Source organism: Mya arenaria, chromosome 3 (assembly GCF_026914265.1).
Source record: "Mya arenaria isolate MELC-2E11 chromosome 3, ASM2691426v1".
Classification (NCBI taxonomy): Eukaryota; Metazoa; Mollusca; class Bivalvia; order Myida; family Myidae; genus Mya; species Mya arenaria.
In genome coordinates, this window is record NC_069124.1 from 35,877,089 (window position 1) to 35,989,239 (window position 112,151).

Sequence of the window (112,151 nt, forward strand, 5' to 3'; positions counted from 1 at the left end):
AAGGGGCGGGGCCAGGAGTTTACGTTAATTAGAGGGGGCGTAAATTAGGGTCGTAACATTTGACTGTCGCCCCTCCCTCATAGCCGGAATTAATTATAGCAATTTCTTGTCTGAAATCAGGGGCGTACCTAGTCATACGCCAGTACGCACGGGCAAACAAAACAATTTTGGCACCGAAATGCAAGTTCTTAAATCTCAAAATCAGGAATGACAATCGAAAGCGAAGGGTATCTGGTACAAACAAAAAAGTTATATCATTGAATGTTGGCATTTTGGAGATAGAGAACATTCAAAATGCTTTTTCATCAGTGTATTCTTCAAAGTGTTCATGAGGTATGAGACACCTCCCGCTCCCATCCCATATGACATATTGAGAACCAACTAAATAAAAGACCTTCACGTGTCGACACATTGATTTAAACATATTTAATTCAACATGTGTATATATATATACATACATCGTGCATACTTCTCGGGAATTCTTATATCCTAGGGTACCTTAAACGTACAAATGTCATATTATAAATTAAACATTTCATCTATGTACGCTTTCTTGTTTCTTTTCTAGGGGTGTGATGATACAGGCGTGTCAAGTACATGAACATGCAATATGTTTGCGATTTCCTTGCACGTGTATTCTACTAGGAACTGTAAACCCCCCGTTTGTTCCGAGGGTTAACCAAAGTAGTATTTAATATATTTAAAGTGACACCCTTTTTCAAAATCAATGCCTACACATGTATAACAAACATATGATTTTGAGTGATAAAGCTTTAACTACTTACTAAATATGCATTCATTGAAAGTATTAATTATTGATAAGAATATTATAAGCGTGTATTTAATAGCAGAAACAGCACAATTACTAAATGACTGGTGAGTGCTAAAAGATTTACTGTAATCTACTTTCGTCTAATAAGATAGAAATCTCGTGTTATATGCACATTTCTTTCAAATTTAACTCGGTATCCTCCATAAGAACCATTGTTTTCGACATTTATTCATCCCTTTTAGTATATTGACAAACTGGGGATAAATTCTAAGGAATATCAAATTGATTTAAGTATTTGTACTGTAACATTTGTTTTCATTAGTAGTAGTTTTTTTATTTGGCGTTGCACGGCCTGATTCAACGTAGAGCATCTTAAGCTATTTTTAAATAGTGATATGTAGCCGGTGCAGACGATAACGATATCGTGAAATTTTTTACGCCACCATTAAAAAAAACATGGCGGGTGTTTCGTTGCAAGATCGTGGATGGTAATTAAATTACTAAATTAACATTGACATTCAGACATATCATTTTTGACATTTAGTGATATGTAATACATGAATAAGTTTCTTAAACTGTGTCATGTGATATTTTTCTTTAAAGATTGAAATCATACACAAAACTCAAAGTAAAGTTTTTTTTATATGGCTGTCACTCACAGACTGACTTAAATTGAATTTAACAAACTTATATTATCAAGTAATGGTGTACTCAAAAGACCGATGGCGCTGTAATTCGCTATCATAATTGGCACATTTTGCGCATCACACATGTAGTGTTTCTGCTAGCGCCATGCTTAGCTACAATTATGATCGATCAGGGATACTTTTTTTATTATTTTGACATTTCATGTGCAACCCTGTAACGCTACAACTCTCTACCATTTAACACCGAGTTTATAGTAATATTATGCATCAATGTTGAATAATAATGATATAATTGTTACAAATGTACCTGACAGTGATCTTAACTGGATTGAATTTGTCGTTAAGAGTCGTTATTTTCACATAAATATACTCTGGGTCACAAAATGAGCGTTGCAGTCCACCATTTTGTATACATGTTGATATATATCAAATAAATTTGTACCCATCTGTCAATGATTGTTAACCCTCAAACACGCATTCATAGTTATCCTCGCTCTTCCAGGGTTCCCCCTGGGTTCTAAAAAGTTGTCGCCACTTTTTCGCGGTCCAGGGCAGCGCCCTTGTGGGGGTATAGGGGGCAAAGCCCGCTGAAGCTCATGGGGTTTAAGCATTTTAAGAGCCTTAAATTGCATTTAATTAGCACATTGTTGCGCAAAAACAACATTTTGTTGTACATGAAGCACAAGATATTAGCAAATTGTTATTCTATTGACAAAATATATGGACAAGTATATAATAAAAAAAAGGGAAAATATTGCAAAAATTGTGACATAAATATCAATATGTTTATAAAGCCTGCATACAATAGTGTCTTAGAATTAAAGAATACAATTATGAAATTATGAGATAGATTTAAAATAATGGAAACACAAAGAAATATACATTGTCAAACTAGGGCCATACTTTCCCAATAGAAATTCGTCTACTCTTTACTCCAGCCAACTTTTTGGAAGCCTTATCAATTGGGTGTAATTCTATATATTTGTAAGCATACCAAATGATTTCTGTTATCAGTTACTCACTTTTTGAACCCCTAGAATGCCGTATTTATAGCAAATACAGATTGCGACAAAACCGAAGGCAAATCTATTTTTAGCGCATAAACGTCGTTACGATATTTGCATATCACTTGACTTTCCAACAACCTAAAATTCTATGATTTGCATTTTTAAAACTTACACGTTAATAACACAACAAAAAAGCTGTTGAGCTAAATATTAAAATTGTTTACTAATACGAGACATCACAGCTAAAGGATGCAATTGTTAATCCGTGAAAGCAATAAAATTCTGCGATAATTAGCGAGGTGTTGACTGGGCCGTTACCAGCGTTCGACACTAACGGGAGTCCGGTAGTCCGAGACTCCTAAAATTCGGCTCGGACTACCGGATTTTCAGTCTATGCAGTCCGTCGGACTCCTTCATTTCAAAATCCAATTGTACACAAATCGTATCCGAAGGTTAAAAGTATCCGAAAGCTCGTATGTAATTATTTTGCGACTCGTCAAATCGTTATCATTTAGACGCTTTTTAAAGTAGTAATTGACGTCATTGACTGGTATTCATGTATCTTTTAATGTTTGTAATATGGTAACTAAATCGATAAAACCCGTCAAACGGTGTTTAAAAAATATTCCTCGTTGATTTTAGATGTAAACAATGTTTATGTCAATGGTAAAATGGATTTCGCCACCGGCTGCGAAAAATAAAAGAACTGAAAAAGAAAAAAAACACAAAGAGTTTGTAATTTATAGAGAAAGGAAATTCAGCAAGCATGGTTAAAACAATAAACAATAGTCTTGGCTGATGTTTGAACTGACATCTGTATATGAGTACCTGACTGTAGGGAGCTTTTGTCACTGTGCGTTGTAAGGTGCGATTGAAAGCCATCAACAAACTTTTAAGGGCCATGATAATATTATAAGCTAAGAAAATGCAAAAAAGGGAAAAAATAATTAAGTTAATCACCAGCTGGCCGCTTGTTAATTCAGCTGAACAAAGCTATCTTTGACAGGTAGTGCATTCTGTTTATGGATGCTGAACATTATTCAAAAATAAGGACAGTCCTACACAGACTATGTCACCATGTACCAAGCTTATATTGCAAAGTCTGTTAGCATTGGCACAACATATAAGGCATGTCAGTGTCTCATTGCATTGATTGCAGATGAATGTTCCAATTAAACAAAATTCAGTATTTGATAATGCCCCGTTCAATTCCCTTATATCTGATGGCTCCACAGCCGCTTCACAAGAGGCCAAGCTTCTATATGCTAGATCATCAATTCATGGCAATTTCTTCAAGTCATATTAGAATCTATTAGATAAATAGTTTCAGTCATGTTCATGTTATTTGAATAAAACAATTAAAATATAACTTAAATGTGCTCTCAGAATACATTCTCTAGTTTGCCCTTCAGAAATGAAATATCAAAGACTCTGAAATCATTGAATAAATAGTCATCAGTGCTCCAGCCAGGGGGTAGGTCAGAAATGACACTTTTGATGTGAATTAAATTAGCCTTTATGGGACGCTTGCAAGGGCCAGTACTCAACTTTTTATGTAATGTGATGTTACTTCTTTCAATACTTACAGTTTGTTACCACAGCTGTTAACTTTAAGTTAGTGTCAAAAGTAAGTACATTTATAACTCATATCTGACATTGACTGGCAAACAAAAGGACACAGCAGGGTGTAGTAAAATGGCAGCCGGGTACTTGAAAAGGGCAGCGGGTGTCCCAACCTTTTATTTAGGGCTAGCTGGAGCATTGAGTCTATAAATTTGAATATATGTTCTAATTATCCTGGACTCCTTAATTTTATGCCGGACTCCTTGATTTTGAAATTAAGGAGTCCACCGGACTCCTTTTCTAAAAGTCTTAGTGTCAAACACTGCCGTTACTGGTGCCTTAATTATCGGATTTGTTGTAGCAGATGCGCTTGATTTATGACAGTGACAGAATGGATTATCATGCAAGTCAAATATCAACTAAATTTGTTCATTTGCTTGGGATTATTGATTTTTATTTTCCGATGGTATGGTATGTTTGAACCAGCCTAGACCTAACTTTGGGATTTAAGTGGGTTCATATGGTATTTGATTGACCTATTTAAATACAAACCATTGCAGTGCATCTTTGATCTTTACACAGCTCGTGCTGTGACGTCACAAATTGTACTGTTTGATCTGTAGCCGACAAAAGAACAAATTCCATTACATGTGTTAATGAGTTATATTTTCGCAAGTGTTTGTTTGTTTGGATTGCAGTTGATGGTACTTAAATTTTGAGTATTAAAAAAACATTGATGATTGCGGATAAATTAATGTAACAGTTAATGAAATATGTATTGAAATCTGCTAGTTACATGCATATATGCATGATAAGGAAAAAGTAAGTTTTAATTACCGTACGACATAGAAAAAATAACAACGCATTTTAAAAAAAAAGAATTGTCAAAATATTTTTATTTTAAAGGTAACAAAATATGTCTCCTGTGAAAAACAACGTGTTTGGACCGATAACATGTGTTATATTGAGTGTTCATCGTAGCGAAACGAAGCAGATCTATGGTGGTCTTAATCCAATGGGTGTGATCGTGTCACTTTTATTGGGGTGTCATCCACAGACAATAAATCAGTCAGTTGAATACCTTATGTTAAATATTCCTGATTATGACTCTTTTCTTTATGAAATTCTTATAGACTCGCCTATAAGACGGGCCCCCTACTTTAAGGTTCAAAATCAGGACCAAATTTCCCCGTCTTTTAGTCGAGAAAATACGGTACGTCATTTTAAGATTATTTTTTTTTAAATCGTCGCAATAAATTCACCAAATTTGAAAAGTTGTCGCCACTTTTGCGATTTTGTCGGAAATGGTGACAATGACGATCGCCAGCCGGAACCCTGCTTTTCTATGTATTGAGCAGAGCAGCGCAACCTGTGTTCAAAGGGTGATACCTAATTTGTCCGTTATATAATGTTAAGTAGAAAATTAAATTAATTTCAGAGGATAAATAAAAAATATTATTCTCACAGTAAAGCCATCATCCTCATAATCATCATCATCATGTAATCATCATCATCACCGTCATAATCATCATCACGTAATCATCATAATGTAATCATCATCTTCATCATCATTATCATCATCATGCAGCAGTAGATGCAGTAGCATCGACAATATAACGATGTACATGAAAACTTTGCATGCTATCTGAACTCTTTCTTTTTAACGAGTCCATATATACTGCAACTATAAGAATAAGTTGACAGATGTTTTAATAGTTATAAGATAACTCTCAATAAAAATGTACATACAAAAAAATAATGCATATCATGTCACAGAAATACTGAAGCGGTTTGGATGTGGATTGAGTCAAACTGATATTAAAAACTTCTTCAATGTCATCACCAGATCGTTTCTTCGTCACCAATGGTGTTCTTTTGTACCCTTTGGCTCTTGGAGAAAATATCTTCGAACACGTAGCAAACTGCATTTTTTAATTATTATCCATTCAATATATTTCTTGCATTATTCCAATTTTAAGAAATCTTAAAGGAACATGAAAAAAATAAATAACGTTCAATGTGATCAACAAGATGAAAACAAACGGTGCAGGTATCAGCATCAAACAATTTTGGCACGTGACGCGAATACTCTCCAGTGTTCATTTTTTGGTGGCTGCTTCTTTGATCACTCGGTACAACTCGGCCATTTACCATGGAAACCGTTCGCAGCTCCCACTTTGATCATCCCAGGCCATTCGTGGACAACTTACGTTATTTCATTATCATTGCGATGGCTGATACTGTTAAAATATTGTACAATTCCATAAAGGAAAAGTTTAATTTTGAACTTAAGGACGAACAAGTAAATATTATTTCGGCATTGTTGGAAAACAGAGATGTGACTGCTTTGCTGCCAACTGGCTATGGAAAATCTATGTGCTACATTATCCCGCCATTGCTCAAAGACCAGCAGGTTATCATTACAAATGTATATGTACATTATTATTATTATTAAATTAATTAATTACAAATTGACATAAAACTACTCACCATCTTTAAGAGAACATGCGTATTCTCTTTGAAGTCATTAGTTTTTACTGCATATTTGCACATAATCATATTAACAATCCGATATGTTTCACATAACGTGTTATCCATTTCTGAAGTTATATTAAGTTTGAATATATTGTATAATACTAGACATAGTGAAGTAGTAACGTATGCTGCTGCTTCTGCTGCTAATGGTGATGTTGATGAGCATTGCTTTTTGTAGGAGAGTTTTGAATTGCCTCACGTTTCTGTTGTTGTGTCTCCCCTCATCAGCTTGATGAAATATCAACAACAACAGCTGCACAGTTGGGGTATTAAGAGTTGCATATCGAGCGGAAAACAGATAAATGTGAAAGGTAGTTTATAAAATTTAAATAGTTCCTTTGAAGTAATTTGATAAAAGACGCACATTCTTAATGAAATTGTAAATACATTTGCATTTTGAGTCATTTTAAAGTAATGGTAGAATAGACCGAAAAGAGTATTTAAAACTATATTACTTTGTATTTGTACTAGAATAGTGATATTTTCCAGATATTGCAAGGGCCGATGTTTCGATAATATTTGTCACTCCGGAGGCATTGATACGAAACCAGTGAAGGGACCTGTTACTGGATTCCAAATTTAAAAAAAAGACATTGCTTGTTGGCATGTGACGATAATTTTGATATAGATAACAATACAATGACGGAAATGCACAATCCTCGTTTGTAGTCAAGTCATTATATCTATACAGTTTTATGTTTTGTACTGTCTCTATGTATCATTCAAGGAATGACTGTGTTGTTGTTGTTTTATGTGAACAGTTATACGTATTATCTTGTACCTATATAAGGCATACATAAATTTATAAACAAGTCGCGTATGTGTCAATTACTTTATGAAATATTTCACTAGCTTGTAGTAGTAAACAAATAGACACACAAAATCACTGTCTAGACTCCTGGCAAGTCACCGCCAGATTTATCCATATATCGTTACAAAAATAGCTTTAAATTAAAGAAAAAATATTTTTAAATAATTTCTAAATATGTATTGACTTGATACGTAGTATGTAGAAAACAATGTTGGAGCCCTAAATGCACGGTATCACGGTGGAATGTTAATTATGTGCTCACACACTAAATTGTGACAACTTCTGCCTTTATACACCTTTATTGATACATTCAAATACATATTTCATCAAAAAAGTAATTCATAGGCGAATAAGCTATGTTCTCCCAACTCAACCCAACAAACACGTTAGCGTTCAGCGCATTGAAATGGTTGCATTTAAAATAGTGTTATTTAACCGAACCTATTAACGACCAAAATATTCCAAATCCTTTACCCTGTTTCATACATGTACACAACCTGTCAGATTTGTCCTAGATTTACAGATTAATGGATACAATCGATGCATGTAAGTGCATTATGGTATCTGAACATTTTTTTTTTGCATAATGACATTTGAATTTATAACGGAGATAATTTAAAAATTGTGGCCGCGAGGATTCTCTGCGCATGGACCGCTTGCTACTTTTTGCTGGGATGGTGGACGTCTCGAGTCTGTCATAGTAATAGAATCGTCAAAAGACTCGTTGACGGCCATTTAGGTGGACTAGCGCCATGCTGCCCTTTTGAATGTTGAAAATGTGCCATGCTCTGAATCTGAATGATACGTGGTAGAGTCCAATACTGCCTTTAACACCACGGTGAGGGAGTGCGCTTTTTGTTAATGACAGTTGAAAAGAGTTCACTGAATAAGAGTGTTTGGAAGATTTGGCTAGACCACTATTTTGTCAGAACTATCTTTGGATTTTTTTTCATTGCATTGCAAAGAGAGATTTACGACTAAGATATCTTTATGAAACAGGGCCCAGGTGATTAGGAAAACCAAGACACATTTAAAGGCTGTAAAGAGCATAATACATATATATGTATAATCGTACAATAATATTCAATGAAATCATCCTAAAGACAAGCATATAAATATTAGTTGAGTTTTTGTTCTCTTTTTCGTCAAGGTACTTGACAGGGGAAGGGATTGCCCAGTGTACACAAACTGGCAAGTCAGATGTAGACTCCATCATCAAGTCTGCTTTAGATGTAAGTCCTAGTACTCATTTTTTTCTTAAAAACGCTTTCCCAATTGGATGAATTTTCAAATGAAATTGTTAAAAAAAATAAATTCTTATTCTGTTAAGCCATTGCATTTTTTGTCGATATGATTCAAATAGTTAATTTTTATGCCTGTGTTTTTTAAATAAATTCTTTGAATCAGGGATTTCTCTGACACAGGAAACCTGAGTACTGACTTAATTTTCTTTCAAGGGGTCACCATTTACCACAAACTTCATCCATGTGTGACTTTTGCCAAGTGTAAGCCATACATGTAAAAAGTGGGACCCTGTACAATTACAAGGGATTCCAAATTTGTCAAATTAGGGTCCAGGAAACATGAAAATTCCTTCTTGAATGGAATAATTCTGAAATAGCTGATTGAGTTAATGTTTCCTGTTATTACATACCCAACTTTAAGTTATGATTTTAAGAAAAAGGCCTTTATTTTCAGTGTTTGTCTTTATTTCTTGTAGATTGACCTTCGTGAGATTGGCAAAGGATGGCTGCCAGAGGACGTAAACAGAGGAAAGGCAGATTATGTAAGTTTCGTACCTTCAGGTAACAATGTCATTATATACCAGCAACAAATAAACAATTTATTGGACAAATTGTTAAGGCCATATAAAAACAATGGTGTGTTTCCAGTAACCCGACCGACCCTGTCCTTACCCTTATTATTTTTTTGGTTATTTTTCTTTTATATATGATTTTTATAATTGCAAATATAAACACTGTTGTAATATTATTTGTACAAGTTGATACAGTTGACTTTACTGTTACTTTAATGTTGGAATGTCCCAAGCTAAAACACTTTTTCCTCGATATACAATCGTCCTGCTTCGAAATCCCTTGTGTGGTGTCTGCATCAAATACTTGTTTCTAAAATGTTAAAGGAAAAGTTTCCAGGAAAAGAGATATTTATAAAAAAAGGTCTCCACAAGAAATTGGTCCCCCTGCAATGTGTGCAATGTTTCTTCACAGAAACAGGCTTTATCTCAGTATTTCCATTTCTCTGTCTATTTATGTATAAATATCATTCTTGTTAAGCGGAAAATATGCATTCTATAAAAAAATGTAATACCCAATTTCAGTGAAGATGAGTTTTTTTCCAATCTGAAAGCCCATGACCTCCAAAGCAAATAGTAAAACCTCACAGGACTTTATAAAACAAATACCAATATTTCTAGGTTCAGGGTCCTGGAGTGTTGCAGCTTCAGAAGATACGGAATGTTTCCGCACCGAAGGATAATGAGGATTCCCAGGCGGCACCCCGTATTTTCAAGTTCAGCCTCACGGACGGACATGTCACATGTAATGCCGTGGAAACTGAGAACCTGAATGGAGTCAGGTGAATATTTGGTTGATAAATTGCTAAAATCTAAATTTTAATAGATATTTTTGTTTCTCAGGTCACAAATAAGTTTTTTTGGTTTGCCTTACCAAACTACACACAAAAATACATGTGACCGGAATATATGTTTGACCCACCGGAGAGGTGGTCGTGATTTAATTTATTTTTTCATTATGGAATTAAGGGTAAGGAAGTGAATTGAAACAAAAAAGCAACACTACCTACCCATCCACACCTCAAAATGTGGGTCGGATAAGGTGAGACAAAGTTTTTTTTAATATAAAATATTTTTATAGGTATATAAAAATAAGCACTTTGTTAGTTAACACGCCAATATGTATCACTTATTCAGAAATAAGTTTGTTCTTTAATGTCAATGGATAATTGGTTACGATATTAGCTGTCAGTTCAGGATTATGCATACTCCCAGTCTCTGTAGGCTCGACCTGTAGGTTAGTTATGAAGTTGTACAAAACAACCAACTTAAACATTATTAGTGTATTAGTATTGCATGTTTTGTATTAACCTGAATAAAAAAAGTTGTTTCACTTCATTTTAGCAACAATGAAGATATGATAGATTGTAGTAGAGTTAATAACAACATGTTCAGGATTAAATCTGAGCTTTCACTTCAGATTATTGTACTGTTGTAAAGATCTGAATTGCTCGGACATTTGCATAAAAACCAGAAGGAAGTTCCTTGAAGTGAGTTTTAAATACTCATGAGAACAATAGCCAAAGGGGTTGGAGCCGCTTTAGGCATGAATCCCCCATACTCAAACAGACCCACTGCTATTTTTCAGAATCAGCTGTTAGAACCCCTTGTTTTAAGTATTGCATTGTATTTTCAGTATGAGCACTGCCCCTGGCACCAAGATCTTCCTGAAGGTTACGGTGGATGTCGAACACGGGTTCCTGCTCCTCAACAACAAGAATGCCAAATCTCTAGGAGGTCGGGTGGACAAGCTGGCGGAGGGATGGGAACTAAAGCGGGTAGGATTACAGATACCTGGAAATTGACTGTCTCGATGTAGAGTCATCCTGTACACAGATATTAGACTAATAATGTATTTGGACAGAAAGTCTACATGTATTTTTTTTAAACAAAGTAACACATTAAAATTATGGTACATTTTATGCATACATGTATTATATTATATTACACAGATACTATCAAATGAAATTCCTTGAATTTTAACTTTTCTGTTATTTCCAAACACATTCATGTTAAGTTAGATATAAGACAAACATGTCATCAATGATTGAAGGCTGTATAGTGTTATTGGTACATGTGTATTCCAGAAACTGGCGAAGCAGAGTCGTGCCACATTCAACACAGATGGGGGACCGCCACTATTTGTTCCATTTGGTCAGAGAATCTCTACTGATGCATACAAAGCACAGCCTAAAAGAGGTATTGGCAAAGGTTTTACTGGACTTATGGACATTTCTAAATCAAATAGTGATGTACTTGGCTGTCAGACAGGTTAACATATATTTGCAGTATTGAGTAATCATGTAAGATTAAAGTGATGCGTATTAACACACAATCATCGTGTTAACGTAACTTGATGTTGTAATACGTTAAGAGTGAGTTTGCAAGAATTCTTAAGTCAAAATTCTCCTATGATCATTTCTGAGTAATGGTGAATGAAACAGTTTTAGATTTTTTACTATATTTCATTGACTTCTCCATTGTGCAGACAACTTGTTGTAGGAAGCCCTGAACAGGGACAATCAGCCAAGCAGAAGGCAATAATTGCTGAGGCCATGCAAGCTAATCATCTGTAATGTACTTGACTCTATTTATAGACAACTTCAAATCTCTGGAGACCCTTAAGGGGGACAAGGATAAAACTCGTGCGGAGGAAATTGAGTTTGAGGCCCAGCGGAAGGCCACAATCGCCGAGGCTTTGCAGGCTAAGGAGGATGGGCTGACAAAAAAGTTTGGGGGAGGTACCAAGGTACGGTCCGATGGAGAGGACTGTTTGATAATGGCTAGTGTACTAGTTGGAATAAGGGGTAAATTGTATATTTTAGACAGTTATCTGGTTGGTTGGATATGTGGCCTGTTAGGGATCAATATTTTGTATGGTTCTTTGGATAAATTATAGCTAATAATAAAAACATAAAAAATGTTTTTTTCCAACTGAAGTGAAATCTGAACTGAAGATAATCCATTCATATTTCAATTTTTTTTAACTTGGTGTTTTACAAGTTTTATATACTGTGTCAAATGTTCTAACTAGGTAAATGACAGAGATATTGCAAAAATCGTTGAGATGGGATTTCAAGCTGAGGATGCCACGTCAGCATTAAAACAAAGTGGAGGGAACTTCCAACAGGCCCTAGATTCTCTGCTCTCAGGGAGGGTCCTGCCTGGGCGGAGCGGTTTTGGAAGAGGGGGTCCAAACAGGCAGGGGAGTTACGAGTCTGACAGGGGGAGAGGCGGAAGACGAGAACGGAGAGACGACGACACAGGAGGTAAGTGATATTTGTATCAGAGATATTGTGAAACGGTTGTTGTGTAGACTTTTTTAGTGGTGGGTCATCAAGATAATGTGTAGAATTTGCTGAGAATTTGCTGACCTTGATAGCACATGGGAACTGTTATGACTTCTGCAGCTTGAGCATCAAGCAGATATTTTTGAAGTTGCTTATTGCCCTGTCTAATTTCTGTTTTTGTTCACAAGAAGGGTATGTAAAGGATATGCTGAAGTAGGTCTGGCACACAGTGTTTTACAAAATCACTCATACCTCACATAATGTTTTATGAAATTTTGGAGAACAAAGATTCTGTCAGAACTGTAAATAATGGATGCTTTTTGAGAAAAATTCAGCTAAAATTCTCCCCTATGTATCATGTACAATAAGTTATCTACCGTGATGGCCAAATGTGCACACAGTTTTCCAAATCACATCTTGTGGTAATCATAGGGTCTCTCTCTGTAAGCGGACACTTTTATCACAAGGCTTAACCAATAAGGAGAGAGTATAAGTGCTGTTATATAAATGTATATATATTGAAAACTGCATTTTTATCTCATCTTGTTGTAAATTGGGCCGTCAACAGTGAATGTGTAAAAGCCAGGTGATTCTTAAAACATTGCTAGAAAGGCCAAAGGCCAGATGAGCTTGCTCAATGGTACGGTGTCTGATCGTCCATTCCTATGTAAATGATTGCTTGTGACACAATAAAAGTTTTCAAGGACCATTGAAATGCAAAAAACTTTTCTAAGGTAGACAACTATCTGTGTGTGTTGTAATGTTGTAACGTTGGTCTGACTGATTGATTTGAGTTTGGGTTCAGTATACTGCCTTTTACTAGTAAGTCAAAATTGCTATAATTTTGCTTGTGAACATGTACATACATAATGAATGCTCTGAATTGAAAATGACTAAAAGAGCCATGCTACTTCAGTATCAGTTTTTATGGGCCTCTTGTTTTTAAATGTGAATCGGGCCCAATTTGGGTCCTATTGACGGAAAAGAAATACAATGGCCAAGTTACCCTTTAACATACATAAAAATTGATAAATGTCTAAACTAGGCTCTGATGTCCCATTGTGATCTAGGTGGTGGCAGAGGGAGACGGGGCCGAGACCAAGAGGAGACAGGGGACGCCAGCAGTAGACCTTCAGGGCCTGCAACTCTGTTTGACTTCCTCAACAAGAAAATACCTATTGGCGACACAAAAGGTAAAGTAAGAAAAATGGAATGAGCTTTTCTTGGTGACTTTGTTTCTAAAACAAGATAAGCCCAGAAAGCTAATCCATGGCTCTGTTTGACTTCCTCAACAAAAAAATACCAATTTGTTAGTCTACACTGGTTAACACAATTTCTGCAAAAAGCTTAAAGCTTCCCTGTGTAATTGTGTTAACCATTTAAATACCCAATGAAAAGATACAATCATATAAAGAAGTGAACTGGTGTTGAGACAATTTTGGCAACAGTTTGTAGCCACCTTGGCTCGGTATACTAAACGTATTTGACTTTCCATTCAAAGTTCCCATTGGTTAGTCAAAAGGTACAGACAATCTTACGAATGGGTTGGGCTACAATAGTTTCTGCCAAAGCTTGATGCCTTAAAATTTAAGCCCCAACGCCATGGCATAGTAAAAGGAAAATTCTTCAGTCACTATTTTAATAGATCAAACTGTTTAAAAATAGGTTCTTGCTGCAGCTTGTGTGAATCACAAATCATAATTATCAATATTGTCACCTGAAAGTTTGGTGGTTGTTGTGGATACCAATTTGGATGTAGCGTTTGAAGTAATATTCCAATTTTTCATCAATGTAGTTTGCATTTAACTTCATTTGTATCAATCTACAAACATTTTTAACAGTATTGTAATTTTTATGTTAAAAATCTTACTTCCCACAAATCCCTTGTTTTTTGTATGAAACAGTATGCCTTGTATTTCAGGGGAGAGCAAATCCATGATCACCAAATCTACCTCAGATCAACTACCCCAGAATGACACAAGGGATCACAGAAACTATTCACAGACCAATATCGACCAGTCTTACAGGTCCAAACAGGCCGAGCCTCCACGATTCTCCCAGAAGCCTCGGCAACAAGGGTCGGGAGGACAAGGACAGTTCAACAGAGGTCGTAACTATGACAACCAGTCAGGGTCAGAGGGCTCAGAAAGGTCACAAAATGACCAACGACCTAAAACTTCTACGAGTGATAGTAGAAATTTTGATAAAAGAAATATGGATAGAAGTTATGTTGATAGGAATGATAGAAATAAGGGTAGAGGTGATAATGGTTTTAGTGATAGGAGAAATAATTTTAATGAGGGGGATGGTCGACGAGGCGGGGGAGGCGGTAGGGACGGAAGGAGTGAGAGGGATAGGGACTTTAGACCGGGAGATAGGCGGAACCAGTATGACAATCAGAAAAGTGCTAATAACAGTTCAAAACCAAGTGCCAACAATTATAACCAGCGATCGAGAGAGGACCAAACAGACAATAAAAGCTCTAGTCAGAGGTATGAGAAACCAGACGATAGCCAAAAACGTGATTCACAGTTTAGAAAACCAGATAGAACTGACAAAGGAACCGATAGACCGAAAAACCAGCAGAAAAATCAAAACCAGAAACCAGACTCTTCACAAAATAGAGATTCTTATAATGATCAAAAATACAATAATAGGCAACAGGACTCCTATTCAAAGGAAGGTAATTTGAGGCAGAAATCTCAGTCTAACAAGGGAGGTAATTCACAGACTTCAGATGACATAAACAATTTTTCGCAGAGTTATCCCCAAGTTGTGCAAACCAGTTACAATGACTATAACATGAACAACAATGCTGTTGCTAGCAGTTGTGCTGCACAATTCTCTCCAGAGTATGTCTACACAGACATCCCACAGGTACGAACAGTGTATTATAAATGTAATAATTAGCTGGATTTTAGTCAATCACTTTCATCACCATTGTGGAATCATCTCAAAACCATCCAAGATCAATGACATTTTTCATGTGTTTATTCTGGAAACTAAAAGCCTTGATACAGGCCATGCAGCCTGTCCCAAGGTTGGTTATTTTATCCTGACCAAAAACACATGTTTGGTCTTTTTCTTGCAAACCTTAAATTCCATTTTAGCAAAATAGTTGATGTGAAAGGCACAGGAGAGCTCATTTCACCAAAATAGCCTATCAACGATGTTTACTGAAATCATGATGCTTTGTAATTTTTTGTAAACTTTTTATGTCAAATACTTCCTCTTAAAGTTTTAATACAAATCTTTTTTAAAATTAATTATTTTTAGTAATGGTGACTTCTGTGAAGAATTTGTACAGTATTCATTTGCTCTCTATTTAAATGTCCTAATTTGTATCATTTTTAGCTCGACTATTCATAGAATAAGGAGAGCTATACTACTCACCCAAGCGTCGGCGTCACACCTTGGTTAAGGTTTTGTGTGCAAGCACACATAGGTTAATATTTCAGCAACTACTTGAGGTATTTGCATTGAGACTTTATACAATGGTACTCAACCATCCAACCTACTTAATTAACCAAGTTAGATAACTCTAGTTTGCATTTATGCAAAAAATAGGCCTTTATTATTTCACTTAGAAATTATCTGATTAAGGTTTTGCGTGCAAGCACACATAGGTTAATATCTCAGCAACTGCTTGAGGTATTGCATTGAGACTTGATACAATAGTACTCAACCATCCAACCTACTTAATTAACCAAGTTAGATAACTCTAGTTTGCATGTAATGCAAATAATTGCCCTTTATTATTTGTCTTAGAAATTCTGGTTAAGGTTTTGCTTGTAAGCACACATACCCGGTAGGTTAATTTCTCAGCAACTGCTTGAGGTATTGCATTGAGACATTATACAATGGTACTTAACCATCCAACCTACTTTATTAACCAAGTTAGATAACTCTAGTTTGCATTTAATGCAAAATAATTGCCCTTTATTATTCGACTTAGAAATTCTGCTTAAGGTTTTGCATGTAACCACATTTAAGTCAATATCTCAGCAAACATATCTTGTATTGCATTGAAACTTCAGATATGTATTCCCAACTATCTAACCTACTACATTAATGAAGTAAGACAACACCTTTTTAATATAATGCAAATTATGGGCCTTTATCATTTGACTTAGAAATTCTGGTTATGGTTTTGCATGTAAGCACACATCAAATAGTATCTCAGCAACTACTTGATGTATTGCATTGAGACTTTATACAATGGTACTCAACCATCCAATCTACTTAAATAACCAAGTAAGATAACTCTAGTTTGCATTAAATTCAAATAATGGCCCCTTTTTATTCGACATAGAAATTCTGGTTAAGGTTTTGCATGTAAACACTTGTAAGACAATACCTCAGTGAATACATCATGTACTATTGCATTGAAACTTTACACACAGGCTCCAAATCATTTAATCTTCTTATTTAATCAAGTAAGATAACTCTTATCTTTCATATTATAGAATTTTTGCACCTTTATTATGCCACTTAGAAATTCTGGTTAAGGTCTTGCATGTTAGGATAATATCTCAGCAACTATTTAATGTATTGCATTGAGTCTTTATACAATGGTATTCAACCACCCAACCTAATTGAATGACCAAGTTAGATAAATGTATTTTGCAAATAATGGCCCTTTATTATTAGACTTAAGAATTCTGGATAAAATTTTCCATGTAACCACATTTATGTTTATATCTCAGCACAGCATGTATTGCATTGAAATCTAATCTAACAGTGATCCATGCATGTTTCGCCATAACTTTTCAATCCATACACTGAAAAGCGGCGGAATAGTCGAGCGTGCTGTCTCTGTGACAGCTCTTGTTGATTTTTATAATATAACATGTTAAAAGTTGTCCATCATGTGACTTATCTGGCATGGGGGAGCCAGATGGAATTTTCCAGCAAGGTCATATATTCAAATGCCTATCCAGTGTGCAAGAAATCAATATAAAACTGGATACATATGATCTCTACATTGACAATCACATGACGCATACATGTTGCAAGTCCCAGCACTCTTGGTCAAATAAATTCACAGATTTGAGTGACCTTAACAAGTTGATGTTATAAAGATGATCATAGTATATCGGTTTAGATAAATTATACATGTACATGTTAAGTTATTCAGTATTATATGGTATTATTGACTCTGTTGTTTCATTTACCCCTGACAGGCTGTGAGCCCCACAATGACACAATTCAGCATTAAACAGGGTGACCGTGTGATGGCAAGATACTGGGAAGATGGCAATGTAAGCAGATTTCTACTCCTTACGTTTTACAAATATCACCAGCCAATAATGATTTAGATGCCTCACACACAAGAGGTAGCAAAGTTGACCCTGGACATTGTCACGTGCGGGGTGACTTGTTGCCTGGAAATTACAGATATGGATGTCAAAATATTGTGATTCCTGATTTTGATCAATACCTGAACAAATTGGAACCGTTTTAACTTTATTTTTCCAGTTTTACAATGCCCAGATAGCTGTGTTGCCCCGGGACATGAGCACATGCGTGGTGACCTTCACTGAGTATGGGAACACAGAAGAGGTCCGCCTCACAGATATCAGACCACTCCCACAATTGGTAATCTAATTTGTTTAAGGGCATTTTTTGGGTCTGGGGTTTCCTGGGATTTTTTGGGTACTTGATATTAAAAGCTTTCATGTATTAGATCAGGTGTTAGTAAGATGGGAACATAAACTTTGTTTTTAATTAAGCAAGTTATAACAAACCATACAATAAAAGCAAATTTTGAAGAGCTTTTGTCATACAACACACATTATGCCATAAACAAGCTCTGCAGAGCTTTTATCAAAAACATTTATGGAATGAATTGTGGGATTGATCTCATTATCAGGGTATGAATGCAGTTGGGCTGGTTAAAGTGTGTGGAGTGACCACACATACTTTAATCAGCCTTACTGCATTCATATCCCCGATAATGACTTCAACCACGCAATTCATTACTTATATTGACACCAAGAGTTCATTGTTTATTTTTAGAATTGTTAAAAAAAAAATATTAATTTTATTTAAAAAAAAAGTTTCATCTATTCTTTCTCACCCATTCTGTAAATAGAACGACCCGACTGTTATCGGAAACAATTTGTCATACATGTATGACGTCATAACAATGCGGTGAAAACGGCTTTGTTGATTTTAAACGTAAAATTGAAACGCTAGTGACAAAAATATTATAACAAATCATAAATTAACATTTTCAACATGTCAAAGTTTTTCGTGGCCTGCTGACACAGTTAAAACCAAAAACAAGACGAAAAATTTCAATGTATATTGATATGCAATACTAGCATATCGAACGATGTTGGGTGCATGGGATGATAATTGCAATTGCTGAAAGGCCGTTCATTTAAGGAATGGAAGTTGAGGTGTAAATATAACACCATAAGCACGCTCTACAGAGCTTTACAGCAAACATTACACCATAAGCAAGCTCTGCAGAGCTTTATAATAAACATTACTTTGTAAGCAAGCTCTACAGAGCTTAACAACAAATATTACACCATAAGCAAGCTCTGCAGAGCTTTATTACAAACATTACACTGTAAGCAAGCTCTGCAGAGCTTTGAAACAATCATTACACCATAAGCCTGCTCTACAGAGCTTAACAGCAAACATAACACCATAAGCGCACTCTTCAGAGCTTTACAGCAAACATTACTCCATAAGCAAGCTCTGCAGAGTTTTACAGCAAATATTACACCATAAGCACGCTCTACAGAGCTTTAAAACAAACATTACACCATAAGCACACTCTGCAGAGCTTTACAGCAAACATTACACCATAAACAAGCTCTTCAGAGCTTTATATTTATAACGAAACATTACACTTTAAGAAAGCCCTGCAGTCCTTTTATAACAATCAGTTCTACAAAAACACACCATGAAAGCAAGCAGGTTCGCCACCAGACTTATTTCAAGTAAATTTTCAAAACTTGATGGAATTTGAGAACAAAATCTAGAGGTTGCTGCTTTAAGAAGGAAAGGTTGGGTCACATTTAACAAAACATTGATTTTGTCATGTCTTAGCAAGCTCTACAGAGCTTTTGAAAGACTATGATAAGCTATATACATTACGTCAACTTTTCTCAAAATTTGGTGTTATTTGTTTAGATGGCCCAGATGGGAGGCAACATGATGCAGCCGGACATGAGCATGCCCCCACCCCAGATGTACTATTCAGCCCCAGCCCCTCTGGGCTCCCCTGGGGGTATGGAGGAAGTAATACAGGGAATGGGGAGTATGGAGTTTCGACGGGGTGGTGGCGGGCAGCCCTACCAGGCCCGAGACAATCGACCTCAACAGCAATACTATCAACCTCCTCCACAGCGGAGATGAGGGCATCAGGGACTGGGTGGGTGAGTGAATGCAAGGGTTGTTGATAAAGGATGGGAAAAGGGCTGAATGAGGTGTGGGCATTCCTTCAGGGCCCGGATACACGACCACAGCAGCAGTACTGTCAGCAATCACCACAAAAGAGAAAGGCACTGGATGCATGGATATGTTTTTTCGTGGGGAGGGGTGGGGGATGAATGAAGATGGGGAAGGGGGCAGGCATTGGTAACTGTGACCAGGCCATGGATTCGTGGTCACATCAGTAGTATTATCAACCTCCTACGCAGTGGAGATAGGGTCTGGATTCAAGTAATGATTGTGTGTTTTTGTGAGTCATTCAAATCAGCTCAGATTAAAAAGTTTGTGTATTTACCTACCTCAAGGTATCAGATGTACAATGTTTAATTTTTAACTTGCATAAATCCCTTACAAATGAAATTAAAATAATATGGGGTCACCAGGCATAGAAAATTAGTATAATTGTTCATAGGATACCTTAAACTGGGTTTGCATTCTAGGACACTACCAATACAGGGGCACCTATCATTGTATAGGAAATCATTCGATTATTTGGAACAAAGGAGACCGGTGGCCTACTTACTTTTTAATATTGTTTAATGAGATCTCATTGTATTTTCAAGTTCGGCTTTTTCATTAAACTCTTCTTACAATTAATTAATCATATATAAAATGGTTGTTAGAGTAATACTTATTTCCTTAAAGCAAACTTCATTTAAAACAAACATCATAAAAAACAACAACTATGCAATGGAAAACTCATAAATCAAATTTATAATCGGCCAAATTACACCGGTTAAGTATATTTCTGGAACTTGGATTAATATCAAAATGATCTGTTTTTAGATTTTTTGGTACAAGTGCAGCAGTTTATGTAGTATTTCCTTTCTTAAAATACATGTAAAAGGCATCCGTATGGAGGTTAATGTTTTCAAAATTTGTTTCGTTTTTGTTGCTTTATTTTGCAATCTTCTTTCAACTTTTGCACCGATAATATTATTACATGTTTAATGCAAGAAGTACACAAGTAGTTTGTAGTTTATAAGGTACATGTATGTAGAAGCATTTCAGCTTTGCTGCATTTAATCGCAACTGTTTGATGTCTGATAAGAAAACTGTTTTGTTATAGTGTAAAACTGCGATGGCTCCAGGACGCAAGGGTCCGAGCTAAAACCTCGAGGGAACCGATGTTTCAAACCACCCAAGGTTCAATTTCCCAAGTCTGTTGAGAAATGTCTTTCAGTGTATTTTAAGTTTGAAGTCATTAAACGGAATGTTTACTTCAACACAGATTATATATTGTGTTGTGGAAATTGCTCATATGTTCAAAGGCTGTTGTACTAAATGAAAAAAGTAAAAGTAAAACCAATAAATCAAGAAGTTGTAAAGTTTATTTTTTACAAAAAGCAAATTTTCTAAAAAAGCAAATATTATCGCATAAGTCAGATTTAAGTTTTGCAAAATCAAGGATTGATAATTGGCGCATCTTGTCTTTCTTGCGAAACTTTTGAATCATAATATGGTGTGACAGTGTACAGAGCGTCTGAAGAATACTGTCAGCATCACAATTAACTTCTTATATTTATCTTCTCAAATGCCATTATCAACTTATCAAATCAACTGACATTGCAATTTTGACAACTTGAAATTTTTTTAACACCAAGCAATTGTTTGTTTATTAAGAACTCGCGTTTGGGGAAAATGTGTGAAATTTTGACCTTGAGGGAGTCATAACGTTGTGGTGCATGACTCCTTGACTTGATTTGATGCAGCTTCAATATTTTAAATGAAAATAGAAGGGAAAATGTTCGGGACTAAGCTTCGACCTCGAGGGACTGCTGGTTCTCGAACGACTGCCTGTTCCAACGACCGCAGGTTTACTGTATTACATTTATGTTGCATACATTCAATGCATTTGTCATTTTAAGCAACTTTGAAGTATGTCTATGAAATATATATATATATATTAATTGCAATTTGTGTACTTAAATAACAAAAAAGAAATGATAATTTTGCACAGAGTTTTCTTCAATGTTATATGTAACCATCAATAAATGTTATTGTTCTAAGAAAATTTGATTTTATCCAGCAAAACATTTCATTTGATATTATAATTATCATTCAATTACAATTGATAATACCTGCAAACTGCAATTTACATTATTATTGTGACATAATGTTGTATGTCAACAAGAACCCAAATCACCAAACCAGACTTGTGGGTTTTATAGCTTGACTATTCGAAGAATAAGGAGGCTTTACTACTTGGCCCGGCGTCGGCTTTGGCATAAGTCTCTGGTTTTAAGTTTTAGGGCAAGTTGGCATTTTTAACTCCAATACACCCCATTCAATTCACTTAATACTTCCCACAGTTGTTATGAATAACTGTTAACTTCTGAATAACTTTAGTTAGGGTTGACAAATTGTGACCAAACTTGGTATGTAGGAAGAGTTTATGGAGGACTCCCATGGGATTGTGTTTGGGGCCCCTAGGTTCAAGGTCACTGTTACTAAACATAGAAAAAAGCTGTTGAAACTGAATCTCACAACAAGGGCTGTATTTCTTTGGTGAATTATTGAAAACCTGGTTTTGTCACATAACAAGGTTTCTTGTTTCTTGTATTCATTCTTAAGACAAAGCGGTGAATAGTCGAGCTCTGTCCTTTGATAGCTCTTGTTTTATAAATGATCGAAAGTCCTTCAATTATTCATAGTAAAGCAACAATTATTGAGTACATTTATAAATGATTTCATAGAAAATAATTGTTTTTTACAGTGTAAGATAGCAATTTATTTCACCGAGTTGTATTTTGTTACTGAAATGTTTAATTTTGTTGTTCCTAAGGTTAAAAATTGCCTCATTGTATTTTTAGCTTGACTATTCAAAGATTAAGGAGGGCTAAACTACTCGCTTCAGTCTCAACGTCAGCGTCTGGTTAAAGTTTTAGGGCAAGTTGGGATTTTCTCTTATAAGTCCAGTAACCTTCACTCAATTCACTCATGAGGTTAGATAACTCCATATTATCCTTTATTCAAATTATGGCCCCTGATTAACTAAGGAACTTAGGTTCAAGTTTTAGGGCAGGCTGGGATATTTATTAATTTCTTCTATACCCTTCATTCAATTGACTTACTACTTTACACAGTTGTTAAGGACCATCATGCAATGAGGTTACATAACATAATATTATCCTTAATACAAGTTATGGCCTCTGATTGAATTATGAACTTACCGTAGGTTAAAGTTTTAGGGCAGGTTAAAGTTTTAGGGCAAGTTTGGATTTTAATAAAAAAACACTTTTATACCCTTCATTCAATTGACTTGATCCTTCACACAATTAATGACGACCACCCTACAATAAGGTTACATAACTCCATTTTAACCCTAAATATAAATTGCATGGCCCTTGATTGACTTTTTCTAAAAAAAGAACAATGATCTTTTTATATCTTTTGACAAGCACATTTTTATATTCTTAACCAGGTTTTGCAAAGGGAAAACAAGTTATTAGAGTGACTTGCATCATTGTTCGGGCGGGCTGGTGGGAGGTCAGCGTCAAAATCACCTTCTGTATCGACATTTTTTTAGCTAGGTTTGACAAAAAGTGACTAAACTTGGTATATATAAAGAATATATAGAGACCTTTGATGAGATTATGTTTTGGGCCTTGAGAGTTATGGTCACTATTTACTTTTCAATTTGATTTTTTTATTGCTTTTGACTGGCACATACATCATTATTGTATTCATTTCTATAAAGTCGAAGCAGCATAATCGAGCTGGCTGTCTTACGACAGCTCTTGTCTTCCCAGCATTGAGTGTGTTTGTGTTTGCTTCTTTAAAATGAAACAGGCTTAAAACAGAGAAACAGTGAAATCATATTTTGATTAATTCACTGTTTCAGCCTGGAGTTTATCAGGATATTACTGTTATTTTTAATAAACTATCAAAAGGCATGAAACAAAAGTATATTTGTCTATATACATCTCATTACTTGCATTAAAATTGTGAAGATGATGTTTCATTTTGCTGATTGACTCCTAATGTATTATTGTTTCATTTTTTTTGTCATCTTTCGTCTAAGAAACATTTTTGTAATAAAATTGTGTAGTATTAAATGTAGAATTTTGAGATGTTCTGTGTTTTAGCTTTGTGCAATATTCAATGACCTTAGTTTAGCAATGCATGCTTTGTTTTCATTTACTATTAAAATAATATTATTATTAATAATTCATCATAAAAGTATACTGTAAACAATCCATGTCATGTATATTGTGCCAGGTACCAAGAGATGTATATTTTCTTCCGAACAGATTGTAAAGATATTATTGTGAGAGGTCTTCATCTTAAGCTCATTTCTCTTACGAAGAAAAGATTGCTGCCGTTCAAAATCTTTAACCTTGACCATGACTCAGAAACTGCAGAAATTCCAAAAGAAGCTTGGCATACTAGTTTAGCAAGGCCCATAAAGACGGCTGAAATAACTGTTCAGTTATGTTGTTATTTTGGACAGGGAAAAACATCAGACAAGTTTTTGTGTTGCTCTTTTAAGTCTTCTTTTTCAAATTCAATGTATGGAAAATGTTGAAAGATGTCATGTAAACTCTTCCTTACAGACACAGTGTTGGTTTAGTATGTTGTTTCTTTGTTCACAAGACTAATTAGGAAGATGCCAAAATAGGTATATTTGTATAATTATAGGGCATTGTTCATTGTGCTTTATCATATATGTGCTTTTGTTCAGCTTTTAGATTTTATTGCATTTCATATTGCTGCTGAATTTAGGTGAACAATTATTGCTGATATAATGGCTTTCCTATATGTCATGTACATTTGAAATATTTTGAAGCATTTAGTAGTTGTCTGATTATCATGTATCTTGTATAAAGGTTGTACATGTATTTTCATGTTGTACATCAGAAGACGTGAATAGTTATTGAAGCTATGCAAGTAGATTTTATGAAACCAGTAAAAATATTAAGACTATTCCATCTTTGTTTTACTTTGCATATTAGTATCATATTGTGTTATTGAAGGACAGAACTTCAGATGTTATACATACAATATGTTCTAACTTACTTGGATTAAGCTCAGTACCTAATGAAGGCTGAATCATGTTTTTTGTACTTTTGAGGACAGTTTAAAACAACAATAAAAAAAATGGTAATATATAATATAATCTAGAGGTGCCTATTGCGTATTTTAGTCCTTTGCTCAGCATTTTTGTGCACTTTGACTAAATTCCACTTTCTACCTTAAGCATTTCTGATCTAATCTTTACCAAACCTGCTAACAATGTTCAATGGACTAATATCTAAACCAAGTTTCATAAGTTACGAGGTTTAATCCACCCTGAATGTTTATTTTCTGACTAGAGTGACATTCTGATGATTGACCCTGGAGTTATGCCATTGAATGTCCAACTTGGGTGATATTCTGATGATTGACCCTGGAGTTATGCCATTGAATGTCCAACTTGGGTGATATTCTGATGATTGACCCTGGAGTTATGCCCTACATTGTCCAACTTGGGTGACATTCTGATGATTGACCCTGGAGTTATGCCCTACATAAGCAGGGTTCCCCTGGGTTCTAAAAAGTTGTCGCCACTTTTTCGCGGTGGGTTAAGGGGGCCGCGATAGGCCCCCTTACGGGTCCAGGGCAGCGCCCTTGTGGGGGCCAAGGGGGCGAAGCCCCCTGAAGCTCATGGGGTTTAAGCATTTTAAGAGCCTTAAATTGCATTTAATTAGCACATTGTCGTGCAAATCATAACATTTTGTTGTACATGAAGCACAAGATATTAATAGCAAATTGTTATTCTGTTGACAAAATCATTGTATATGGACTAGTATATAAATAAAAAAATATTGCAAAAAAGTGACATAAACATCAATATGTTGATTTCAGTCTAATGCCTGCATACAATAAAGGAATACATTTGTGAAATTATGAGATAAATTTAAAATAAATGGAAACTCAAAGAAATATACATTGTCAAACTAGAGCCATAACTTTCCTAATAGAAATTTGTCTACCTACTCTTTACTCCAGCCAACATATTAGAAGCCTTATCAAATGGGGTTTAATCCTATTTATTTGATTTCTGTTAATCTTTTTGACACTTTTTGAACTCTTAGAATGCTGCATTTATAGCAATTACAAATTGCGACAAAACCGAAAGCAAGTCTATTTTTAGCGCGTAAACGTCATTACGGAATTTGCATATCACGTGACTTTCCGACAACATAAAATTCTACGATTTGCATATTTAAAACTAACACGATAATTACGCAACAAGGCTGTTGAGCTAAATATTAAAAGTGTTTGCTTATAAGAGACATAACAGTTAAAGGATGTCATTGTTTATCCGTGAAAGCAATAAAATTCTGCAATAATTAGCGAGGTGTTGACTGGGCCGTGACTGCTTGCCCTAATTATCGGATTAATTAATGTTGTCGCACCAGCAGATGCGCTTGATTTATGACAGTGACAGAATCGATTATCATGCAGGCCGCATGGTCACCACTTACGTCATTTTAAGAAAATATTTTAGAAAAAAATCGTTGTCGCCATAAATTCGCCAAATTTGAAAAGTTGTCGCCACTTTTGCGATTTTGTCGCAAATGGCGACAATGGCGATCGCCAGCGGGAACCCTGAACTGTCATTGTCCAACTTGGGTGACATTCTGTTGATTGACCCTGGAGTTATGCCATTGAATGTCCAACTTGGGTGATATTCTGATGATTGACCCTGGAGTTATGCCCTACATTGTCCAACTTGGGTGATATTCTGATGATTGACCCTGGAGTTATGCCATTGAATGTCCAACTTGGGTGATAATCTGATGATTGACCCTGGAGTTATGCCATTGAATGTCCAACTAGGGTGATATTCTGATGATTGACCCTGGAGTTATGCCCTACATTGTCCAACTTGGGTGATATTCTGATGATTGACCCTGGATTTATGCCATTGAATGTCCAACTTGGGTGATATTCTGATGATTGACCCTGGAGTTATGCCCTACATTGTCCAACTTGGGTGATATTCTGATGATTGACCCTGGAGTTATGCCCTACATTGTCCAACTTGGGTGATATTCTGATGATTGACCCTGGAGTTATGCCATTGAATGTCCAACTTGGGTGTTATTCTGATGATTGACCCTGGAGTTATGCCATTGAATGTCCAACTTGGGTGACAGTGTGATGATTGACCCTGAAAGTATGCCATTGAATGTCCAACTTGGGCGATATTCTGATGATTGACCCTGGAGTTATGCCATTGAATGTCCAACTTGGGTGACAGTCTGATGATTATCCCTGGAGTTATGCCATTGAATGTCCAACTTGGGTGACAGTCTGATGATTGACCCTGGAGTTATGCCATCGAATGTCCAACTTGGGTGACAGTCTGATGATTGACCCTTGAGTTATGCCATTGAATGTCCAACTATGGCGATATTCTGATGGTTCTGTTTGGAGTTGTTGCCTTGAGTGTACAACTTGGGTGACTTTGATACTCAGACTGAAGTTATGCCCTTATATGTCCTACTTTAGCGACATTCTCATGATTCAGCCTGGAGTTACGCCCTTATATACCCAACTTGGGTAACATTCTAATGATGCAGCCTGGATTTATGCCATTGAATGTCCAACTTGAGTGATATTCTGAAGATTAAACCTGGAGTTATGCCCTTGATAGTCAGACTAGGGTGATATTTTGATCATGCAGTCTGGAGTCGTAGCCTTGATAGTCCAACTTTGAAGACATTTTAATGATTCAGCCTGGAGTTGTGGCCATGGATGTCCGACATGAACAACTTTAATATTATTCAGCCTAGATATATGGCCTTGACTGCCGGGCATGAACAACTTTAATATTATTCAGCCTAGATATATGGCCTTGACTGCCGGACATGAACAACTTTAATATTATTCAGCCTATATATATGGCCTTGACTGCCGGACATGAACGACATTTCATTATTCAGTCTAGATAAATACTTAAATAGCATTGACTGCCCGACATGAACAACATTTCATTATTCAGCCTATTATATGGCCTTGACTGTTTGACATTAGCAACATTCTTATTATTCAGCCTGGAGTTATGGCCTTGACTGTCCGACTTGAACGACATTTAATTATTCAGTCTCGAGTTGTAGCCATGACTGTCCGACTAAAGTGACATTATCATTATTCAGTCTCGAGTTGTGGCCTTGACTGTCCGACTTGAACGACATTTCATTATTCAGTCTCGAGTTGTGGCCATGACTGTCCGACTAGAGTGACATTATCATTATTAAGCCTGGGTCTGTGGCCATTACTGTCCGACTAGAGTGACATTATCATTATTAAGCCTGGGTCTGTGGCCATGACTGTCCGACTAGAGTGACACTATCATGATTCAGCCTGGATCTGTGGCCATGATTGTCCAACATGAGCGACATTCTCGTGTGACAGCCAGGAGTTATGGCCTTGATTGTCATACTAGAGCAACATTTTCATTATTGAGCCTCGAGTTATGTCCTTTAATGTCCAACTAGAGTAGTGTTGTGCCGATGATCGATTATAATCGACAATTGATCAGAAAGGCCTCCGTCGGCGACAATCGATAGTGAAATTTGAACAATCGATTATAGAAACAAGGGACGTAACCGCTACCGACTTATTTTCTTTTTCTGGTTAATGCTAGTTAATGTGGAATTGTTAAGGTGTTACTATGTAAAGTTATCTAGTCATATTCTTATCAAGTCAGTAAGTCACTACAGTACCTTATTACAAATTTTCTTTGTAATTTAACTACTTATGGATTGGTTCTCAACTTCTCATGTTTCATTCGGAGCTCCTCGGCCATTTTTTTCAAAAACAACCTCGGATGTATGCCGGTACATCTGTTGAAGTAGTCCGTATTTTTTTGAATAAAAGCATTAATTAAATGTAGTGTTTAAGAGTTGTATTCATTGCTCTCAGTTTAAATTGATTGCCAGTGAAGTGTATTATTGCAAACATAATTACGATTCCCAAGAGTTAAGTCATAAATTTTAACTACTAAATAAGATTACTACGCGATCTATTTGCAGCGGACTTAAACGTACCACTTTTTAAGTATGTAAACCGTCCATATACATCCGAGGTTGTTTTTGAAAAAATGGCCGAGGAGTTCCGAATGCTCATGTTTGTGGTTTAAAGGTGATTTTTAAAAGATGTAACCGCTTACTTCTTACCATGTAAGAATTAAGTTTTCTCAGTTGTCTGAAACAAAAATGTTCTTGCAAAATATATAGAATATTCAACTGCCTGTTATTATTCTTGTTACTGACTGATTATTGAAAAGAAATTGTTATCTTTCCTTGTGTTTATTCTACACATGTATACACCGTAAATGTAAGACAAAAATTAGAGTCTGTGGTCTCATGTTCTGTAATAGTAACTTCTAAACACTAAAGGTTAGTTGCGTCAGAATAAATAATGTTATTTATACAAAGAAATGTACAAACAATATTGTCAGGGAACTTTGGTGCTTAAAACTAGCGCATGTGTCTTTAAAAATGTGATGACAAAAGATAATCAAATAATGATTAAATCGATTAATAATCGATCATTGATCGGTTTCATACACCGATTATCGATAGTATTTTTTGTGTCCGATTCCCAGCACTAAACTAGAGTGACATTCTCATTATTCAGCCTGGAGTTATTACCTTGACAGTCAGGCTTGGGCGACATTCTCATTATTCAGCCTAGAGTTAAGTCATTGAATGTCCAACTTGGGTGATAGTGTCATGATTCAGCCTGGAGTTATGCCAATGACTCTTCAACTCGAGCGACATCCTCATGGTTCGGCTTATGGCATTGACTGTCCAACATGAACGAAATTTCATTAGTCAGCCTCGAGTTGTGTCCATGATTGTTCGACATGAGCGACATCTCATGATTCAGCCTAGAGTTATGTCATTGAATGTCCAACTTGGGTGAAAGTCTCATGATTCAGCCTGGAGTTATGTCATTGAATATCCAGTTTGGGTGAATGTCTCATGATTCAGCCTGGAGTTATGTCATTGAATGTCCAACTTAGGTGATAGTCTCATGATTCAGCCTGGAGTTATGTCATTGAATGTCCAACTTAGGTGATAGTCTCATGATTCAGCCTGGAGTTATGTCATTGAATGTCCAACTTGGGTGAAAGTCTCATGATTCAGCCTGGAGTTATGTCATTGAATGTCCAACTTAGGTGAAAGTCTCATGATTCAGCATGGAGTTGTACCGTTGAGTGTCCGACTAGAGTGACATGCTCATGATTCCTGGTGGCCTTGTGATTATTTTTTTCTCGATTTTACCGGCGTGGGTTCGTACCATACCTGTACCAAAATACTTTTTATACTATAATTTAACTGTTTTCTGTAATTTTGATATCAAAGAGTCAAGTAATGATAAAATAGGTGATTTCAAATGCTGATGATGATTGCCGGGAAAACTAACTTTTGATCCAAAAACATGAGCGAGTCTTTTTTAACAGCAAAACTACTGTGTCAAAGCTTTCCTAGCAACGAAACGGGAAAGTACAGTAATAAATGTGAAAGCTGCAGTTGACAATTAGTTTACATGTTTGTAAATAGATACACACCTCACGGGTCAATACGCGATAAGGTTTCCAAATCAAATTCGTATCCAAGAACGGATATCTATACAACTTAGTTTTATTATACATTTTAATATATACATTATTCCATCCTCGGCACTCCAACGTATCATAGCCTATCATATAGGTTATGATACGCTGAGGTGCCGATAATGACATTATTCATGAATGTCATCAATTCAAGACAACATGGTGGAATAGAGACGGCGGAGGGTGTTCCCTGAATCTCGCGTACCAAAGGGGAATAGGGACGGCGGAGGGCGTACCCCGAATCTCGCGTACCAAAGGGGAATAGGGACGGCGGAGGGCGTACCCCGAATCTCGCGTACCAAAGGGGAATAGGGACGGCGGACGGCGTACCCTGAATCTCGCGTACCAAAGGGGAATAGGGACGGCGAAGGGCATACCCCGAATCTCGCGTACCAAAGGGGAATAGGGACGGCGGAGGCCATACCCGAATTTCGCGTACCAAAGGGGAATAGGGACGGCGGAGGGCATACCCCGAATTTCGCGTACCAAAGGGGAATAGGGACGGCGGAGGGCGTACCCCGAATCTCGCGCGTACCAAAGGGGAATAGGGACGGCGGAGGGCATACCCCGAATTTCGCGTACCAAAGGGGAATAAGGACGGCGGAGGGCATACCCCGAATCTCGCGTACCAAAGGGGAATAGAAACGGTGTGGGTCATACCTCGAATCTCGCGTACCAAAGGGGAATATGGACCCCGAATCTGGCGTACAAAAGGGAAATACGGACCCGAATCTTGCGTACCAAAGGGGAATAGGGACCCGAATCTCGCGTACCAAAGGGGAATAGGGACGGCGGAGGACGTACCCCGGATCTCGCGTACCAAAGGGGAATAGGGACGGCGGAGGGCGTACCCCGAATTTCGCGTACCAAAGGGGAATAGGGACGGCGGAGGGCGTACCCCGAATCTCGGGTACCAAAGGGGAATAGGGACGGCGTTGGTCATACCCCGAATATCGCGTACCAAAGGGGAATAGAGACCATGAATCTCGCGTAGAAAAGGAAAATTGGGACCCGAATCTTGCGTACCAAAGGGGAATAGGGACCCCGAAGCTCGCGTACCAACGGGGAATAGGGACGGTGGAGGACGTACCCCGGATCTCGCGTACCAAAGGGAAATAGGGACGGCGGAGGGCGTACCCTGAATCTCGCGTACCAAAGGAGAATAGTGACGGTGGAAGGTGTACCTTGAATTCCTAAGGGGAAAAGGGACGGCGGAGGTCTTACCCTTAGATCTGAGATCTGAGATTGTTAATGCCAATAAATGTATAAAACTAAACAATCATGTTTCTGGTAAATATAAAGAAGAAGAAAAAGAAGAACTTTTATTCAGAACCATTATGTACATCATATATGTTTGAAGAAGGTCAGAATGAGGTCAATATGAACAATAATACAAACATGTTATGTATACAATACAAATCATGAATAATGGTTTGTCGACGGACGTTTTATAAACCACTTAATATATCACTTTTACATTATCATTAGAAATTGGAGCATTCAATTTTAATAATAACTAATTAAATATAAGATACAATAATATACTCTAGTATTGTTTCCAATAAAAAGATAAAAAAAAATCCTGTTCATAATTAAACACAGCAAACAAGAAATACAAAGTAGAGTCATTGACGATTGTTTGTTCCAAGTTTCATTGAAATCGGCCGACATTCATATTTTTCGGAGTAACGTGGTCATGTACCTTAATATCATGACGTGTTTAACTGTAGCTATTTTCTCACACCTCAGATAAGTAGATCCAATAATTTAACCATGCTAGATATTCTTATCTTGCCCACGGGCGAAGATAAAATGCCCGTATGGAACTTCTTTTTTACGGTCACCACATTATAATTAACTCCCTTGTTGAAGACTGTCGTCAGTAGCATCAAGGAAATCTTGTCTTATAGTAATATTTAGATCGCTAATTAATTATTTCTCGCTTCAAATGTCACCATAAAACAGTTTTCACGCACCATTCAAGAAATAAAGCTTCATTTATCTTAGAACTATTTAAAAAAAAAAACGATTTGACTATTAACATTAACTGGATCAATGCGCGCGTATCCATGACAACCACGTGCTATCGCATATCCATACGCAATTATTTTCACTAAGCACAACAATGTTCCAGCAAAGAAATACATTTTTAATTAATTTTGTTTAACTGAGGTGGGAGAAAAAGCATCTACCATAGCCGCTCGTGTAAGATAGATTCATCCCGACCCTCGCGCAGGGTGTTTTGCGGAAACTCGGTAAACCTCGTTTCCGCAAAACACCCTACGCTCGGGTCGGAATAGACCTATCTTACACGAGCGGCCATGGGAGATACTTATAATCTCCTTAGAAATATTTTTAAGAAATTAAGATAAATGTCATTCAATTCAATATCTTTATTCTCTCCCAGATATACCACTTATACAACTTTTTTTTATTTTTTGTCTTGGAAAGCAAATTTTTGCATAAATATCTGCAAACCAATAATAAAAGATTGCTGACAAAATATCAGATTGCAGATTTTCATATTTCCGTTCGAAAATTAATGTTTTATGGTTTAAACCGTACTAACGGTTTAAGAAAAATGCACAAAAAACACATTTTTTTAACTTAAATATAAAAATCTTCGATCTGATTTTATGTCACCGGTCTCATATCACTGGTTTCCATGTATTTTCGCATAAATTGGCTCGTTCCAAGACAAAAAGTAAAAAAAAAGTTGTCAAAACGTTCAATCTGTGAGAGTGCAGCTTTTAAGGAGAACATGCATTATACATATATACACTGTACAAGCTAAATATGCGCTATTCAGATTAATAGATCATGTTGAACAAAACTGAATAATACTATGACTTTGTACAAGTTATATAATTAAACAAATATATCAAATAATGGTCCAATAATCTACTAGCGAATGTAAGAATAATGATGATTTTAAACAGTGTTTGTTACGCAGATACATATGTGTACATGAATAAAAGTACATTCGGCGTGTGATTTCTTCACATGTGTACCTTTCAACCATAAAGCATGACAAGATCTGAATCCCCAACTCCCGACCGGTTGGTAGTTGAATATCCGCGAATAATCAACTAGAAACGGTATATTAAACGACTGGCGAATGTACGAATAATAGGGATTTAATAAAATGTTTGTTACGAAGATACATCCGTGTACAAAAATAACTAGAAGCGCCGCAATGCGACGAAACCAGGTTTTTGTTATGGGCAATCAGAAATTATAGCCAATTAATTTGTTGTATGAGCAAGTTCAATCTGCAGCTTCAAATAAGCTATATTCACACTAAGATTCATCACTATCCATCAATTCTAACTAAGTTGTTGGGCAGAAAAACATTTTTCTATTTTAAGGAACAGTGACCTTGACCCCACCTCCCAAGCTAGCTCTTCACATAAGCTACCTTCGCTCTAAGTTTCATCAATATTTATCAATGCTAAACCATTTTTCTATTTTTAGTAACAGTGACCTTGACCCTACCCCCCTCAAAAGAAATTCCAAGCTTGCTCTCCACATAAGCTACTAGTACCTACACACAAAATTTCGTCAATATCTATCAATCCTAACTAAAGTTATTGGGCAGAAACCATTTTTCTATTTTTAGTAACAGTGACCTTAGCCCCTCCCCACTCAGACGCAATTCCAAGCTAGCTCTTCACATAAGCTACCTACACACTAAGTTTCATCAATATCTATCAATGCTAACTAAAGTTATTGGGCAGAAACCATTTTTCTATTTTTAGTAACAGGCGACCTTGACCTTAGCCCCACCCCCCTCAAAAGCAATCCCAAACTAGCTCTGTACATAAGCTACCTACACATTAAGTTTCATCAATATCTGTCAATGCTAACTAAAGTTATTGGGCAGAAACCATTTTTCTATTTTAAGTAACATTGACCTTGACCATTTTTCTATTTTAAGTAATAGTGACATCGACGTTAGCCCCTCCTCACTCAAAAGCAATCCCAAGCTAGCTCTTCACATAAGCAACTTACACACCAAGTTTCATCAATATCGGTCAATGCTAACTAAAGTTATTGGGCAGAAACCATTTTTCTATTTTTAGTAACAGTGACCTTGACCTTAGCCCAACCCCCTCAAAAGCAATTCCAAGCTAGCTCTTCCCATAAGCTACCTACACACCAAGTTTCATCAATATCTATCAATGCTAACTAAAGTTATTGAACAGAAACCAATGTTTGACGCCCGCCCGCCCGTCCGCCCGCCCAACGACAACTACCAGGTAGTTGAATATTCGAATCCCCAACAACCAACTACCTCTCAACTTTACCGTCTTCCATAAACTTACGTAACTGTGTAAGCAGTTTGCTATAAATTGTAAGGTTATAACGAATTACTATTATCCCCGGACCTTTTTTATAAGTAAAAGAGAACTGTATATGATTATGAATGGTAAATGTTCATGCACAAAACTAGAGTTCAAGACTATTGACTTTTCAAGACTATTTGCGTTAACGTTACGACAAAGACTTTAGGCTATTTGTCAAACCATGTTGCAGGTATACATGTCAATTTCACTAGGCTGAAAAACTAAAGCGAACCACTTCAAGACATAAGTGTTTAAATTAATATAGTAATTATATGAATATTGTTAAATCAGACATTTATATCATTCTTCATAATAGTCGTCCCTGGGATCACATAGACTGGTACCGTCCTACACGTTGTCATTGCGTGTTTCACCAGTATGGTCACCAGCCTGTTACAGTGTTACAGAATGCAGCAGCTCCTTGAATGTTTAAGCGTCTTCGTGCTTATGAGCGATTCACAAACACATTCCCATGAAGTTTTCAATTGGTAGTCACCGTTTTCTTTTTTTCCAAATCACTCGAGTATTCCTGTAATACAATTCGGCCATTGTAGGTGGGAGCAAACCTTCGTCAATTGTTCCTTTCACAAACAAAACGACCGGCTTACATTGCAGAATAGCTTGATCAAATTCTAGCTGGCAATATTGACTTCTCAGGAATTCATCAGAAATAACCGCAACGAAAATAAAAGATCTTCGCAAACATTCCACAGTTTCATCCGCCACTCTTCTCCCATGTCGAAAATAGCGGTCACCAATACATACTAAATCTCGATTGACAGCAAGCCGATGTTGTAAGTGACTTTGTAGACGGTCTATGACATGCTCGTATACAAACAATACGTCACAACTGCTGAAAGAAAGAAACACAATGAATTTGTATTCACCTTGTCCTTCCGTCAGAAGACCTTCTATAGCTTCTTTCTTTGCTCGATGGCGGCAATAGAGATAACCTGCGACTATTGCCGCACAGCACAGCGCCACTGACAATGTCGAGCTAACCAATACAATCACCATTCGCCGTTGCATGCACTTATCTTTTATTGTGTTTTTCACTATTTCAGAAACACTCACTTTAAGCCCGTTTTCATTCATACAGGAAATATCTTCATTCATTATAAACGTTTTATCTAGTAACCAAGATACATGCTCACTATCTGTGCAAGAGGAACATGATAGCGGGTTGTCTCTCAAATCTACAAGCCATTCATGTTCTTGTCCAATTTCTTTGTCCGCATCTTCCATATTGTTCATTGATCAAGTTCGCTTATATTGGTCGAAGTGATATTAAGAATTCTGAGGCCAGTTAGAGGGAACACTTTGAAATGAATTTGTTTGATGTAATTTCCAGATAGGTCAATTGTTTGCAGCAGGACATTGCTGGCAAACATCTGTGGAGTTAATTGTCTGATCCCATTTCGTGCGAGATGAATATGTCTTAATTTTTGGAAAGCTTGCATGCCCTTGACGAAGACGTTGTTGTTGTTATCTTGAAGCATTCTGTATAAGTTGTTGTCGTTTAAATCAAACATTTCTAATCCAGTTAAGCATGTGCTGTCCCCAAAATAGATACACTCTAGTTTATTGTTTGCTAGCGACAGTGATTCCAGCGATAGGGCAGTATAGTCTCACATCAATCTTTTTGAAATTATTCCGCTTCAGTGAAAGGTGCTTCAGATCCCACGCATACTTTGAAGGAAGATAAAGTGTTTGGTCTTCGAAAATACGAGGACTGTCAAACCGTCTGCACATTCCGTCAATATTCAAGGTTTCCAATGTCCTTAGACAGTGATAATCACCGACGTGAACAGTCGCATTGATGTTTCTCCATGATATAAAGGGAGAACACATAAAAATAATATCATTTGATACTAGTGAGATATCGCTGGCTTCTAAGACTTGTAAGTTCTTGCATTCTCTTGAAAATGGTATGCCTTTTTTGTTCAGATAAGAGTTGACTCCTCGTTCCATAAATTGAATATTATTTAATATCACAGTTTCAATGTGAAAACAATTTTCTAGAAATGAATTCCAATCCACATGATGTATCCGCATATAACTTAAGTCCAAATGTATGAGTGGTCTTGTAGAAACAAATTCAAAAAAATCTTCATCAAGAACAAATTTTCCGTCAGATGAATCAAATCCCACTCGCGTAAAATTTAGTTGTTGCAGGTTCGGCATTATTCCAGTTTTATTCAATAAAGCATTTCGTAACTCGTCTTTCCGAATTGCCCAACAATCGGAAAGGTCTAATACAGTAAGGTGTGTACTCACGTTATTTAAAAAGTCTTTATCAAAACCCTGTCTAGCATGTATGTGCAGCTCTCACAGGTTATAAAGATGACTAAAACACTTCTGCTTAAACTCAAAATGAGCCTCGCCATACATGTTTCTGCTACATTCGACCATCCTTTTCCGTCAAAAGTGTCTGAAGTGATATCGACGTTTCCAGCGAAATCAACAAGAACCACCTTGGTAACTCCATCTTCCAGGACGTTTGGAATGTGGTTTCTTTCGAACAGTGTCTTCGTGTCGTTAAAATAGCGACCGCCTATGTGTACATGGGCAGATATATACCAAACGAACTTCAGAAATATAATGATTGTAAAGAAATTCATTTTTATTACACTGTCGCCTTCTTGTGGTAAGATATAGTAAGGATCCAACTAGTTTCCCTGAATAACGTTCAACTAGTTTTCGCAGTCTACATATAATTAATAAAACAGGAACGTTTGCATTTAACACACATCGCTCGACCTACATGGGTATTTTCTTTTCCACACATGGTGAAGCGCAGACACTTTTAGAAAGATAGTATGTTTAGACCAAACCAAGGTGATATTTGATCCATGAATTTGCTGTACCAATTGTTTGTATTTACGTTTATAATAATGAGTGTTTATGCAAGCTGCATTTCCATCGATTATAATTTTCTTGCGAAATGAATTCCGTGTTATAAAGCATTGTTTCGTTAAAGGAAGTAACCGATACGTGGTGTTTTATTGAATATGAAACCAGTTTAATTAGTAATGATGTACAGCATTTCCAACAAAATGGTGGCTACCGGTAATCATAAATCGGAGCACCTCGGCCATTTTCCATCGAAAACAACCTTGAATGTATGCCGGTGTAGAATGTAGTTCGTAATATTAATAATAATAATATTATTAATTAATTGTACTGTTGTATTGTGAAATTTATACTGCTATATTCAAATTGATTCCCATCGAAGTGTATTATTGCACAAATAATTAAGATTCCTATGAGTAAATTATTGACGTTTAACTGCTATATTGAAATTACTACGCGATCTACTTGCAGCGTAGTTAAATGGTAAGTATTCAGACATTGAAAACCGTCCATATACATCCGCAAACTTCTACCACGCAAGGATCTCCCCTGACAAGCAGAATATAAACTGTGTTGTAAGGGAAGTAACACCGCCTGCAGTTTGATACAACCGAGGTTATTTTCGATGGAAAATGGCCGACGTGTTTCGATGACAATCATGACAATAACGACTAACACATGTCCTGATGTCCTCGATGAGGTAAAAGATTGCCATATAAATGTGTTTAATTATTTGGTATTATGTTTGAAAATCGTTTTGATACAACTTTTGACAAAAACACAACAAATGGCGATCCATCTAGAAATGAAAACTTAAGTGCAACACTGGGAGGAGTAAAACAACTCCCTGGTCACAATAGAATTCTAAAGAACTGTTCATATTTTGGTACACACATGCCATTGCATTTACAGTGATATGCAATCAAGTTGAACTTGTTACGGTTATAGACTTCTAAGAATTAAGATGGTGCTGCCCCTGTAAATAGGAAATTGTTATACATACTAACTCATTTATTCGATCAAACTTTTTATGTTGTGCAGGTGTATCTACAAAGGATTGAAATGTTTGAAACTACATTTATATGTTTGGCTATTAGTCTTTCTTTAAGACAAATATTCATGTATGAATGCTTTGAATGGAGTGCTTAACTTCCAAATACATTTAAAGCTATCGCATTCCTATTTCAGCAGATACATTTTACTTTCATGTTGTCAACATATTAAAACTATAGGAACTTCTGTCCATTGTCCAGCAGAGATAAGTTCAAGATCGTGTTCAAAAGGATTAATGGTCAATATGTTGAATACTATTTCTTCTTTATATTGTAGAAAGAAAAAAAATGGTGTTGCCTTAGAAGATTCGCTTTGAAGTTTTTGATTTTTAATGTGGAACAGAGAATTCAATGTGAAAAGGATACTACATATTAACACTAAACCTTTCCAGAGCTTGGTTTCACAAAAACACAGACAAACCTGTTTTAAATTATGCGTAACAAACACATTCGAGAGCTGTATGAACTTCATTGTCAATTAATGAAACATTTCACGCACGAATTTAAGCAAACAATTAGACAAACCTCCTCAAAGAGTAATTTACTTAAAATTATGCGTTAAAATTGTCCAAAATGACCTACTTAATTGATTGGTACTAGTTGGTGTACAATCGTCAATATCAGTGAGTTGGTGAAGGAATTGTCGTGTCTGATCATTCAGCAGCTGCTTTAAATGAAGCTTGACAAAACTGAATGTATAACATCTAAACAGAGGGGCTTCCCTTAAGTAATAATAATGGTATTGTAACAACATACATCTATGTATATTTGTCTTAATAGTTGGTACAATTTATAATATACTAGCTAGAGTTTCAAAAACTGAAATGAACTCTATACAATTAGAGCGTATTAAGGCACAGGCCAAAAAGACAAAGATTACAAGAAAATCTTCCGCATTTCACCTACTTGAGGTCGAAAAAGCTTAAATAATGTGCATGGTAGTTTAGCGGAGGACGTCTCCGCCATATCAGTAGCGCCTGCCTCCCTCATTCCTACACACACAGTCCCGATTTTCAAACCTGACTTGAACATGCTGGGGGAGGCGACAAGTCCGACCAGATTGACACCCAACGATTTAGTTGTCTACGCCAATATCTCCAAACAGATTATGAATCACGTCACGAGTTGTCAATTTGGCTTTGCTTTTAAACAGATCCCTCGAGTAGGCCGATTTCTGCTCCGGCCTTTTCCTACGTAATGCCCCCATTTCACCAAGGATTGTTTTTCCAATCGGCCCGATCTGTACCAGATTATCCCCGATGATTTATTTTTTTGATCGGCCAGATTGTCGTCCTGTATCGCCTCCAATCGTCCCCCATTTTTTAAGCCGATTGAATCCCGACCAATGAACCACGGCGAGGGATGATTCACGGACGTTCCTCGAGCGATCGACACGTTTCATGGGCGCAAGTATGCGAAAGTACTCCGCAGGTACAAGACAAAGGCCCGGTAGAGACCCGCATCTCGTGCGCAAGTGAGCGGTGTTCGCGCGTTGTTCGGCCGAGAGGGACCGAAAATGGGCGATCCCGGCTCAAGAGAGGTCGCTTTCGGCCGATGTCCGCCGTTTTTCGCGCGAGAGTGGCCGAATGTAGGCTTATGTTGACGCAGGTAGCCGCAGAAACCCGAAAGTAAACGTTCTTCGGACGATTTAAACGATCTTTGGCCGACTAAATTTGCCCAGATCGGCGAGAGATCGGTGTTTTTGTGGCCCGACTATATATATCGAGCCAGTTCGAAGCCTTTCACCATTTTCTGACAAGCCAGTGAAGGTCATGGACCAACAAGCAGTGCTGGGGCTTGTTGTAGCTTTACAACTTCGTACTGCTGTAGCACAGCAAAATGTTACAAGACTAGAAAGTATGCTGAGGAGGAGGAACAGGGTCAAGAGAAGATATGCTTAAAAGAAATAAGTTGTTGTGAATTGTTAAAGGTTTTTCACCTGTGTTTTGTTTCAGTACCTGTTCTGAGAAAAGTTTGCAGTTTATTTTTTTTATTATAAAGATTTTATAATTCTCTGGCATTGGTATTAATTTGTACATTTATTATTATTTATAATTACTTTGAGTAAATATATGCGTTGCTGTTCTATGTAACAATTAATTATTTGTGACATTTAAAAGGATTTCTATATGTTCTGGTGATGGTCGGGTGCTTACACTCCGACGACACTACGCACGACCCTCGGCAGAGGCTAAACGAAAGCTCCAGAAGGCTCCAGAGGGCGGGCGAGACAAATGGACCTTCAGAGGACTCTCGGACGACCAAGGCGACCACGGGCCGACTGTTTTTGATCGGCTACTGGTTTTCAACTTGTTTAAAAACAGTAGCCGATCACTTTTTAAGTAGCCGACCCTCGGGGGACTAATGCGATCGCGCCAGATCTTATCCCGAAGGTATAGGTTAGTGCACGTTAGTGCACGCAGGTTCCCGACTTATTTTGCAAAAATAGGGCCGATCTACTAAAAAAGAGATCCGGTACTCTCGGGACCAAAACAATTCTTGGTGAAATGGCCCCATAAACAGAGTATTACGATTTGAATATTTATACCCCCACAATAAACAGTAAATTAAGGTCATTCTTGATTCGGACCTTTGTCAATTCTTACTGTTGATTATCGTAAGTGTGGAGTTTTGGATACAATTTATAGTGTTTTAGATTCATAAAGCCTGTTCGAAGTCACCATGCAATGGGTGAAAAAAAACAACAACAAATCATTACGAGGCTTTTGGCTGGACAGAGTCAACGTTACGTCGGACGTCCGTATAACGTTAGCCATACAGTGATTGGCCGTATATGGCAGAGGTACCTAGACACCGGCTCTTTTGAAGAACGTCCTCGAACTGACTGCCCACGGAAGACAACGGCCCGCTATGAACGCATTTGAGAGAAAACCCTCAGGAATAGACTCCATGCCGCTGGTCGTCATCACGACGAAATCTAAATGATGGTGCTATTGGCGACGACTTTGTATTTATGGATGATAACGTTCACCCACACCCATCTCGGGTCTTAAACATCTGACTTTGAGCGTGAGGTTGTTGAGCGTGTGGACTGGCCAAGCCCGTTCGCCTGACTCTTACCCAGTGGAGCATTTATTGGACCAACTCCAGTGACAGGTGACATTATTATTATTATTATTATTTATTATTATTATTATTATTATTACAAATGTAGATCTAATAATACAGCAAATGGCGTTCATTACCTTTTTTTTTGGATTCGAAAACATTTCTGTATTGAAAAATAAGTTAAATAACACATGTTTAGTTTAACATTGCAGTACTATGTATGACATGGTTACGATATTCCTCTGAACAAGAGCTGTCGTAAGACAGCGCGCTCGACTACGCCGCTTTGTCTTAGAAATGAACAAATGATATTATATGCGCCTGTCAAAAGCAATAAAACATTCAAATTAAAAAGTAAACACGAACCGCGATGTGACAAAACCGGGGTTTGTAATGATTGGCAGAAGGTATTCAGCTTCAACTGCTTTCTTCTATTTTCTGTAACAGAGACATTGATCCTATGGGGCCTCAAACACAATGCCATGGAAGTCCTCCATAAACTCTTATTATTATTATTATTGTTATTATTATTATTATTATTATTATTATTATTATTATTATTATTATTTGCTATTGCGAACCTTAACAACTGTTGATTAGAGATAATAAGGTATTAAGGACTCCAATGCTTGGCACAATTACGACGATCAGTTTGGGCTTCGTAAAGTTTAAGCCCCCTCATCCTCGGCAGCTACGACGGTACACCGACCCAAGGGCCACTAAAACTGATGGCAAATAGAATTGCGGGAAGTTCTTCTGCTGACCAACCTGCCTACCAAGTTTGACGTCCATCTGCTGGTCATGACCAACTGCCTACCAAGTTTGAGGTCCGTCTGCTGGTCATGACCAACCTGCCTACCAAGTTTGAGGTCCTTATCCCTAAGGGTTCTTCAGTATATTAATTTTGAGTTTAACGTCACCACGACCTTGACGACTGACCTCAAAATCATTAACGTTCATATGCTGGTCATGACTAACCTGATTACCAAGTTTGAGGTCCCTGTGCATAAGCTTCTTCGGACTTTGAGCGGGAATCGTAGGGATGGATGGACGGGCGATCCGATAACTTGCCTCCCTTCCGGGGCATAAAAAACCACAACACCATGAGGTGTTTATATGCAACACCCATTCACCCGCCCAAATTAGAATCCCGTCAAGAACTTGAAGATAATCGACATGTTTACCATAATATTTGTATTGACTGCACATATGAGAAAACAACAGGTAAGTTAGTATATCAACGGTTATTGCAGTTTGGTGCTCTTTAAAGCTGCACTCTCACAGATTTTCCGTTTTTACAACTTTTTAAAAAATTTGTCTTGGAATGAGCAAATTTGTGCGTAAAAACCTGCAAAAAAAGACTGCTGACAAAAGATCACATCACAGATTTTCATATTTCCGCTCGAAATTTAATTTTTATGGCTTTAACCATTACTGGCGGTTTAAGAAAAAATGCATAAAACATCATTTTATGAACTTAAATATAAAAATCTGCGATCTTTTTTTTGTCAGCAGTCTTAATTGTCTGATTAACATGCATTTTCGCATAAATTGGCTCGTTGCAAGACAAAAAATAAAAAGTTGTCAAAACGTTTAATCTGTGCGAATGCAGCTTTAATGCATGTGTTTTGATCTGAAATTAGCTTTTAGTGTAACATTCCGATACTGTTCATTATACTGACATTCGGTTGTGATCTGCTGAAGTATTTGCAGCTGATGCATTCTGAATAAATCCATCAACACCATGGCAACAGACTAGACATGTTCATATAAATTGAAGATCAATACTTAAGTGTGTATATTGTATTATCTTACAGTATTGCGTAAGGCATTAAATTGTCTATAAAAAATATAATGTACTGTTAGTTAATAAATTTGTACCTTATTCTAAAGTCGGTGTCTAAGGTTTAAGTAATAAAATATTCAATTTACGTCAATTTGAACATTGAACAGTTATGAGATAGATTGAGCTTTATTGGAAGGTTGGTGGTTATCAGGGATGATAACAGAGCCAAGTTGCCAATCCTGAAAATGTCTGCGTGGGGTTCAGGGGGCCGCCGAAGGCCCCCGATGGGTCCAGGGCGGACCAAAGCCCTGGTGGGGGGACAAGGGGGGCGAAGCCCCCCGAAGCTTTCCGTATTTCAGGGATTCTAATACCCTTTTTTGCCTTAGAATAGTGTTCAAGGAGTACACCTTTCGGTTTGGTAGATATAATTATGTACAACACGAGACATCCACAATCAGAACAATTATCAGGAATCTTAGCAGTGAAGTTTAACACCTTTGTCTTTAAACAAAGTTAAATTTACTTTATTTTACCTGAAGTCACAGGCATTAGACATGTACCTGACATTTTGGTTCAGTTGTCCACTTCCCATAAAACTCAACTGGCTATGATCAAATGCTTGTGTATGAACAGTCTACACTGTGGGATGTTTGATTTATAATAATGAACAACATATCGATTATGATGCTTGCAAATGTTTATTGTAAAAGTGTTAATTATTCAATTTTCATGTATCATAAAAAGAGTATTTATTCCATTTTCTGCACATTTGATGAGAATATAGTGTTATTAATTATTATATATATTATTCCAAGTAATATCCAAACGGGACTTAAATGCTTTGGCAGCGTAGCCGTTGTGGACATGGTGGACTTTGACGTATTCTGGTCCCTAAGCCAGATTATTTCCCCTCATGGTGCTTTCAAATTCTATGAAAATTGATTCAGAATCAGCCCTAGTGATTTTTAAGGAGGCCAAATGTCTCAACACTATTTTTTTCTCTATAGCAGAAAAATAGCTGCAACAGATTTCTCATTGTGTTTGTTGACTTGTCTTAGTTGAAACAAAACCGAGATCCATTAACTCCTCCACATGTTCATCATTGAATGGCTAGCCACTCCGTAAGTCATCTTGTATGATGCTGTACACCTTTGAAGTTTTAATTCGCTGAGAGCTTTTGTATCTTTGGCAAGTGTCTTAAGTAAGACACACTACTGTGGTGCCAGGGAGCATGTTCAGCCATAAATCCAAGTATCATGGCCTCTGGATTAAATTGTCAGTCATTGACAGGAATAACTGGATGCACTGGCTGAGGTGTCTGTTCATCCCTGACTTTTGTAACCATCAACATAACTGGAAATACAAATTACAACTATAGAATTTAAATCTCACTCAAACTGGGTCCTCAAGAAGTTTTGTTGAACTGTCTCAAATAGAAAATAAAATGACTGCCTCTACGTAATATGTATTACTACTACAAAATATTTATTCATTTTTTTTGTTTAAATTTGAACCAAACCAATTTTCATTTGAACCTCCCATTATGGTCAACAACCACTTCTTATTGAGAACAATGCTTCAAACATTATGAGAATAATAAAGAAACGGTTTACAGCGTAAACTTCAATCGGCCAAATAAAATTTGTAAAATAAAAATCGATTATTATGACACAATCCGAATCGGGATGTCCGAAATAATGCTACATGCGCAAAATTCATAATCAGTTTGATCACTTTCTATTAACTTAAATAGAAACGTTTCGGGAATTTCTCGTAAAAATAAATGGCAAATATACCCTTTAAATCGACGAATCGATGTTTTTAGAAGTTGGTGGTGGTCGTTTTTTTCCAATTTTCCAATACCCGTTTATTCGTCTTCGTCGTCTGTCATTATCCGGATACGACCATCCGGATACTGTCTTCTAGTCCCATTGGTAATTTCCGTAATCACCGGATGCTATCTTATCCAATCATATAGCTCGATTGCCAAGACGTAAATAGGTTCGTTAATTTCCGACTTTACGCTTCCGGAAAACTCACCTTTCGTACCCATATTGTTCGAACTGAGCTCGATTCGCTCCCTGTACCCCCCCCCCCCCCTAGAAAAAACTCAACGGATTTACATTAATCTCAAAATCGATCCGTGAGGCCTTAAATCCGGAATTTTATCATCCCTGGGTTATGCATGACATTGATGTCAAACAAGCCAGTTCATGTCTGAACAATGATCCCTGTCTGATCGTTGACCCACCTATATATGTATATTGCCGTCTTCTCGTAGAGAACATTTTTGCCATATTATTTTAGAATCCCCCAGTGCATTGTTACAGCCCGGACAAACCAAAATAGAACGGAATTTGACCAATGACCCTCAAGTGGGACCTTTGACATAATATATACAATGGATCTTATACGCATTCTTGCTTCTATGGCTATTTTAAGATCCCAAAATGCATGGCCAAGTGTCAGCCCGTATGAGCCAAACTCGGACGGGTGGACTGGAACGGGATGAAGGATTTAGTACTTAATATTGACCCATTCGTGTGTGCAGACGAACGCACTCATGTACATAGTATCTTCTATTAAATATCAGACACCCTTGAGTAGAATCTGCTTGACAATATAAGATATTTCGCCATTTTGTTTATATCCAACACTTAAATAATTGCTAATGGGCGAAGATGTCATCCCCGAATTGTCTACCAGTAACTTGTCCTCTATCATAATCAAAAGAAAAACAACCCACGATATACCAGAAATCCATGTAGGCTACACAATCCAATGATTAGGTGTCGTGTAGCAGGTTAACTGTGGGTTATTCGAGATGGACCAATTTTAAATGTCCTCCAAACTCCAAACCAACGCCAGGAAATATACTAATGGCCAAAAGTCTTGTCCGGTCTACAAAAACTACAATATCCGAAAGTATAGTCCGGTCTACAAAAACAATATCTGTTTTGTTTTATATCGCACACTCATAAATTTGATATCGATGGAAAGAGGACATTAACATGCATTCAATGAAAAAAGAATTTTGGCATTTGAGCCAGTACTGCCGATACAGTAATGTGTTGACAATTGGCATTGAGGATTTGCAAGGCACAAATGAAACCCATACCGGACATGACTTTTGGCCATTAGTATACTATAAAAAGGCGAGTTTTAGCTAAAGAAATGACTCGTATAAACAGCCTTTAAGTAATAGATACAGTACGAGTTTTTCTTTTAAAAAGGCTGAGAAATAACCAATGATGGGCATGAAATTTGTACTTTTGGACTGGAGACTAACCAACTGTTTTACCTTATTCAACCGTATTTAACAAGTAAACATCCACTGCACAAGATCACTGATCCTATTCTATACCCAAAGGGTATTCAGTTATTGAATTGAAACAGTTTTTTCACCTCAAGGTCAACGCGACATTGACCTACTGATCTATCAACATAAGTCATGACCAACTTACCAACCAAGTATGAAGTTCTTGGACCAAAAGGATATTCGGTTAAGAGCATAAACCATTTTCTTTTTCACCGCGACCTTGATCTTCTGATCTCAAAATCAATAGGGGTCATGGCCAGCCTGCGTACAAAGTATGAAATTCCTGGATATTAGCGTTCTCAAGTTATTGAGCGGAAACAAAGTGTGACGTACAGACTGAATGTCCGTACAGACCGACTGTCTGGCGGACAGGGCATAACAATATGTCTCCCCATGACATAATAATAAGAAAACAGATTAGCAATTAAAAGATTTATTACTGGACTCCGACATTGAAGAGTGGCAAAATATGTAATGGCAAATATACATAAAATAAATGCAATTTTGATAACTGGTGCACAGTAACAATCTCTCAATATCAGATCCTATTGGAAAAATTAGATCACTTATTCCACTAAGCTCTCCGAAAATGACATTACAGAAAACTGTCACAACTGTAAATTGATGACGAGAGTTGTTTGATCACTAGTATTCAAAATTTACAGAAATCATAATTTATCTAGCATTTACATTACATTGCATGAATGGACAAAACTGAATATTCTTTCTCATCGAAATCAGCAGATGTCACAAAAATAGGTAATGTATATCACAGAAAAGTAAGCAATAATATAATGTGTTTATTTGATCATTAAAAGCAGCACTTTAGTGAAATAGCGCAGCCACAACATAAATCAGAACTTAAAACTTTTGATGGCTACAGAGCTCGCAAAAATAAGCGATTTCATACACTATTATTACACAGCTCTTGAACAAGCCCCTTCAAAAACCACACATGTTAAAGAGTAGCACAAGTGAGCAATGGTAAGAAATCTGGTCATGGTTTATGTATTCATAACTAAACAAACATGAAATTTATTACGAAACTAAATTGGAATGAAATCAACTTTTGAGGTTAACTCAAGGCTTTTACATGGTCCCAAATTATTGCTTTTGTATAATTGAAAGTGAAACCCTTAAACTTAGTGGCATAGAACCACACATATACAGAACACAATTAACTGTTGAAACAACTACTTTTACAGACAAGGAGCTAAACAGACAGAGGGGCCGAAAATCAACTGAGGCTAACAACAGATGAAATATTGATTGATTGCGAGTGATAAAAATACATACCTATCCCATCAATTACTTGTTAACAAAAACATGAAAACAATAGCAAACAAAATTTGAGTATTTCTTTTTTAACTAAATTTGGTAAAATGTGACTAAAATATTAAACACTACTAGTTTTAAAATTGCATGTTAGCATGAAAACTCTATACAAGACAAATACATCATTATATGACAAAAACTGGCATGCATATTGACTTTATAAAATGTACTCCCTATTTCCCAAAAACGCCTTTTGAAAGCACATTCACAAAACTGACAAAAAATGAATCCTAACATAAGGGCGTAATCACCAGAGCCCGGAAGACTTTCCACCTGGGGGTTGTCGAACACGTACTGACGTGGGCTTGGGTGCAGGCAAAGTGTTGACCTCCTCCTGGGCGGGGACCTCCTCCTCGGAGGGGGCAGCTTCTGTTGGGGTTTCTGTTGGTGTGCTTCTGGCGTTCTGGGAGTCACTGTCTTCCACTGTTGTTTTCTCGGCCTCCTCTCCCTTATTATCCTCCTCATTCTGTGGATTAAACAAATAAAGTCAACAATATGTTTATACAGACAATGGCTGTCCACACTTCAGCATTATGTCAGAGCATTGTCCAATATCAGCACTACAAAGATACAGTCAGTGTTTTGAAATGATCTCATGCTTTACAAGTAAATGCTAGATATTTCATGCTGGGTAATGATATAGAAATATCTCAGTTAGAAACCTCAACATAGACTTGTAATGTATACTTTATTTATAGTGTTCTGGGGCTGTGAAATGTTTTATTTCTTCTAAAATATATGTATGCATTAAGAAAAATCACTGAATGAAGTAAGAAAATAATTTGTATGGGAATATATGAGAGACAGACTCTTTAAACAAAATTCATTTGGTAAACTGTGCGCATGAACCTTAAGTGATATTAAGTTTTCCATCACCATAGTCATAAAAATTCAGTTTCAACAATAATTCTGAATGTCTCAAATATTTTGAGAATCAGGACATTTCCTTTCACTGTATTGGTGCCTAATGTTAGCAAGTTGATGTATTAAGTAAGGAAATGGTATGCAACATGTTTTCCCTTTGCAGGAAAAAGGGCTACCTAGGAGTGGAACACAATCTTTCCCCGATTTCAAGTGTGCAACAGATCTGATAATAAACTGTTATTAAAACTTTGATTTGAATTGCTCTTTATGTTTTAAATCCGAAATCCGATGGAAATGATCTGTGCACATGCTGAAATGGGTTTCAGAGGGTTCCTATACTTAACAGTTTCTGCGGCCTGCTCCCTGGAAGACAAAAAGCCAGGCAATGAGGCAAAATGACCAAGCTACAGATTCATTTCAAGCTTCAAAACAATTTTACACATATATTTGTGTCACTTTTGATACATTTTCTGGCAACATACTGCAGAATACAATCATCAATTTAGAAATAAAATTTATCAATTCAGAGTACAAACAATTTTTCAAAACTTTTACATTAATTCTTTCAATCACCAGAAAATGTATTTAAAATGCAGATGAACTAACAAATCCATAGCTTGCAACACATCCGCATTATTTATTGTTAATACATGCAGTTAAGACCATATTACCAAACAAAATAATCAAGAAAGTGTTCTGCAGTAACCTCTTTTCAATTCAGCTTATTTCAAAATAATCAATTTATAGAAAATGAAGACTATTTTAAGTTAAAATATCAACCATCAGGACTCATTCATAGGGTAAATCATAATACATAAAACTTATTCTGTCTGCTTTCATCTGGTCAGTGTCTTGCATGAGGAAAGAGATATCGGAAACAAAATTCAGCACCTATTTAGTTTTATTTCATTTAATCATACAACAAACCCCAAGAAGGCAAAATATTAACAATTTCTTTACTGTGATGATCCTGTTCAATTTGTTTTTGCTTCTAGAAGTTCAACCAATATGAAAGTGCCTTCCTCAGTTGGGCTGTATGTTTAAATGGAATAGCCCCTATACATGTTTAAATGGCATAGATCTTTTACATATTTTGTTAGTCGAAACATGTTAATGATCCCACTTCTTTCATGCACTAGACCTAACACCAAGTACGAGGCTGCTTGACCCACTTTGGAGTATCATTCTCTTAACACTAGCTGCAATCAGTAATCTCATCATTTACTCTGAGATAATTATGTTAAGGCTGAACTCCTCAAAACTGAAATTGAATCTGTGACTAAGGTTTTACTGCCTTTAAAGGAAATCCCTTAATTTGTGGAACTCTTCTTTTTTCCCTTATAGGTGACGATCTTGCATATAAAGCACATAGTAGCTAAACGGGTATGATGTTCAAATCTAACACAGATAAAAGCAAGCTTGTGAAACTAAAATGTTCTCAGGAATAATAGCATCCATGCAACACCAGTTATGACATTACCCATGACACACCTGTAATGACATAATCCCAGACACACCAGTAATGACATAATCTGAGACACACCATAAATGACTTAATCCACTCCACAGCAGAAATGACAATTTAAGACAAACAAGACTTAGTAATGACATAATCTGAGACAATGACATAATTCAAAAAACACCAGAAATTACTTAATCCATGCCACACCAGCATTGACTTGATCCGAGACACACAAGTAATGATTTAATATGAACCACACCAAAAATGATAATTCAAACACTCTAGCAGTGATTTTTTTTACCGACTGTGCCTTGCGAATTAGGAAAAAAGTAGACTTTTGGAAAAATACAAAATCAGGCCAAAATGTTAATATAATGGCAAATGGCAAATGTACATATTGTTTTATGAATAAATTATGCTGTGATTGAGTTAGTTTTGTCCAGCTTTTGCTTATTTTTCAAGAAATTCTTTGCATTTTTATTAATTAAAGTAATATCATTTATCAAATGGTAATTTTGGGGGGGAAATGGACATTTTATCACAACGGGAAACAGCCTTAGAACACAAAAATTGCACCAAAAAAGTCACTGACTTGTAATGACTTAATCTGAGGCACACCAGTAATGACTTAATCCGAGACAACCAAGTAATGACATAATCCCAGACACACCAATAATGACATTATCCGAGATACACCAGTAATGATATTATCCGAGATTCAACAGTAAGGACATAATCCAAGACACACCAGTAACGACAAAATCCAAGACAAACTAGTAATGACATAATCTGAGACTCACCAGTAATGACCTAATCCGAGACACACCAGTAATTACATAATCTGAGATACACCAGAAATGACATAATCTGAGACACCAGTAATTTTTGGGGAAAATGGACATTTTTCACAACGGGAAACAGCCTTAGAAAACAAAAATTGCACCAAAAAAGTCACTGACTTGTAATGACTTAATCTGAGACACTGACTTGTAATGACTTAATCTGAGACACACAAGTAATGACATAATCTGAGACACCAGTAATGACATAATCGGAGACATTCCAGAAATGGCATAATCCCAGACACACCAGTAATGACATAATCCTAGACACACCGGTAATGACATAATCCAAGACAAACCAGTGATGACATAATTCTAGACACACCAGTAATGACATAATCTGAGACATTCAAGAAATGGCATAATCTGTGCACACCAAAAATGACATAATCCCATATCAGAAATGACATTATCCCAGACACACCAGTAATGACATAATCAGAGACATACCAGTCATGACATAATTCTAGGCACACCAGTCATGACATAAGCCGGGACAAACCAGTAATGACATCATGAAACGTACCAGTAATGACATAATCCAAGACACACCGGTAATGACATAATCCAAGAAAAACCAGTGATAACCTAGTCTAAGACACACAAGTAATGACATAGTCGGAGACAAACCAGTAAAGCCATAATTCAAGACACACCAATAATGCCATAACCCAAGACACACCAGTAATGCCATAATCCAAGACACAACAGTAATGCCATAATCCAAGACACACCAGTAATGCCATAATCCAAGACACACCAGTAATGCCATAATCCAAGACACACCAGTAATGCCATAATCCAAGACACACCAGTAATGCCATAATCCAAGACACACTAGTAATGCCATAATCCAAGACACACAAGTAATGACATAGTCGGAGACAAACCAGTAATGCCATAATCCAAGACACACCAGTAATGACATAATCCAAGACACACCAGTAATGCCATAACTCAAGACACACCAGTAATGCCATAATCCAAGACACGCCAGTAATGCCATAATCCAAGACACACCAGTAATGCCATAATCCAAGACACACCAGTAATGCCATAATCCAAGACACACCAGTAATGCCATAATCCAAGACACACCAGTAATGCCATAATCCAAGACACACCAGTAATGCCATAATCCAAGACACACCAGTAATGCCACAATCCAAGACACACCAGTAATGCCATAATCCAAGACACACCAGTAATGACATAAGGCCATCACAAAAAAATTACACTAATGATACACTTTGCCCAAGATTGCATGTAGTGTTTTGCAAATTTCGAACTTTCCCACCCAAGAAAATACTGCTAAATGGAATACCTGTTGTCCATAGTCTGCAGGGTACTCTTCTCCTGTGATCGGATTGTACTGCACTGAAATACACAGAACATACACATCTGAATGTGATGTTACAATTTGAGCATGTGTAGAAGTTAAATTTGAGTCCAAATTAATGTTGATTTCTGCTGGACTGTTCATTGTGTTTCATCTTGTGAATCACCACACCATCTGAAAAGACATGTTTCTATAATATTTAACTTGACGCTGAAACAAAAGAAATAAGTGATTTCATCCTGTCATTCAATTGCTCACTTCTTAAGGTAGGATGTACATGTATATTTACATGTAGTCCAGACTGTCAACCTGCAATTCTGCATCTGTACATAAAACTCTGAATGTAATTTTGCCTTTGCACCACATTCAGCAAGACAGTCATAGAAATGAGATTTTTGGATGTACACATCTTTCACTAGTGCTTGGGATAAAAAAAATGGACAACAAATCCTGATAATTAAAATCCAGAATTTGAGCATGCTTGAAAATAATTTTACCAGTGCATCTCTTGCTGGCAAGTACTAATTTTGACCATTGGCAAACCTGTTTCACAAGAGTCTAAATGTTCTGGAACATCTTGACATAAAGATGACATTTCAAATAATTGATACATCTTTTCATTATCCAAAAACACTATTTGGTGTGCTGAATCTATGCGTGTGTATCGTTGCAGCTCTGTGCTGAACTATATTACAACATGTAGTAACAGATTCACAAAAGCCAATATTCTTGGCATGCTTGCTACCATATAATCACCACAACTATCATCAATAATGCATATACAAATAACACATGCTGTATGCCAAATGATTCTTGTACTGGTGAAAACATTTTCAACGAAAGCGAAAAATGTAAAGCATGCTTTAAGTTAGAAAACATTGAAATTGAATGGATGTTAAATCGCTATGTTTAGTTTAACGTTTTACATGCAATGTTAGAATAACTTTTTGGCTACTCACTTGTTTGTGCATCTGTTCGAATAGGATACAGTAAAAACGAATTACTATTTGGTTCAAAAATGGATGTTGACATGTTTGCTCAATGCTTCTCTGACATTGATAAGAAATGGATAGTTGTCACAAAAATTATATTTCAAACACCAAATGCAAGATAACAATTTTCCTGAAAATGTGGAATGATTCTGAAGTAGCCCTGCTTATTTTTCATTCATCAAAACATGGCTGTGACAGTGGATGGTGGGGCAAAAATCATTGGTGTCACATCTAGTCTATGTATCTGCTAACCTTTCTTAGGCTGGTTGTTTTGGCCTCGCACCATTCTGCGGGGCTGCTCGTCCCCGGCGTCTACTGGTGCGGGGCGAGATTGCTGCTGGTGGGGGGGTCTCTGGGGCTGCTGGTTAGACTCATTCCCACCCTCGGCATGAGTTATTGGGTTGAAGCTTCCAGCCGCTATATGGGTCAGGTTGGTTAGCATACATGGCTAATCAAATTTCAAATGTTTACGTGATAAGTTCCTTTTAGATTTTTTTGCTTGCTACTGGAATTATATTATTATTATGTATTTTCTAATAATTATGTTAAATACTTCAAAGAGTGAGTTTATTTTGAAAGGAGAACACTCAAAACTCTATAAAAGCACTCAAAATTTAACGTCATGCAGGAGTTGGTTTAATACCGGAAAAAGGCAAAATCTACACAGCAAATCACTACAAACTCACAGCAGGACACATATATGGGAATGAGAAGAGGTGAGGGACGGTTATAACAGTAAAAGACAATAGAACTTAAAGGTAAAGATGCCTGCTGTTAAAAGGAATGAGTATAGTCTCACGGATTAGCTCAATTTAACAAATCTCTGATACATTAAACATTTGAGGCCCTTAAAGTTGATTTATCCCAATATATTTTTAATAATCAATGGTCACAGCTTATATATATAGCCAATATCTTTCAAACCAGTCAAACAACAGGGCCTCGGACAATATGATCATAAAACTTGCGTATCTAACAGTAAAAACTAGGTATTCACAGTTTATATTACAATGAAGCTATAGATGGAAACCCAATTTCAGGAAGCATTGCCTTTAAGAAGAAATTGTACTAAGCAGAACATAAAGTGATAACATAAATTACTAAAAGCAATGTTATTGTTGTCTACTGTGAAAATCTAATTCATAATTAAATAAATATGGGAAACAAATCAAACTACATGACTGTAGATGCTTAAAGGTATTTCCCCCGCCCTACCATTTTGTTTACAAAACCTAACTAAAACTGCAAGTGAAGTTTTTTGTGACTGATGATAAAGAGTTAGTGCAGAAACTGACAACAATCTGATCACTTACAGGATCATAACATAGAGAGAACTGGAACATTGTTTCAAGCAAAAAGTTGACATAGGCAGGTATTTTTATATGTAATCTACAATATACACATGATACATGTATGATAACTTTTGTCACACTACATATGTTGTATGCACTAATATGTGAATCAGCTATTTTTGCCAATTGCTGTGAGGAGAATAACATATTATGGCAAGGCCTTAAATACTTATGGTTCAGGTTAAAATAGTAGAAATTTGTGTGTGTCTTATGTATATATATAGTTTAAAAACCTTTATACTGATAAATACTGATATGCGTATTACTTTAATGGCATTACCTAATAATGACAATGTTCACATGTTTTTGGAAAAGATGTAACCCTAACCACACAATAACTTCTTTAGCCCAAATGCAGCAGATTTTTTTTCAACAAAAGCATCAAATACAACACCAGCATGTTAAATCCAACATAATATAAAACCTTTTCAATGCTTATATAAAGAGCTCAAAACTATATCCAGCCAATCTCAATGTTCATTTGTTTTTAAATGACCTGCCTATCCCAACAAGTGAAGTAGTCTCACAACTAGGCAACAGAGGAAGTGGTGTAAAGTTCTGAACTAGCCACAACTAATACCTTGACCGCTGGCCCTCAACTTAATAGCCTGGTTCTGAGCCAAGGCATCACGATAGGCTGTTACCGAGTAACTACGGAAATCTGCGTCATCTACAACATGCAAGCACCTCATAAAACATGGTGTTCATGTTGATACCGAAAACTGTACACATGCTTCAATCATGACAATGATGACTACTTGGTGATAAATTATTAAATTTAATATTTCAAGTGTTGAACTGAAAGACTGAGATGGCAGTGTTGCTATAATATAGCACATAGGAATATCCATACAACTAATTTTAAAAGTGAAATGTTCTTGCCCCCTAAATGACTCACATAACAAGATAAAGATTGTATTTTTTCTGGTTGACTTGACATGGGTAATTTAAATTGATAAAGACTGAAAACAAATGAAGTGCATACTCTGAGATGAATCGTCACACTTGTCAAACTGAGTTGGTCGTGAATGTTCTGTAAATATACAAGGTCTTATGTCATGCAACTGCCATTATTATTATTATCATCATCATCAGAAATGACATATGATAAACAAAATAATCTGTTTAAATAATCTGTTTTAATAAAAGTGTTTAACTGTGGTTATTTAAATGTAAATAAAACATCTCTGACATGGTTCATGACAGAAATTTTAATTTAATTGAAATCAAGATTTTTTTTTAACTTCTAACCTAATTGAATTCAATGAAATGAATTGTTCTAAAATTATGTGACATTGAATTTTGAGAACAATAACAGTGTTGTTTTACTACAGACTTTAACAATTAACAATGCCTATTTTGTTTCATTTACATCATAGCTTTACTAAAAACAGTTTAAATTCAACACTACAGTGCAATAATTGTTATTGGGATGAAAATGTTACTAACTTCCACTCTCGTCGAAACTTGCAAATGGAGCTTCAGCTTAAATGACAGAAATTGTAGGAAACTTATCAAGATGCAAAAACACAAATTGCAACTAAAATTGAACTAGCCAAACTGAATCAAAACAATCTAAAATGTTACAGTTCCCCTGAACAACATCATGTTTTAAATATTACAGATCTATACAGAATATGAGAGTTTGAGAACACTTAGAAGGAAATGCTTAAAACAAAATTGAAATATTAAAGGAAATAACTATTGCAATTAAAAAGTGTGTCATTGAGAATGAAATATTCTAGTTAACAGACAATGTTTTGTTCGACATTTTTTAACGCCTTTGCCTATTTAATTGGGAAAAGATTTGTGCAAATGCAATATCATGAAAATAAACTGTTACAGTTAACATTACAGGAAAACATCTTTTTGACACTCAAATTATTGCTGTGTGAATGCTGGAAGTTGTGTAACCTGTGCTATCTGTTTTCATAAATTATTTTTTTATTTCATTTTACATGGGAACATTGTCAAATGCTTTGGGAAAAGATCATGATTATTTGGGACTTTATCTATGCAAGTAAGGAGACAGCTATCTTAAAATCAACCCCACTGTACTGCGTGTATTCTTGGATAGAATAAGTGCGCCACAGTGCAAGAAAGGCAAATAACATGAAGAAATTTAAATTTACATGGTGCAAAAGCAAAACTTACACATGGCAACTAGCATACATGTATAAACAGATCTGATCATAGAAAACTTAAACATAGAGCACACCCAAAAGGCTTCAAGCAAACTGCTCAATTATTTGTTACGGAACTGCATCTGAAAGAATTCAACATTTATTGATAAATGTTAATGCAAATATCCGGTCTGTGATGTAGTTGATGACACTTGCCTACAATAAATCATACACTGTTATTTAAAATATTTTAACTATAACAAACGGCTAGAACAACTAATAGCCTAAAAGTCAATAATGTTCACAACCATTACCAATTTATATCTAATATTGGACCAAGTCTTGGTTGCATAACATGCAAAGAAAAAATCACAGCAGGTAAATCCTAATCAATTTATTATATATATTATATAGTTTATAACTAAATAAATATTAGTTATAACCATATCATAAAGTGTTTTTTGTTTTTGTTTTTTTAAGATGTTTTTATATTGCGGTTATATATAAATCAAAGCTTTATTTGAAATTTACAAAAAAAACTAACAGTTACAAATTCATGATGATCCAAATCCACACAAACAATGCTATATTTGTACCTCTGCCCTTGGGTTTGTTTCTCTGATACTCTTCTTTGGCATCCATATGTGGGTTGGCGCCACCGCCATGCTGTTGTCCACCTTGATATTGCTGTTGCTGTCCACCTTGATACTGCTGTTGCTGTCCACCTTGATACTGCTGTTGCTGTTCGCCTTCATACTGCTGTTGTACAGCCCTATTAGCCTGCTGCTGTGGCGTTGGTTCTGGGCCACCAAAAATGTTGCTTGAGCCTCCTCCTGGTGGTTGCAACACCCTAAATATAAAATGTTCGAACATTCACTAACAAGAAATTATATTCATAATTTGACTGGGTTGGAATACTGTACACATAGCATTGTTACAAATTTTGACAAGTTTGGATGCAAAATGCTCGAGTTGGAAAAAAGGCAGGGCGTTTTCTTGTAAAATTTTGAAGAACCACAACTGTGTATCTCTCTAGTTATCAAATATGTTAGACTAAGAGATATTATGCACTCAATTGTTAACAGAGATCAAATACTGGCTAATTAGAAATGATAGAATGCCGACAATACACTGTCATGCCTTGCCATACATGTGGGATTTCTTTGAACTTATTACCAATTAAAAAACAATTACTTCAGGGTTGACACTAACTCGAGTTAATTTGACCCCATGATCTGAGTCAATCAATCTTTGGTCAAATTACCACAGTCACTATCAGTCATCATTGTAACCCACTAGCCTGAAGGTTGCGATTTGGGTTTCGGCTAGCAAAAATTCCTTGACAGTAGCCCGATCAGACTGCCTTTTCTATGAAGTATTGACTAATATCTATTCCTATCAAATTTAACTAAAACAAATATTTTAGTTTTGTCTGAAAAATGACTTGGACTGTCCATTAGTACTTATTATATATGCACCTTACAATGACAATAACAGTTTTTTCACATCATCTGAACCACTAAACGCTTACTGAATCGTAATGGAGGTCCAGCAAGGGATTATCTTATGCGAAAAAAAAGATGATGCATCAGAAGAAGGAAAAAAGGTTGAAAAAACCAATTCAGATGACGGGAACATGGAAATGTCCAAAGATTTGGTTTTCTCCCACATTATGTTTATCAGAGAACAAACAGAGTGTATTTTTAATTTTGATGTAACATTGGTGTTAATGAAAACCAAACAAATAACATTGTTTGTTTTTTATTAATGATGAAAGCAACATGGAAAATATGTTATTGTCCGGAATTGTATAAACCGAGCCATTTATAATTACCCATCAACTGTTAAAACATGTGTTTGTTTACTTTAATCCATTATTCCATGATCTAGATCGATACAGACACTTGCCTTAGCAATGACTGCAAAGTTTCATCACATTTAGTGAGTATTATCCTAAAAAATCCCCCAAAAATGTCAAAACTGTTCGGTTTATAAACTCAGCCAGTTTATAATTGGTTGAAATAGTATTTATTTTTCAAGTAAGTTTTTTCACTAAGTAACAAGTCTGAAAGGGCCGAGAGATCTGAAAAAACTAAGGCAAAGACTGCATTAGCTTGTCAATCTGCCGAGTCACCAATAAAATAAGTTGCCATTGCTGTAATTAAGGTGTGCAAATGTAAAACAACACAGAAATAAATACTAAACTCTTGGGTACTGATTAGTACATGATATTCCTTCATTACAATACCAATGTCTTTGGCAAATGTGTATTGCCTAGTGTGACATCACTTATTTTCTCTTCAGAGTTGATTAACCAGTGTCCCTAAGAATAAAGACATTGTAACATAAGTTTTTACTAAAAAGAAATTCTATAACTGCCGTTGCTTCCAAGCACTGGCTTAAGAAAAAGAAGTAGCATTTCTGATAAAATAACAAGAGCAAGTAGGATTTTAATGACAAAAGCAGGAAACAAATTCAAGAGCATCTTGTATCTGTTTTCTATCTCAACATTAATTTATTTAATGTCTTAGAGCAAGTTTCGCAAATACAAAAACTATGCTCTGTATGACAGCTTTGAAACATAAAATGCAATACATATTTACCAGTTCTAATTCTGGTTAACTCACTCTAAACTAAGTCATTCTTGGTTACTTTTAAAAGTTTGGATATGCAGTGATTTTTTTCACTTTTTTGTGAAACAGCCCATGCCTTTTCTTTTATGAAATTTTAGCGCATTAAAGTTCAAAATTGTGAAAAATTAACAGAACATTTGAAAGTTAATTCTGAAATAAAATAGTGTTATACTCGTACAAACAGCCTGATTTAGTAGTGTCTGTACAGTATAGACATTAAAATGAAAATAAAGAGTTTTTACGCCGATGTAGCAGAAAAACACTTTGTTCACATGTAGCTCCTGGGAATTGTGAATTTTTCTTCATATTTTTGTGAATTTAGCTTTTTTGGCGATTGTGAAAAGTCCGATATTCAGCGTCAATTTGTTAGTAAAAAAATCACTGATATGGGACGATCACCTTATGATCTTATAATATAGTTATGTATTATTTTCCCTAGTTTTATGTGTTGCAGTCAAGATCATTTCATCAACTGACCTGCTGAAAAGGCAAAGATGGATTTATAAAAATCTCAGATGGGATTGCCAAACACTAGACTGGTGGAATCAAAACAGTTTAACAGGTTCATGCATGGCTTTTTTTGTTTAATGTTTAAGCTGCACATAACAGCCCACTTAAAAATTTATTTGAACTGTTGGAGGTCACATTGATGTCTAATAGAATGACTGAATACCAAAGTTGTCACACCTATGCATGATATGGGCAGAAGATAACTAAAATAGCCGAAAATGTAAAAATTCCTTTCTGGTTGATTAGTCATGGTGTGGTGGGGTGACAAAATATGAAACAAAACCGAATTTACCCTATTTTCATAATCAAAAATTGCGAAATATAAGCAATAAATATTAAACATACCTAGAAGACGACTTTCCCGCTTCATTATAACCCGAATAAAGATTTGTGGTCGTCATTTTTTAAGTTGAACAGCAAATTGTCTTGACAGTTTAGCCGGTCTTCTGTAATGTGCTTAAAATGCGTGCACACCTGGTGACGTCATCCGTTCAGTTGTCACGGGGCACAAAGGGTGACTTCCACGAATTAAATGTAAATTATTCTTACTATCTTTTTGGAGCGAGCAACAATCACTTAACAAAGCATGCAAGTAAAAAGAAAATGGCTGAAAATTTACAATTGTTTTTAACATTTTTACAAGCGTTTCAGTAAGCTACTTTATTTTGCTTGGTTTTTAAATTCGCTTAACCCTTAAGGCCTCCATGAAAATCACCCAATCAGAAAATGTTTTACAGATAAAAAAAAATCAGGGATAATTATTTTTTATTTAATATCGATTTCTATCGAATTATACTGATAAAATACGTAATTCAAAAACATCTTCAATATTTCCTGTGTCTTTTAGTGTTATATACATTTTCATTCATAATGCAATATCTTCATTTGATTGGATTCTATTTTCGTCATGGGGGAAGTTTCCGATACACGTGATTTTCTTAGCCAATAAAAAGGATACTACTCCGTATTTGGTTCCCGCCATGTTGTACTCACAACATACATGTATACAATGCTTGTGACATGTTAGAGAGACTACATTTTATACACTTTGTTTATACACTTTTCAAAGACACGATTACAATGTCATTGTATGGAATTAAATGCAATATGTTTTGGCATACGAAATCACTCATTTTTATACCTTTGATATGAAAAAATGTGCAGAAATCGACCTAGATATTCACTTTAAATAGTATCCAAAGTATGTTGTTAGTGTCAAAGATTTTAACTATGTTGTTGACTGGTTTATCCTTTAAATTTATGATATGAAGTTGACTGCAACATTCAGCAAAGAGTTAACATATAGTAGAGAGCAACTTCCATTCAAAATATAAGTGCTTTTCATATAAATATGTGCGGAAAAACAATGCTTTTTTCCAGAGCTACACAAAAATAGAAGGTATTGACATGCAAAAGACTGGATAAAGTTTTGAGCAATTCGACACCCATTTTGATCGTAATTTTAATGTTCATGAACTCAAATGTATGTATTAATCACAGTTTTAATCTACTTGAAGAGAAAAGTTGAAATATAATGACAAAAACAGACTAAAAACATTGTTGGAAACAATGCAACATTACTGGACAATTTTGATCACATGACCTACTTTTCCGTAGAAAGAGGGAGAAGATCGCTCAATAATAAAACGCCTGTAAGTAATTACTTGAGTTTTTAGTGATGATCTGTGCAGTTTGAATGTTTTATGTATTTGATTTTTTATAATTTACTGATTTGATCATGTTGAAATGAATGCTTTTTTCTGAACAGTGTTTTAAAACTGCAAAACATGCATAAACAATTTCAAACCGTCGCGTTTCATATTTTTAGAACGACGAAGTGTTTCGTTCGAAGACGGCAAATGTTAAGAGATGGAAGAGGTTTGCTTGGAATGCATTCACTGCAACAAAATCTAAATGCCTCCTAGAAAGAGAAGACAGAGTGTTCACGGCGAAGAAGTGGTTAAAGAAAGCGGAGAAAGGTAAATTTCAATGGAACAAACATGACCGCCATTTTGAATATTTGTGTAATCACAAAACATAATTATTTTCTTTTAAATTTGTTTTTTACAGCAGTTCGAATTTCACATGGCTTTATTATTAAGAATTTGTTCTGTTTTCATATAAATTGGAAAAAAGATCAATGCTAAAATTAGCTTTTCTTCATTGTTTCTATCAATATGACCTATCAATATGTCTTATCAATAGATACAATTGTACTGTACACAGTAGAGATCTTTTACAGGCAAACCAACTCTGCTGAGTTATCAGATTGTCTGAAATCTGTGAAAACTGAAGAGAAATCAGCAGAATGCATTGTTGAAAAGCGAATAGTCTGTCGGCAACCGAGTAAGCAGGAACCAGATGAACAGTTGTCAGTGGATGGTGAAAGCAAATGTTCAGGAAAAACAATACCTGCAGTTGAGGGGACGGGCAAGCAGCCAACTCGCTTTAGCACCAGGATTGTAAAGAGACCACGGAGGGATTTAAGTCCACCTGAGTCACCAGTAAAAAAAGGTTTCACAAGATACTAGATGGCTTAATTTGTTTTAAAAAATATACTTCTTTGTTTCGTCATTTCTTACTTATTAGTGTATACAGTACCGTAACTGTTGTTTAAGAAGTTGATACAGTACCGTAACTGTTGTTTAAGAAGTTGATAAGAAAGATTGTAGATTTAGATGAAGTGTACCTTGTTGCACTGTAGAATTCTAGATAAGATTTTTTTTTCTTGAAATTATTATCAAAGTAAATATAGTAGAAAATAAAAAATGTAAGTGGTTGCCTCCCTTTAGTGAAAAGAAATTTCATATCGTAAATAGGATGCTGATTGCTTAATAGAAGTGTCTGGAGCATAAAATGTACTAACTGATATTGATATAATTGTTATTTCTAGTTGGTAGAAAGTTAGCAGCTACATCAGACTCTGTATCCACGACTCCAGAAACAAAAAGCAAGCGGCAGTGGGAACTGTGGAGTGTCGAAGATAAGGATAGCTTCTTCGAGGGACTTTGTGAGGTACATCAGATGTGTTCACATATCTATAGTCGGTACTTTGATGCCTAATAAATGAAGTAAGATATTATTGCCCTAGTTCATTAACTGCATATAGAAAATGAAGCAGATATTGAGTTCTTGCATTTAAGTGATGATATGTACATTTACCTTAAATATTATTTTCATATTGCTAAGTATTTGTCAGTGGATTTTTTTCATTAAAATTAGTGACATGCCTGTCTTTGGTAAGCAATAATTTCTTATTGCATTTTGCATGATGCAGGTTAGTTAAGGAAAGATTATGCTTCATTTCGTTTGAGATCTCTGAAGTTAATACAATATTTTTAACGAAAAATCAGTCTGTAGATGAAATTGGTCACCTCCCTGAATTGTTCCTATGTCAAACCAAGAAGTCTTTATTAAAGGGTCAAAATCACACACATAACAATATGCTGGTATTTTTATTGTTTAAACTTTGTTGATGTTCGGTTATTTTATTAACAAAAACCAAACCACTGGCAGATATTCATTTTTGCAGAATTTTGTACACCCTAGCGGTAGCCTAAAATGATTCATTCATCACAAGAGATAATAATGCTTGTCTGCATTATAGAGCCTTTTCTGTTACATTTAGATTTTCGTTATTATTAATTTGGCTCTAGTTTGACCATTTATGATGTTGTATCATGGAACCAAGCATTTTGATCACATTACAAGTGTCTTATTTTTTTAAGTATGATCCTAGTACAAAAGCTAGAATTCTTGTGATGGATTTAGAGGGTTAGAGTTTTATAGGTGTCCATGGCACAACGCAGATGTCCTGGGTTTGACAAACCATGGTAATGTTCTCTTGGCCTCTAAGAAATGACACTTGTTTCTGCCCAGGAAACAGTTTGAGGAGTGTTTTATATCAGCCGTCAGCTGTTTACAAGTTAATATAAATAAATAGTTTTCATAAAATACAAGCCCTGCTATGTAACATTCTGATTTTGGAAAAGCCCAGGCAATGTTTTTTATGCTTTTTTAACATTCATAAACTGAGTTTTAAAGTGTTTGAAGAACATGGGCCTTGTTTTATAGGTACCTTAGATTTAACTTAATTTGAAGAGTATAATATGAGTGGTTTGATTGGACAGTATAAATAATTGGCGAATAGACTGAATTGAATCTGTGAGTTGATGTCTAAGAATAGGTATTATAATTCTTTTTAATACGGCCCCTGATTGTTGTTATCATAAATACTATATTCCATCCAGTATGGGAAGGACTTTGAAAGCATTCACAACCTGATTGTGGCCAAGTGTAGGAAGAAGAGCATGGCGATGCCGCTGACAGCCGTAAAGAACAAGGAGCAGGTGCGCCACTTCTACTACCGAACCTGGCACAAGATCTCAAAACTCATACAGCCTGTGGAAGGTTAGTTATCATAGACCAGTGATTCATTTTGCTGAACATTCCGAGTCCTTTAATGACTGGTTATTACTTATTCTGTACCTCTCGAGGATGTGTACACAAAGTTATTCTGGGAACTGAAACTCGCAGCTTTTTGCTAAGAACCCATGGTCATGAAATTTGTAGTCCCAAGGGATGCACTCCAGTGGAATTAAAAATGAATCACTGCTGTATAGATGAAGGTTAGATAATTATAGCACCTGGAATAGTATCAGCTTGTTCCAAAGATATTCATAGAAACTTGTACACATGTTACCAAATGTAGGCATAGAAAAGCAAGATCTTGATAAGCAAGATATAATAAAAGATGAATGTACTATGGTTTGAATTTGGTTGATTTCTTCCTCCTTAGCCAATGGAGAAAAATAAACATGCATCTGTCTATAGCACATCAGCCCAAATTTATAAAGGATAACCCATAATCCCACTCCCAGATTGTTATTACAAACTTGGGTTTGATTTGGGTTCATGCTAATTTTGATCACTGTATTGCTCCTGAAACTGTTAATGAATATTCCATGAGGAATGAATAAAAAAAAAATATATATATATATAAAATATGTTATAGATAGTTTATTTACTGCTAGATTCAATATATCCATGACTTAGTCAGGAAAATCTAAGTGTGTGATGGAAAGCTTTATTCCAAGGGCTAAAGCTGCCTAGCATCAAACCAAAATTTTCCGTATCCTGCAAACTTAAGACTTTCTACCATGTAACTGTCCTTTCATGCTATTGCAACCATAGCTCCAGGATAAATTTAAAATGAAGATTGTAACAAACTGATTTTATTAGTGAAAGAATTAATGTTAAAATTATTAATGTTTTCCGACTAATACCTTTTGCAGGAGGCAGTCATTTAAAGAGGATTTAAAGGCCTAGTCTCTGTATTAAACATGTGTTATTAATTTTTCTCTGAATTAGTCAATATTTATACTTCATTTCTTCACATATGCTTTCACCAGTTTGTTATTTCAGCTATACTGTACAAATTTAAAACATTTAATATAAACATAAATATTTATGAATTCAGAGGTTTTCCAGCTATTTTGGAAAATGAACCCTACTTAAAGAATCGTTTTTTTTCCAGTTGGGAAATTCTTTTTATCTAGCTTTATTATTACATGTACTTTGGGAATGGTTCCAAAATTCAGACACTACATAGTTGCTAAAAAAATTTATTTTGAAAACTTAACAATTCCCTAACAATTTCTTCAGGTTAAACTTAAGTTAAAACATAGTTGTGAACAAATTTTGTTATTCCTTTAAATTCAGACTTGAAGAAGGATATCCAGGAACTGTATGGGCTTATCAGCTACGGTGTAATGAGGAAGAAACTCAGGGGAGGTAAGAACTTAGAGGAAAAGTTAGGAAAGACAGATTAACGAATAATTCACTTGTCTTGATATGTGATATGCCGGCTGCTTTTTAAAATGGCCTGCTTTATTTTCCTACTTCTTAGCAAAACCTCCATTTATTATTATTAGCGTTATATTGGTGCGTAGCTTGTGCTTCTTTTGACCACTGTTTAATAATGATACACAAAGAGTTACAGTTGCTGCAAACCTGGCACTTATGGTTGGGAATCGATTGCAATTTTACTATCGATGATCGGTTCCACTCAAGTATTAAACTGATTAACGATAGTACAATCGGTTTTTAAAATACTAGATAGTACCCGAGTTGTAGTTTTATATTCATGTACAGTATTAAACTCTTAATCATTATGTGCATATACCTTATGTCTATGATTGAAGTTATTAAGTGTTGTTGTATAAAAAACAGTTCATTTTCTTGCTCATTGTGGCTTTCATCAGCCATTATGTTAAAGAAAACATCTGAACACTTAATTTTTTTTTTCTCCGATAATCGATTATAACTAAATACTATGGATTGTCGCCGATTTCAGGCCCAACCAATCGATTTTTGATTATAATCGATCATCGGAACATCACTTCTGGCACTGATAACATTTCAATGACTGGTCTGAAAAAAGTGACACAGATTTTGAAATCTACATGTATTTAAAATACAATTTTATTAAGAAGCAATTGTGAATTATATAATGTGGTAGAAAGTGTGAGCAAGACCATGACTATTTGCACTTGGTGCAAGCAAATAACATGCTTTGAATTTGATTTATGATTTACATATAAATGTTTACTTATTTGGGAGATGATGTACTCACGGCCTAAAAAAGAAAGATCAATGGAAAAAAAATCTTACTAGTCTAGTATAATTTGTATAGTCCTGTGTAATACCAACACAAGATAAGTAAAATGTAACTTTTCAGGTGTGAACCCAAATGACAAGAACTGGCAGAAATTGAATGACCTTGTCCACCATGGGTAGGAATCTTGTGTTTATTTTAAAAGCCAGAGAATATGTCCAACATGGTTGGATGAGGATAAATGGCCAAAGTAGAATACATTATAATGGAATGGAAATATGTATGGGATATTGAAAGTATAGCATTGCTCAAGTGTAACCAATCCTACATTTGAGTTCACTGATGAAATGACTCTAGCTAGGATAGTGTATTATAAAAGGATTTTTGTTTAAAAACAAAATAATTCAACTCACTAGATTGATAATAAATGCCCCACAATCACAGGTAATTTGAAAAATACTAATTAGCATTTGAAAATAAAAATACTGTTAAACACTGATTTACAGTAAAATTTGTAGTAGAAATAGGTGCAATTTAAACTCTGTTACTGTTTTACAGGGCTGCAACTATCAAGGTTAAAGGCAAAAGAATAAGGTAAGGTACATAGTCGGACAACAGTGGGTTTTAACCGATTTTGGGATGAAATGTGGCCCCATTCCATATGGTTAAAATGCCAAAATGTAAGAAGAGACATTCCAGTTTGTTTGGTAAAATAAAAAGATTTTAAGAGAGAAAAGATGATTACAGCAGGGCCAAAAGAAAGGACCCATTAAAAGTGGAGAATCACAATGAAAACTAATGACAATTGACTTTTGAATGTGTACTTAAACATCTGTCTGTGCTATTTTATGTTATTGACTTTATATATGAACATGTAAATAAAGAAATATATTATGCATGAAGTACATGAAACATACATTATATTGATTTTCAGGGTGAAAACTCCAGTGTGTAATGCTTTGAAAAAGTTAAATTCCTATGAAGGTAAACAAACGTTTCGTGTATGAAACCTTACAACCAGTATTGAATCAGGCATAACATTAAAACATAGTCACAAACCAGTAAAAAGTAATTAAAGAAATCATACCACAATATTTCCCTGTTGCTTTGTAGGGAATGTTAATTGTATCTGATGGCTGAATACGATTTAAGGGAATTTGGCAATCTATAATTTGTTGAGTGAGAAAAAATAAATAGAAAAAAGGTCCCCTGTATGCACCTCTGTAAAAACTAAAATATATAAGATTGTTTTACTAAAGAATATATTGAATCCAAATCCATATGTCTATTGTTTCCATGAGGTTTTACATTTTTTCATTGATTTAACATTTAACACAAGTTATGAATCTCTGACTCATCATCATAGCAACTCTTTGTGCATTCTTAGAGCCTCGGAGAGAGCCAGGACCTAAAGTTCCGGAGAAGATAACGGTGGAATTCCGTCCCCGTAGTAACGTTGCCTGGCAGCATGTGCAGGATCAAGCCAACAACCCACGTGTTCGGGTGACGGTCCGCCCAGACAGGCACCTTCACTCTATCGTGAAATACCTTGAACAGAAATGGAAGACAACTAGGCTGAAACATGTATCCTTATCTTGACATACTGGACTTGGAGATTTTATAGCTGTAACATCATAAAGCTGCACTCTCACAGATTTGCCATGTTTACAACTTTTTTATTTTTTGTCTTGGATAGAGCAATTTTTTGTGTTAATATCTGCAAACCAATGATATAAGATTGCTGACAAAAGGTCAGATCGCAGATTTTGATATTTCCATTTGAAAATGAATGTTTTATGGCTTAAACCATTACTTACCGTTTAAGAAAAATGCATAAAACATAAATTTTTAAACTTATATATAAAATATATAGCAATCTGAGATCTATTTTTTTGTCAGCAGTCTTATATAACTGGTTTCCATGGATTTTCGCAAAAATTGGTTCGTTCTAAGAGAAAAAATTCAAAACTTGTCAAAACGTTCAATCTGTGAGAGTGCAGCTTTAAGTGTATGTTTTGGTAATTTTACAATCATAAAAAGATCATCATGAAATGTGTTACTAATGACACATGTCTGATTATCATGCATTTGAAAAAAGTTAGAACTGTTAAGACAATGGTCCCTGCATGAATAAGAATAACTAACATGCAGCTTCTATCATCATTCTGTCACTGAGGGTTTATATTGTGCTTATAACTAGCCGGACAATTACTGAAAGTAGGCGAGGATTCAGGGGACCTCCCACATCAGGATTTAAAGGGGCAGCAAAAAAGCTTGTAAATATCTTTAACTGTCTTCATAGAAAGAGAAACTTAACAGCCTGGAAGCTCCGAGCCAGGAGTTTCGAGTGTACCCAGGTAAGGGTGCCACTCTAAAGGTTGTGACCCTGGAGCCCATTGACGACCCGGTCCTGCATTTCAGCCTGAATAAGCACTGCAAGGAGACCACATGCAGTGAGTGATGTTTCAAGAAAGGAGTTTGCTTGTTAAACTAGCTCTTACATAAGTCTCAAATTTGTTATACATGCATTTGGAAAAGGCAGCTTAGAAAACGACCTGTGTGGTTTGTATATAAATCAATTTGAGGTACTGTTTGACTTGATACAATACTAAATTTTTTTTTACTGTTTTGTACCAGAGTTATAGTAAATATTGCTAGATAAACAAATTTAATAGCAATTTCCACATGATCTATATGCTCTATATGATGAACCTATGGTTGGAAATTCAGACTTTTAACACTGTAAATTCTCTTATATTTGTTAACTTCCTATTTTACTATATTTTTGGTTTAATGTGTATTTAAATCACTGTACTTGTTTCTGAATATCTTGTTAACAGTTTTAAAAATCGTCATGCAGGTCCCAGTGGTGGAAAGCGCAAGATACCAAAAGATGCTCCAAGCCGACAAGGTTCTGTAGCCAGTATATGTACGGAGGTTCCTTCAAGGTCAGAACAGTGCCAGTGTGCTGATACATGTAACACATGCTCATTGAGGAACCATGGCGATGAAGACAGTGTAGCGGGAAAGGGAATTCCCCGTACCTGTATGTGTACATGCAATAGAATCACAGACGAAGCCTTATGCAGAAAATCATTACATCTCAGTGATAGAATTTTGATGAATTCTTTGACAACAGAAGTTGGGGTATTTGATAGTGTGGGGACGGATAATGAAGACAAATGTGATAAAGTTACTGTCGATGCTACGCATGTAGAAAAAAATAACAGTGTTACTTTGGATGCTAAGGGGCATGCATGTATGTCTCCTGCTGTGAGGATCTCATCTAATGAAGTAAGTGCTATAGCTGATGGAGAAAATGCAATGTTTCCAGATTCTATAGACACAGAAATTGTCAAAATTGACCTAAGCAGCCCTAATTCAGCCGGTACATGTACATCAGCAAATGTTTCATATGAGGAAGCAGAAAGTGAGGGAGAAGGTGGCAGAAAACCAGTTAGTGCAAGTGAGATTAATTCTAGTCACGAGAATTTGAAAAAACTTTTTACAAAAATGTTTGAAAAAGGGTGGAGTGTAATAGATAGCACAGATATTACTGTTGCGCAGCTGTACTTAATGTTCGGTGGGGAGGGCGAGGTGAAGCTGGAATATGATTGGCTGAGTCTGCAAAAAGAAGAGGAAGCCTTGGAAGATGAGCTTCTGATGACCCTGAACAACATGTTACGACGCTTGTCTCATCTCGCTACCATGGAGATTACAGATTTCTCTAAAGTGAGTTTTAAACCTTTAAGCAATGTGATGCTTTGAGCAGTGAAAAGAAAGTGTTATTGTTTTTAAATGACCTGATTTTTGCAATGTTTGTTATTTTTTTATGCAATGTTTGTTTATTTATTTTTTCAAGAAGAAAAAAACATTTTCATGTCTTCATATGATGGTCGTTAAAATAGTAAGGTATTGGTTTTGACAAAAACTGCAATTCATAATTAAAATCAGAGCTCCAGATAAGGTGCTTAATTTCGTATAAACGTGTGAACATTCTGAAAAAACAATTGATTTAAAGCCTTTGTTGTATCAAAACACATTATATCTAGTCAAAACATCCTTGTTATTGTATGGCATGTGTATTGACGAGTAAGTTATTCATTGATCAAATATTAATGTCAGAGTGGAGATTAGCCAATTCAAGGCAGCAATTACTTTTCTTTACAATACTAACTCCCCACTTGATTTAAAAGGGAACTCACTGCGTTGGGGATGAATGTATTTTTTCCAACCGGTTATTTCATAGAAAAATATCTTACACAAGACTTCATTTCTTGGGTTACTAGCTGTTCAAATGTTTTAATAGTAAATACACTTTGCATTTGAATTTACATTCTTTTGTGTTAAAATCAGAGCATGTAATACTCGTTGGAGAAAAGGAAGTAAAATACCCTTTTACCCAAAACATTATCTGGATTTCTGGTTAAAATATTGCCTCGCTTGTTTACAGACAACTGGAGCAAATATGACCTGCCAGCTGTGTGGTCACAATCCTGGGGCTAAGACCAAACCCAAGGGTCGGAGCCCGACAGGGGTGGCAAAGAAATCAGGCAAGGATGTGTCCTGTCAGACTCTCGGGCTACAGATAACTGATGTAAGAACTTGGTTCTAGGTAGGGATAAATCAATGCTCAAGTATTGTCCAAAATTGCCTGTTTGCCTCTGGCATGGACGATAATCAATTCTTGTTTTCATAAAGGATTATCACCTACAGTTCAAAGAGATCTTAAATAAATATACCTGAACACATAGACATCATGGCCTGTGATTGAGAAATTGACATTCCTATCTTAATTGGTCTTGTACAGGCAATTGTGATGATTGTATTCTGAGACTGGTATGACAGATCTCGTAGGCAGTTTTAATGAGATGTTCATTTTCTCATTTATGCTTTAAAGTTTTGTTTTAATACAATTAAAAGAAAAACAAATTATATATACATCATGGCATTGCTGCAACCATATGCTGTATTTCGATTCCCTTCAATCCTAGAGCATTGCCAGTCACCAGCCGGAACAGTGTCTTCTGTATCTCTTCCAGCCTAAAAAGCCTGGCCCAAATTTCTCAAAACTTCTTTAGTCCCTTCTAGCAGGATAAAGCTAAGCTTACAATTTTTGTTTTTTAATAATTTGCATAATGTTTACTTCTTTATGAGTTTTCATACCTTAGATAGGAACTATTTTTATGATTATTACAATAAACCATTTTTCTTTTATCAAAATTCAATCTGCAGTTCACCCTCAACCTCAGGGCAGTGTTGACCACCCGCCCAGATTTGTTGTCCCTATCCTCAACTAGCCAACCAAGTCTGGGCTCATTACAAGATGATAAAGAAATACGTAATACTGTCTGTTGTACTTCAGTTTCACCTGCATTCCAGAGCTGTGTCAGTCATCCTCAAGAACAATGTTCCCTGGATGGACACCAGCGTCCTTAACATCGACATTTCTGCATGCTAGATGATTCAATCAACCTTGGATCCCTGACCAACAACCAACACTTGGGTTGCAATTAGCACTGCTAACGATGTTACCTGTTGCATTTCAGTTTCCCCTCCACCCTGGGGCATTACCTGTCACCAGTCAGAATGGTGTGTTCCGGATCCCCGCCCAGCCTTCCAAGTCTGTCATACCAACTAACACTGTTAATGTTATGTCTGCTCGTGAGATGATACAGAAATATAACCCTGTGAACACTAATGTAAGTTGGACATATGACTTTGTGCAGATAAGTCGGACATGTGTGATTTTAAATGCTAGTAAATAGTTTTAAAGCTTAACACTTTTGTGTCCTAGAATTTCAAATTCTTAATGCAGCATACATTAAAACCAAAATGCTTAACTTTGCAATTGTTCTTAAAATGCTTTAAGCAGAATTGTAAATGTTTCTGATTTAAGTTATTATATATTTATCAGAAGCCCTTCATGCGTCGCAAGCTGAAGCCATTACGAGGTCGAGGAGGTGCGACACAAAGCAGCCTCATTCAGCGAACCATCCTGCCAAAGAATTCCGAATACATTGCAATCATCCCCATGGTCCCAGGCACCCAGATACCCAACAATCCGCCCACTTCCGGGGAGGGCGTCACCCAGACCATTATCGGACACCCAATCAAGGGTATCCAGTCTGTGCCCGTGTCTACTGTCGTTCCGGGCTCTCCAGTTGGGCTGAGTGGGCATTCCAGTAGTATGTCATGTAGTTGAAATTAATGTATTATGCAGTGTAATTCTTTATGTAAAACCTATCAGATGAGAAGTTAAACATACTCGCAGTTTTTGATGCAATTTTTTATGTGTTTATGAGTATTATAAGATTGAATTACACATGTATATTATAGGAACTTTTTGATGCTGTAATTGATATAAAGAGATTTAATTATGAAGTTCATGAATAAAAAAAATTCTGAAATGTTTACCTGTACAGGTATAAGCACAGTGTGTACAACGTTGACGTCATCACCCGGCTCTCGGCCTCTGTCGCCTAATGTCAGTTTCTCCAACATTTCTCTCAACGGTGATGAGACACTCCTTCATATCCCAGATTCACATGTGAGTTGTCCTTTTCAAGAACATTTAGCTTTAAATCCTTACAAGTTTCAAAAAATAAGTTACCTTGTAATGAAAATGGCCCAAGGTGTGCCCTGGTTCTCAGCCAGTGTCAGTTTCTCCAACATTTCTCTCAGTGGTAGGGAGACGCTCCTACATATCTCAGAGTCACATGTAGCAGGCATGTTAAATGCTTGTTTTAACATAATTACCATAGTCCAAAATTAGTATGTGGATAAAGAGCCATTCTACTAGGTGTAAGGGATTTGTCAGGTAAAAATCATGTTAGCTATGGCAACAAACAGTGAAAATAACACTATTTCTGTCATGATCCTGCAATAACTCGGGAATTATGCAAGCTAGGTTAATGAAACTTGGTAGGTGGTTAGAAGTCCACTTGGAGGTTATGCATGTAATTTTATTCATGTCAAAACATGAAGTTGTTATGATATAATGAAATAGTGTGAATGTCTTTGTCCATTCAGAAAAAAAATTGGATCCTGCGATAACTTAGTAGGCAAGCTAGGTTTGTGCACAAGTGGTTAGGGGTCAAGAGAGAAACTAAACACAACATTTATCAACAATTTGTTACAATGGCAACAAAACTAATGGGGACTATTGAATTGCTAGCACAATGCAGCACTCTTGTTTATTTTCAATTGCTATTAGGACAGAGAATTATAAACTTAAATCTTTTATAGCATTTATTACCTCTTTTAAATTTATGGCTTTGAGTGTTTCTTATATGACTAGATATCTATTTGAAACCATATTGGCATCTATGTTTTTTTATAAGCATCCATGTCACAAAGATTTCAGCCAATCAACTAATGTGCACTGAATTGCAAAGTAATTTGGGAATTTTTGCATCTGTTGATGTGGAAGTAAAATATTTTGTAGCTGTTTTTCTCTTGTATACTACAAATATTAGTTACTGCCTTCTTGGTTCGAGGCTAAGGGGCCATTTTCATACTATTGTTGCTGTGTTTCAGCTTGGTTCCATGTCTCCACGCTCCCTGAAGGCTGCTGGCATGTCAGCGGTTCGGGAGACTCGAAGCCCTGCCTCGGTGGTGATGACCTCGGTGTTTTCTAGCCCCACCCGACTAGGTCACACTGTGTCTGCCCCTGTCAGTCCCCCCAACTTGTCTGCACTGCTGGATATCTCCCTCACCACTAGTTAGTTTTTTTGATAAAGTATTTAGTGGAAAATGCAGTCACTCTCGACCGACAAAATATTTGGAAAATATTTCTTTTAATTGTAAGTATCTTTCATGTGAGTCAGTGCAGATGATCAAATCCGACCCAAGCATGCACAGAAGCTGGTGTAGTACAGTCTGTACCCGAGGGTCTGACTATTAAATCCATACCGGAAGAGTTCATATATACTTTTACGTGCATACCTTTCAAATCCTATGACATTTGATGTTAAAATCAAAGTTGGTGAACATTTCACCAAAGGCATGCATGACTTCTAATCACAGTTGAAGACAAGAGTTACTATGAAATATAATCATAATCTTAACTTGATCTTCTTGATAAATTTTACCTTAGATTAAAACCTACATTAAATATGGACCATGCTTAATTGTTAAGATTTGTAGTTTGACAACATGACGTAATAAATTGGTTCCCCGCCTGCATAAAACAGGTTTAAATCTAAGACATCTTTATCATATTTGGTACATCGGGCATTCTTTATCATTAAGATTTTACCTGATATTCTTGGTCTAACTTATACATAAATCTGAATCAAAATAAGTAAAGATGACTGGTCTGATGCAAGACCCACATAATTTCTGTCCGGGCTGTGACTTGTCATGCATGAAGGGATTCTTAAATAGGCACACATGTTATTAAGAGTACATAAAGATGATATGTCTTGTACAAAGCCCATGTCCCTTCCTCAAAGGTCAAGGTAACACTCAGAATTTAATCATTATGAAATGCTGCCTTTATGCAAATAGAGTTGTGTCTGGACTGTGACTTGATCATACCAAAGGGAAATTATAATTACACGTGTTTGGTACAGAATAATTCGGTACTTGTCATGTGCAAGACCCTTGTCCTTGACTCAAAGGTCAAGGTCACACTAACAGCCATAACATCATGAAATTCTGCATATATGCAGATAAAGCATAGTTGGTCATGATTGGGCTGAAAAACTCGCTCATGCCAAAAATTGGACACATGACCTAGACGATGTGCTGCTAGCTCAAATCAGATTGATACAGCTAAATGAAAGCCAAGTATCAATTGTAATTACTGATTTTTATAACTTAAACGATATTATACCCATCTTATCCCTCAAATTGGCCAGACTCACACAGCAAGAGTTTTGGCACTATTTACACACATCAACCCATTCCTTAGGTTCATGTCTCGACCACATTGTATCTTTCTGAACTTCTTGGCATCAGACCAATTACAACACTGACATTTTATAGTAACCATGCCATGGTCTCCGATGGTGTTGCGAAGCTAAAATGACAGGTAATATGTATTCTATATTTCCTTTAAATCTTGTATTGCTTCATCAGTACATAATTACTTTACACAAAACTTGTTATATGTGTTACATGCAAGACCCAGCTCCCTGACTCTTACTCTCATCACTCCCCCACACTTGGTGTGAACCATCATGGGATCTGGCATATGCTTATAGGTTATGTCAGCTCTTCCTGAATATTCACATTATTAATTGCATAATCCATTGAACTTGATGGAACTTCAGGGGCATTTGTCAAGAACTGACAGCTCTTGGTTACTGTATTTTTAAAGTCAATATAAAGTATGAATGGTGTTGTCTTCTGTGCGCAAATACTTGGCCATAACTAAAAAAACAACATGATACACAAATAAACTTTTTACACATGTTGTCAGAGACAGAACACACACGTTCAGCAACTCCCATAACATCTGCTTTGAGAATTATTTTGTCATGCCCCTTTTTCCACTGAAATGCAAAAGAAAAGCATTGGTGTTTGCTCCATGGCGCTTTTAGTTGAAAAAATTGAGTAGGTGTTAGTTTGTTTTGATATTATCCATCTTTTATTAATGATTGATGATGCCCTTTTCCAGCTGACCTTGAGGGAGACACAACTTTCTCCAGCCTCCTGGGTGACAACTCCAAGCCGCAAACACTTGACCCCGGCTTGGCCACACCACCTATGCGCTTGGCTGACGCCGAGACCCGCCGCCATATTCCCCTTCACAGTCCCCCTGTCAGAAACCTGTTTCGAACCTCTTCACCAGAACAGCAGTGGCTCAATGGAGATGTGAGTTTATGAGCCAGTTGAATTTGAATTTTAATACGCAATTGTGATAAAAAAGCCTTAAAAAGGCAGGTAAAACTTTTGGTGTTGTTTACAGCATAAATGTTGCATCAGCAAAATCTTGTGCAGACATGCCATGATGTATCTTTGTGACAGGGTTTTTTAGCATAATGTCTCGGTCATATTTGATTGTGGGCTAAATTGCCTCAATAATTCAGAAGTTATACACCTTTTATGTAAAAAATATTCTGTAGCTTTATGTGCAGACAACAGTTAAGATGCTTTTCATATAATCATGGTGAAACTTGGTAACACTGATTTTAGGCATAATGTCGTAGGTAAAATTGATCGTTGGTTTAATAACCTCAGTTGCGCCATAGTTGTGCGGACAAGGCTTGTTACTGTTTTCACTATATAACTGTATGGAAAATCTGCTCCTCAGAAACTGCTGGCCAGATTTCATAATAGTTTCAAGCCATGTTGTTGTTTTTTTAAGCTTAGTTTTCACTCGACCAAGACTTTATGACTAAATTGATCATGTTGTTGTAACAAGGTACAGCTTTAGTAAGAAAGCCAACTTCAGTTCATTTATAAGGCAATACAGTCAAAACCTGTTGGCTCGATTCCAAGGACCGGCCAAAATACTTCGAGCCTCGAGAATATCAAGCCAACTGGAATTGCTTTAAATACTAAATGTGTGTTTTTCTAAGAAACCTTATAGAAAGTCTTGTTTACCTCATTTGTTATTTGCTATGTTATCTAGGCAAGAGAAAAGTATTTATTGGACATAGTTACATATTGTACAAAGGGTTTCTGCCAGTTCACAACATCAGGCATTCGATACTATGAAAATATTATTTATTTACGCAATAGTTGTGAATGAAGCCTTGATGATATAGGTGTGAAATTCTTACTAGAGCCTGTAAAAATTACTTCAAGCCAAGCAAACAAAACAAAGTGTGAAATTCTTACTAGGGACCGCAAAAATGACATCGAACGTGGAAAAATATCAACCCTCAAGATATCGAGCCTTCAGATCAAATTTTATATGAACAAATAGTTAAAAATTTAGTCCTTTTCATCCGGTTCTTGCCAACAAGGATATCGGCACATGCGATATCGAGCCAACAAGTTTTGACTGCATCTCCCTTTAAAAATCATAGCCCAGACCTTTGACATATGGAATGTAGCGATTATGTGGTAGTTCTTCACCAAAATTGTTCAAGTTATGGGCCAAAGCTGGTCCAGCCCCAGGTTCTCAGGTTTTCTATATACTTTTTAAAGTAAAGTCTTTAAAAATTTTCCCTAAATCTGCAAGGCAGAGACCCTTGATAGGTTTTATGTAGCCTCATGTAGAGGTCCTTTATTAAAATTTTGCCATTGGAGTCAATGCTGGCCCCACCTAGAAGGTCTCAGTTTTTTTCTATATATTTACATAGTAGAATAATCTTTGAAAATCCTCCTTAGAAATACTATTAATTTCTCTTTACAAGTACCAACCTCCTTATAAACCATCAAATTACTAGGGAACCACTTACTACCTAGGCAAGCAGTAACATCCTAAATAACCACTGACTTGTTGGTAAGTTTAATCAGGTTAGCGATATACAGCCATGTTGGTCCTCTTGTTTATCTAATCATGATGAAATTTAGTATCAGTGTTTGTGGGTTTAAGGTCATGTTTGATTGTGGAGTTCCTCAGTATTTGCCCCTTTAACATGAAAAACAGCTGGCGTAGTTATTAATCATAGAAGTCAAGTTATATATACAAAATTGTTAATAAGACTTGTTTTAGTATTGTTTTATTCCTGAATCTCTCTCAAGGTGCAGGACCTGTCTCTCACAAGCCTGTTGGATTCCCCCTGTAAGACGTCCACAGGAGGTGGGGCTTCAGGGTTCACCACCACTCTTCCCCTGTCCATCTTCAGCGATAACTCACGAGACTTCCACACACATAAAAATGAGGTACATTGAAATACGGGTAAATACATATGTAGTTTGAAATATGATTTAGTCGGAAACCCTGAAATGTATTTTCATTGCTATTGTACCCCTGGTAAGCCTTTCCATTTGTACATGAGCAAATTACATGAAAAATAACACCTTCAAAAGTAGAAATGTCTAATATTATTTTGTGTCCTTTTATCCATAAAAATGGATTAATTTTGAAGTCTTGTTTGATTCAGGTGGATTCTTCGCTACAGTGTATGATGCAGGAAAGCAGTATTGACTACTCCAGGAAATTTCAAGATCTTGAGGAACTTGTTAAGTTCGATATCGCAAATGAACAGACAACAACCAGCAGCGAACAGCACTGTGGGGAAACATATACTATGCAAACTGGCCAGGGAGGGTTTATTACTGTGCAGATTGGCCACAGTGGGCCTAAGACAGTTATTGAAAAGCAGGTGCCAATTTCTGAACAAGATCCAAATAGAAATCCTACATGAGATTGCAAATCGTGAACATTTTATGGAAAAACGAGCATTTAATTAGTTGTTGGGATTAGCTTAGTGAGTTAAACATGAGGTGATAAAGCCTAGGAAGGTTATCAAATGGCTGGTGGTAATTTCTGTTAAATATTCCAAATAGAAATCCAACCTGAGTTTGTTAATGTTAAACATGAAAACCAGTTTTACAAAGGAAAGGGCATTTGTTTAATTTTCTTGATAAAACCTGTCCAGTATTGTTAAATTTTTTAATGAAAGTACCATGAAAAGGTTATTTCTTCCGCACAAATGCATTTACCTTCACATGCATACATACCTTGTTCAGGTTTCTCAGGCAGTCATTTCAAATATCTGTCTACTTATATTGTAAATGGCATTATGAATGAAACTTGCACAGTATGAACATCATCCACTTGAATATACATGATTACATCTCTCTGGAGTCCTTGTAATTGTGATCTTTGGCCTACCAACATGAAATGCAGTACATATCAATAGAAAAAAATGGTTATCATTAGGACAGTGATTCACATAAAAGGAAATCATTCATGTTTTGTAGGGTCAGACATCAACATTATAGTGTGAAATGTAAACAAAAGCCTTGCTGTATTGATAATTTATCATCGAGTATTGAAATATTTGGCAAAATAATCTAGTAATTTTAGAATGCAATATTCTATGCCTGGATTTACCAATTTTTTGTTTAAGTGATGTACTGATATGCCAGCTGCAGTTTGGTGTTTGTTTATTTGGAAAAATTGTTGTCAACTTAAATTTTTTGATTGAGTCACTTTAAGCTATTTCGACAATGACAACTTTAATTATGAGAAATGAATGCTAAAAACATCTTTGTACATTCATTTTGTACAAATTTTTGTTATATTTGTATTTCTTTACATTCAAGTTAGCAACAAGTGTTATCATTAAGGCAAAGGTACTTGTGTTATTATAATTTAAAATTGACTATTAGATTTTAAATTTGCCAGTATTATTTTGTTTAGTTTATGGAAATAATCCAAGTTTAGTTAAATGGTTGCTTGTTTTACTTTTATTTCTCTTTTGTTAGCTTTGGGTAGTTTCCAACAGGTACACATATCTTGAATGTTCAAAATGAATTTAAAGATCAACTTCAATAAATTAAATTTAATATTGTTGCAATTTCTTTCAAAGTCATTAAAAAACGAGATTTCATACACATGGAAAATAGTTTTGGATTAATAATCTCAATTTTGTTAATTTCCTTATTGAGGTAAATTCAGAAATCTGCACATATTATATTACCAAGTCTTTATATTGGAGCATCAGTATGCAACATCAGTTTAAAAAGTATGTGCCTTCATATAACTCATTATTTAACTCATTATGGTTTCAATTTTTTCCTCATAATTGAGCCTGTGTGTTTTGCCAATAAAATATAAATGGTATTGTCATAACCTATTATTGATGTGCAAGACTCTTGGCCATGACAAAGAAACTTACTATATATATATATATATATAATCTATATTAAAGATTAATTAGGAAAACAACCTGATATACATATGCATAATGACAATAGTAAGTCTCATAGCTCTGGCTAAAGTAATTGTTGGAATATGCCCCTTGGTCGTCTGGAAAAAAACACAAGGGGCAAGTGTTGACATTTATATTGAAATGATAGTGTTCAGTCAGAACAGGCTCCGATTTCTCAACAAATCTTAAATAGTATGTAATGTTAAAGTACCTTGATATTTTTATTTAGACAAAATGCTTACTTAAAGCTTAAAGGCTCGTTTCAAGACAAAAAAAGACAAAAAAGTTGTCAAAACTTTCAATCCGTGAGAGTGCAGCTTTATACTTTATTTCACACAAAAAAAAGTAGTTTATATTTATGCATAATTTGGTTCAAGTTAACTGAATATGCCCAAGGACATAGTAATTTTCTTTTGTATTTTTCTGCAACCATTAATAATCTTTAATATTTGATAATGAAACACAATGTTGCACTTTTTTTACATCTGTGAAAGAATATACTTCTTTTTATTAAACGTTTCATAGATTTACATAATGTTAGTTACCTTATTAATTCTACCAGTATTACACATACTGTTGATTATCTACTGTAAGAGGCTAAACAACATATTGGTGTTGTCCGTCAATAACTTAAGAAGTCTTGGTTTAAATCATAACCAAATTTGGGCAGAATGTGTATGGGCAGAATATATCGGTCAGGTTCAATAACCAGCCATGTCGCCTCCGTTAATCCAGAGTTATGGCCCTTGAATTGGCACAACTGTATTAACTATGTCCGCCCTCAATTTGGCTAAACCTACCACCACTTATCACTAAACTTGGTGTCCTTTACGTATCTTGTGATACTTGAAGTTATTGTTCATTATTATGATATTAAAACAAATATATATAGATTGTGCTCAAGGTTATATATATATATAAACAAAAATAGTAGGCCAAGCCTGTTCCTGTTAAGGTACTGAAGATTATTCGAGAAATTGGAGCCTGGCCACTTTCTTCTTGAAACTATTAATTTTGGTTTTTGCAACATAAATATGCACATAGATTGGTAATTTTAAATGTTCGCATATTTTACAAATTTTGCAATACACATTCACTTCCTATGCTAATTGAATAGTGTTTTTGTACATTATCATGGCCTTAGACAATATTATTAGTTAAGGCTGATTTATTTTCATGGATTTTATATTTTCCTGACAGTCCCCTCAATATTTGGACGTTTGATTCTATTAAGCCTTGTTTTTATGCAACAGATATGGTTGCTTGTTTTAATTTTGGATTCTTTTTGTTATGTATTTATTCTGTTGAAACAAATAAAAACAAAAGCTTGCCATTGTCGTTTGGTTTTGAAATAAGAATATTGCTATTACCATTTATAGCATATGATGGTATTTTAGAAGAAAAGAAAAAAGGTTGAAATAATGTTCGGTGTCGGGGGGAAGAGTTAAAAAACTTGAAGCCTGGCCATAACTTCATCCAGAAGGGGATGAAACCAAGATTTCAATTTGTGTTGTCAGGAAATTTTGGCACAATTAAGTTTTGGGTATATAATAATTTAATACAAGCAATAATCTTCACCTTGTTCCTACCAACTAGAACTATTATCTACATGATCCAGCCGTCTACCAATTACTTAATAATTTACAATTGTCTGTAACATTGACCTTGATAACTGAGTTATGAAAAACATGTTATAATATAATGAACATAAAGGAGGCTTTTCATGTGAAAATGTCACTTGGGGAAGTAAATCGTCGCCACCCGTCCGCCATTCCATCCGTCCTTCACTCTTTTGTCCGGAGAATAACTTGGTGAAACTACTGATCGGAATTCGATGTAATTTGAAGCATGGACAAAGGGCAATATGTGAAAGAACCATAACCCTAGCTTCAGTCATTGGTGACTTTAGAGAGGACGTGCAATTTGCCAGCGTTCATATTGACTAAAGAATATCTCCTTTACCATATTTTTTATGAGTGCTAACATGCCCTCTTGTCCGGAGAATGACTTAATATCAATAGAATTTCAATTAAGATTGAAACATGCATGTAGAGTGCAATTGGAGCAAGTGCAGCGAGGAAGAACCATAATCCTATCTTCAGTGTCTTTGCTGAAGTATCTCCTCATTTTTCTTTTACAGTATTGTAACGACGAATCTAATGGGATTTTGTTAGGAATCTAGGTAATAATGGTTCTGCCAAATATAGCTTGAACCACACTCATCAAAAATACTTCAAACTAACTAACTAGCTGAACCATAATCAAGAGTAATGACCGTGAACAGTAAAAGGGAGGTGCCACACGTGAGTAGCCAGTCAAACTAGCCTTAGAAGTTGGTCAGATTTGCGTAGAAGCACATTGATGTATAAAATATGGTCAGAAGTTAGAAAACAAACTTGGGTGAGCAACATACAGTTGGTGTATCTGCTCCCTATTATGTACATTTAGTGCTTTGTAATTTGATGGTTTTATAAACTGCACTTCAGGCGCAGTCTAGTTGTTCCTCGTAGTAGTGCGGACGTACTCTATTACAAGACTCGCAAGATTTGCCTTATTGACGATTTATTTGTAAATGATAGCCATTACATTTCTGACATTTACGTTAGGATTTCTGATGGAATCTGAATATAGTTTGCTCTACAAGTGAAATCCGGTGTACGTCACAAGGGCATGCAGAAACGCATTAGCGCCGAAATTGAATACATGTTCAAACATTGTTTAAAAATGATAATGACCCGCGCATTAATATTTCCGATAACTTGACCGTCGTTAATGGCGACTTACAATTCAACCTCACTTTGAGATGGTTGAAACAACATGGCTGATTTCAAATGCGCTTGTAATTGTATGCATTTGTTGTGTCTATATCACACTATTTTCTGATTGCGACAATTCAAAACGAAAACACACTCTGTTTTAGTTAAAGCTTAGTCTAATTCCTTGCCCGATTCGTGGAATTTTTTTGTTTGTTGGCAGGATGATGGAAATTGAAGTTAGAACTTTAAATTCGTATTTTGATTTTGAGTTGAAACGAATGTGCGCCCGTCTTATTTGACATTTGAACATTTCTTAGGAACTGTATGGCTTTACACCAGAATAATTATGTTTAAAACCATGTTCACTGCCGGTGTCTCCAGCTGATGATCTGAAGGTCTGAATATGATGATCTGAATATCTGAAGACAAAAGGTCTGTCATTTCAATTAATCGAACAGTTACACAGTGCTTTTCTTTCAATATATCATTACATGTACTCTGAAAGTGTCATCATTAAATAAAATAAATAAGTGTTAAAGGGGCTAGACACCAGATGATACGATTGCAGGAAAAAAGAAAATTCTCAAAAACTTGCATACAATTTACATCGTTGTGTACAACGCATCGAATTTAACTTTCTGATGTATCACATCGCTTGCGACACATGCATCTTTCACGGTTATAGCACATTTTTCCCATTCGAAATTTACTTGTGCTGTCTACCACGTAAATCCCAGTAAGCTTAAAAATAGTGTCGGTATAGTTAGTATTGGGAATCGGACAGAAAAATTATTATCGATAATCGGTTTATGAAACCGATCAATGATCGATTATTAATCGATTTAATTATCTTTGGTCATTTGGTAAGAATATGACTAGATAACTTATAACGTAGTAACACATTAACATTTCAATATTAACTAGCGTTATCCAGAAAAAAGAAAATTAGTCGTTAGCGGTTACGTCCCTTGTTTCTGTAACAGATTTTTAAAATTTCACTATCGATTGTCGCCGACGAAGGCCTTTTCCGATCAATAGTCGATTATAATCGATCACCGGCACAACACCAGGTATAGTTTTCTGTACTCATAATCAGATATGATTTAAACCCGGGAACCATAATGCGCTAGATTTAAACGGGAAAACACAAATGAGACAGCAAAATGATTGTTGCGTTCATTATTTTAACCATGTAAAGTGATATTATATTATCTGCCTCCTGCTAACTGGCATTGACAATTCTATACTTGTTTCGGGGGAAATATTGTATTTGCCGATTGTGGGACCATCTGGTGTCTAGCCCCTATCAGTTACCGTTTTATAAAACAATTATACAATGGGATTTCTTAATGATTTTTTGGTGATAGCTCACTGGTTGTGGTGGTTGTAGACGCGCCAACTATATATAATATGGTCTATGCTAGTTTTGTGACTTGAGAGTTTTACTTTTATTATTAGTATTTATTATTATTATTATTATTATTATTATTATTATTTATTATTATTATTATTATTATTATTATTATTATTATTATTATTATTTATTATTATTATTATTATTATTATTATTATTATTATTATTATTATTATTATTATATACGCCATCATTACATGGTAGTTTCAACTTTTTGTATAAAAGTATGTGCAGTCACGTTACAAAGTATGTTAATCTTGTTTTATAGTACACTGTTATACGCTCACTGACACCGTCAGTTTTTTTGTCTACCAGTATATCTTTGATAGTGTCTCTATCATAGTTTCCTCTATGTATAGTATATCAAAGAAATCGTGTCTCCAGCTTCTCTATCAATTTCATACTCCGGGCAAGCCGACTGTTTCAAATTCCCCACATTCATCACATTACATTTTAGAAATGTTGTCAATGATTTTGTGATTGTTAAATCTGAGTGCCAAAATAATGCGTGAGTGACTACCAGGTACTGTTTAACTTGGGATTCAGTCTACAAAATGAGCAATAAGATTTTGAAATGCTTCCATAATGTTCTCTTTGACATCCGACATTTCATTTAACCGCTGACACTAATTATGTTGTTGTTCAATCCCTTACAATACCTTATACTATTTTCTGTTTCTTTTCAAGATATTTGGATACTGGTACCCCTTGCTCGTTTAGGACGTTTAACCATAGCATTTATAGCATAACACAATAGTACGATTTACAGTGGTTAAAATAAAACTTACTGTATGCTCGGACCGAGAAGGCACGAACTCTCGAGAAGGTTACACACCACCATTGTTATTCCCTATATAATTCAATGTAAAATTATTATTTTTAGACAACATTTAAAGGCATTTCGAGCGAATGCAGGCTATGATAACCACATATATTCTTAAAGTAAAAGCTTTAAATTACCTTTTAAGCCAATAAAAAAGGGGGGTCAAGTTATTCCTAAGAAAAATCACTCCACTTGAAAAACAAACTCTAAAAATTGCACCGTCCGCCATGACAGATCTTCCAAAATGACCTTTCAACTATAGGGCAGCGGTTTATGCTTTAATCTCTACTCTAAATGATAAATCAAGCAAGAACAGATACTTAAGGTATAAAAGTTTCAGGAATAATGATAGTTTTGATTTACAGTGTATTAAGCATGTGAAAACATGTCTATCAATCATAAGAACATTTTTTTTTATTGAGAATTTTCCACACAACGGAAGTACATATGACGTAATGGTGACGTCATTCCTATAACTAAACCCGTCCCTGCATTTTTTATGATAAACACTTTCGATTAGTCCTTCATACACAAATACACCCAAAGCTAGCTCAATCTGATAGTCTGTGTCAGGTTTTCCAGTTTCAATGCCTGTCACCCAAGTGCCTGTGCGTCTGTATTTTCTAAGGCGTTTTGGCCCAAAATGCCATTCTTTGAGGTTTTTCAACTGAACCTTGACTCAAATGGCATTCTAAGCATCAAATGGGGCAGTTCTACACATCTTTGCACACATTTCGAGTTCTCGCAGTCAAATTTTCACCAAATTTGGACATTTTCAGTGCTCGTAAAATTGCAGACGACTCATTTTTAAAAAAAAAAAAATATATAGGCGAAAGTTGTGAAAACCAGAAAATAGCATATTTTGATCAACCGGACAAGATAAATGCATTTAATTGTGAAAAATTGCCAGAAATAGTGAAATGCAATACATTTCTTACCAAAAATAACACTTTTTAAACAAAGTAGTTTGGTCCCTTTTAGGTTACACACCACCATTGTTATTCCCTATATAATTCAATGTAAAATTATGATTTTTAGACAACATTTAAAGGCATTTCGAGCGAATGCAGGCTATGATAACCACATATATTCTTAAAGTAAAAGCTTTAAATTACCTTTTAAGCCAATAAAAAAAGGGGGGGGGTCAAGTTATTCCTAAGAAAAATCACTCCACTTGAAAAACAAACTCTAAAAATTGCACCGTCCGCCATGACAGATCTTCCAAAATGACCTTTCAACTATAGGGCAGCGGTTTATGCTTTAATATCTACTCTAAATGATAAATCAAGCAAGAATAGATACTTAAGGTATAAAAGTTTCAGGAATAATGATAGTTTTGATTTACAGTGTATTGAGCATGTGAAAACATGTCTATCAATCATAAGAACATTTTTTTTTATTGAGAATTTTCCACACAACGGAAGTACATATGACGTAATGGTGACGTCATTCCTCGAGATGTCCTTACCCTGATGGAAAATAGCCGAGGAGTTCCAAATGAATAGACTAATGAAACGAGCTCAACTGATTATGTCACAAAATTCGTACTCAACGATTTCGTCCAAGGCAAACTCATTACTTGCACGTAAATTACAATCAATCCTATCAGGCTGGAAAAATACATTTTGCTTATAAGGTAAAAAAATGTTGTTGTTTTTTAAAATTATTTTTGTCTTTGGGAGAACCCTGCACGAGTCATTAGCTTTTTTAAGTAAAGGTCAATTTTAAAATGAACTGCTAAGTAAACTCTATAAATCACATGACCTATCGATCATGGCAACCAACAATTCAGCCTCAGTTTGAGATTGTTCTCCAAACACTGAAAACGCCTTTTGCGAAATAGGTTTTTATTTTGCGTTTTATTCATATAATTGCAATGAAACTTAACAGTTATTTTTGACAGCGTACATGTTATCATTCCCATTCATCAGAGGTTCAACAATACTAAATCTACGCATATTATCATCACTCTGGTGTACGAGAAATGATGTTATGGAATAAGGGCCCCAAACTGCCGGTTCTATAGTCCAAATAATTTTACGTTGACTGATTTTTTGTCATCCTTCATAGGGATTAGAAGAATCCCGTATAACTCGTCTATTATTTTAGACTACCAAATCTAGAGACATCTTCAAATAATTAGAGACATCTAAAAGTTATTTGGCAGAGATTTTCAAATCGATTGCAGACCTCTCCATTCGATTTGAAGAGGTCGCTAATTGTTTGTTGTTATCATTATTATAAATAAGTATTTCTTGCCCCTACTAATTGAATTTAGGAAGTCTTCAAATCATTCGCAGAGAGCTCCATGCAATTCAATTAATGATGGCAAAAAATTATTTGAAGATAGCTCCAATCTTACAAACATGAACTCATCCATAATCAATTTGAAGATAGCTCTAATTCTATTAAAGAGATCTATAATTATGTAGAGCATACATTTTGGTAAAATTTGAAATAAAACAATCCAGTATACACTAATGATTTGGATATATCTCCAATTATACATACTCTATAGCTCTACAATTCAATTGCAGAGGTCTTTAATTTGGTTGGTATATTTTCAATTGAATTGTAGAGCTCTCCAAATGATTTGGAGAGGTCTCTAATTTAAGTGATGTTCTGGATCTGGATCTGGATCTGGATGGTACGTTGCAGGCCTTTCAGCATATAAGCAACGGGAGAGAAGAGTTAGTCCAAATGGAATACGGCTGATTTGAAGCCGTCAACTGTCTTTGCTTGCGCAACACCATCACTCAATTTATTCCAGTCAATAATAGTTCGTGGGAAAAATGATTGGTTATAACTTAGAGGTTTACACTGCACAGTTTTAAAGCATATATAATGATTTATTGTCTGATTTGTAATAATGTTATCAGTGGCACAATTCTCAAACGTCTTAGCTTTCACTCTGCGTTTATTTGCTCGGACAGGCGTTAAATAGTCTTGGCATGTCAGGGCTGGCACCAGCCCCCCCCCCCCCCCGACCACCTTATAAAACATCGTCAGTCTGTTGGCTTACCTTCGGTCCTGGAGTGAAGGTAGTTTCAGGTCTCGAAGCATTTGTGTGACGCACCCAGGGGACCTGGTGGTGTAGTCGCCCGTGATAAACCTAGCGGACTGTTTCTGGACCTTCTCCTGCTTGTCAATGTCTCTCTGGAGGTATGGATCCCAGACGATCGAACTGTATTCCAGGGTAGAGCGTACCAAGGACAGAAATGCTGTTTTGCGACAGGATTCAGGGCAGTGTTTCAGGTTCCTTCTTAGAAATCCTAGGGTTTGCCTTCTTGGTAATCTTGCTGATATGGGCACTCCATTTCAGGTCGTCCGATATGGTGACTCCTAATCATGGATTCTCTGGCACTTGTTGAAGGATGTGGTTGTCCAACTGGTAAAATCTGGACGATTTCTGGTTGATGCCCATTATATAGCATTTCTTCGCGTTAAAGCGCATTCCCCAGGTATTGGCCCATGTTTCAAGCTGACGGAGGTCCTGTTGGAGTATGTCATGATCTTTGCTATTTTTGATTGTTCGGTACAGCAGGCAGTCATCCGCAAATAAACGTACTGTTGACTTAACTGAGTCTGGTAGATCATTGATATGACAAAGGATGAGGAGTGGGCCGAGGACTGTGCCCTGTGGTACGCCGGAGTCAACTGCGGCTGGTTCAGATTCTTCACCCTCTACCACTACCTTCATGGTCTGTTTGTCAGGAAGTCTTTTAGCCAGTTGTTTATGTTGCCGGTGACTCCATACAGCTGAAGTTTGTGTGTGTCAAAGGCCTTGCTGAAATCGAGTATGGCAATGTCAATCTGTGATCCAACAGCAGAACTGTTAGCGTTCCTCCATTCTGAAGGAAGTGTACCTGTATCAACTGAAAACTGAAAGATGGTGCTTAAGGCAGGTGCTATCTGGTTGGCGCAGGTCTTCAATACTAGGTTTGATATCTTGTCTGGTCCCAGGGCTTTGGAAGTGTTGATTCCTGTTAAAGAGCTTCTCGACCCCTTTCGTAGTAATGGTAAGAGGGAGGATATGAGACTTACTTCTCTTGGATGTATCTGGGAGTTGTGGGTTGCTATCGTCCCTGTTGAAGACGGACTTGAATTGGTCAACCAGGATTTGGGCCTTCTCTTTGCCTTCCTGCCTTCTTGAGGGGTGCCACTCCAACGCTATCTTGTCTTCTGGACTTGACGTACCACCAGAATGGTTTCGAGTTATGCTCTTCGACTCCTTTCTGAATAGTGTTGTTGATGTGGTTGACCTCAGCTTGAAGGCTTTCTTGCATTCACGTTGGTACTGCTTAAACATGCCCCACTGTTGGGTTTGTTTAGCGTGTTTGTATTACGTGGACTTCCGCCTTGTCAATTTCTTCAAGTCTTTGTTGAGCCAGGGCAGTGATTGGCGTTTTTTTTACTGAGTTTGGATGGAATGTTAGTAGTCATAGACTTCTCAATGCCAGATTTGAAGATGTTCCATAGACTTTGAACAGAGGTTTGATTTCTACCTGCTTCATCAATAACTGCCTTAGAGAGGTCTTCCATGTCTTTTTATATGTTTTCCCAGTTTGCTTTATGGTAGAGGAAGGTCTTACGTGGTTTTTGTTTTATGTACTGGGGGATGATGTTAATGTCCGTCACAACCATAGAGTGATCACTTATACCTGGGACAGAAGAAGAAGTTTTTATCAATGAGGGGTTGTTGGTGAAGACCAGGTCAAGCATGTTGTTATCTCGAGTTGGCTGGTTGTGTACCTGAGTAAGGCGGTGTTCAATGGAGAGATCAATCAAAGCCTGTTGTATTTCCCTGTCGGCTGCACCCTTGTTGACAACCATATTGGACCAGTCTATGTCTGGGCAATTGAAGTCGCCGGCCAGAATGATGTGTTTTTCTCGTGCTGAAGTAGTAAGTTGACTTAGAGATTCATCAAGTTTGCGGATGTCGTTTATGTTTCTGTGAGGCATATAGAAGGAGCAAAGGTAAAGGTCCTTGCTTTTCCACGTCTTGATCTTCGACCATACTATCTCGCAATCGGTTGAGAGTTGTGGTTGTGCATCCATGGTGAGATTACCTCTAGTGTCGGTAAACACACCTCCTCCGACATCAGATGACCTGTCATTACGGTGGACTGTCAGCTCAGGTAGGAATATCTTACTTGACTTGATGCTGATCTTGTCGGGGGTCTTTCTAGGCTTCACACCTTTCAACCATGATTCGGTTCCACATATCAGGTCAGGTTTGATGTACTCAAGCGCGGCGTTGAACTCGGATCTGTTAGTGCGAATGCTGCAGCAGTTGACTGTGAGTAGTCTGAGGTTTAACTGGTTGTGGGGGATGCCGTATTCTCTGTGGTTGGAGTGATGGTCTGCTGTGGAGTTGGTTGGCACACTGTCGGTGGAAGAAGGTCTAAGTCTGCGTTTCATGGCAGGGTTAATAAAACATGGACTGCTAGAATCAACACGGCTGAAGCAGGAGGACGTAACTGAGTCAAATGTCGAGTCGGCTTCGTAGAGAGGTGTAAAAACGTTTGAAAGTTCAAAGTTATTGTAGGTGAAACTGTCTACATTAATACTGTCGCAACGACAACATTGCCAGACGACTGATGGACGATTCAAATATGACATGTCTTTGGTCGGTATCTCTTCACACGACTTGTGAAACCACACGCTGCAGTTGTTGCAAGCGACTTCGAGGTGGGACCAGGTGACTGGGATATTACAAAGGCCACACGGGCAGATGTCCGCATATTTATCAGGGCCTGGATTGGTCTGGATGTCCCCAGAAAGTAAAAGTAATAATAAGCCTAGGCAGTGTACTTTTCTGTTACCTGGTGTGGTATCTCGGCTTGTTGGTAGGTTCCGACGAACAGCGAAGGAGAAGTTTGGAATGTGTGTAGTTGAAAAAGAAACTGCTGTTAGTGATGTGAGACTGGACAATGTTGGTTCATCCATATCAGCAATATATGACAGTACAGTTAGAGCAAACATGAATTCTAGCAAGATGTATTGTCGATGGATCGCATGTACTTGGTGGGTGGGGTAAAGATGGAGAAGGTGGCCGAGGGCGGTAACCAGCAGAGTGACCGTTTAGCAAGACATTCTTAACGTGCAATAGTTTACCAGTAACCAAAATATATCAGTCTTTGTTCAAAGAAATGTGGATAACCACTCCTATTTAAATTAATTTTAGTCATGTTAACACTCGGATGGAAAACACGTCTCTTCCGGTTGCACGCGCACTCTCTCTCTCTCTCTCTCTCATCATGTTATCATTAATTCGATTGGATCCCTCTCTAATTGAAATGAAAAGGTCTCAAATTATAGAGTTGTTTAAATATTTGAGTTTAAGTTGATTTGGCATTCCATAATTCAATGTTTAAATTTTATCACAATATGATTAGGCTTCCTATTAGGAAAAGTTCAACAATGGTGTATCAAAAAGAAATTTTCTAGGCCCAGTAGGCAGAACTTTCCAAGTAATTTAGATTACTCAACATTGTTGATAATTCAACATTTTATGCAGATGACACCAACATTTTCCAGAAAATCATCAAGAGATGACATTTAATTCAACAATTGTTTTTGTAAAATGGCAAGCATACTGCAGTTATTCCAGTACGCTGGATGACCCAATATACTTTGTCAGCATATCTTAAAAAAGTTAGATTTATTAAAGGCCAGTATGACCCCTGTGACTATACATAAAAGCAACATATGAAATAATATTTGTTATAACCAGGTAGTTACATGAAAGCAACATATGAAATAAAATTTGTCATAACCAGGTAGCTGAAGAAAAAAAGTAAGGAGTTATGTTAGATAAACTAAAAGGAAAAACATTAAGGAAAAAGGAAAATGTCAAATCAGAATTTTAATAGGTCAAAGGACTGAACTGCTAAGAAAGACTAAAGGATTCATGTCCACTTAAACCACTGTTAGTAATTTTAGCGGACACTGAACAATTGGGTTAGGCTTGGAAAATATATAGAAATAGAGGCAAAATTCTATTTTATCAACAAATAATGAACTAGAATGCATGAAAACATAGCCAGAACGCAAAACATTCCTCAGTTTTTTTTAATCAATTAAGGGAGAAATATGGCTCATTCCCAAGGCTCCAATATTCAAAATATCTGTTTTTATTTACTTATTTTAAATAAAATTATCATAAAACCGATTTAAGTTAGAAAATGACACAAGATGTTTTATGAATGCCGGCCCAGAAATATAGAAATGAATGCAACCAGTATTTAAGACAGTTTTGAACATGCTTGTTTAAAATAGTAAGATGATTATGTTTGTTTTCAGATACAGAATGCCTATTGAATGCATTGAGATAGTACACAGCAAGCTGCGTGCCCAGAAGAAGAACTACATGATGTACATGTATATCCTCGAGATGCTCAAGTGGGCAAACTTCCAGGTAAATAAATCTGTTGTATGTTTTAAGCAATAAAGTAAACAAGGTATCGTGGTCAAGTAGTACTTATATTTTGTTCTGTGTCTGGCTAGCTTTTGAAGGTTAAACAGGGAGTATTATTAAGTGTAAATCCTTTTAAAAGCATATCGAACCACCTTGTTTGGCTAGCTCTGAAACATCATGGTTTAATGCTTTTTAAGCTGCAAGCAAACCAAACTCTGAAGGCTGAGCAGATCCACCTAGTTACATTTATAATGATATTCCACAATTGCAGGCATACCAAAAGCTGAGGGATGAGCATGCGAGCCATGCCTGGTACTTTGAAAACAAAGCCAATGCCGGCAAACCCATCTCCGATGATAAGAGGAAAGTAGAGATCACTTGTCTCTACGAAGCCTTCGGTTGCAACAAGAAGTTGGTTGAGCTGGTCTATGAGATCGCTGATGAGCTTCAGGAGCTGGTCTGCATGGATGTCACCATTTCTACCATGCCTGCAAACCAGGTACTGTTCATCTGGACATGTGGTCAGGTTTGTGCTTGGTTTTGTTGGATCTTTATGAACAAATGCACTGACATATATATACATACTTCTGTTGCTGTTTTTCTGCAGATTTTAATGCACATAATTTGCATGGTTGTTATGTTTCAGTTCTGGTTCTTTCTTAAACATTTCTCTAACCTGTACTAACCTTACATAATTACATTTAAATGGGTTACATATATGACAGGTAAAACTTTCTCTTACGTCTACCTACCTTCTTTGCCTTTGCTCTAAACTGCACTTTGTATTCATGTACACATCCTAACTGTGCATGCATGCATGTGTTTAACTAACCCTCTTCTAACCTCCTCTGTGTGTTTGTCTGCCTCTGCTAGAGCTACAAAGAGTTTCCTGAGCTGCTCAGTCAGCAGACAGACAGACACCAGCCTATCACTTTTCTCTGCGACTATCTTACTAAAAATTATGACCTCAACTTTGGTAGGGCTTCTACCACTTTAAACATTAATTGTTTCTTTTCTAACAAGCTCATGTTAACTTTTATGATTTACTTACAACGATTATAAAATGCAGCTTAAGTGAAAACATCAACATTGCATTTTTTGAATGCACATCAAGTTTCACTAAGGCAGCGAAAATAAGATTTGTTGTTTGACAGATTTTTGGCCCCTCTTAAATATTTTGATCGGCAAGGGAAATATAAATAAATATACAATTCTTTCATTAAGTTTAAACTCAGGAGTGTGTGATGTACAACAAATATTTATCATATGAAAGTGCTTGACATATGTGGTGAATCATATACGCATTATATGAATCTGGTATGGCCTTAAAAAGATGAACACTGTCATTGAATAAAATATATCCTAATGGTATGATGAAAGTTGCTTAATTTATAGTAAAACTTGTCTTCCTTATCTTTGAAATGAAGGTATTTTTTATAACACCAGTATTTTAGACATGTGTTGTTATAGTGTACTGCAGTCTATGTTAAACAATATAAGTCTTTTTTAAGTTTAATATGCATTGTCACTATTCCATTATTTCAGATGACATTTGTCGTCGTGTTGTATGGGTCTTAGCCCTGGAGCGTAAGAGCCAGGACGTGTCTCATGTGAAGAAGGCCCCGTGTGACTACCACCCCAAAAAGATCCACTACCCGCCTACATTCAGGGTTGTCAAGGAGGAGGAGTACACGGTACTCTGTCCAATCACTGAGAACGTCTACCGGCCAGAGGACTTCAATGAGAGTCCTGCTCCCATGCAGTGCCTGGAAAACTTTCATGAAAAGTATGAGGAATACATAGCCCAGGAATTTGGTCCCAGACCTTTCCCTTTCAAGCCAGTAGATCCCATGAAGGGTGAAACACAATCCACAAAGTCGATTACGCTTGTGCCTCTACCAAAGTTTTTGAATGGGGTCTGGAATGAGGAGACGGTTCCTTGTAGGTCTATGGAAGACAGGAATGCTGCCAGGCTTGCTGGAAATGTGTGGGTCACAAAGCCAGACTATGAGAAAGTCAGTTTGACATTGATGAGGCCATCAAGTTTTTCAGTGATACTGAGGATACCAGCTACTACCAGTACAGCACTGAGGACAAGAGCAAGTCCCGGAATATTGTGCAGGACACTGTCAAGCTTCCTCCTAACACTGAGGTTGTCTTCAACTCAGACCAAAGTACTCAGTCCACTGTTCTGGATGAGGCTGTTCAGGAGCTGATAGCTCTCAGCCAGGCTCCTGTCTGTGACGTGCCAGCAAGGCAGCTTTCTGCCCTCACACCACTGGATAAGGGATTTTTGAAAGCTGCATCTAAGAACAAGCCACTGGCACCCGTCAAAAGAGGTTTGTGCGTTAGTGATACTCTTTATGGAAATTTTGAAATATAAAAGTACAAGTACATGTAATTTAAGTACATAATTGTTCAAATATAAGTCTATATATATATATATGCGTGTTGTACAAAAGGCCTTTTTGTTACATGTTTGATTCTGTGTGATGTATGGAAGTTTCATTGACATATTTCAGTTGAGCCCAAGTCTGCCCTTGCAGAGGTTGGCCTTGTTGGGAGTGACTGCCCACATGTGTATGCCCACAAGATGCGGCGCATTGCCCACACTCCCTCTCAGTCAACCTCCTCGTACAATGAAAAAGTGACTGCAGACAGTGTCAGAGTACTTGAGGCCTCCCAGAAAAGCCATCAGGAGGAACAGATGCACGAGAAGAAGAACAGGCTTGCATGATGGTTCTGTAAACAGGTGAGTTTCTGTAAAATGTTGTCTTTATTTATTGTTGCTGAGCCTACCATATTTATAAGTGTATGTTAAATTCTTAAAAAAGAAGCAAGGCTTGCCAGATGTCTCTTTGATCAGGTGAAACATCTAATTTTGAGGAAGAAATCACTGTGATGAAAAGATTTAAATAATATTACAACAGCTGTTTGTATATCAGCTATGACAATATTCTAAACTTGCGTTAACCTATATCCCTCTCGCTTGTATAGTTCGAAGAATTGCACAGCTGTGGCAATATTTCAAATTGACATGGACTTATGTCTCCCCAGAGCGAGCGCTTAAAGCTGTAAGAATTGCTCGCAGAGTTTAGATTAATTACCTCCTTACTTCATGCTTTGTATTTTTTAATACATTTAGTTTTTGGTGTGTCTGATATTCAAAGAAAGAACAGTTGAGATGTTGTGTTTACATATGCTAAAGGCAATATGCATGTTCCTTAAGCATATGGTTTAATATGGCATAATGGGGTGTAATATCCCTGGAAAACAACAACAGGCAAGCGTTGGTGTTAGCTCTATGGTGCTCTCTTTTTCTCATTATTTATAATGTCTTTTATAATTGAGTTAATTTTATGCAGCTAATTATGTAGACAAGTGTAAATATTGCATGAAATCCATTTCAATTTAGAATCCTTTCTTCCGGAGTGCTGTGGTTCACAAGCATGTCATATCTCCCTTTACCAAGGAGCAGAGCAGAAAGAGAAAAGCCATGCACACACCAGAGTACTTCAAGAGGGCAGCCAAATGTGCAAAGATAGCTCCCCTGGTAGCAGTTGCTGCCCCTGAGGCAGTCAGCACTCACAGAGTTACTGCCCATGGGAAAGTCAGTGCTCCCAGAGTAACTGCCCCTGCCAAAGAGGCCCATCCAGGAGAGAATCATCCTGAAAGTGAACAAGGGAAAGAACAGCGACTGGACCTCTCGCAGGGGTAGGTGTAAGATTTTTTTTCATAATATTTTATTTATTTTGAACTCCTTTCTTGATCTTTCTTGACAACAAATCTTCTGTAACTGGAAGAGACCATACAAATGTTTTGGATTGTTAAAAAAACACAACCAAGATCATTTATCCGTCATTAACATTAAGGAATGTGATCCACATATAGCTTGTACTCTAAATGTTAAATTTTGATACATGAAGATCTGATATAGGTTTGAATATTTGCTTACTGAATACTTATGTGTAAATTAATGTAATATGACCCAAAGTACAGTGTACATCAAGTTATTACAGTTTATATATTTGCCTTAATTTCAACTGAAATGGGACATAACATGACCTATTTGTAATCTTTGAAGGCCCAAAAAATGTTCTTTTTCTGCTTGCAATTTCCTTTCAAATGATATCCAAATATTTCGAGGTCACCAGTCATCCAACATTCCAGTCATCCAATATGTGGGTTGATTACCTAAAGTTTTGCATTTCAAATGCAAACCATGTCTGCATTAACTGTTTATTAATCCTATGATACTTTTTATGTTAAATTCACAGTATATTAACAATAAATTAGTTATGATTGCAATTCTATTTTTTGTTATTCAAGTATTATTTAAGAAACAATTAGCACAAGAGCATGTGATTCCATACATGTTCTTTAATACTTCATGATCTATGCACATGATTCTAAAAGCTTGTTTACTTCAGAATAGCTAATGTGTACCACCTGTTTATATTAACCCAAAGCTTTCTTGGTCCATAATGAATAAAGATCAGCCATGAAATTTAAGACAATTAAATACATATTTACAAAGCCATAGGCTGTCTTAATGAAACATGTCCTGTTCTCTTTAAATAAAATATGTGTATTTTGTGACAACTTGTGCCAGATGCTATATATTACATATTTTGGTGCATGCAGAAGTTGTTAAGTAGGATATTTTTTGTCAAGAAAAAATACAATTTAGAAGTAACATACTAGATAATGCTTCAGTATGTTTTTAATTTGTACATTTTGAAAAAATGCAGATACCAATATTTTCATAGTCATCAGTCATTGGAATTAGACTTTTGGATGAACAAGCCCAAGTTTTCTCATTAGTGCTCAGCATCAAAATATTTATCAAGCCCCGATATATAAAATTGTGCAAGCCTGGAAAGCATTTAATTAGTGCATGACTTGCGGGCTTGTGGTTTTATTTACCACTGAGCCATCATCGCCCAATGTATTAAATAATTGTTGTTGTATGTGCTTTTGTTGGACATCATTTATAACATAATAGAAATGCTAAAAGATGATATGTATACTGGAAGCTTGGTACAATACAATGGCACGACATGTAAATAACATTATGCAAACTGGTATTTCCCGTCATGCTGGTTAAACTATTTTTAGAGTTATCTTCTTATAACTTAATCAACTGAGAAGACATACTTCGGTAGTTGAAAGCAGAATGTCATGCTGTACTTTAATATTACAGTGGATGTTCATTGAAGGAACTTATTAGGGCATATACTAGTATTTATTATTTGTTTTATGTTGGAGTTTGCTTTTATAAAAATAAACTGAATTTTGTTATATATTTCAGTGGTGAACCCGGCAAAAGAGGATCTTAAATCACAGACAGAGGTAGTCCACTGCTTCATATGATTCTTGCTTTAAATGTGAAGGGTTTTATTCAGGAATGGATATTATATTGAATAGATTTTTCAGAATTAACAGATTTTTGTTACAATGTCATTTTTGTCATCCCTAGCTGCCTAAATGTATTATTGAAATTGTTCAGAATGTATTACCATTTTCAATCAAAAATATAATTTCTTTTTTTATTTTATTCTTAATTGTAACTTTTGAATTTTTCATCGAACATTAGGGTTGTTAGAAAAGATTGCAGAATTTTGACATAAATATAATAAAAAAAATGAACACGTTTGTTAATTGTTGCAAACGAAATTCAATTCAATATACATTTACAGTAGAAAAAAATGTGTATTTTATCAAATGCTACATCTCAACATTTACCTAAAAGGTATATTTTTTTCAGTATGATAGCATTTTAACTGTTCTTTTTATGTTAACACTTGTATATTCAAAAATGATTTTGAACAGTAATGCATTTTCCAATTAACGGTAGTTTTTGTCTATATAAAGGAGGTCAGAGTTGGCTGTAGGGGAGGATGGAGGCCAACATTTCAAAAATAATTGCCTTGCTTAATAAAAACTCACTTTCCAAAATTTTCCAAAATTGCTTTTAAAAGCAATGTCTTCGATACAGTTAACATTGTTTTGCTTTCAGTTTTGAATATTAAACAATAACTTTTAAGTGGGAACTGGACCATAATTAAACAATTTTAAGAAGGTTCTTCTGTTTGTAACCCTTACCATAACAAGAATCACTGTCTGAGATACCCATTTTGTCTCAGATACCCAACTTAGTCTTTTAGATATTGTTTGTTTTACATACTGTATATAATTTAAGGCATTGATGATGAGCATAATCACATTTTTTTTCATTTTCAATATACATTCAATAGTGAAATCAAGTTTGGCCTCATATTGTACCCAAGATCTTGTCTCAAATAGTAAAATGTCCTGAAGACTGAAATGTCATAAAAATGAGTGTATTGCTGATCTATCAAGTTTAAATTTTACAGACAGTGTCTTAATTTTAAGGACATTAAGCTCAGACCTACTCAGCAATTTTGAATCTACAGTATGTGAAATATTCAATGATATCACCATGATGTGGTGGTTCTGTAGATCTATTGTGGTCAGCTATTGTTCGCTGTCTTTCATTTACTTTGTTATATCTTTGTTGTTTTCTTAAGATTTAAAAGTTGACTGCCTTTATTGAGTTCTTTAAAGAGATCTTCTTAAATTTAAAATATGCCTACTACATGTCATGTATATGTGTTTATGCAAGGAAATATGAACATTAATAATGTTTTTATTATTTAATGTACACTTAGTTCATATACACATGTACAACTTTGGTGAGTGAAAATAGCCATAATCGTTTATCCGTACAGGCTTCTTTTACCAAATACTGTGATATTTTGTTAACTTTTTTTATAAAAAGTTACCCGAGGTTTAGGGAGTTATTTAAAATAACCATAATCTTACCCGAGGTTTAGGGAGTTATCTCCCATATTAGTAGATATTGTCGTAGCTCTGGCATCATGGACATTGGCTGAGGATAGCTATGAGCTTACACATGGTGTTAAATAACCATAATCCTACCCTAGGCTTAAGGGAGTTATCTCCCATATTAGTAGATATTGTCGTAGCTCTGGCATCATGGACATTGGCTGAGGACAGCTATGAGTTTACACATGATGTTAAATAACCATAATCCTACCCTAGGTTTAAGGGAGTTATCTCCCATATTAGTAGATATTGTCGTAGCTCTGGCATCATGGACATCGGCTGAGGACAGCTATGAGCTTACACATGGTGTTAAATAACCATAATCTTACCTTAGGTTTGAGGGAGTTATCTCCCATATTAGTAGATATTGTCGTAGCTCTGGCATCATGGACATTGGCTGAGGACAGCTATGAGCTTACACATGGTGTTAAATAACCATAATCTTACCTGAGGTTTAGGGAGTTATCTCCCATATTAGTAGATATTGTCGTAGCTCTGGCATCATGAACTTTGGCCGAGGACAGCTATGAGCTTACACATGGAGTTTAATAACCAAAATCTTACCCTAGGTTTAGGGAGTTATCTTCAATATTAGTAGATATTGTCGTAGCTCTGGCATCATGGACATTTGCTGAGGACAGCTATGATCATACACATGGTGTTAAATAACCATAATCTTACCTTAGGTTTAAGGGGGTTTATATCTCCCATATAAGTAGATATTGTCATAGCTCTGGCATCATGGACATTGGCCTAGGACAGCTATGAGCCTACATCTGGAGTATAATCTTACCTTAGGTTTGAGGGAGTTATCTCCCATATTAGTAGATATTGTCGTAGCTCTGGCATCATGGACATTGGCCGAGGACAGCTATGAGCTTACACGTGGAGTATTATAACCATAATCCTACCGTAGGTTTAAGGGAGTTATCTCCCTTATTAGTAGATGTTGTTGTCGTAGCTCTGGTATCATGGACATTGGCCGAGGACAGCTATGAGCTTACACGTGGAGTTTAATAACCATAATCTTACCCTAGGTTAAAGGGAGTTATCTCCCATATTAGTAGATATTGTCGTAGCTCTGGTATCATGGACATTGGCTGAGGACGCTATGAGCTTACACATGGTGTAAAATAACCATAATCTAACCTGAGGTTTAGGGAGTTATCTCCCATATAAGTAGATATTGTCGTAGCTCTGGCATCATGGACATTGGTCGAGGACAGCAATGAGCTTACACGTGGAGTTTAATAACCATAATCTTACCTTAGGTTTGAGGGAGTTACCTCCCATATTAGTAGATATTGTCGTAGCTCTGGCATCATGAACATTGACTGAGGACAGGTATTAGCTTACACGTGGAGTTTTATAACCATAATCCTACCCGAGGTTTAAGGGAGTTATCTCCCATATTAGTAGATATTGTCGTAGCTCTTGCATCATGGACATTGGTCGAGGACAGCAATGAGCTTACACGTGGAGTTTAGTAACCATAATCTTACCATAGGATAAAGGGAGTTATCTCCCATATTAGTAGATATTGTCGTAGCTCTGGCATCATGGACATTGGCCGAGGACAGCTATGAGCTTACACGTGGAATTTAATAACCATAATCTTACCTTAGGTTTGAAGGAGTTATCTCCCATATTAGTAGATAGTGTCGTAGCTCTGGCATCATGGACATTGGCTGAGGATAGCTATGATCTTACACGTGGAGTTTAATAACCATAATCTTACCCTAGGTTAAAGGGAGTTATTTCCCGTATTAGTAGATATTGTCGTAGCTCTGGCATCATGGACATCGGCTGAGGACAGCTATGAGCTTACACATGGTGTTTAATAACCATAATCCTACCCTAGGTTTAAGGGAGTTATCTCCCATATTAGTATATATTGTCGTAGCTCTGGCATCAAGGACATTGGCTGAGGACAGCTATGAGCTTACACGTGGAGTTTAATAACCATAATCTTACCTTAGGTTTGAGGGAGTTATCTACCGTATTAGTAGATGTTGTTGTTGTTCTGGCTTCATGGACCTTGACTAAAGACAGCTATGAGTGTACTCTTAAATGGTTGATATATCTGTGTTATTACTAGTATAGAAAACTGGGAATTCGTTTCTTTTAAAGATAGTTTCAATTTAAAGACACCATTCTACAAAGTAAAAAAATAATTAAAAAAACCTATTTGGTGTCTTCAATAATATAGCTGTCGTAAACTCGTTTTAGGCCCAATTGACTAAAGTACAAGTTATGCGTGAATAAAACCCAATCCCCTATCCTATTCGAGGGATATTTGGGAGATTTTATTAGATATTTCAGAAGTTGACCAAGTCGTGAAAGGAAAATGTAATGGAGAGGGTTGCTTATTTGTTTCAGCCTATATAAATTCCTTAGTGCTGTGGTTTGTACAATGAAAACACATTGAAAATATTTAACGTACCGACACATACCTGTATATACGTATAGATATAATTATTTACACAATAAACGACATCGCAAGGGTTTATCCTATCATATTTGCCAACCGGTTTCGCTTCAACAAGGCAAAGAACAATGTTATTGTGTCGTTTATTTTGTATTTACAATTTTCTTGAACCGGCACAACTCCCATATTAGTAGATATTTGCCAAGGACATTCTTATTGCGTTCAATGCTTCTAACATTATTTCGCATTCATTCTTGCCTATAAAAGAAGAAATACATTATTCAGAAGTCATCGAGCGAAGTCTAATTCGACATGAAGACCTTTACTTGACTTAATAAAACCAATTTATTACAACACATCTTGATGTAAATGCCATCATACTGAGACTGATAGGCGAATGAATGCAGGAAATTGTCCAATCAAGGGATGATTCGTGAACCATTTGTCCGTTTTCAACATTTCAGAGTGTTTTTGTTGATTACAGACTAGTTATGGTTGTTATTACGGTATCGCAAACTGTCTAATTGTTTTAACAGTATCAGTTTTAAAGGAACCAGATTTATCATTTGTTTTGCATATACTGAAACGGGGATCGGTTTCGCTTATCCGAATTCTAGTCCACTAGGGAAAAATGGCGGACGAAGAAAATGCCTGAATGTTAAAACTTGAACAGGATGCTTCAAATGCAAGTGACTTGGCAAACGAGTTTCTTGACGATGTACATTCAGGTGTTGTATTATAAAAAAATATTCGTCTGTAATAAATAATGGCTAAATTGCGCACATGTATTTGGTGAGAGACGGTGATCGTCAGAATGCACATGATAACTAGTTTTGGTCTAGAATGTGAACCTAGGCAGAGATGTCAGAAATGCCATAACGGATTCAGATGGAAAGATAAGTTAACTCAACGACAATGCTTTAAGTTACTTTAATTGTAAAAAAAAATAAACACCACTGCACTTGATCGTTCTACATAGAATATCTTTGTTTATGTGTCTTCAAGCTAAAATAATTTTCTTAAGCGACGTGTTGGACATGCATTTGAAGCTCATATCAGCTTAAAGTTTTTTTCATTTGGATCAATGTAAGAACTCCAGAAAATTGTAATATTGTTATATATTAGACAACTAAGTTTTATTATTTATAACATTGAAGTGATTTGTCATTTCAGGACCTAATTAAGGAATTAATAGTTATGTTTCTGCCACAAAATGGCATGTGCTTGTGTGTATGAACAAAAATTACCATACACCTACCAACATTACACGTCTGGAAGCTCAAGATGTTGCAGGCATATTTGCCTGTTTTGTTCTCTTGATAATACTGACCAAAGATAGTGTTAAACAAAAACAACAACAACAACACAAAAACAGTAGTTGTATAAGTTGTATTCGCCTGTGATAGTATTAGCAGATTTACAATGTACGTAATAGTTACTATTTATTTTGGTAATCTTAAAGACACAAAATCCTCGTCTTTAATTTTTTTTTTCATTTACGCATTTTCCTAGTATGACTTCTAAGAATTTCCTTTCCAAATACAGTCGAACCTCGTTCGCTCGAACTCTCAGGGACAGGCGAAAATACATCGAGCCTCGAAAAATTCGAGCCAAGCAGGAAAGTTTACCTTCAGTATATAGAAATCGGTCCTTTCATCTCGTTCGAGCCAACGAGGAATTCGACCCAAGCGAGTTCGAGCCAACTGGTTTCGGCTGTACGTTCTTTAATTGCCGTTTGGACAATAGGTTTTATTCTCGCATACTTTGTATTTTCTTTATAACAATCAATCAAAACGAGACAGCTCTATTATTCTAACATTATAAGGACTATTCGGAAAGCAATTCTTTGACGTCTCATACTTATGAAATGGTTGTGAAACCGTCTGTATTAACGTGCACATTAGCATGGTTAATAACCACATGTGACTCTGTTTGTAAGTGTACAATAGCATGGTAAATTACCACCTGTGACTCTGCCGGTATGTGTACACAAGCATGGTAAATAACCACATGCGACTCTGCCGGTAAGTGTAAAAAAGCATGGTAAATTACCACATGTGACTCTGTCTGTAAGTGTACAATAGCATGGTAAATTACCACATGTGAATCTGCCGGTAAGTGTCCAAAAGCATGGTCAATAACCACCTGTGACTCTGCCGGTAAGTGTAAAAAAACATGGTCAATAACCACCTGTGAATCTGCCGGTAAGTGTACAAAAGCATGGTCAATAACAACCTGTGACTCTGCCGGTAAGTGTACAAAAGCATGGTAAATAACCACCTGTGAATCTGTCGGTATGTGTACAAAAGCATGGTAAATTACCACATGTGAATCTGTCTGTAAGTATCCTTAGCATGGTAAATAACCACATGTGACTCTGTCTGTAAGTGTACTTAGCATGGTAAATAACCACATGTGACTCTGTCTGTAAGTGTACTTAGCATGGAAAATAACCACATGTGACTATGACAGGCATAGTCACAGATGGTTATTTACCATGTTTTTGTACAAAAGCATGGTAAATAACCATATGTGACTCTGGCTGTAAATGTACAATAGCATGGTAAATAACCACATGTGACTCTGTCTGTAAGTGTACTTAGCATGGTAAATAACCACCTGTGACTCTACCGGTAAGTGTTCAATAGCATGGTAAATAACCACATGTGACTCTGCCGGTAAGTGTACAAAAACATGGTAAATTACCACATGTGACTCTGCCTGTAAGTGAGCAAAAACACGGTAAATAACCACCTGTGAATCTTTTTGTAAGTGTACAGCGGCATGGTAAATAACCACATGTGACTCTGCCTGTAAGTGTACAAAATCACGTTAAAAAACCACCTGTGAATCTGTCTGTATGTGTACAAAAGCACGGTAAATAACAACCTGTGAATCTGCCTGTAAGTGTTGAAAAGCATGGTAAATAACCACCTGTGACTCTGTCGGTAAGTGTACAAAAGCCTGGTAAATTACCACATGTGACTCTCTTTGTGACTGTGTACAGCGGCATGGTAAATAACCACATGTGACTCTCTCTGTAAGTGTACAAAAGCACGGTAAATAACCATCTGTAAATTTGTCTCTAAGTGTACAAAAGCACGGTTAATAACCACATGTGACTCTGCCTGTAAGTGTACATCGGCATGGTAAATAACCACCTGTGACTCTGTCTGTGAGTGTACAAAAACATGGTAAATAACCACCTGTGACTCTGTTTGTAAGTGTACAAAAGCATGGTATATAAGCACATGTGACTCTGCCTGTGAGTGTACAGCGGCATGGTAAATAACCACATGTGACTCTCTCTGTAAGTGTACAAAAGCATGGTAAATAACCATCTGTGAATTTGTCTCTAAGTGTACAAAAGCACGGTAAATAACCACATGCGATTGAACAAAAGCACGGTAAATAACCACCTGTGAATCTGTCTGTAAGTGTACAAAAGCATGGTAAATAACCACATGTGACTCTGCCTGTAAGTGTACAAAAGCATGGTAAATAACCACCTGTGAATCTGTCTGTAAGTGTACAAAAGCATGGTAAATAACCACATGTGACTCTGCCTGTAAGTGTACAGCGGCATGGTAAATAACCACATGTGACTCTCTCTGTAAGTGTACAAAAGCATGGTAAATAACCACATGTGAATTTGTCTGTAAGTGTACAAAAGCATGGTAAATAACCACATGTGACTCTGCCTGTAAGTGTACATCGGCATGGCAAATAACCACCTGTGACTCTGTCTGTGAGTGTACAAAAACATGGTAAATAACCACCTGTGAATCTGTCTGTTAGTGTGCAATAGCACGGTAAATAACCACATGTGACTCTGCCTGTAAGTGAACAAAAGCATGGTAAATAACCACCTGTGAATCTGTCTGTAAGTGTATAATAGCACGGTAAATAACCACATGTGCCTCTGCCTGTAAGTGAACAAAAGCATGGTAAATAACCACCCGTGAATCTGTCTGTAAGTGAACAAAGGCATGGTAAATAACCACATGTGACTCTGTCTGTTAGTGTACAATAGCATGGTAAATAACCACATGTGACTCTGCCTGTAAGTGTACAATAGCATGGTAACTAACCACATGTGACTCTGGCTGTAAGTGTACAATAACACGGTAAATAACCACATGTGACTCTGCCTGTAAGTGTACAAAAGCATGGTAAATAACCACATGTGAACCTGCATGTAAGTGTACAATTACACGGTAAATAACAAAATGTAACTCTGTCAGTAAGTGTACAAAAACATGGTAAATAACCACATGTGAAACTGCCTGTAAGAGTTCAGCAGCATGGTAAATAGCCACATGTGAATCTGCCTGTAAGTGTTCAGCAGCATGGTAAATAACCATATGTGAATCTGTCTGTAAGTGTACAATAGCACGGTAAATAACCACATGTGACTCTGCTTGTAAGTGTACAATAGCACGGTAAATAACCACATGTGACTCTGCTTGTAAGTGTACAAAAACATGGTAAATAATCACATGTGACTCTGCCTGTAAGTGTACAAAAGCATGGTAAATAACCACCTGTGAATCTGCCTGTAAGTGTTCAGCAGCATGGTAAATAACCACATGTGAATCTTCCTGTAAGTGTTCAGCAGCATGGTAAATAACGACATGTGAATCTGCCTGTTAGTGTTCAGCAGCATGGTAAATAGCCACATGAGAATTTGCCTGTAAGTGTTCAGCAGCATGGTAAAAAACCACCTGTGAATCTCTCTCTAAGTGTTTAGCAGAATGGTTAAAAACCACATGTGAATCTTCCTGTAAGTGTTCAGCAGCATGGTAAACAACCACATGTGAATCTGTCTGTAAGTGTACAGCAGCATGGTAAATAACCACATGTGAATCTTCCTGTAAGTGTACAGCAGCATGGTAAATAACCACATGTGAATCTTCCTGTAAGTGTACAGCAGCATGGTAAATAACCACATGTGACTCTGTCTGTAAGTGTACAAAAGCATGGTATATAACCAGATGTGACTCTGTCTGTAAGTGTTCAGCAGCATGGTAAATAACCACATGTGAATCTTCCTGTAAGTGTACAGCAGCATGGTAAACAACCACATGTGAATCTTCCTGTAAGTGTACAGCAGCATGGTAAATAACCACATGTGACTCTGTCTGTAAGTGTTCAAAAGCATGGTATATAACCAGATGTGACTCTGCATGTAACTGTACAGCAGCATGGTAATTGCATTCAATAATTGTTGAATAATAATTTTATTCCGGAATTAAGAACAAAACAACGCTAAAGAAGTCTGAAATTGTTTACCAAAATAGTCCTAATGCATGTCCAACGATAATCAAAATTCATTCAAAGTTGTCTGGGAAGATAATGGATTATTTTAGAAGCAAATCCCAAGATATTATTATTTTCCTCAGACTTTTGTTTTAAAATGATATACCTCAGACAGACAGAGAGCTAACTATTTAAGAATCGTTTAGCTTTTTCAGATCGACGGAGTATTATAAGCAGAACGTTCAAACAATTTGATTTACAGCATTACACATAAAAACTTAATTACAACTGTTTTGAGTTTTGAAAGTCTATCGTAAATGTTAATTTGATAATGCTGCTAAAAAGCAAAAAGAAAACATTCATTTTTAAGGTGAATGCAAAAGATTATATCTGATTGTCATAGTCCATTCGTATTGTCATAAAGAAGTGCAAAAGTACTACTAGAGCTGTGTCCATGATTCAAGTCCAAGTCTAGAATCACGCAGAAAAACAACGTTTTAAATAATTGACAACACATCATTTTTATTCCAATCCATCTACATTAGATATGTTTTAAAGCCGTTCGCCATCAACGCAGGTGTCACCCCCTCGCCTTTTTTGGTACGCCGGATTCCACGTATAGAGCAAAATGGAAATGGATTCCATGAGAAACAAGCAAACATAAATCCGAGTAGTACAACAACTGTCATATACAAATAAATCGTCCATATGGCATTATTTTCTAAGTTTACATACAAACGCATTTGCGAACCCGAACTCCTGTTGAACATTTAAACATATCCCGGAACTACCTATTTTCGACCACAACCTATTTTCGACCACCTCCTGAAAATCGGTAAAACACTTCTATTTTGCGTCACTTCCGGTAAAAATAAGCTCCAATTGTTAACCATAACAGTAGAACTGTCAGAAAACTTCATTTGAAAAAGAATGGGAATGGTAGTGTTAAAAAAACTCAAGTTATACTTGAAGCAACACCAATTTGTCATTTTTAATTAATGCCAAATTAGACCCTTCGTTTAAAATGAGTTCACATGTAAAATACTTATTTAAAATCGTGTTGTTTTTGTTTGCCAGATCTTACATATCTACCAAAGCTAAAAACCTATGCCCTATTGTTTTCTAAGTATAGTGCAACATTTAAAGCGCATCAAAATATGGTATGTTGCTTATTCTATAATTAATGAAATTTATCTACAGGTAACTATATTGAATTGCATTTGGGGGCTCAGTTACCATAAAAGTATACATATTGCAGCCTAGGCAGGTCATATGAGGCTCATTCAGAGTTGGACCAGTGATAACAGGGTTCATGATGGGTGAATTTATCATTTTGTACCAATGTGAAAGCCATTAGAAGGGATGATGCATTCCTTTGCCTCTCTTGTGGTGATAAGTAACTAAAAAGTGACTGTATGGCAAATATGTAAATATTTGATTACTTTTTTTTTAATTAAAATACTTTAAACAGTTTAAACAATTTATACAAATTAAAATAAAAAATATTGTGCACAAACTTTTGTTGCGAAGTATAGTTAAAGGTCATGGTCGAAAGCATGTTGTATCTAGGTCAAATACAACATGTGACAGCCGCCATTTTGGATTCAAAATGTAAACAACAGACGATTGAAACAGATTTTATTTTTTTGTTTTTTGAAAGATGAATGATTGCCTTAAATGGTACACAAACACATTTATTTTTTATTATCACTTATTTATGATTAAAATGTAAATAATCCGTAGGCGGTCGAAAACCCGTTGTTCCGGGATATATTGTTTGGCTCATGGTATTTTTTAGGGGTTTGCTCCAAGTTTTCCGACTCATCGACTCCCAGCGTAGAATCTAGAAAACGCCGTTAGTCACGCATTTGAAATATTAAACTGTTATCTGAAATATTGGAAAAGTTAGTAAAACTCAAAGTAATATTTACTTTTGAACAATATATAATTGTATAGTTGCTTCTATTCCATGGCCCCTTATTGTAGCTATAATCTTATGTAGTCTTTTACGGTATGTAGGCCCGCACACGTCTGGGAAACGCATAGGGTTGGCCTGAAGTGTCTATCACCTTACTGTATGTGAGGGTGTGGTATGCACACATTTTCGGTCACATTCCCAATTGTTTTTGCTCGCTCGTCATTTACAATATATAAATTATAACATTGTACATTATTGCTGGTAAAGTTATTGTTATGTAATAAATCAACTCTTACTTGTACTGGATTATAGTTCAACTTAGGCATTCAAGATATATGAATAATGTTACTATTTGTTACAATAATTCAATAAAACGCTCTTAACGCATCCTAAATGTAGATTTTCATATGCATGAATAAAGATAGACAATATATACATAAAATAAACAAAAATCAATCAATATTACTCTACGAGCATTAACATGTTTTAATGAATGCACACCTGGCTATAATAAGAAGAAGATTATCCAAAATAAACAGGAAATATAACTTCATATTTTTCACATTCTTCATGTGATATTCTACCAAAATTTAATTATGGCATATCTACATAATTCCTTAACTAGTGTTTATAAATTGAGGTAATAAGTCCCATTTTAGCATTGCATTTCCATTAGCGCATTTGTCTGGTATAACTTCTGAGAAATATGATAAAATCTCCCAAATATCTCTTTTGATTGCCGAGAGGGAATGGGGGTTTTATTCAAGCATAATTTGCACTTTTGTCAATTACGTCTAAAATGAGTTTCCTACAGCTATATTAGTCCAAGATATTTATTTGGCTATCGGCTCAGAATTGGCGTTTTTATAACTAAGAAATGATTGTATAAGACGAGTGAGAGGACTAAAAGTCACACTATATTTATATTTAACCGTTTGTTTTAAATCCCACAATTATACAAACAATTTTAAGTCGACATCTTGAAAGTAAGCTTCATTATAAAAATATAATTTAGGCGAAGGAAATCCGTTATGCTTGTTTATCTAGACACAGGCTTACTGCTTCTCATATAAGACAAAAGGAAAACATCTATAGCTGCAAATGCCCTCGGCAATAGGCAAATGATTCACAAATTATTCCTAAATTGGACAACTTTCTGCATTCATTCGCTCATCAGTCTCATTCTGTTGGCACTTATACAAAGATTTGATGTAATCAAAAGAAACTCTGAAGGCAAGGAAAGGTCTTGACGTCTTAATACGTCTCGATGAGCTATGCATACATTATTCCTCCTCCGATGACAAAAATGAATGTGAAATCATATAGAAGACTTGCAGTTTAATAGCGAGTGCCAAATTACATGCAGTACAAGTCGCAAATGCTGCAAAGTAAATAAGAAAGAAAATTACCAATGGTATGGATGTTTCATTCCCGAAAACAATGATAACAAATTTTAGAAGTGATATATTTCGGAAGTACAAACAACTTACAAAGTACAAAAGCAGTCTTGGTTCTAAGAGCAAATATTTCTCCTTAATTGTTCACGATTGTTCTGAAACATTTTTTGACAATATATATATATTTCGGAATCACGCAACTGAAGTTGTTCAAGTTTCAAGTTAAAAGTTTTTATTTACATCTTTTGCATATAATATGCATGAGGTGATGACACAGAAACAAGTTTGAAACGGTTTAAACAAAACAGAGAAACAAATACCAATAACTACATAATATAAGACACAGTGAACAGAATGTATGCACAACTAGAGTTGAGAGCAAATTAAAAAAAATAATATTTACAACAAAATACAATAATATCAGATTATGACTGTGATTGTGAAAATTAGCGAAATAATGTATTAAATAAAACTTTTAAGGTCAGCTTTAGAGTCCTTGTAGTAATGGAGAATGAGTCAACAAAATTATTGAGATTAATGGAAGTTAGACATAATTTTCTCCCACCTCAGATAAGTAGATCCAATAATTCAGCCATGCTAGAAATTCTTATCTTGGCCACGGGCGAAGATAAAATGCCCGTATGGAACTTCTTTTAATGGTCACCACATTGTAATTACCTCCCTTGTTGAGGACTGTCGCCTGTAGCGCATCATGGAAACCTTGTCTGGTGGCAATATTTAGAACGCGAGTTAATTATTTCTCGCTTCAAATGTCACCAGAAAACAGTTTTCACGCACCTTTCAAGAAATAATGCTTCACTCTTCTTAGAACTATTTAAAGACCGATCAGACCATACTCTGAATCACTGCGCGAATATCCATGACAACCACGAATTATCGCATATCCATACGCAATTATTTTCACTAAGCACAAAAGAGTTCCAGCAAAAAAATACATTTTTACTTAATTTTGTTTAACTGAGGTGGGAGAAAAAGGCATCTACCATAGCCGCTCGTGTAATATAGGTTAATCCCGACCCTCGCGCAGGGTGTATTGCGGAAACTCGGTAAACCTCGTTTCCGCAAAACA

At 36.1% G+C, this 112,151-nt stretch overlaps 4 protein-coding genes and 1 long non-coding RNA gene across 5 annotated transcripts; 3 read left to right on the top strand and 2 right to left on the bottom strand.

The window, feature by feature from the left end:
- The first annotated feature begins 1,227 nt into the window (after positions 1–1,227).
- On the top strand, positions 1,228–19,997 carry LOC128228080 (tudor domain-containing protein 3-like). The gene is made up of 13 exons (XM_052939169.1): positions 1,228–1,260; positions 8,486–8,567; positions 9,056–9,121; positions 9,770–9,930; positions 10,785–10,926; positions 11,236–11,347; positions 11,746–11,897; positions 12,183–12,417; positions 13,509–13,631; positions 14,360–15,315; positions 17,622–17,699; positions 17,917–18,036; positions 19,588–19,997. The coding sequence occupies exons 1-13, from the start codon at positions 1,229–1,231 to the stop codon at positions 19,810–19,812; spliced, it is 2,484 nt and encodes an 827-aa protein (XP_052795129.1). The 5' UTR covers position 1,228; the 3' UTR covers positions 19,813–19,997.
- Positions 6,182–7,326, top strand: LOC128228081 (ATP-dependent DNA helicase RecQ-like). The gene is made up of 3 exons (XM_052939170.1): positions 6,182–6,417; positions 6,703–6,835; positions 7,014–7,326. Exons 1-3 carry the CDS (start codon positions 6,220–6,222, stop codon positions 7,076–7,078), a joined length of 396 nt encoding a protein of 131 aa, XP_052795130.1. The 5' UTR covers positions 6,182–6,219; the 3' UTR covers positions 7,079–7,326.
- A 24,290-nt stretch (positions 19,998–44,287) lies between the features above and the next one.
- Positions 44,288–45,505, bottom strand: LOC128229418 (uncharacterized). The gene is made up of 2 exons (XR_008260092.1): positions 45,405–45,505; positions 44,288–44,961 (listed from the first exon to the last, which is right to left on the bottom strand). It is a non-coding gene; the product is annotated as an uncharacterized LOC128229418 (long non-coding RNA).
- Positions 45,506–47,344: 1,839 nt separating this feature from the next.
- LOC128227582 (protein kinase 4-like) lies at positions 47,345–60,862 on the bottom strand. Its single transcript, XM_052938254.1, has 8 exons — positions 60,725–60,862; positions 57,833–58,086; positions 56,563–56,598; positions 56,099–56,146; positions 55,694–55,783; positions 54,014–54,178; positions 52,755–52,807; positions 47,345–48,728 (listed from the first exon to the last, which is right to left on the bottom strand). Exons 1-8 carry the CDS (start codon positions 60,778–60,780, stop codon positions 48,510–48,512), a joined length of 921 nt encoding a protein of 306 aa, XP_052794214.1. The 5' UTR covers positions 60,781–60,862; the 3' UTR covers positions 47,345–48,509.
- A 580-nt stretch (positions 60,863–61,442) lies between these two features.
- Positions 61,443–82,106, top strand: LOC128228190 (protein cramped-like). Its single transcript, XM_052939353.1, has 20 exons — positions 61,443–62,031; positions 62,208–62,358; positions 62,622–62,893; positions 63,273–63,394; positions 64,630–64,789; positions 66,101–66,172; positions 67,119–67,173; positions 67,554–67,589; positions 67,930–67,979; positions 68,383–68,579; positions 69,298–69,448; positions 69,856–70,727; positions 71,449–71,592; positions 72,545–72,697; positions 72,913–73,183; positions 73,421–73,545; positions 74,535–74,718; positions 76,621–76,817; positions 78,639–78,779; positions 79,001–82,106. The coding sequence occupies exons 2-20, from the start codon at positions 62,294–62,296 to the stop codon at positions 79,262–79,264; spliced, it is 3,531 nt and encodes a 1,176-aa protein (XP_052795313.1). The 5' UTR covers positions 61,443–62,031; positions 62,208–62,293; the 3' UTR covers positions 79,265–82,106.
- Positions 82,107–112,151: the final 30,045 nt, after the last annotated feature.

Coding starts and splice junctions, on each gene's coding strand:
- LOC128227582 (XM_052938254.1), bottom strand. CDS start 60,780: ATGACGACCACAAATCTTTATTCGGGTTATAATGAAGCGGGAAAGTCG. Junction 58,087..60,724: donor GCGGGAAAGTCGTCTTCTAG/GTATGTTTAATA, acceptor TTTTATATTTAG/GGTGTTGCAACCACCAGGAG. Junction 52,808..54,013: donor AAACAACCAGCCTAAGAAAG/GTTAGCAGATAC, acceptor TGTGTATTTCAG/TGCAGTACAATCCGATCACA.
- LOC128228190 (XM_052939353.1), top strand. CDS start 62,294: ATGCCTCCTAGAAAGAGAAGACAGAGTGTTCACGGCGAAGAAGTGGTT. Junction 64,790..66,100: donor ACTCATACAGCCTGTGGAAG/GTTAGTTATCAT, acceptor CTTTAAATTCAG/ACTTGAAGAAGGATATCCAG. Junction 72,698..72,912: donor ATAACCCTGTGAACACTAAT/GTAAGTTGGACA, acceptor TATATTTATCAG/AAGCCCTTCATGCGTCGCAA.
- LOC128228081 (XM_052939170.1), top strand. CDS start 6,220: ATGGCTGATACTGTTAAAATATTGTACAATTCCATAAAGGAAAAGTTT. Junction 6,418..6,702: donor AGCAGGTTATCATTACAAAT/GTATATGTACAT, acceptor TGCTTTTTGTAG/GAGAGTTTTGAATTGCCTCA. Junction 6,836..7,013: donor AAAACAGATAAATGTGAAAG/GTAGTTTATAAA, acceptor GATATTTTCCAG/ATATTGCAAGGGCCGATGTT.
- LOC128228080 (XM_052939169.1), top strand. CDS start 1,229: ATGGCGGGTGTTTCGTTGCAAGATCGTGGATG. Junction 17,700..17,916: donor GATACTGGGAAGATGGCAAT/GTAAGCAGATTT, acceptor TTATTTTTCCAG/TTTTACAATGCCCAGATAGC. Junction 18,037..19,587: donor TCAGACCACTCCCACAATTG/GTAATCTAATTT, acceptor TTATTTGTTTAG/ATGGCCCAGATGGGAGGCAA.